Source organism: Erpetoichthys calabaricus, chromosome 7, assembly GCF_900747795.2.
Source record: "Erpetoichthys calabaricus chromosome 7, fErpCal1.3, whole genome shotgun sequence".
Lineage (NCBI taxonomy): Eukaryota > Metazoa > Chordata > Cladistia > Polypteriformes > Polypteridae > Erpetoichthys > Erpetoichthys calabaricus.
In genome coordinates this window covers 130,567,463-130,682,414 of record NC_041400.2, presented here as the reverse complement: position 1 = coordinate 130,682,414, position 114,952 = coordinate 130,567,463, and the positions used below count along the sequence as shown (strand labels likewise).

At 40.4% G+C, this 114,952-nt stretch overlaps 2 protein-coding genes across 2 annotated transcripts; one reads left to right on the top strand and one right to left on the bottom strand.

Moving 5' to 3' along the window:
* The first annotated feature begins 3,542 nt into the window (after window positions 1-3,542).
* Window positions 3,543-56,477, top strand: ppp2cb (protein phosphatase 2, catalytic subunit, beta isozyme). Its single transcript, XM_028805395.2, has 7 exons — window positions 3,543-4,013; window positions 49,006-49,215; window positions 49,406-49,579; window positions 51,056-51,145; window positions 52,232-52,393; window positions 52,889-53,007; window positions 55,677-56,477. The coding sequence occupies exons 1-7, from the start codon at window positions 3,912-3,914 to the stop codon at window positions 55,747-55,749; spliced, it is 930 nt and encodes a 309-aa protein (XP_028661228.1). The 5' UTR covers window positions 3,543-3,911; the 3' UTR covers window positions 55,750-56,477.
* A 4,709-nt stretch (window positions 56,478-61,186) lies between these two features.
* On the bottom strand, window positions 61,187-108,952 carry ubxn8 (UBX domain protein 8). Its single transcript, XM_028805394.2, has 8 exons — window positions 108,839-108,952; window positions 103,047-103,181; window positions 95,940-96,010; window positions 95,094-95,216; window positions 92,568-92,711; window positions 91,354-91,395; window positions 88,058-88,132; window positions 61,187-63,063 (listed from the first exon to the last, which is right to left on the bottom strand). Exons 1-8 carry the CDS (start codon window positions 108,921-108,923, stop codon window positions 62,902-62,904), a joined length of 837 nt encoding a protein of 278 aa, XP_028661227.1. The 5' UTR covers window positions 108,924-108,952; the 3' UTR covers window positions 61,187-62,901.
* Window positions 108,953-114,952: the final 6,000 nt, after the last annotated feature.

Sequence of the window (114,952 nt, the reverse complement as noted above, 5' to 3'; positions counted from 1 at the left end):
AGTGGACTTCAGTAGGGCACCCCCAATGTTATCTCCTCTCACCATACTTAGCAATGATGTTTCCGCTGAGGAAACCTTTACATTTCCAGGATCTGTAATCATCTGGGACTTGACATGGAAGAAAAACACATTCCACCATGAAAAAGGCACGGCACTGGATTTACTTCCTGTAACAGCTGAGTTCAATCTACCACAGAAGCTGCCATGTGTAATTTATTTCTACACAACAATCACCGAGTCTGTTCTAAGCTCATCCATTACATTGTGGTTTGGGTTAGCAGCTAAATATGACAAGAACAGGCTGCAACAAAAAAGTTAGGTCTGCTGAAACAATCACTGGCACCAGTCTTCCCACCTTACTGGACCTGTACTATTCCAGTAATGAAACAGGCAGAGAAAATCACCATCAACCTCACATATCCAGGACACCACCTCTTTGAGCTCTTCCTTCTGCCAGTCATTCTAGACTAATATTCAATGCACACAGTTTTAGTAATATTAGAAAGGCAAATTTAGAGGAGGATATTATAGTCATGGAGGACTTTACCTGAATATTAACTGGGCTAACCTTGCAAAAAGCAGAGCACAAGAGCAGAAGTTTTTAGAAGTAAGCAGTGACTGCTTTTTAACACAGTAGGTTAAAGCACCAATGTGGGGGGACGAGCGGAGCCTGTCTGGATTTAGTATTTTGTAATAATTTGGTAAGGCAAAATAAGGGTATACTTGATCAACACAGTCTAACACCGTGTTAATTAAGCTTCATGGATATCAATCTGTCCAGTTAGGATGCATAAATGATTATGAATCAACTTCACCTGCTTTGGTGCAAATGAAAGTGACGACAGGTGCACTGGAGAGGCAAAAGCAAGACAACCCCAAAAGGTGAAGGGTTTTACAGGTGGTGGCCACAGGCAATCTCTCTGTATCCATACGGACTGATTATTCTCTAGTTTTGCAGTTTGCTAGTGTCCTTGTCACTACTGGTAGCATGAGGCAGTACCTGCAGCCAATTCAGGTTCCACAGGTAGTCTGGCTTCTCTAGGATGGCAGATTCATATGTGACATTTGCTGTGTCCCCCAGAATAGTCTCAAGAGCATGGAGGTGATGCCAGGAAATGGGCCATTAGAGGAGGAGAGTTGGACAGGGCTGTAGAAGGACATCTGTTGTGTGAGGAGGAACAGGAGAAGCACTGCCAGAGCCATACGTCTAGCTGGCCACTCTGTGCATGTTTCTGACCAGATTGTCAGAAACAAACTTCATGATGGTGGTATGAGGGCCTGACATCATCTAGTGGGACGTGTGCTCACAGCCCATCACCGTGCAGCTCGATCTGCATATGCTGGAGAATACCACAATTTCCTGCTCCACCATTGGCACCCTTTACAGATGAGAGCAGGTTCACACTGAGCACATGTGACGGACATGAAAGAGTCTGGAGATGCCGTGGTGAACGTTATGCAGCCTGCAACATCATCTAGCATGATCAGTCTGGTGCTGGGTCAGTGATGGTCTGGGGTGGCATATACTTGGTGGGTCACACAGACCTTCATGTGCTAGACAACAGTACCCTGACTGCTGTTAGGTACTGGGAGGTTATGTATCAGTGCATCCGACGCTGCCAAATAGCACCACAGACTGTCCAGGAGCTCACTGATGCTCTGATAATATATATAAATGATTTGGATAGGAATATATATTAAGTAACAAGTTGGTTACATTTGCAGGTGATACCATGTTAGGTGGATTTTCAGATAATCTGGAATCTATTGAATCATTGCACAGGGACTTGGACAGCATACTGATACAAGTTTGGGCAGATTAGTGAGAGATGAAATTTAATGTAAGTAAATGTAAAGTATTACACATAGGAATTAAAAATGTTAGATATGAATACACAATGGGAGGTCTGAAAATCGAGAGTACACCTTATGAGAAGGATTTAGGAGTCGCAGTGGACTCAATGCTATCGATTTTCAGTGTTCAGAAGCCATTAAGAAGGCTAACAGAATGTTTGGTTATATATATAGCGCCCTGCTGTGTAGAGTACACGTCCAAGGAGGTTATGCTCAAGCTTTATAAAGCACTGGTGAGGCCTCATCTGGAGTACTGTGTGCAGTTTTGGTCTCCTGGCTACAAAAAGGACATATCACTAGAAAAGGTCTAGAGAAGAGTGACTAGGCTGATTCCAGGGCTACAGGGGATGAATTATGAAGAAAGTTTTAAAAGCTGAGCTTTTGCAGTTTAAGCAAAAGAAAATTAAGAGGAGACATGAATGTTTTAATATTATGAAGGGAATTAATGCAGTGGATTGAGACTTACTTTAAAATAATTTCATCAAGAGCAGGGGAAACAGTTGGAAACTTGATAAGGGTGCATTTTGCACAAACATTAGGAAGTTTTTCTTTACACGGAGAACCATAGACACTTGGAATAAGATACCAAGTAGTGTGATAGACAATAGGACTTTCAAAACTAGAGTTGAATGTTTATTGGAATAAGTAAGTGGATAGGACTGGCAAGCTTTCTTGAGCTGAATGGCCTGTTCTCATCTAGATTGCTTTAATGTCTAAACAAAACAATGCAACAACAAGCAGATATAGTAACAGATTCTTGCCTCTGGCCATCAAGCTCACAATTGGTTAATTCAGCTGCACTTGCTCAGTCTGGTTGGATGGGGGCACCCACCATACGATGAACCACCTGGATTGAGACCTGAGCCCCCCCCCCCATCTTGAAATATTCTTACATATAACTAATGCATAATTTACTATTTCTTGCACTGCCTTGCACGTTGTATACATATGCTTACAATCGTTTTATCGTATTTATCTCAGGTGTGCACTTGTCAATTTTGTGCAGGTCTGTCACGTACACAATGGAGTCATCACAAAAGAAGGACTCACACCTAAATTCCTTGCCTGTGAGCATACCTGGCCAATACATGTGATTCTGATTTATGTATACACAGTAAATGTATCCATATACTAATACATTTATTCATATACAAACACAAGTTTTTAAAAAATATTTCCACTCGTTAAGATATATGACGGCGTAGAAAACACATTTTCAAATTTATTGGAAAAAAAGTACAAATTCGAACTGAAAAAATGTAACCTGTCACATTTTAAAAGTAAAGAGCCTCTCTGTGTGGTATTCAACCTTAAAAATGAACGACTCCGACAGAAACTTTGTCAGCTTTTACACAGCTCCATTCAAATAACTTTTATAATTGCGAATGTTTCCTTACTGCTTACGCAATCAGGACCGCGAAAACATCAGCAGGTAACACCCTTGTTCTTACACGCGAGCTTTTTATTACTTCCTGAAAATGCTAAGTTCAGCAGCGCACGTAACTCCATAATTCGTTCTCTTGTTGTGGCTCGCCGTTACCATGACGTCGTCGCACATGCGCAAAGATCAAAGTGAAGCTGCGCGGCTTCTCGTAGAGGGGGTGGGGCGAGGTCGGAGCGCGCGCACGGCTCGTCGTCGTGCCCGGTCTTCTATGTTGTGGTGAAATGCCGTTGCGGTGACGTCATTGGCGGGGAGGTGTGTGCAGAACCGGGCAGCCATTACACAGCAGTAACGTTGTTACGGCAGGAAGGTCGGTTCGAAGAGAAAGGCAACTAATCTGGAAATCTAAAATTAAAAACCATAGTCTAAGATAACTAAGTGATAGCAACGCTTCGGCGTTTCGCAGTCAGTCACACGAGGTGTTTGCCAGACCTGTTCGAGCCGTAGCCAACCCGTAATTAGCTTCGGAACTGCTGCTTATTCTGCGAGTGGAGACGTTTTTTTAAGCAAATTCGTGCTTTTCAGAACAGGCATTCAGCGCGGGAGCGACTGGGAACCTTATTTACTGGAGCACTTTAATTTGGACATACACTAAGGGTTTATTTTCAACACAAAAATGGACGATAAAGCTTTTACGAAAGAACTGGATCAATGGATCGAACAGCTGAATGAATGTAAACAACTGACCGAAAACCAAGTCAGGACGTTATGCGAAAAGGTAATCCTTACTGCAGCGGTCGGTGATCTATTTCCGAGTAAGATTTACGCATGGCTTGTGTGGGGTCATGCCCATGAGGCATGGAATGGTATTGAAACATGATACGAGGCAGCTTAAGTAAAGGGGTGAGGGTATAATTAAGCTCCATATGTTAGCACGGGTTGTTCGTTGATGGCTGTAATGCTGTTTTAGCCTATAACGAAAGTACCGGGCCCCGCGACTGGTAGCGGTAAGAGAGACTAGGCGGCTGGAATGATGGGGGGGGGGGGGGGGGGCACTACCACATTATTGCGCATGCGCCTTATGAGACTTTGCCGGCCTGTACGTGGATATCGCATTCGCCAAAACTGCGGGGCGGGGGCGTGACCTTATGGAATATTATTTTAGCGAACATGTTGGGGACTTTCTCACAATAGATAGACTTCCCGCCGGAGATTGGTTCTCAGCTTGTGTGCGATGAAACTTGGTCATCCTAAATGTGGCTTAAGTGGGTTTTGAAAACTGACGGATCAATGGATTATGATTATGAATAAATACCGATATATGGTTCGTTTAATTTTAATCAGATTTACTTGTCAAACTGCATGCTTATTTTTGCAGTGTTGACTATAGTCTGGAAGAATTACGTTCAGGTTAACTTGCAGCAATTTGAAATTGCCAAATCATTGTGAGTTAACAGTGGACAAGTCGGTACACGTGATGTGATACGAGACGAATATTTTCGTTTTACTTGCAGCAGAGCTTCTTAAAATGACCCCCCCCCCATTTGTTTTGGTATTTGGTACACTATATGTTGCCATTTTCTTGTAACGTACAGTTCTACAAGTTATATTAGAAATGAAAAGCAAAACAATGATATACACTATTACTTGTGGTCAGGGATTAGGTCAATAATCAAACGTCTTTCACCGTGATCGGTATTACAGAGTAGCGCAAAAGCGATCAAACGTTTTACGTTACAGGGCTGTAAAAATGAATTGATTAAGGCACATGAGCCAAGGAAGGAGTACCAAAAAAGACATTTATTTCAGATAGCAAAATTATAGACACTGTTAATTGATCAAAGCACTCACATATATAGTATTGTTTATTGCTGGCACAAAACAATTTTCGAAGTTGGTAACTCTTCAAAAAGGACAATATTGAATAGATTCTTATTTTGTATTCAGGTTTGTGATTTGAAATAGACATAAACATGATTCTTATTTTCAATCTGCAAAACCGTTTGTATTTTATAAAATTTACAATATTGGAAATGAAGTGGAGAATGGTTGTGCTGTTGGTTCATTTAGATAAAATTTTATGTTTCTTTTAATTATGAAAATTTGATGCCAATTATGAAATTGTTTGGACCGAAGCTCAGCAGCCACTGTGGCCCCCAAAGAACTAACCATCACTGCTTCAGAGATTTACAGTGTTGAAAGGACCATAACATCACTCTAGTGTGGATAGCATGTTTTTCATAAGTATGACATTTTTCATCTGGGTGGTGAATTTACAGTGCTACCATGATAATTTTTTATGTTTTGCAACCTTAAAATACTATTTTGCAATTTAGAAAGTTGGTATACTTGTTATGCAAATTGTTTGAGTAATGTTGAAATCAAGTCCTTATAGGCTAACGTTACCATCCGTTTCACTTATATATAAACAAAACTGAACTCAATCCATTCCACTTACAACATTTAATCTTGGACATGAATTTCAATTTTCACATCTGTCTTCATAGTGATGCTGGAAATATTTAAGTAGCACACTTATGTAGTATAAATACTATATGTATTAGTACATCTTCTAAGCTTAGCTTTGGGTGATTCCTTGTGAATTGTCCTTATGTGGGCTGTATTAATGTATTATGAGTCATGTGTTACCTTAATTAATAGTAGGGTGTTGCACCGTATTAGTGATTACGGATGCAATGAGAAGTCAAGCAAAATAACATCTTGCCTGAAGAAGGGGCCTTAGCTGGCGCGAAAGCTTGCATATTGTAATCTGGTCAGTTAGCAAATAAAAGGTGTCATTTTGATTGACTTCATCACAGTAATTTTTAAACTTTATTGTGGTGCCGAGTGATATGCCAAGAATTTAATAATACTGACAATAAGAAGCTCTCTCCACTCTAATTTGGCCTATTTCGTTTTGTTCTGTAAAAGTGCTTTTCTACTGTGTGCTTTCATGAGCTGTTATATCCAGTCAAGTGCTTCCATCTCATCTTGCTCTCACTCATCATTCAAACAAAAGCAGCATGTCAGGCATGAAAAACCACTAGCCCCAGTGCCAAACCCCAGCCAGGCAGGGATGAGCTGAATACAAATAAAAACAAGCTGGCATAAAAAAAAAATACAATATTGTTTGGTTGCATTTTGGCTTGAGCAAACAAAGCAAATTGTAAACTTGGAAAAAACATTGCTTTGACTAAGCATAACTTGAGCATTTCTTTTATTGCTTGAAAGACAACCATGACCTATAAAATGAAATGTGAATGACCCAAACAAAAGCAAGAAACGGATTGTTTTAATGGCTGGAATAGTGATTCTGAGAGGCTCGTTCCAACCCTTGGTAACCGATACGTCATTGCTGCTGAGCTAAATTCAGGTTTGTCATTTTGTTCGGTGATTGGGTAATGTCAGCTTGCCCTTTACCATAAAATCGTTTAAAACTTTTTTTCTTCACTAACATGTATATTATTTTTAGCAAGATGTTTTTATTTAGTTTTCGAAATTTAAATTGTGTGCATTTTATAAATATTCAAATTCAATATGTGCATATTGCAGTATGTAAAAATGTTAAATAACAATACCGTAATTCTGTTTTGAATATTTATGAATTATGTTCTTTTGTAAGCAGTTTAGGTGAGGTGTGTACATGTTTAAAACAATCTTTCAGCATATCTTGTAATGCATGTGGATAAATACTTTGGAGTTAAGACACTGAACACTTTTTGAGTTGTGGTTGTAAAAAAGAATTGTCACAGATTTATGTGCTAAATTATCACATTGATTTGAAGTCAAAATGCTCAGACCTACTTTAATAAATAAGTAAAACATGTTGAACACTTCTATGTTGACAGAAACTGGTAAAAATTCTGTATTTATTAACCAAGGGGCATCTATTATACTCTGTTCATGGAGCTTTATTACAGGTTGGACCAGATTTAAATCTCAGAGACAAATTTTCGCTAATTGGGACAGGGAAGAACAAAGCACCTTCAGATCTGATAAGTAATCACAGCTGAAATTTCTTCTACACAAAATTCCCCCGATCCACTGTGCAAATGGAAGAGAGAGATCAAAATCTATGCTGCATTATCTTTGCACCATTTACAGGAAATGCAGTGCAATCTCATACTGATGAAAGATAACATTGCATTCTCAAACCCACTTGGATTAATTGCTTTTTTAGAAGCAGTGCTTCAATAAAATGCAATTTCTAAGGTGCCGTATCCTCAGTATGTAAATTATATAATTGCAACAAAAAGTAGTAAAACACTGTATAGAGTGGATACTTCTTAGCTATCTGGCTTTGTTTTCTGTATGTTTGGGATCCCTGAAAACCATCTGAATCAGTTTCAGCTAGTGTCTTAATGCTGTTTTTTGAAACAAGATCACCCAGTTAAGCCTTCTAGTTATCTAGTGATAAGGAGGATAAAAGCAGAGTTTAGTGTTTAAAGCATATCTCAAAAAGTTTGGAAAGGTGTTGCATAGAATGTGAAAGAATTAGACATGTTTTCAAGGACTACTGCTTCCATGCTGGTCACAGAGCAAAGTAAACATAGCTAACAGAGTTTAAAAAAACAAATAAATTTGTTTTGCTTCTTGTTTTTTCCTGTTTCTGCAGTATAAGTGTTAACAATGCATATAGCAGTACAATATTATATTAATACTAGTCATTTAGCCCGTTACAATAACGGGCGCTAGAACAGTAGTGCATAGACATTAGTAGGAACAGTCTATATTAAATGTCAAGGGACTTTGACCTCATTCTTTTTGTTGGTCGTATTTTTCTTTCTTTCAGCCTTTCTTTTGTTGATGTTTACTTGCTGAGCTGACCGTTCTTCGTGGGCTGCCGCCGTGTATTGTGTGTCTTTAATTTTCTGCGACAGTAATACTGTCTTGTATGGCTCTATTCAATAAGGGCGCGTAGATAATTTAGTTCAAATGGCTCTGGAATATGTGAAGAGCAACAGGTGCAGATCTTTATTTACGCGCGCCTTTATTCACTGCGCCCAATTGAGGTCGTCCTTTTGAGGCTCGCCTTTTTGTGCGCGCCCTTATTGAAGGATGCCTGTGCGCGCCCTTATTGAAGGATACCATCTTGTACATCCGCTGGCTTGTACGTCCGTAATATACCTTTAATTGTCTCTGGCGGTAATACAGGCGTGCGCGTCGGTAATATGCCTTTAATCTCCTCTGACAGTAATACTGGCTTGTATGTGGCTGTAATATGCATCACTGTATTGTGTACCTTTAATTTCCTCTCGCAGTAATACTGGTTTGTATTTCTGTAAAACGCCTCTAACTTTCTCTGACAGTAATATCGCGCATAGCACCAGCCCCGCGCATGCGCACTTCACCAGAAGACACCCACACACGGACACCTGGACGCACATAGGGATTTTATATATATATATAGATAGTTCACTTTTAAAATAAGTCTGTGTTGCATATCTTTTATAAATTTTATAATCTAGTGTTTTAACTTGGCTTTTCTTATTAATTAGCTCTAGGTAGACTTTATTCTAGAGGGAAATTTGTGTGCCACACAGACTTACAAAAGTACTGTTGTGAACTGAGCAGAGAGAAAGATAGGAACACACAAGCCTGCAAAATGAAACAATGTTAAAAACTGGAAATAGGGTCATAACCAAGAATTCAGAAACATTTTCAGCAGATGTCAAAATGTTGATCAGAAATCATAATTGAAAAGTGAAGCAAGGGATCATAACTAGAAATACTAGAAGAGATCCACACAAAAGGTTTTGTTTTAGAGGTTTGAATCCAAATCACAAGCAATCAGTAAAGCGGTGCACTAGTGTTTAAGTCTTCATTTATCTGACTTCACATATCATGCTCTATGAGACTACAGATCCCTTGCAATTGGGGCGGTCTCCTAGCAACACGCTTCACAAAATGGTGACACCCATAAAAATAAACGTAGTGGTATTGTGGAACATTACCAAAACATAATCGAGTGTACTTTTACCAGAACATATGAGAATGAAGTAACTAGGTTAGAAATGGTCTTTGAGGCACAAAACAAAAATATTAATTATTCAGACCTCACAACAAGGTGTAAAACACAGAAAAAATATTTTATAAAGCTAGTCATATTTAGCCAAGAAGCAATATATACATTGTTATAATTCAAACATACACATTATCTCATGGGGAAAAATACTGTGTATTAATATAAACTATAATAAAACTGTAATAAAATTGGTGAGATGTGTTGAGATTTTCTTTTTTCTGGCTGTGATTCTTGCTGAGGCTTTCTGGACTAACTGCAACCGACTGATGTCTGTCGCAGGTAGACCAGTTAGAGTGCATTACAAAAATCTAGCCGACTAACATCAAAGGCCTGAATTTCTCAATGAAATTTTGGTTATCCAAATCCAGAGCCTCATGGAGTTGTTTTTTTTTTTTTTTTTTTTTTTTTTTAATTTTATACTATATTTATATATGAGAATGTAGATACTCAACTACCACAGAATGGATACAAAGCATCAATCAACATTTCAGGTAATATGGTGAGTGCTCTTTGTGGTGTTCTTTTTAACTGATAATACTTATGCAAAATTTCTCCTGTAAATCATCTGTGTGTGGTTTTTAAACCACATGCATTGTTGACACTGACACAAATAATACAGATGTACGTGCAGCTTTCTAGACAAATGCTGTCCTCCACATTAACATCATAGTGTCTATAGATCTTTATATGTGAAAGGTAAGAATTGGCTATCATTTCAGCTGCTAAGATGATTTCACTGATCATCACTGATGTTCCATTATCCCATAATCGAGCAGATACTAGGTGTATTTTGAAACAAATATATAGAAGGATTAAATAGTCCAGTATGGACAAATCTGTTTTTTACTGTATTAATAATCATACATATAAACAAAATATCCATCTTATTGTTCTCTTAATTATTTTGTTTTAATTCCTAGAATGCAGGTGGTGTTTTTTAGTTTGGTATGTATTTTTGCCGCTTTGATTCTATTGACATTGATGCGACAGACATGCTCAAGATGCATGTTACATTGGTTATTTACTTAGTGTTAGAGCAAAACTTTTAACTGAGACGCTGTCTTATGAGGAGAGTGAATTAAAGAGGTCACCATGATTTGTGCATTATCATGCACACATCTAGACATTTTGCTGCTGGTCTGCATGTATTTTTACTGTTTTGATTTAATTGACATTGTTGTGCCAGACATGCTCGAGATGCATGTTACGTAGGAAATTTATGCCTGCTTGCAGTGTGTGAGCAAAACTTCTGAGAACTGATTCTACAGGGAGAATGAATTAGAGGTCACAATGATTTGTACATTACCATTCACATATCTAGATGTTTTGCAGCTGGTCTGCATGGCAGTAGTTTCTTTTTGGCTATTAGCTTAATAGTCTAACCAAAACATTTTGTGTTTATTGTACCACTGATTATTTTTAGTCAGACATTATGTATTTCATGGTACATTAATATATTTAATTTTCAGTTGTAACCGCTGTGCAAAACTCAGTTGTGTGCACAAGCTTATTGATTTTGGCTAGTTGGTGACCATGAATTGTTCTTGTGTGTTCATTGTAAGTGAGTGTGTAATCAAGTGGTAAACGCCATGTTAGAAAGAAAAGGACCAACATCTTCTGAGCATCAAGCAAATCTCAGAAGGTGATTAAGTGAGCAAGAGCGAGAAAGAATATAAAGACAAGACACTGATGCCCATAGACAAGTCATAAACCTGACTATAGCCTGATAATGTATGGAAATTCAAAAACATCAAATTGCAGATGGTAAAAGACAAGGAGCTGAACCACATTGACACACAAATAGTGATCCTGAATATAGAGCAGTTGAGAAGCTGGTAAATGTGGTAGCTGAAAGGCATGGAAGACAAAGTCCAGGATACAGAATGCAAAAAACCCACAGAGACGAGAAACTTCACAGCATCAATCAAGAAGATCATTAAATAGACAACTACTTAGCAAAGTTACATTAGCAATGTCAAGCTGTATTTTTTTTCATTTTGAAAACAAAAGGAATCCATCCATCCATTTTCCAACCCGCTGAATCCGAACACAGGGTCACGGGGGTCTGCTGGAGCCAATCCCAGCCAACACAGGGCACGAGGCAGGGAACCAATCCTGGGCAGGGTGCCAACCCACCGCAGGACACACACAAACACACCCACACACCAAGCACACACTAGGGCCAATTTAGAATCGCCAATCCACCTAAGTGTTGCCAAAATATAAAAAGTTTCCTTGCTTTAGATGAGCCACCAGCAGTAATATATATTATGACATCTAGATGAACTGAAAGAAGTAACTATTTAGAAAACAGGAGAAATATCAAAAAGAAATATCAGCTACTGTCTTTTACTTCCATTTTATTTTGAGACCATACCATAGGTCCACATGTTTCACTAGTGAATTAATATTTTATGGAAAAGATTGCATATACTGTACAGTATTTCCCACATACAAGGACCTTTGCAGTTAGTGTTACATGCAATTTCTCTTTGTGTGTGTGTGTGTGTGTGTAAGTTGGAGTGTCAGTTTTATATCTGCAGAAAATACAAATTATCTTCCACTTCTTTCTTCAAACAGTTTGGGGTATCGACTTAAGTTCAAAAAGGATGAACTTCCCCCTCTTAAGGAAAGTACCTGATTTTTACATTGACAATATTGATTAGTGTTGAGTTAAACTTTTCCACCTCTGATACAAATGAGGTTCAAAATCAAGAAATGTGCAAATAAGCATTCTTTTATGATGCATAGTTTAAAGAGCTAACATAGAATATTCTTTACGTGAAGGGTCCAGAGTAGGTTACCACTACACCACATATGTGTTTAGTAAGCAATTTTTCTAATTTGTTGCAAGAATAGTCATTATTTTTTTAAATCACTACTTTACAGTTGAGTCAAATTTGTTACTTAGAATTGATTTATTTTTTTTATTGTTAAGATCGTATGCGTATGATGTTGCCTACCTGTTGCCATTGCTTTTCACTAGAACTTACAACTAAACTTCTTAAATTGAAGGCTAAACACAGGCTGAAGTACATTTTTGCATACCTGTAATATAGAAGTTCATGAAACTGATTTGGACTGTTTAGTGAATTTGTATTCAGGTTCCTTCTTTTTTTATTTGATAAATCCACAGCTGCCAATACATGACTGTGCTGAGGAATTTAAAGAAACACACAGTTGTCGGTACTTAAAAATGTTTATAGTGGGCCGACTGCCCTTAAACATGAATCTATAAAGCAAAAAACAGTGACACAGCCCGGTTATTAGCAATCCTCAAAGATAACTCGAGCACTATAAAAATTGGCTTTAGAAGGCTTCCATTTCTCTAAAGGAAGGACATTTCAGCAGAAAAACTGGGACATTCCCGTCATAGCTACATTATGCTTTATATTGCAAATTAACTTGTATAGAAACCATTTTCTACCCAGTATCTCAAAAGGAGATAAAAGATCGCACTATGTTTTTATTACTATCATTATCATTAATATTTTTTAAAGTTTAAGATTTGCTTAGCCATTAGACACAAGCTTTTTCCCCCCATCAGAAAAAGTGTCCAATAACATAACATATTTGTGAGGCTGTGCCTTGAGAGAATGCCCCAGATATGGCATTTGTGAGAATGGAAGTAGGTCACATTCTGCTGATTGTATTTGTCAGCCAAAAATGCTTATGCCTCCTTTATGGAAACTGTTGTTCTGTGACATTCTGTAGTGTATTTTTATATAGTTAATCCCCTAAAATAAACGTGAACATATTTATATGGATTTAATATGAAAATGTATTTAATATTTGCTGCAATATAAATATCTTATTGGCTCAGATAAATACTGGCTAATGATGCATTGCTGAAATTATTGCACATTAGTCATTTGTAACAGAAGCCTAAACCTGAGGTATGGTGAATACTTTACCAGCTTATTTTTAGATGTAATAGCTGTTTTGTTTTGTGAGGTTGTCATCATTACTGTATTACTTTTTTCTTAAGAAAATATGTTTTAGGCCATTTAGTCCATCATTCTTAATTTCCAGCTGGCATACTGTATGTACTGTTGCAAACTGGAATGAACACTGTAGCATAGGCTAAACATTATGGAGCTCAAAGCCATTTTCCTGACTATCAAATGGATTCTCTGAAATTAGTAGCAACTGATGCTACATATATTTTTCTCAAGTTAGTTTTGGCATTATTTTAATGAATATATTGAAAGTTAATGTCTCCTTTCAAAGTGCTAAAATCTCTGTGAATACTCATTGTGTCTATACAGTGGATTCAGAAAGTATTCAGACTTTTTCACTTTTTGCACACTTTGTGTTGCCAATTTAATTTTAAATGGATAAATTTGACATTTTTGCCATCAGTATACTATTAATAACCCATAATGAGTGCTTTCAGAAACATTTGCAAAATTTTTAAAAATCCAAAACTGAAGTTTGTCATTTATGTAGTTAATCCGAACTTTTGCGGTGACATACCAAATTGTGGTCAGGTGCATCCTGTTCACTTTAATTATCCTTTAGCAATGTCTAGAACTTGATGCAGATCACCTGTGGCAAGTTTAATTAATTGGACATTGTTTAGACAGGAATACACCTTTATACATAAGGTCCCCCAATTCACTGTGCATGTTAGGACATAAACCAAGCCATATAAGTCCAAGGACCACTCCCTGGACCTCTGTGATACGATTGTGTGAATGCATAGATTAGGGTATAAAAAAAACATTTTTAAAGCTTGGAACGTTCCCTTGAGAACAGTGGTCACAATAATTGTGAAGTAGAAGAAGTATGGAACCACTAGCTCCCTTCCTAGCATTGGTCAGCTGCCCAAACTACATAACCAGGCAAGAAGAGCCTTGGTCAAGGAGGTGACCAAGAACCCAGCAGTCACTCAAAGAGAGCTTCGGAAGTCCCCTACTAATATGTGAGAACTTGAATGATGGCCATTTCAGCAGCATTCTTGAGTAAAAGGCATATGACAGCCTTTTAGAGTTTACCAAACCACATTTAAAGGACCCTGACAGCCTGAGGAAAAAGATTCTCTGGTCAGAAGAAACAATAGTTGAACTCTGGGCAGAACTTCATGCACTGTGTGTGAAGTACAGGCATTGCTCCTCAACTACCTAATACCATCCCTGTTGTGAAGCACTCTGCAGCAGGGTCAGGGAAACTGGTCAGAACTGAGGGAAGGAAAAATGCAGCCAAGTAAAAAGATCCTTGAAGAAAAGCTGCTCCAGAATGCACATGATTTCAGACTGGGGTAATGGTTCACCTGTCAGCATAACAATAAAAGCATACAGCCAAGATAATGCTGGAGTAGCTTCAGAACAAGTTTCTGATTGTCCATTAGTGGCCCAGCCGTAAACCCCACAAAGCATCAGTGGAGAGACCTGTAGATGGCAGTTTACAGATGCTTCCAATACAATATAATGGAGCTTGAGAGGATCCCTAAATCCAGGTACAGTGGAACCTCGGTTCACGAACGTCTCGGAACACGTACAAATTGGTTTACGACCACACACTCGGTATACGAACAAGCCAGTTTCCCTTTCGGTTTATACGTGTTCAGTCTCTACCTGTGCATTTCCTGTGCAGCGAGCAAGAGAGAGAGAGACACACACACACACACAGAGGCAGCGCGAGAGAGAGAGCTGGACGCATAAGGTAGAGAAGGCAGTTAAAGAATGCACTGGGTTTGATTTTGTTTTCACTTCTGTTTACAGCAATCGGTTCGTAGCGTGCATTGTTGCAATGCTACTTTTCTTGGTGGTTTATTAAATTACGGATTTTTTTCCAAATGTTCATTTACGCTGTGCATTCTATGGTTTAATTAACTATATTTGTGCTTAAAAACTTAAAATATATATATTTACATTGTAGAAAGGTACAGCCCGGACACAGACAGGCAGACACGTTGCAGTCCATCACCACACGTTTATTTACACAATTCACTATTTTATACAAGTCCTTACGTGCACCTCACCAAATCCCCACAGTCCCCCAAAGTCCAGGCTTTCACCAGCCACTTTCTTCTTCCTTTCCACAACACACACAGGGCTCCTCCTGCCGCCTCCTCAGACCTCGTCCACCTCCTCACCCGACTCCAGCCTTGATTGCAGGGCGGCGGCTCCTTAAATAGGCGGCTGATTGAGGGCCGCACCCGGCCACCTGCCACAACATACAGTTCGTATGGTCTGGAATGGATTAATTGCATTTACATACAATCCCATGGAGGAAAGTTTGGAATGAATTATGGTTGTGAACCGAGGTTCCACTGTATACAAAGCTTACAGAGCTGTACCCAAGGAGACTTAAAGCTCTAATTGATGCCATTGGGGCTTCCACAAAGTTCTGAATACTTAATGAATGAGAAATTTAAGTTTTTGACTTTTTAAAAAAAAAAAAAAAAAAATTGCAAACCTTTCCTTAGTACTGGGGTGTTGTACCCTGTTAGCCATTATGGATGCAGTGAAAAGTCAAGCAAAATGACACCTTGTATTGGCTAGCTAAAAAAATTATGCAAGCTTTCAAGACAACTCGGGCCACTTCTTCAGGCAAGATGTATTGAAAAATTAACATTGTCAAGCATTTCTTCTTAAGTATATATTAATTTTCCAAAATGGTAAAATTATCCATTTAAAATGAAATCTACCACACAATAAAGTGTTCTGCAAATTACGAGTACAATTCGCAAGCGTGAACAACTGTTAAAAGTACGTCATTTGATGCACAAGGCATTCTCTATCGAAGAACAAACAATCGATTTTTGTTACTATGCATATGCCGCAAAGGTGGAATGATGGAGTTATTTTTGACGGTGATCGTACTATACATAGAGACTAAAGCTTTGGTCTTTGGTTAAATTGCCACCTCGGTGTTCCATGTTTGTGATCTAACTGGAGTTCTTGGGGACCTGAGTTTTCCCTAGCAGAATTTAGTGAACATCTGTGGGCGATCAGCCCAGGCTGTGATGCTAATCAGACGGTTTTGGCGAGCGCCCTCTTCTATGCGGTGGTGTGCTTAAAATTTCAGTTGAGTTTTTCTTGTCCCAGAAAAATATGGGTCATACTGACTGGCAAAGTTGGCACACTGTAATCTGATGAATGAGATTTATGTGATATGTAATTGGTACAGACAGAAGAAAAGAAAGAAGCTTTATGCTTCCTGGGATAGGCTCCAGCTTCCATGTGACTCTGCCTTTGCTCAGGATAAAGTGGGTTTAGAAATTGGATGGATCTGTGGATAAATACACAAATAAATAAAATGAAAATGAATAGAAGTATTGTAAAATGTGACACTGAATAAATAATAACATGAAATGCAAGTATAAATAATTAAATGGGTCACGAAATATGCTTTTAGTTCCTTATTTCTTTGTCATTCAGTCATTTTCAAGCCTGCTTAGTCCTGAACAGGGTCGCGGGGGTCTGCCAGAGCCTATCACAGCCAGCATAGGGCTCCAGGCCATCGCAGGAAGAACACACACACACACACAATTTAGTACGGCCAAAGCACCTAACCTGCATGTTTTGGACTGTGGGAGGAGACACCCACAGACACTGGGAGAACTTGCAAACTCTCATATTTAATGATGTTATGTATGTATTGTCATATTTCACAGTTCTTTGATTTATTTTGCTGGTTTCATTTTGTCCAAAATATTCCTCCATTATAAGGGTGTAACATTCTCTGCACTCAGTTGTTATTCTAACTCAGTGTTTCCATAGCAAAATCATGAGCGTTTTAAAAAAAAAAAAAAAAAAAAACTCACTTAAAGGCAGTGCTGTCATGAGGGGGCTTCTTCAGAAGTTTATATTGTGCTCAGCCCCTGATCTTTACATCTGTTTTGTAGTTTTGTATATATTCGTATCCTCAGGTGGGAGGGATGTGGGGGGGATCTAGGGCTGGTCATAATTCCGTGCCTCCCACCCAACCCCATATCTGTGACTGTGTTGAAATCTGCAGATTGTGAGCCTACAGCAATATCTTGCTTTCCTATACACATATAACAAACATCTGGACACTTGGTTAAAATGTTATGTAAAGTTTAAAACACAGCACCGTTAATTTGTTAGAGTCATGCTCTCACTTTTTATTGTTAATTGCATGTTGTTATTGTTTAATTAATTTCACTGTGTCTGTTTTATTTTGTTTTTTGCGTTTTGCCCTTTGGAGCCACTGTAAGGGGGCTAAGTATGAAGTACAATCGCTGTCAAAAATAACTCCCAAAATTCTACCTTTGTGGCACATGCATAGTACCAAAAATCGATTTGTTTCTTCCTTGATGGTGAATGTCGTGTGTGTCCAATGACATATTTTTGACAGTTTGTTCACACCTGAGAATTATACTCATAATTTTCAGAAGCAACCATAACTTTCAGAAATGCAAGCATGTTTTTGTACAAAATTATATGCCAGCACATTATAACCAGATCGCTTAAAGAATTTCAAGTTCTAAAATTCATGGTTGATAGGTAGCTAAATTTTCAATTAGCTCTGGTATTTGCTTATTTATAAACTGGAAATCTTTGAATGAGCTAATAATATCCTATTAACAACCCTTCCTGGTTTTGTTTTAGAGATGTGTGTTGGCCCTGGCTCATTCATAGAAAAAAGTAATACTTGACTTTTTTTTTACTCCTTGTAGTGTAGTTTCAGTGCAGATGTCCTTTGATATGGAAATGGACTGTAAACTTTTTGAAAAGGGAACCACAGCCAGAAAACAGAAATCACAGAAATAATAAAAATTTCCATGTTGGATTTTGCCCAGCTCTGCTATTTATTTATAAATGCTGACATTCACTTTCTGTAGACAACTGAAAGAATTGCGAATGGTAATTTTTGCCTTCAGGCACCTGGTTTCTGCTTCACATGCAGTTGTGGCTAACATTATTGACACAGTTGCATTTTAGAGGTATCATGTACAATATTTTCTTTAATAATTGGAAATTTGCCAATGTTTGGTCCTGAGAGTAACTTAGCAGGATGTCCAAATTTAAACAAGGGGAAAAAAAGTCTCTTCAACTTGCATAGTTTTTTTCATAGAAGAAAATAACTGTCTTAAAGGTGCTTTTTCCCTAATACTTGATTGTACAACACATGCACCCTTCATCTGGTAGTTTTCAGTTGTATTTTGTTCTCGCTCCTCAATGTTTGTCATCATGTCTTTCCAAAGGATTTTCAACTGGATTAAGATCAGGAATTATTACCTTGTTTTCTGACATTGGATAGCACAATCTGCTCTAAACTCATAATTCTATGATTTCAAAATTTCCTTAGTATGTTCAAGGCAGTATTGGAGGCAGCAAAAAAGTCCCTGTCAGTTTAGCGAGCAGTGTAATGGTACAGGTTCAACCCATCACTTTAGAGCTTTAAGCTCTTTGGCTGTTTTACATAGTATTTTTTTCAACAGTTTACATCATGTCAAAAGTGTCAGTATATCTAAGTATTGATTTTAACATTTTATTACTTCATTACTCATTTTTCATGGCATCAATACTATGGCCTACATTAGGAATTCACTTCTGGTTAACTGTGGCTTTTGATGGTTGTACTTTGTAGGCTATCAAATGGCAAGGCTGTAGATGCAGCCACATTTCTTTTCAAACACGGGTGTTAAAAAGATGGCAACTTCTGCCCTGTCAGAGCCTTCACCAGCATGCTTAATTGACAAAGATGGCAGCCAGAGTGGCATCTGGAAATATTTCAACTTTAGAATAAGTGAGTGCGAAAAACCACAAGATACATGCCAACTAAAAGAGCTAATGTAACCAATTTAGCCAGACACATGAAGGACTAACACACAAGTCAATTCAAAGAATTACTGCTTATTTTTAAATAGATAGATACAGTGCATCCGGAAAGTATTCACAGCGCATCACTTTTTCCACATTTTGTTATGTTACAGCCTTATTCCAAAATGGATTATATTCATTTTTTTCCTCAGAATTCTACACACAACACCCCATAATGACAACGTGAAAAACGTTTACTTGAGATTTTTGCAAATTTATTAAAAATAAAAAAATTGAGAAAGCACATGTACATAAGAATTCACAGCCTTTGCCATGAAGCTTGAAATTGAGCTCAGGTGCATCCTGTTTCCCCTGATCATCCTTGAGATGTTTCTGCAGCTTAATTGGAGTCCACCTGTCGTAAATTCAGTTGGTTGGACATGATTTGGAAAGGCACACACCTGTCTATATAAGGTCCCACAGTTGACAGTTCATGTCAGAGCACAAACCAAGCATGAAGTCAAAGGAATTGTCTGTAGACCTCCGAGACAGGATTGTCTCGAGACACAAATCTGGGGAAGGTTACAGAAAAATTTCTGCTGCTTTGAAGGTCCCAATGAGCACAGTGGCCTCCATCATCCGTAAGTGGAAGAAGTTCGAAACCACCAGGGCTCTTCCTAGAGCTGGCCGGCCATCTAAACTGAGCGATCGGGGGAGAAGGACCTTAGTCAGGAAGGTGACCAAGAACCCGATGGTCACTCTGTCAGAGCTCCAGAGGTCCTCTGTGGAGAAAGGAGAACCTTCCAGAAGGACAACCATCTCTGCAGCAATCCACCAATCAGGCCTATTTGGTAGAATGGCCAGACAGAAGCCACTCCTTAGTAAAAGGCACATGGCAGCCAAAAGGCACCTGAAGGACTCTCAGACCATGAGAAAGAAAATTCTCTAGTCTGATGAGACAAAGATTGAACTGTTTGGTGTGAATGCCAGGCGTCACGCTTGGAGGAAACCTGGCACCATCCCTACAGTGATGCATGGTGGTGGCAGCGTCATACTGTGGGGATGTTTTTCAGCGGCAGGAACTGGGAGACTAGTCAGGATAAAAGGAAAGACGACTGCAGCAATGTACAGAGACATTCTGGATGACAACCTGCTCCAGAGCGCTCTTGACCTCAGACTGGGGTGACGGTTCATCTTTCAGCAGGACAACGACCCTAAGCACACAGCCAAGATATCAAAGGTGTGGCTTCAGGACAACTCTGTGAATGTCCTTGAGTGGCCCAGCCAGAGCCCAGACTTGAATCCGATTGAACATCTCTGGAGAGATCTTAAAATGGCTGTGCACCCACGCTTCCCATCCAACCTGATGGAGCTTGAGAGGTGCTGCAAAGAGCAATGGGCGAAACTGGCTAAGGATAGGTGTGCCAAGCTTGTGGCATCATATTCAACAAGACTTGAGGCTGTAATTACTGCCAAAGGTGCATCGACAAAGTATTGAGCAAAGGCTGTGAATACTTTATGTACATGTGATTGCTCAGTTTTTTTTTATTTTGAATAAATTTGCAAAACCCTCAAGTAAACTTTTTTCACATTGTCATTATGGGGTGTTGTGTGCAGAATTCTGAGGAAAAAATGAATTTAATCCATTTTGGAATAAGGCTGTAACATAACAAAATGTGGAAAAAGTGATGCGCTGTGAATACTTTCTGGATGCACTGTAGATACTTTATTAATCCCCAAGGGGAAATTCACATACTCCAGCAGCAGCATACTAATAAAAAAATAAAAAAAAACAATATTAAATTGAAGAGTGACAAAAATGCAGGTATAACAGACAGTAACTTTTGTATAATGTTAACATTTACATTCCCCCCTCCCCGGGTGGAATTGAAGAGTCGCATAGTGTGGGGGAGGAACAATCTCCTCAGTCTGTCAGTGGAGCAGGACAGTGACAGCAGTCTGTTGCTGAAGCTGCTCCTCTGTCTGGAGATGATACTGTTTAGTGGATGCAGTGGATTCTCCATGATTGACAGGAGCCTGCTCAGTGCCCGTATCTCTGCCACGGATGTCAAACTGTCCAACTCCGTGCCTACAATAGAGCCTGCCTTCCTCACTGGTTTGTCCAGGCGTGAGACGCCCACTCTTCTTTATGCTGCCTCCCCAGCACACCACCGCGTAGAAGAGGGTGCTCGTCACAACCGTCTGATAGAACATCTGCAGCATCTTATTGCAGATGTTGAAGGACGCCAGTCTTCTAAGGAAGTATAGTCGGCTCTGTCCTCTCTTGCACAGAGCATCAGTATTGGCAGTCCAGTCCAATTTATCGTCCAGCTACACTCCCAGGTATGTATAGGTCTGCACCCTCTGCACAGTCACCTCTGATGATCCCGGGGTCCATGAGGGGTCTGGGCCTCCTAAAATCCACCACCAGCTCTTTGGTTTTGCTGGTGTTCAGTTGTAGGTGGTTTGAGTCCTTGATTAGGTTCCTATACTTCTTATCCTGCCCACTTCTGATGCAGCCCACGATAGCAGTGTCGTCAGCGAACTTTTGCACGTGGCAGGACTCCGAGTTGTATTGGAAGTCCGATGTATATAGGCTGAACAGGACCGGAGAAAGTACAGTCCCCTGTGGCATTCCTGTGCTGCTGACCACAATGTCAGACCTGTAGTTCTCAAGACACACATACTGAGGTCTGTCTGTAAGATAGTCCATGATCCCACCAGGTATGAATCTACTCCCATCTCTGTCAGCTTGTCCCTGAGGAGCAGAGGTTGGATGTTGTTGAAGGCGCTAGAGAAGTCCAGAAGAATAATTCTTACTGCATCACTGCTTCTGTCCAAGTGAGAGAGAGAGATCAGTGTAGCATATAGATGATGGCATCCTCCACTCCCACCTTCTTACAGAAATAATAAGTATTAACTTGTAAACTGATGCTTTTGATTTAGGGAAGTGGTGTTTATTTTTTCTACAGGTTAACAAGTGTTTTTTTGGTTACACAGTATACCATCGAAAAACCCAAATTACACATAGATTACATAAAATGGAAGAACAGTTTATCTGCCCTACTATTCTTATTGTTTCACTCCTGGGAATAAAAAGTGCACTATTAATTTCAGATTAGTATCCATCCATCCATCCATCCATCCTCTTCCACTTATCTGAGATCGGGTCGCGGGGGCAGCAGCTTGAACAGAGATGCCCAGACTTCCCTCTCCCCAGCCACTTCTGCTAGTCCCTCCAGCATGTCCTAGGTCTTCCCCGGGGCCTCCTCCCGGTTAGACGTGCTCAGAACACCTCACCAGGGTGGCGTCCAGGAGGCATCATAATCAGATGCCTGAGCTGCCTCATCTGACTCCTCTTGATGCGGAGGAGCAGCGGCTCTACTCTGAGCCCCTCCCAGATGACTGAGCTTCTCACCCTATCTTTAAGGGAAAGCTCAGACACCGTGCGGAGGAAACTCATTTCAGCCACTTGTATTCACGATCTCGTTCTTTCGGTCACTACCCATAGCTCATGACCATAGGTGAGGGTAGGAGCGCAGATCGACTGGTAAATTGAGAGCTTTGTCTTTTGGCTCAGCTCCTTTTTCACCATGACAAACTGATGTAGAGCCCGCATCACTGCAGATGCCGCACCGATCCGCCTGTCGATCTCTCGCTGTATTCTTCCCTCACTTGTGAACAAGACCCCGAGATACTTGAACTCCTCCACTTGGGGCAGGATCTGTCTCACTCCTAATCCTGAGAGGGCACTCCACCCTTTTCTGGCTGACAACCATGGTCTCTGATTTGGAGGTGCTAATTCCCATCCCAGCCGCTTCACACTCGGCTGCGAACCGATCCAGAGAGAGCCGAAGATCACGGTCTGATTTAGCAAACAGGACAAAATTATCTGCAAAAAGCAGTGACCTAGTCCTGAGCCCACCAAACCGTACCCCCTCAATGCCCTGGCTGCGCCTAGAAATTCTGTCCATAAAAGTTATGAACAGAATCAGTGACAAAGTGCAGCCCTGGCGGAGTCCAACTCTCACCGGAAACGGGTTCGACTTACTGCCGGCAATGTACAGTAGACCAAGCTCTGACACAGATTGTACAGGGACCGAACAGCTCTTATCAGGGGGTCCGGTACCCCATACTCCTGGAACACCCCCCACAGGATTCCCCGAGGGACACAGTCGAACGCCTTTTCCAAGTCCACAAAACACATGTAGACTGGTTGGGCAAACTCCCATGCACCCTCCAGGACTCTGCCAAGGGTGTAGAGCTGGTCCACTGTTCTGCGACTAGGACAAAAACCACACTGCTCCTCCTGAATCCGAGGTTCTACTATCTGATGGACCCTCCTCTCCAGGACCCCCGAATAGACTTTTCCAGGAAGGCCTGAGGATTGTGATCCCTCTGTAGTTGGAATACACCCTCCGGTCCCCCTTCTTAAAGAGGGGAACCACCACCCTGGTCTGCCAATCCAGAGGCACTGTCCCTGATGTCCATGCGATGTTGGAGAGGTGTGTCAACCAAGATAGTCCTACAACATCCAGAGCCTTGAGGAACTCTGGGCATATCTCATCCATCCCCGGGGCCCTGCCACCAAGGATTTTTTTTTACCACCTCGGTGACCTCTGTCCCAGAGATGGGAGAGCCCACCTCCAAGTTCCCAGGCTCTGCATCCTCATTGGAAAACATGTTAGTGGGATTGAGGACGTCTTCGAAGTACTCCCCCACCGACCCACAACGTCCCACATCGAGGTCAGCAGCGCACCATCCCCACCATATACAGTGTTGATACTGCACTGCTTCTCCCTCCTGAGATGCCGGATGGTGGACCAGAATCTCTTCGAAGCTAGCGCACCATCCCCACCATATACAGTGTTGATACTGCACTGCTTCTCCCTCCTGAGATGCCGGATGGTGGACCAGAATCTCTTCGAAGCTGTCTGGAAGTCATTCTCCATGGCCTCCCTAAACTCCTCTCACACCCGAGTTTTTGCCTCCGCAACCACCGAAGCCGCATTCCGCTTGGCCTGCCGGTACCTGTTAGCCGACTGTGAAGTCCCACAGGACAAAAGGGTCCTGTAGGACTCCTCCTTCAACTTGACGGCATCCCTCACCGCTGGTGTCCACCAACGGGTTCGGGGATTGCCACCACAGCAGGCACCGACCACCTTACGGCCACAGCTCCAGTCATCTGCCTCAACAATAGAGTCATGGAATGTGGCCCATTCAGACACAATGTCCCCCACCTCCCTCGGGACACGGTAGAAGTTCTGCCGGAGGTGGGAGTTGAAGCTACTTCTGGCACAATATGTTTGGGCCTACCAGGCTTGACCGGTATCCTCCCCCACCATCGAAGCCAACTCACCACCAGGTGGTGATCAGTTGACAGCTCCGCCCCTCTCATTGCCCGAGTGTCCAGGACATGTGGCCGTAAGTCCGATGACACAACCACAAAGTCGATCGTCGAACTGAGGCTTAGGGTGTCTTGGTGCCAGGTGCACATATGTACACCCCTATGCCTGAACATGGTGTTCGTTATGGACAATCCGTGATGAGCACAGAAGTCCAATAACAAAACACCACTCAGGTTCAGATCAGAGGGGCCATTCATCCCAATCACGCCCTTCCAGGTCTCACTGTTATTGTCATAGGTTAGTATAGGCGAGAAAAAACATTCTCAAAGGACAGTCTGTACATACAGTAGTGTATTCCTGGTTGATACTGCACTATATATAAGAAATGGTGTACCTTATTGAATGAAGCTCCATTTGCCTTGTGGTTGTGCCATGGTTGACAGTCCTCATGTTTGGTAAACAGAAATGTGAACACACAGGTTTAATTGATATAGTGTAGTCCTGGATAAAACACTATACACCTGTAAACATCTTAAAATAAACTAGTGTACACCTCATGTTCAACAGGATACCAAGAAGAAGTGATTCACCCCTATTTGTGTGTCTGCTTTTATTCCTTCAGCGTTAACTTTTACAAGTACCATAAGTTTACACAGAGTGTTACAGACTCAAATAAATTTGTATGGTTTTATTATATAAAAATTAATAATAGCATCTCACTACTCAAAGCGCTTCATGCAGGGAGGATCTGGGATTCAAACCCATGACCCCGAAACTGCCAGGCAGCAATGTTACTGCAACACCTGCGTGGATAAATACCGCAGCAGCATTACCACTGTGACATCTGCATTGATATCAAATATAACTGATTTTAAAATGAAACACACATGCATGCAAATGTCCTTATTTTGTACCAAATGATTTTTGGACTTGCGTTTTTACACATTCAGAGCAACATGTCATTTGAACAATTTTCTATTTGTTCAGTTTTATTCTTGAATAAAAGCGCCACTTGTTTTCTTGTACCTTTTTAGAAAGTGTTTATTTGATATTTGAAGTTTTCTTTATACATTCTGCATTTTAACGTTATATCGTTATTACTGTAACATGAAAAAAATTTTGTTTTAGCTATGTGTACCTTTTATCTTCTTTTTCGTGTCTGATCCAGTAGATGGTGCTAATGTGCCTGTTAAAGCTTTCTATGGAAAAAGCACTTTACTACTTCATAGAATGAGAAGGGTCTGGCTGCAAGTAGAACAGCATAAAATGAAGTGTCCTCTGTAACTGAAATCGTCATCTTGGTCCCTGTCCTCACAGATGTCTGAACTTTGAATTTTCTGCTCACTGCAGCGAATCAGACTGTCCACATGGGCTTTTTTTTATTCACTTGTGTTCAGTCAGGTAAGCATTCAGAAGACATCAAAAAAAGGTCACATGGAGCTTTTCTTGGCGTCAGTTTTATGTTTTACATCTTTATTGCATTTACATGTTGTTCGTTTAATGTTCTGAAGTAGCAGATATCCAGGGCTCCAAGACAATTAGGGAACTGGGATCTCTTTCAGAATTCTTCAGCAGTGTCAGTCCATAACTGTTCAGGGCTAACTGGCTCGCTTATTGGTTGACCAGCATGTAATAATGGTGTTAATACATGCTGCAGCAGGCAATCAAGACTCAAAACTGACATTCAATGGTATTTGAAGAACTTATGCAGAAACGGTTGCATTTCTTCATAGATTGCCCAAAAACTTCCTTATTTCTCATGCTATGCAACCAAAGGGTGAACCCAATAGTGGCGGCAATGTTTTCTCTGCCTAAATGTGAGAAATCATTTATCCTGACGTCAGTCAAACATAATATCATTTGACGTCCAAGCTAGTAGAGCCTAAACAGTCTGCACTGGAGACAGTGGGTAGCTCCAAACTAATTTGCGTTGTGCCCAACTAATTACAGAGTCTATAGCAGTGTTTATCTGTAAAGATATGAGACCCCACATCGTTGTTTAAAATGAAGGCTTTCAACAAATGATACCTGTTTTCGAACTGCGATATGCTATACCAATCAGAAAGCAATTGAGTGAAGGTATTGTACCAAGGCTTTAGAAAGGTCTTAAGAAAAGAATCACCATGTCTCTCAGGCCAGTGGAGAGAGTAGCCCTAATGTACGACAGTTGAACATCCAGGGAAGCAGATTCCTATGTGGCAGTCACACATTGTAAACGACTGAGCACCTGTGGTGGACGAGACACATGCACTGCATGCCAGTCAGACCAGGAGCAACCTCGCTGCCTAAATGCTGAGCGGTGGAGATGACTTGCTGTTTTTCCAAAAAACCTTTCTAGCACTTCCAATATGCTGTTCCATTGCGTGACCACATCAATCACACGTTTGTGTTTTGCCAAGTCCTTTAAATGTTGCTTCTGTACTGGTACTGTGAATGTGACTACTACAAGTGAGCAACTGAAGTTATGTGCAACTTGTAGAATTATAGAAAAACAAACATATTCCCAGTGTTTAATTTTGAATAATTCAAGATTATTTTAAATGTCCAATACGGAAATAACTTTAGCTAACGGCTTAGTTGAAGGGGAGTTTACAGGACATTCATAACACATGAATGGGTTATTGGGCAACATTTATTATTTAAGAAACTATATTTGATTATTTTATAATATTGTTCATGATATGATGTAGATGTTTTATAAAGTAGATGGCATTGCATTGTATTTAAACAATATCTGCAATATTTTTAGGATATCTGAAGTTCATTTTGAAACCTCTCAAAATAACTTCCTGTAAAACTTTCTATTCTTTCAATTTAACTTCTTTCTTTTTTAAAATATGGGATATCCCAAACTGAACAGATATTTTTTTAAGATGTCTGGAAATGCATTTTACATGTCTCAAAATGGACAACAAGCCGATTTTAGAGATCATTAATTTTATTTTAGATACCTGAAAATAATATCTTGAAATCATTTTGAGGTCATGATATACATTTCAAGATATCTCAAATGGAACAGAAACACATTTTACGATCTCAGGAAACTGATTTACTTTTACAATTTTTGATATCTCAAATTAAAGTGAAGATGCCTGAATTGATTACGATTTCTGGATTACATTTCAAGGTATCTTGAAATACCTCTAGACCATATTGAGATATCTCAAATTCATTTTTAGACATCTTTAAAGAACTTCCTGTTTTTTTCTGTTTTGTATTTTACATTTCAGTGTATCCTAAAATACCACCAGTGGTCAATATAATAACTAGTGGTCATTTTGAGACATCTTGAAAAATATTAGATATTTTATAGTGCAGTTATTTGAAGATTTCTCAAAATGCAGTAATTTTTGATAACTTAAAGTGACCTGTATGATAATCTTTAAATGCATATAAGATATTTTGATATATGCATATTACTCGCTATTCATTTTTAAAAACTGTGTCTTAAAATTACACTTTGTTATCTTTGTAAATGTCATTTCCACTTATTGAAGATGTCTTCATGATGATTCCTGAAGGGGGCACTAGGTCCCTTGGAAATTTGGCCCCCTGTAAGAGAGCAGCAAAGAAAGTTGTAATTATCATACTTTTCCCTCAACAAAAAGAAACTGTTTCTGTGCAGGCAGAGAAAGACTTGCACTTAGCTTGTTTTTCTTTAATGTTGAAATGTTAACTCTGCAGAAACAACAGATAAAGAGAGCCTGTTTGGAAAACAGGTTGTTTATATGAAAGCCACACAGCCTCATTTTTCTTTAGCTGATTTTACAAAAGCACCATTGTAAGCTTGAAAGTGAGCAGATGTTTTCTTTAACCAGTTGTACCAATGATGTAAGCCAGGACATATTCTTCTTTTACGAGCTCATCTTCAGGATCTTACCCAGCTATTTTATGGCTTCCCCAGTCAATATTATCCTGAAGTGATATTCATACAGCCTTGCTGTTGGTCAGGTTGCCCAATTTCCCGTGCTATGGTTTCATGTTCTATTTTATGAGCTGTAGTGTCTTAAATATTCCAACCTTATTCTCTGCCGAGGGATCAGTATTCAGTTAGTGGTGGCTTTGTAAGTTATCATTACGCCTTTTCCAACTCTATGAGCTACTGTTGCGTCATTGTCTAAAACTGCTATGTTTAGGCATAAAGCCAGCATACTGTATGTACCCATGGTTTAGTTTAAATTGTTTCTGGAATGTTGCTTCATTGTCACTTTATTAATATGTCTGCAATGGTTTTTTTTCTGTGAAATAAGTAATAAAGCAATACACATTTTTTTTGCCAATATTCCCATTACATGAATATGCCCCCTTAAAATATTTTTAGTATATATATTACTTACCCATGTGTTTTGTAGTCATCACTGAGAATAATTTTTAATGTCATGTTTTCATGGGGAATAGAAATTAAGTTTATGACATAGTATGAGTCAATGGTGACCAATGCCATACAACAGCAAAGGACATGGAAAAACGTCCATGGAATGAAATGTAATCCCATGTCGGTTATCCAGTCGTTTGCTCAAAACATACTTTTTTTGGTAAAACATTGTTAAATATATACTTCTGGAAAAGTCAACACATGGGATTGAGTTTTTAAATTATTTGTTTAATAATTCTTTATGGTCTAACTTAATAAAAATGTGAAAATCCTGCTGCTCTTTCTAGAAGAACAACAAAAAAGAGGCTTTTGCTTTTACCACTATTGTTCCTTTATGGAATTCATTCATAAATAAAGTTGCATGGTCCATGCATATTCTGAAAGTGTGATGTGACCAGTCAGCTGTGAGCTGCAGTCATTTTAACTTGTAGTATCATGCATTTCATTGAGGGAGTTAGAAATGATAGTGAGATTAATTGCTTTTTGTACGGCACTTTACCTAGCCATTCAATATTGGACTTGGCTGTAATGATCCTTCTAAACATCTATTTTCTAGCCAGTTCCTCCAATTAAGGGTTGCAGGGCGCAGGTGCTCATCACAGCTGCACTGGGCATGAGACAGGAATTGACTTTGTACAGGATGCCATGCTCGCACACATTCATGCTGACATATGGGTCCAGTTTTGAGCAATGAGAGAGTTTAATGTGTCTTTGAGATGTGGAGGAAACTTCACGCAGGCAGCGGCAGCTGGTTTACGGAAATCTTGCCCTTCACATTTCGCCTTCCACAGTTTGTCCCCTGTAGAGGATGGTTAGGTTACAGAAATGTAAATAATGCACCTATTTTTTTTTTATATCATCTAATTTATTTTAGTTTAATAAATGCACATGTTAAAATTGCCAAAAAATTAGGCGAACAAAAAACAGTAACTCTAGTTCGATGGAATGCTAGTTTGATATTTAAAATAAAATCAAAATTAAAAAAATAAATAAATTACAGGTACCGTCTTTTTCCGAAAATAAGACACTGTCTTACTTTCTTTTTTGGTCCAAAATACACACTAGGGCTTATTTTCGGGGGAGGACAAAAATAAAAGTATATTTATATATTTTTATTTAATATTTATTTATTTTACACAGAATACAGAAATTAAAATTTATTCAATTACAGTCATGTCATCTTCTTCTGGAACATCGTCATAAATCAAGATTTACACCCCTGGAGTCTTCCACAATTTCCTTTTTGTACTCGACGGAATAGCTCTTTCGTTTTGTACTCATTTTAACTGCGGTTAAAAATTATTCACTTTATAAAAAATAAAATTACGTATGAGGAAATAATCAGACTTACAAGACTGAAATGAACAAACATTGTATCTGCACTGTCGCTCAATGTAGACTGCTGCCTTAACGAACAATTATTTATAGTGTGCGCCAACGACGCGTTCCGTCGCATTCCGCATATGCATGCCCCCCTCCCCACCTCATTCGACCATACTCTGCGATACGCGCGACGCAGTACAACACAGCAGAGCAGAGCGGACACAATATTTATGTATTCATGCTGCCTTATGTTGTATTTTTAAGATAAATTCCAAGAATTAATTTGAAACGAACTGTAGAGGTAAACAATGAATTTCTCGGAATATTTTATTTCAAACATTTCTCTGAAATACGAGTATTAGGGAAGCTAAACATACTTAATAAATCAACAGCATTTTTTAACGAATTCTTTTTTTCACATTATTTTAACTAGGGCTTATTTTCGGGGGAGGGCTTATATTACAAAAAGTTCCGAAAATCTCGATAGGGCTTATTTTCGGGGGATGTCTTATTTTCAGAAAAAGACGGTAATAATAATTAAAAAAAAAAAAAAAAAAGTTTAAATGATCCATGTAGGTCAGGGGTCGGCAACCCGCGGCTCTGGAGCCGCATGCGGCTCTTCAGCCTCCTTGTAATGGCTCCTTTTGGCCTTGACAAAAAAAAAAAAAAACATGAAAATGAATAACGGCAATTTCTTAATTTAATTTGTATATAATATATGTAATATATATAATGTTTATTTACTACTACTACTGTTATACACTTTAACATCTAATTTTTATTTTTATTTTTTATTTATAATTTGTCAACTAAAATATGCGTCACATCTACGTCTATAGCCCTCACCTTTACCTGCAGGTGGCTTCTGGAGTGTGCGACCCCTGCACTAACCATGAATAAATCCCAAAAATGAAAAATCCCAGAAGAGAACAGAGAGTTTAATTCTGCGTGGACAGAAGCATTTGCCTTCACCGCCAACGACGCTGGCTTACCGGTGTGCTTAATATGTGGCGATAAATTATCGAACAACAAAAAATGTAACGTTGAAAGACATTTTCGAAACAAGCACTCAGCATTCACTGAAAAATACCCAAGTGAAGATGAGCGAAAGAGAGCAATTTCGGAACTGCAACGGAAAGCTGAACAGAGCAAACATACTTTCAAAAAGTGGATCACTTCTCCACAATCAACTACAGCTGCTAGTTCTGTGGCAGCTCAAGAGATCGTAAGGAGGGGTAAGCCGTTCACAGACGGAGAATACATGAAAGAATCGTTCATAAAAAGATCAGAGCATCTATTCTCTGACTTTAAATGTTTTGGCGTAGGATGTTTTGGTGTTTGAGCGCATGATGACAGTGTTTGCCAGAGATGTACAGAAAGGTACACTCTCTCACTTCCCCTCCCTGAGAGAGTTCAAAGCAGTGAACATTCACATAAATTGTGATTATTTCCACCGTACAATTATTGCAATGCAAGCTGCATTTAGAGAAAGATTCAGTGAGTTCAGAAAGAAAAAAAACACTCTCTCCTTCCCTGGACATCAACCCATCCCTGCTGAACACATCCGCATTCACAGGAGTAAGTAAGCTCGATCTAGAAATTGAACTGGCCGCATAGCGGATAAAGATTTATGGGTGTCCAAGTTCAAATGCCTGACAGCGGATCTTGAAGAAGTCGCCCGTCAGAAGGCTACTCTCGCTAAAGAGCACAAATGGACTGATATTGAAAACCTCCCCAAATCCGACAAACTTGTTTTCAATACATGGAGTGCCATTCCCGAAACATATATGAACATGAAAAAATATGCATTTGGAGTCCTGTCCATCTTTGGCTCAACATACTTATGTGAGCAAGTTTTCTCAAGCATGAACTTCATAAAGTCCAACTATCTCTCCCACCTCACACATAAGCCTGCAGTCCTGTGTGAAGGTCAAAGTCACATCGTATAGCCCCGACATAGAACAACAACAACATTTATTTATATAGCACATTTTCATACAAAAAGTAGCTCAAAGTGCTAGAGATGAACTGCAGCGAACTTCAGAAACAGAAGTCACATTAAACAGGTGAGAACAATAGCATTTAATAGGCTAATATTTTAAAAAAAACAAAAAAAAAAACACATTTATTTCAGACCCGGAGCTGATGTAGGTTTTTTTGTATGTTCAGGTGCTTCAGTTGATTGCTGGCTGAGAGGGAAACCTGAAGAGGATGAGAGCACACTGAAATGGAATTTTATGTTTACTTTTTTAAAGCTGCTAAGCTACAGCTAAATGTTTTATTTATATTAAAGTGGGCTAGTTTTTATTTTAATTTTATACAGGTATAGGAAGGACTCAAATAGGCCTGCAGAGTTCAGTTAAATTTATTTCAAAGTAGGCCTACACATGCACACTGCACTTCTGTTTGTTGTATTCCGTGGTTGTAACATGTAAAATCTAAAAAAAGATTAAAACTTTTAAAAGTTTATAAGCTGTGTTATGTTTTGCGGCTCCAGACTATTTTTCTTTGGAGGAAGAGGGGGCAAAATGGCTCTTTTGATAGTGAAGGTTGCAGACCCCTGATGTAGGTGATAGGAAAAATATCTCGGGTGAAATGCGGGGGGCAACTTTTCCAGATCCCGCAGCAGCTACAGTTGTAGCAAATAAAATTTGAGACAGCAAGTTTCAGGTGAAGTGTATATCTCCATATATGTGGTTAACCTAGTCCGCAATGTTGATGAAGTGAGCCACTCCATATGTTAATTTCAAAATTAAGTATGATCATTTGTGTGAGGCATTTTGAAAACAACACAGCAACAGCTATTTTATAGGAGTTCTAAAAAAAAAATATGGGTTCATCTTTGATTTCACAAAAGTATTCTTGAATTTAGTCAAATGTTAAAGAGGAAGAGATTTGGAAAATTAAATTATTATTTTGACATTTGAAATTAGAATTTGTTTTATCCATTAAATATTATTCTTCAGTAAGTGTTACTAACCAGCTAATGTCTCTGCCTTATACTGATACATGCATAAATCTCACAACAGCAAATGTCACAAACCTGACAAAGTGATTTTCTGATCAACCTAATTTGAAAAGTGTGATATTACAAAAGCAACTTTAAAGAATTTGAGTAAACAAAAATATCTTGAATCATCTTAGTATATACTAACTGAAATGTGTCAACCTCAAGATTTTGGCCAGGAGACCTTCTTAATGCAGCCTGTGTCATCAGTGTTCAAAACATGTTACATACTGCTCACAATGACTGCTAGTTTTCTCAGAAATTGCCTTTAGTATGTGTTTCATATGTACATTCTGCTTATAATTGACATTTACACTAGGCATTCAAATGCCTGTTTAGTGGTCATTTAGTTTACGCACAGCACAGCAAACAGCAGCCACTGCCCTCTAGTTACAATGAAAGTGAAAAGATGAGACACTACACTGTCAAAAAAAAATCTTTTTAACAAGGTGCAAAAGATGTGACTGCCTCATGAGGGAACTGCTAGTTTGATTTCATACTCACCACTTCATTCACTTTTTAAATCTGCACAGGTTTTCAGTGCTGGCTGCCAGTTCCGCCACTGCTTACCTGACTGCTGCAGCTGTCACCACCTTACACGGTTCTTTTGTTGTTTGTGTTTACATTTCCACTCCTGTTAGGCGTGATCACAGTCTGTTTTTGACCAACTCCAAATGTGGTTTGTGTGCTCCATCACCAGCACATTTATATTAGCCTATAGCCTTTTTTTAAATGAGGTCAGGTGAAATCGATTGTGATGCTTGGAATATTGTTGCTGTAAATGGATGTACTTTGCATTAGAAACAAATTGTTGCCTGTCTTTATGTGCTAACCAGGGCACCCTTTACCCAGGAAGCAATTTACTAGTTCCTCTTTAGCTGATCCTTTTATTTTCTCCTGGTGCAGGCTAGTACCTTTATTTTTGTTTTACAACTATGTTCTTTATCATCTCTTCCACCCTTATTTCAACATTGGTTTGATGCAGTATTGGATATAGCCATAAGGTTTTTCTTTCCATTTCTTCATGTATTTTTTAAGCACAGTGGACTGCCATTTGGAGTGGTTTTAGAATTGTTTATGTGCCCCATTATAAATCTTCAAAACATGAGGAATCAAAATACTCCAAGGCTGGAATTCTGCTTAACTGGTCAGCATACTCTTTACAACCTCATTTCTTGAATTGCATATTTAATATATGTATACTAGACCTGTTTCATATTATTATTATTATTATTATTATTATTGTATTTTAGTATTAGGCCTGGGTTAGTTAATGCATTATGTTTGGCAATTAATGTGGTCAGTTTAACACATTAAAAATATTGTTGCATCCAAGGCCAGCAACGAGGCAAACGCCTCAGGCAGTGATTTAGTCAGGTTGGCATTTTCATGTTGTGTTTTTTTAATTACTAAACAATAATGCAAATAAATTGTGTACCTAAAATTACATACACATCCAGTACCATATTTATATACTACCTTTCAAAATTTTATGAAATAAAATTTTCATTTCAAAGTTTAAAGTTTCATATTAAATGGTTCACAACGATAGTCCACATGTCAATATGTAATACTGGTGTTCATTTTCTTAATTTCTACATACTGACATAGGTGCGTGGGGGTGGAAAGAAAGGAAATGGGGTGGAGGGGGAGGGTTTAATGATAGTCCTGGTGCAATGATAGAGAAAAGTTGCAATAGTAAAAATGTTTTTTTTTTTTTTTTTTCTTTTCATTTTGAAGTTTCTGTAAGAAGATCAAATCAAACTCGTATCTCATAAGTGCTAAATAAGCTAACTTTGAGTGGCGCTTAAACCCAAATGAGTCTAGCACCTCGGTATTTAACTCGCCAGTCTGCCAGCCAGCTGACTGCCCTAATATAAATGACAAAATTCTACAAAATAGAAGTGTAATTATCCCTACCCATGTTCAGTTTGCAGTATCTTTGCTAATTTATGCAAAAGAACACAACATAACCACCCAAGTAGTGCACGGTGTCAGTTTTTAAGTGAGGTAGCTGCAAGCAAGAACTGTTTCAGCGTGCCAGGGGCAAAAGTGTTGGTAGAACAGTGTTTTCCAACAGTTTTTCTATGGTGGCACACTTTTTGAAACCCAAAAAATCCCAAGGCACGATTCTGCCTGCCACAGAACCATTAAATCTATACACGTGCTAAACTGTCTGCAAAACGGAGATCACAGAGCTGATTTTATGTCTGCGTCTCCAGATAGTTCCGTCCTCCTCAGACAGGTCTCAATCACTTGAAGTGTGTGTCTGTCTGTTTGTCTCAGGCCTGGACCCAGGGGTATGGTGCACCAGTTAAAAAACACTAGTGTAGAGTATAATTATCAAGTCATTGATAGTGATGAACAATTGAGTATAGTATATACAGAGTTTTAACACAAGCTTTTAATGTATGCCCATTTAAGAGATGCTTATTTCATCGGTCTTTAGCAGTGCAGTGAAAGTCTACAGTCATTTTGAGCATTTAATTATGCTTTGACATGTTTGTGTCTCATATGCTGTATCAATTTGATAATTAATACAATGGCCTCGTTTTCTTTTATTATTCATATTCAGGTTGTACTTGCTCAAGTAGTAGTTTGTTAAAAGTTCAGGTTTAAGGTCATTGTTTAAATTTAAACTATGCCATTCATTTTCTTAAATTCCTTTTTGTTGATTCTACATTACATTTCTGATTCAGTGTGTGTTTGCTTCATGGTGTATGTATTTATTTTATAATTACATCTTTTAATTCTAGGTGCGATTTAATTGGTTAATTTTTAATTGATTCCCAGCCCTACTTAGTATTAACTAGCTGTCCCCCACGGCTCCGCCTGTGTAGAAGTGAAACGGAACAGTGAAGATGGCCCTGCCTGGCTCCTGGCTCCCTACTCCTGACATCCCACTTCCCCCTCCCCTCAGCCCTCAGCCTCTGTCTTCGGATTAGCACGAATGTATTGCTCCTACAAGTGAACGATGATTCTTAGCACGATGACGGAAGTAGTCGCAAAATCATCCGGTAGGTTCAAGCAAATTCTAGAAAAAAAACCTGATCTAAATCCGTTAAGTAGTTTTCTCGTGAAAAGCAGACAGACAGACGTTGGACTTTATCTATATATATTGTGGTGCCCGCCGGGACGCCCAGGAGGAGTGGAGGAGGGCTTGTGCCTGCTCCAGGACACGAGGGGGCGTCCTCCCTGGTGGCTTTGGGGCCCGTGGTCACCGCCAGGGGGCGCCCCAATGCCTTGGGAGTGTTGGCCCTCAGTACTTCCGCCACACCGGGAAGTACTGGGGGGAAGAGACTTGAAGACACCCGGTGGACTTCCGGCTTCACCATGGGAGCTTCCGCCACACAGGGGTGTGGCTATGAGCCCTCAGGATCCACCTGGAGTCCTTCCAGGGGGAATAAAAGGGGCCGCCTCCCTCCAGTCAACAGCGAGAGTCTGGTGGAAGAGGACGAAGCTTGGTGGAGAGGAGTGGAGGCGGACCAAAGAGTGAGAGAGGCATTGTGCGTGTGGCCAGGACTTAAGGGGTGATTGGTGCTGAGGCACTGGGTATCTGCACTATATCTATACTAATAAAAGGCAAAGCCCTCACTGACTGACTGACTGACTCACTCACTCATCCATCACTAATTCTCCAACTTCCCGTGTAGGTAGAAGGCTGAAATTTGGCAGGCACATTCCTTACAGCTTACTTACAAAAATTAGGCAGGTTTCATTTCAAAATTCTACGCGTAATGGTCATAACTGGAACCTGTTTTTTGTCCATATACTCTAATGGAGGAGGTGGAGTCACGTATCGCGTCATCACATATTACGCCTTCTATGTAATCACGTGAAGTGAAAACAAGGAAGAGATTTACAGCACGAGTCAAACGCGGGAACGAAGGTAAATGACATTAATTGTTGAGTGTCTTTTAATACTGTGTAATTATTGAGTGTCTTTTAATACTTTGTAAGCATACATATTAACAGATGTGCAATTAAACGTGTGCATTTACGGGGTGATTTCTCAGGCTTAAAGCTCGAAGTCATCACTCGAGTGAAGGCAGCTTCACAAAAAAAACAGATCCTTAACAAACTGTTATTGGTATATTTTCCCTCAATTTTAAAAGGTTTTCTTTTCTTCTTCAAAATTTAAAAGCAGAACTTCGCCGGTGCGAACCGTGGGGATTTGAGCGACTGATGCATACTGACATATTCATGAGTGCAGGTACTTCGGAAAGAAAGCACCGTGTAAACCTAAAGTTTAAATTAAGTTCATAGACCTACAAAAGGTTGCCATTGATTTCAGGCAAGATTGCTTTTCTCCTGTACAACTATACGTTGAATTCTCAAGAGTGTGCTTGCACAGCTTGGTCATATTACAACCGGAGTGCTGAACTGACAACGTGACATACAAACAGAACAATCGTAAAAACAGGATTAAATAAAAAGGCTGCTTCCGTTGGCAAAGCAACGAAAAAAGAAGACCTTATATGACGTTCGTTTATAAAACAGCGGAGAGGCTGTGTGAAGTCAGCTTCACAAAAAAACAGATCCTTAACAAATTGTTATTGGTAGATTTTCACTCAATTTAAAAACGTTTTCTTCTTAATACAAATTTAAAAGCAGTACTTCGCCGCTGCAAAGCACGGGGATGTATATAGATAGATGGATAGATAGATAGAGATATATATATATATATATATATATAGATATATGTGTATGTATGTAGATATGTATATATGTGTATATATATGTAGATATGTAAATATGTATATGTATATATATATGTGTCTGTATGTGTATACAGTGATCCCTCGCTATATCGCGCTTCGCCTTTCGCGGCTTCACTCTATCGTGGATTTTATATGTAAGCATATTTAAATCTATATCGCGGATTTTTTGCTGGTTCGCGGATTTCTGAGGACAATTGGTCTTTTAATTTCTGGTACATGCTTCCTCAGTTGGTTTGCCCAGTTGATTTCATACAAGGGACGCTATTGGCAGATGGCTGAGAAGCTACCCAACTTACTTTCTCTCTCTCTCTTGCGCTGACTTTCTGTGATCCTGACATAGGGGGTGTGAGCAGGGTGGCTGTTCGCACACCTAGACGATACGGACGCTCGTCTAAAAATGCTGAAAGATTATCTTCACGTTGCTACCTTCTGTGTGCAGCTGCTTAGTGAAGCGACATGCTGCACGGTGCTTCGCATACTTAAAAGCTCAAAGGGCACGTATTGATTTTTGACTTTGTTTCTCTCTCTCTCTCTCTCTCTCTCTCTCTCTCTCTCTCTCTCTCCCTGCTCCTGACGGAGGGGGTGTGAGTTGCCGCCTTCAACAGCTTTGTGCCGCGGTGCTTCGCATACTTAAAAAGCCAAACAGCCCTATTGATTTGTTTGCTTTCTCTGTCTTTATGACAGTCTCTGCTCCTGACGAGCACTCCTTTGAAGAGGAAGATATGTTTGCATTCTTTTAATTGTGAGACAGAACTGTCATCTCTGTCTTGTCATGGAGCACAGTTTAAACTTTTGAAAAAGAGACAAATGTTTGTTTGCAGTGTTTGAATAACGTTCCTGTCTCTCTACAACCTCCTGTGTTTCTGCGCAAATCTGTGAGCATGACAATATAAAAATAACCATATAAACATATGGTTTCTACTTCGCGGATTTTCTTATTTCGCAGGTGGCTCTGGAACGCAACCCCCGCGATGGAGGAGGGATTACTGTATATGTATATATATATATATATATATATATATATATATATATATATATATATATATATATATATATATATATATATATATAATATGTGTGTGTGTGTGTGTGTGTGTGTGTGTATATATATGTTGATATATGTATATATATGTGGATGTGTATTTGTATATATATATATGTATATATGTAGATATGTATATATAAGTATATATGTTTATGTATATATATGTTTACATAACCTCTTTAACACACTACTTCTCCGCTGCAAAGCGCGGGTATTTTGCTAGTATTGTATAAATAAACACGTGTGTGGTAAAACCATCATGTCTGCCTGTCTGTGTCAGGGCTGTTCCCCACAATATATACTATATACAGTGGAACCTCTAGATACGAGTTTAATTCGTTCCAGCACTGAGCTTGTATAGCGAATTTCTCGTATCTAGAACAAACTTCCCCATTGAAAATAATGGGAATCCAGTTAATCCGTTCCGCACCCCAAATATATTAACATAAAAATCAATTTTCCTAACAAATAACACTGATAAATTATATATACTGTAGTCTACCTTTAATAAATAACACTGGTAAATAATATAACTGCTTATTAAAAGAATCAAAACAGGTGTCTAAAGTGCAGTAGAGCATTCAATAAATCTTTAAATAAATAATCCTTAAAACAGTTGTGAATTGGAGGTTTAAAATACACAAGAATAACAATCCTTTAACACGAGGTTAAAACGTCAAAAGGATGCAGTCTTTAAAAAACAGATGACAATCCCCGGTGCTTCTTCTCTGTTAGCATCTCACCTGCGGGCTCTGCAACAGGCGAGACACTCTTAATGCAGCTGACCTTCTCTACACCGTCCTGCTTCAGCTGTTTGGCTCGCCTGTTCAGCTCACTGTTCAGCTACACGCGAGCCTGCACACGCGAGCCTGCACTCGCTCGCTCTCCCGCACCGACTTCCTGCCTGCCTGCCTGCTGCAACCTCCGTTCTCTCTCCTCTCTTTTCTTTTACTTCTTCTCCCCCTTAACCGGCTCGCGCTTCTCTATATATGCGGGGAGGACATGGCAGCTGCAGCCCATCAGCCACAGGAACGATCATGGATGTGGGCAGTTTCCCAGCTGTGCACTTAAGTGAGAAACGCAGACACCGCAGATTGCGGCTCGCAACTGCTACCACGCCCCCTCGCTAAGCTGAGAGCTATACCCACAGCCTGGCTCGTGGCTCGTTAAGCGAGCCAATGCTCGCATTTAGATCTGAATTTTTCGCTCATACTTTCCTCGTATTTTGAATTTCTCGTATACAGAGGTGATCGTATCTCGAGGTTCCACTGTATATTATATATATATATATATATATATATATATATATATATATATATATATATATATATATATATATATATATATATATATATACTATATACTGTGTGTATGTATATATATATATATATATATATATATATATATATACACACAGTAATACCTCCTCCATCGCGGGAGTTGCGTTCCAGAGCCACCCGCGAAATAAGAAAATCGGTGAAGTACAAATCATATGTTTATATGGTTATTTTTATATATTTTAAGCCCTTATAAACTCTCCCACACTATTATAAACATTTCACGCACAATTATACAGCATAAACCCTTTGTATTCTCTTAGATATTAGGTAAGATTCGTTGAAATTATGTATGTAAACACAGTTTACATACAGTAAAACCTAAATATTATTTTAAAGATATCGAGCGTCTCCGATATCACATATGCTACAGCCATTACGACAGACAGGCCACCAGCAATAAATACGTACAATGCAAGAAAAATTGTATACAGTAAAATGTGTGTACAGTGACACTAAACTATGTACATGTAATAAGTACTGTATGTAAATAATTAATTATGGTTACTCACCAACAATGACACGACGACTTGTCCGATAACGATGAGTTTAATTTTACTGCACAACAAAGGATAGCGTTACAGCTCTTCTAAAGGAGCCTCTTCAGGCGACTGTTTAGCACCGCCGTTGTTGTTCTTCCATCACTCTTCAATCCAAATCCCTAAAGCAGATTCCATCCAGACTACTGCCTTATCACGTCCACTTGCAACTCGTTCTGTGCCCTCGTTAAAGGACACTGCGGCTGTAGATCTTATATGCTTTTCCTCCTTTTTAAATAAAAAGAATCGTGGACTCATTGATGCTGTAATGGTGTCCTGCAGCGGTGTAGCTGCTTCCTTCCTTCAACATATCCAAAACTTTTACCTTTTCTGCAATCATTTGCATCTTCTGTTGGCGCTTGGACATGGCTCCTGAAGCAGTAGCAGGGGCACTCATTGAGAGAGATTAGACTTCCTGGTTAATGCAGCACTCCGTCGCTGAGCCAATCAGCAGCACACAGGAACTTAACCGCGTGCTCTGATTGGGTAGCTTCTCAGCCATCCGCCAATAGCGTCCCTTGTTTGAATTCAAATGCGTCCCTTGTTTGAATTCAAATGGGCAAATCAACTGAGGAAGCACATGTACTGTAGACCGCAGACATCCGCGAAGCAGTGAAAAATCCGCGATATATATTCACATATGCTTACATTTAAAATCTGCGATGGAGTGAAGCCGCGAAAGACGAAGCGCGATATAGCAAGGCATCACTGTATATATCTATATATCTATATATATATATATATATATATATATATATATATATATATATATATATATATATATATACTGTGTGTATATATATATCTATCTATATATATATATATATATATATATATATATATATGCAGTATTAATGTGAACAATTTGTGAAATTAGTTGAAATTTTACAAACTCGAGGCATACAAAGTATTCATCATATATGTCCTTTTTAAATTTAAAATATTACTTACTTTTTAAAGCTGATATTCTATTGTTAAAATGGAACTACCGGTTATCTATTAATATTTTAGAATTATATTTTTTTATGTATATATTTGCATATACACATTTTTGTAAACAAAATATATTCGTTTGCTAAACTGGTAAGAGAAATTTACATTCATTTATGAAATACAGAGTGAGCCAAAATGAAGTACCTCATTTCTCAAGGTCATTGCGAGAGGTAGAGACCTCTACCGTTACAGTCACTTCAGAATGTTACATTGAAATGGTAGAGAACTTTTTGCAGCCCCAACTTGAAGAAATGGATGTATTGTGGATACCTGGTTTCAACAGGATGGAGCAGCAGCTCTTACGGTGCGGAGATCCATGCAAGTTTCACGGGAGATGTTTCTGGGGAAGCTTATCTCCCTGTGCGGTGATATCGGGTGGCCTTCATGTTCACCTGATCTCGCTCCATGTGATTTCTTCTTGTGGGGCTGTCTCAAGTCGAAGGTATATATACACACACACACCGACCTCAAAACCTTGAAGCCCTCAAGGACGCTATTCACCACGAAATGGCCAAACGAGTCATGCTAGTGTCCAGAAATCGTCTCAAAGTGTATCGCTAATGATGGCCACCACCTTGAAGACAAAATTTTTAAACACCGTGGTAAAAAAAAATCAATTTTGTATTCTTGTGTCGTACTTAAATGTATTTTATCTTGTAGCGTTTTTGTAGAATAAACATTTGAAATGTGATACTTCTTTTTAGCTCACCCCATCTCTCTAGTGAAGTGCAGGTTTTCTTTTTGGCATCATTTCTTAAAAATTGTAGGAGGGAATGGGACAAGGGACATTGGACATTTACAGTTTCATCTAGGCCAGTTAGATGACAGACATGAGGCAGAGTTTAAAATTGTGATGAACAGAGAAGTACTTGTGTGTGCTACTTATAGAGGAAATGTGGTGGGAGTTGCGTGCATCGCGTATATAAAGTGATATTTATAGCCTTTAGTTGAATGAGTTTGACACGCCTGCACTAAGTCATATAGCACTGATGTCGTAATGCTTACATTTTTATTTTTAGGATTGGTTTTTAGCCGGCTTTAATTTTTAAGTTACTTTACAGTAAATCTAGTATGTGCACATGGTAAGGAAAATCAAATATTCTGTGTTGTTTGTGTCATTCTTTAAAAACTGTACACTGAAATGGATACCTTTGTTACATTGGAAGGAGATGCCCTCAGCCGCATATTACATTCAAGTCCTGTGTATTTCTCTTTATTGATCTTGAGCCCCACAGCATGCACTTCCTTCATTGTGTCATTGCCTGCTGCAGAAGAGGTGCCAGGCTCATTTGGGGTTCAAGAAACTTAACATTTTAAGTCTTTCTACTTTCTGAAGTGTATTTTCAACTCTGGTTTAAAGACGACTCTTGCTTTGCCAAATGTGGGGAACTTGAACTGTAGAGACCCTTTGCCGTAATGGGAGCACACGTCATTAACTGTTCAGAGCAGTGACTGTATATTATGTAACACTGCAGTTTTATGTCTTTCAAGATGCTGTCGGCTAAGAAGCTGACTGTTATTAATGGCATTGGCACAGCAGTAAGCTGAGTTTTTCTTGACCTTGTCTAACAAACTGTAACGCTCTACAGTTGTCATTTTTGAGATTACTTTAACTAGTTGACTGTGTTCAACTTTGTGGATGAAAGCTCGGTTTTTCTGCCACAATACAAATTGTTGCCTTTTTCCCTAAGGTTCTTACACTGTAACAACGGAGTTTTATAATGAAGACATGTCACATTTAAACTGCCATTGGGGGGGGCACACTCCACAGATTTACAATAACCTGATCTGAGGGCTCCAGTTTTTACACATTATAAGAGTGTGTGTAGTTGTGTGTTAATTGGGGGTCTTATTTGTAGGTAAATGAGTTACGTTTGAGCAGCAGTACTTGTACCGATTGTCTTTTTTATTTTTCAGTGATAATCTGTACGCAGAATCCCAAACCCCCCCCCCACCACCACTTTAGGTTTGGGGTTTAAATGCAACCTTTGTCTATCTGATACTTGCCAGACATCTGGAGCTGGCGAAGTTTGTTTTTAAAGCTGGTTCAATGTATTTTCTGAAAATGTATGAATGGGTATATCATCAGTCCTAGGGTTGACCTGAGTGTGGTTCAGCCAAATATGAAGTTTTAATACCGGACTTCTAAAACTTTCCAGGCCAGGGACCCATTAGAAATGGGGAAAAAATTACAGACCCCCCACTATAACAAAATGCCAAACAAATCATTTATCATCACAAAACGCATGGCACCCTTGAAAGTAAAAGACCTTTTTGGATTGTTTAGATTTAGAACTACACTATGCCACATTTTTGCATACACTTTAAATGATTGTGTAGCCGGTAAATTAGTGAGATGGGGGGCTTGTCATTCTTTCCTCTTTTTTTCTTTTTAGCTGAAGCTAACGTATTTTTACTTGACAATGTAGACGCTTGACCCAAGAATCTGTTACTTGAAAAATCTCAAAACTGCTCTCCCTCTCACCTCCATACAGTGGACGTTTTTTGTTTTTGACCACTTTTATGATCATGTTGGTACTGGTCTATCATTACATATTCCCAGATTTTCTTTCTTCTAGTCTGTGGAAGCCATATTTTTATAACCTTGTTCTTTTGAAATCTCTGGATTCTATAATAATCGGTCATCCCTTTGCTGCATGAAAGGTCTTTGTGCTACTTTGCTGGTTGGGAGCGGGATGGCAGTGGATCAGTGACATGGAGATGATTCAGTTCTGTCAGTGTTGCTTGTCACCCTGTTTAGACGTCTAGCCAGGTGGTATTACTGCTGCCTTTCCCTTGTGAACATCTTTTCTTCTTATTTTTGTAGTTTATATACTGTATGTATATTTTTATACATATCTTCTTATATAATGTGCTATCGTGGCTGTTCATTTGTCTGTCCAGGATTTTAAATCACCTGTAGCTCGCAAACTGTTTGACCTATTGACCTGAAATTTGGTACACATATACTACGTGATGTCTACTATCCGCTTTCAGGGTGATGACTGACTTCCAAGGTTATTCCTATATTTATTTATTGTAGAATCAACTTGTGGCAATAAGGGTGGCAGTGTGGCACATATGTATGGGCGCCGTTCTCATTCCTACCATCTTTGCCGTCACTTTCCCTACCTCTTCATATCTTAAGTCTACAATCTGCCTCAAGAATGATTTAAGTTTAAAGAAAACGTACTGAATAATTTCAACACAAACACTGACTTAATCAGTTTTAATGTAAAAAGATGCCGACGAAAGAAGAGAAGTAGCGGGCCGCTAGGGTGGAAAAAAGAAGAGCTGCTCAGGAAGCAGCAAGCACATCAACCTCTGAGCAAACGAATGCTAAAAGTACAGAGAAAGAGTATGACAACTATGAAGAGCATACTCAGCATTTACGACAGGCTGACTCAGAGCAAAAGACAATTGCTTGAGCAACTGAGAGCAAAGAACAGACCATACAGTGAAGACACAGACACAGTGAGCAAAAGAGAATTGCAGAGGCAAATGAGACAGAACAAAATGCCATCCATTGATGACAAAGAGATGCTGATTGTGTGAGAATAGCTAGAATGCTATTGTATGTATTCGTACAGTGCGCTGTTACTGGTACAACAACAATAACAACATTTATTTATATAGCACATTTTCATAAAAATAATGAAGGTCAAAGTGCTCAAAGTGGTAAATAAATAATATAGTTGGAAACCAGGGGCACTCCGCTGCCCCCGACACAGACAGGCTGAGACACGAGTTCAGCACAGCACGCATTTATTTACACACGGGAAGTGCATCTCCCTCACTCCCCACAACAACACAGTGCACCAAGCATACAGACCCTTCTTCCTTCTTTCTTCCCACTTTGTCGTTCCGCCTCCACTCCTCCTTTGGTAAGCTTCGTCCTCTTCCACCCGACTCTGGCTCCTTGAGTGGAGTAAGGCGGCTCCTTTTAGGTTGCCCTGGGACTGTTCCTGTTGGCTCGTTAATCAGACCTGGAATCACTCCCAGGTGTGTTGAAAGCCAGTGTAGTGCTCTGCAGCTCCCCCTTGCGGCCCCAACGGAACCCAACAGGGCTGTGCCAAACTCTCAACTCCCATTGTGCCCTGCGGGAATCCATGGTGCCACGGCTGCCCTCTAGCGTCCTGGGGGAGGTAGTGCCTTGCAGATGCTCTGTCTCCCGGTCCTTCCATCCAGCTGGCTGGGTATTGGCTGTGTCCGCCCGTCACAATATATATATATATATATATATATATATATATATATATATATATATATATAAAAAATCAAATCATGTTGAACTCTATGTTTTGTTTTTAAAGACTAAAACTTACATTGCTGTTAGTCCAATCCCGGGCTGTGACAGCCACCTCTGTGTGCAGCTCAAATTCATTGTGGTGCCTGCTTACACCTGCTCACACTGTGTGCCAGATTGCAAATTGCCTGTTCACATTACAATCACATCTCAGGAGAGGTGGGAGGAAAATTGGATTACTTTGAGAAGAGCCCAGAAAAAAATAGGGAAAATTTGCTTACGTTTATTCTTTATGTAAATATATAATAATTGTAAGCATGATGTAGCTGTTGCCAAATGTTTAGTAACACTAAACTGATATTTTTATTGTCTTATGAAGAGAAATATTAAGGCCCAGGATGAGCATTTATATGACACTTGTGTCATATCTAAAAGAATGTTATGTGAACAATAAAAAAACAAACCCAGCAATTTAAACTGCCAGAAAAGTCCTGATCTCTGCATTTAAATTTGCCAACATGAACACAATGTCCGTATTTGTTCACCTTTTTCCACTTGTACGTGATGTGTCAGTGTGATATTCATTTCAGGCGTTCTTGTTACCACACTGACGTCATTCACTTTGTATGCCATGCCATTGTTTGTCGTCTTTATTTATTTATTTTTTACTCTACTACATGAGCGATATTGGAAGTAACTGAAATTAGTAAAACTAAGCTTAATTTTACTTGTCCAGCGCCATTCTGAGCACTCGGCTTTAATTCTTGCTGCTGAGTGAGCATTTTGTAGACATTTCAACAAAAGTGGCAAAACTCTTAATGCAGGAGGAGGTCATCTCCAGTCATCACACTGAAGAAGTTTTATGAGTGCTCTGCCGTTTGAAATGTTTGTGAATGTGAAACCATACAGGATTTGTGAAATGTTTGGTTCACTGATTTGTGTTGGTGCAGTTTTTTTTAAAAAGGTTTTCTCTGAACCACACTGGAATGAATTCATGATCCAGACATGTCAGTCGCTTTGATTATTAAGTGATTAATTTTTACTGATGGAGGTGATCATGCTTTATGATTGAACTGAGTGGACATCAAACACATCATTTAAAATGGAGACTGCACCAAACCCAGAGGGACAGAGTGCTAAAATCCATCCAATAAAACAAGTCCAGTGTCCCCAGATGGGGTGGCAGTGGACATACACATACAGTGGTGTGAAAAACTATTTGCCCCCTTCCTGATTTCTTATTCTTTTGCATGTTTGTCACACAAAATGTTTCTGATCATCAAACACATTTAACCATTAGTCAAATATAACACAAGTAAACACAAAATGCAGTTTGTAAATGGTGGTTTTTATTATTTAGGGAGAAAAAAAAATCCAAACCTACATGGCCCTGTGTGAAAAAGTAATTGCCCCCTGAACCTAATAACTGGTTGGGCCACCCTTAGCAGCAATAACTGCAATCAAGCGTTTGCGATAACTTGCAATGAGTCTTTTACAGCGCTCTGGAGGAATTTTGGCCCACTCATCTTTGCAAAATTGTTGTAATTCAGCTTTATTTGAGGGTTTTCTAGCATGAACCGCCTTTTTAAGGTCATGCCATAGCATCTCAATTGGATTCAGGTCAGGACTTTGACTAGGCCACTCCAAAGTCTTCATTTTGTTTTTCTTCAGCCATTCAGAGGTGGATTTGCTGGTGTGTTTTGGGTCATTGTCCTGTTGCAGCACCCAAGATCGCTTCAGCTTGAGTTGATGAACAGATGGCCGGACATTCTCCTTCAGGATTTTTTGGTAGACAGTAGAATTCATGGTTCCATCTATCACAGCAAGCCTTCCAGGTCCTGAAGCAGCAAAACAACCCCAGACCATCACACTACCACCACCATATTTTACTGTTGGTATGATGTCCTTTTTCTGAAATGCTGTGTTCCTTTTACGCCAGATGTAACGGGACATTTGCCTTCCAAAAAGTTCAACTTTTGACTCATCAGTCCACAAGGTATTTTCCCAAAAGTCTTGGCAATCATTGAGATGTTTCTTAGGCAAAATTGAGACGAGCCCTAATGTTCTTTTTGCTTAACAGTGGTTTCCGTCTTGGACATCTGCCATGCAGGCCGTTTTTGCCCAGTCTCTTTCTTATGGTGGAGTCGTGATCACTGACCTTAATTGAGGCAAGTGAGGCCTGCAGTTCTTTAGACGTTGTCCTGGGGTCTTTTGTGACCTCTCGGATGAGTCGTCTCTGCGCTCTTGGGGTAATTTTGGTCGGCCGGCCACTCCTGGGAAGGTTCACCACTGTTCCATGTTTTTGCCATTTGTGGATAATGGCTCTCATTGTGGTTCGCTGGAGTCCCAAAGCTTTAGAAATGGCTTTATAACCTTTACCAGACTGATAGAGCTCAATTACTTCTGTTCTCATTTGTTCCTGAATTTCTTTGGATCTTGGCATGATGTCTAGCTTTTGAGGTGCTTTTGGTCTACTTCTCTGTGTCAGGCAGCTCCTATTTAAGTGATTTCTTGATTGAAACAGGTGTGGCAGTAATCAGGCCTGGGGGTGGCTATGGAAATTGAACTCAGGTGTGATACACCACAGTTAGGTTATTTTTTAACAAGGGGGCAATTACTTTTTCACACAGGGCCATGTAGGTTTGGATTTTTTTTCTCCCTAAATAATAAAAACCATCATTTAAAAACTGCATTTTGTGTTTACTTGTGTTATATTTGACTAATGGTTAAATGTGTTTGATGATCAGAAACATTTTGTGTGACAAACATGCAAAAGAATAAGAAATCAGGAAGGGGGCAAATAGTTTTTCACACCACTGTACGTACGCCATGAGCATTTTGAAGGATCGACTGGTTTGTGAGTATTGCTTTGCAGTGTCTGTGCAGTCTTGTCATTGGAGGTTTTGCTTTGTGGACTGTAAGGCTGTTAGTTTAATTCCCCAACCGTGACCCATCTTAATGTATTCACTGCTTTGATCGTGTTAGCCATTTTAAGTTGTTGGTCTCCATGGATTGACAAAGCATTATTTTCTCTATCTGCCATAGTCATAACATTTAATATTATGTGTTTTTTATAGGCTAAAGAAATTCTTACAAAGGAGTCAAATGTCCAAGAGGTTCGCTGTCCGGTGACGGTCTGTGGAGATGTACACGGACAGTTCCATGACCTTATGGAGCTCTTCAGAATTGGAGGCAAATCACCAGACACCAACTATCTGTTTATGGGTGATTATGTTGACAGAGGCTACTATTCAGTTGAAACAGTAACACTTCTTGTAGCATTAAAGGTAAGAAAAGACGGTCGTGAATTAAATACTTCAAAGCAATAAAGACAACAAAAATGTTTTAAATCATAATCTCACATTCAGATAGAATGTTGTTTTTCTTCCTCTCTGAAGGCCTTTAATGCAAAGATGGAGAACAAGCTTTTTAAAGCTTGGTTTAAAATAATGTTTGTCTTTTTCTTTTAAACTTTAGGTTCGTTATCCAGAACGTATCACGATATTGAGAGGAAATCATGAAAGCAGGCAGATCACACAAGTATATGGGTTTTATGATGAGTGTCTGAGAAAATATGGCAATGCCAACGTCTGGAAATATTTCACAGATCTCTTTGACTACCTTCCTTTGACTGCATTAGTAGATGGCCAGGTGAGAATTTTCAGTTTGTCATCGGACGTTTAGGCCTCCCTCAAATGTATCACCAAGATGTGCCTTTATTTCATGTATTAGTTGTTTCTGGGTCTCAGAGATGCAGAGGGAGAAAACGTAAAACTTGTCCTCGGAGTTCTGTGTATTGTAGATGTTTTGTTTCCATGTCCTTGTCTCTGAACTACATGACAAACTTTCTTGAATTTAAGATACTTATAACTTAACAGCGGGATTTGGGGAAAAACAAACTACAAAAATCCATTTCAGTCATTCTGTAAAAAGATGAATTTATTCAGGGTTGGACAAGTCCGAGTCTATTATCAGGAATACTGGCATACACACACGTTCAGTCATACCAGGCCAACTTAAGAGTCGCTGGTTCGCCTTGTGCCCGCCTTTGTCATGTAGGAGAAGTGCCACACCTGGAGAAACCCACACAGGCACAAGGACAGCCTGAGCCTTGGGATGGGATTCAGGCCTAGAGGTCCACGTGTGTGAGGCTGCCACTCTGATCCCTTTACCTCGGTGATGACCCCACTGTCAGAAATCTGGATCGGTGCACAGTCCTGCACGTTTGCCTCTTGCCCTACACCCAGTGCTAGTCCAGCTCATGCACGATTAAACACAGCTTATGTTATAATTTATGAGAACTGTAAAAAGAGAATGCAGTTTAAATCTTCAGCGTCAAGAACATTTGTGTTTCTATGTAAAGGTTACTAGTTTTACACAGTGCAGGTCTGAAGGGTATGCATTAAGTATAAAAATAATACATTTAAAATATTGTTTTCTTTTGAAGAATTCTGACGTGTCTGAAATAACTCCAAATCACCAGACACCAACTGACCCTGTGTGTGAGGTGGGACCTCCTAACAGGAGTTATGGAGTATAAGATCTGCCAGAATTACAGATTCACTTGTGCCAACTTTTAGACATCCACTGGCTGTCATCTGTGCTCGTTTTACTTGCATACTCTTGATTATCTAAAAAATGTGGATGTTAGGTGGTGAATTTAAAAAGGGCCTAATGACGCGGATGTACGAGCAAGTGCTCAATCCAGTGGACAAGCAAACCCATCCGGGGTTAGGCCCGTCACTGAGTCTGACGCTGTTAGATTATGCTATGTGGCATATTTCTTCTGTGGCAGTAGAAGAGCAAGATGAGCCAATTAACAATGGGGAGCAAAAGCTTCTGGGTAATAATGTTTGCCTTGTGGGTTTGGGGAAAAAAGAACCTCCATTCACCAATGAAATGCACCATGATATTATGTCATTTTCATATTAACTGACATTCACATGTCACACTTGAACCAGACTCATCTTTAGCAAGTAGAAATATTACGTGTAAATCGTTGACATACTAGACGAATAAAAATGAGTTTTAAGTCTGCACCGCTTTAAAAGATGTACTGTGATTTTGAATATGATTATATTATGGAGCATTGCTGGTAGAGATTAACGGTTTTATTTTTTGTCTTAGATATTCTGCCTGCACGGAGGCCTTTCTCCTTCAATAGACACACTGGACCACATTCGAGCTCTCGACCGTCTGCAAGAAGTTCCTCACGAGGTACCCATTTTCTAGCTTACCTCCCTTTTTAGCTTTTACCTACTGTGGCTGTGGCTTAGAGGCCTTCATACTCGTAATGGGAACTTCCAATGGGGCCTGTCAGTGCCTGTAAAGTGTTCTGTTGATTTTATTTGACGTTTAGCCAGACCAATAACTGCCTCGCTGCAATCAGACCTCTACTTGAGGCCGTAGATGACAGTCCACAGCCTCCATAGTGTAAACCCTTCTTTTTCCCAAGAGTTCTATTTGCAAGCCTCCCAATTGTGAGTGAATCTACAGCTGAATCAGAATTTGACTTCTTCATAGAACGTTCATAGAAATATTTGAGAACAGGCTTGGAGCTCTTCATTATTGCCATTACTGTGAAGTGATTGTTCACAAAGTTTAACAAGTGCTGTTTCTAATAAACCTTTTCTTGTTTGCTGATAAAAGTGGAGCTGATCATTGCCATGTTAGAATTGAAACACTGAGATTTGAAGCATGTTAGCAAGCGTCGATTTGATTCGGCGCATTTGGCAGATTTGATTTGTTCTGCTGTTGTATCCTTTGTCTTTATTTTTACAGGAGCAATTCTCACAGACAGTGTCATGTAAACTCCACCACAGAAGGTGGCCAATTCCAGACTCGTGTGCAGTCATCTGAAGTTGCAAGGCAGCAGCAATGAGCACTACATTTAAAACATGGCCATAGACGACTGTAGGCCGCTAATAGCCGAGTTGGCAACAGAAATGCTGATTAATAAAAGTGGCACGGATTCATATGATGAGATACAATTGCAGAGCCAAAATGAGTCAAATATAAAAATGTAGTCTTTACTGCTAGAGATGTTACTTATGTAAGTCCATCCATTTTCTAACCCGCTGAATCCGAACACAGGGTCACGGGGTACTTATGTAAGTTATTAAGAAAACTCGGTACCTGTATGACAGTTTAATGTACTGACCCCGTGAAGGTGTTTCTGGTCCTGGTGCAGTTTTCTGCAGTACTTTTCTGTCTTTTAACTCGATAAGAAGTTTAGAACATGGATGGATGGAGAGTTTCATCTGTTTATAACCACTGTGATTATGTCTGTGTGTGTTACTTTAGGGCCCAATGTGTGACCTGTTGTGGTCCGATCCAGACGACCGTGGTGGCTGGGGCATCTCACCCCGTGGTGCTGGGTACACTTTTGGACAAGACATTTCAGAAACCTTCAACCATGCCAACGGGCTGACCCTTGTGTCCCGCGCTCACCAGCTTGTTATGGAGGTAATGAATAAAGAAACCCAAAACAGTGGGTTGCTGAAGATGAGGAAACATCATCATGTGGGAGAATACATCTGTTATGTCAAAATATGTAGGAGTTATGCAAGTGAGAGAGTCCTACTTGGAGCGGTTATGTGAACCAATTAGTGAAATGTTTAATGTTTTGTATCAGAATCATTTGAAATAATTTCGAAAAAGGGTTGAAAAATCAGCACATCTCTGATTTTAAGCAAAACATTAAAGTACTGCTGAAGGTTCAGTGTTAGTAATTTTAAAATCCTCTGATGCTGCACGTTTATTTTTTAAATTCCATATTTGTCTGCTTTGTTTTACATGTTTAGCTTCACTGTGGCTTTGTTGCTTATCATCTGGGGGAGCCCTGCCTCTAGCCCTGAATTAACGTGCCATTAGCTCTACAGCTCTAGTAGTAAAGGGGTGTGAATGGGAACAGGGGATTGTGGGCCAGTCCTAACATGTCTGTGATTTTTTGTTATTTAGGGCTACAACTGGTGTCACGATCGGAATGTGGTAACCATTTTCAGTGCTCCAAACTATTGTTATCGCTGTGGCAACCAGGCAGCTATTATGGAACTTGACGACACTCTCAAATACTCTTTGTAAGTTACTCTTTAATTTACTTCCTAGTGTGGAATGCAGAGCTGCTTAATTTGATTAAAACTTAAATTTAGGTTTACTAACTTGGCTTTTGGCTTTCAGAGAACGTTTTTGAACTGCATTTGTGTGTCTGACCAGCACTCGGCCTAAATCACTAAAGCTTCCCTGACGTTGTACCTTTTGATGTTCTCAATTCTGTGCTCAAGATGTCTGCGCTTCTCTTGTGCCATTTTAATAAACCACAGCAAAGTAGCACAAGTAATGACTTTCTAAAGAAAACTCTCTGCCCTCTACAACCTTTAACTATCAGATACAAATGAAAAGTCCAAAGTGCAGTGCACTGCTGCAGTCGTAAAATGTGCCAGGATACCTCTAACGTTAAAATACTTCAGCATTTCTAGCACAATTTCCCACAGCAGAGGCCAATCGTGGATGGTGAGGAAGCCTCTTATTTGAGGCAGCTGCCATATGAGCCGCTAGTCACTGCTTTGTCAGAGTCCCTGGGGGTCCCTCTCCTATCCATACTTGTGGGCAACGGTTCCTGTCCAGCTGGATTGCAAATGAATTCCTTTATCCAGGAAGCCCCCTTCTGTTTTCTATGTACAGTCATGTCTGCTAGTCACAAACAAATTGGTTCATGCCCAAAAATTGCTGTGGTTGACAAATAAAATCCCCGCTAACCGAGCATCCTGTCCACTCTCTCCCAGTCTTTGGTTGCGGTCAGACGTGCGCACATACTGTACATGCTAGTTCTTACTGTACATTAATGAAAGCATAGTGATAGCATTAGTGAGGCAATGATCTGTGAGAAAGCAAGACAATCAGTTGCACAGTAATTTGAAGGATAAAACCCCCCATATACATTTGAGCATTTCAAACGTAGAAGTGGCATTCATAGTGTGGTGAGGCTAGGAGTTCAGACAAGGCAGCTGCGGAAGCGTTTGTGAAAATATTCTGCAAGTTTGAGGATGAGGAAGGGCATCTTCCAAATCCAGTGTTTAATTGTGACAAGACCGGCTTGTTTTAGAAGAAGATGCCAAAGGGGACATACATCATCACGCAGGAGGAGAAGGTGTTGCTGGGCCACGAGCCAATGAAGGACAGGCTCACCCTTTTGTTGTGTGTGAATGCGAGTGAGGACTTCAGAGTGAAGCTGATGCTCGTCTATCACTCTGAAAACCCACACGTTTTATATTCGGATTATTAAAGGTTTTTTATAGTGTAACATTTTTGTTTCCAGATTTTTTACTATTTAAAAAAAAATTATGAAAAAAAATAATAGGGTTTGGTGGACTTGGGAACCAATTAGATAGATAGATAGATAGATAGATAGATAGATAGATAGATAGATAGATAGATACTTTATTAATCCCAAGGGGAAATTCACATACTCCAGCAGCAGCATATATTAAATTAAATTAAAACACAATATTAAATTAAAGAGTAATAATAATGCCGGCAAAAACAGACAATAACTTTATATAATGTTAACGTTTACCCCCCCCCAGGTGGAGTTGAAGAGTCGCATAGTTTGGGGGAGGAATGATCTCCTCAGTCTGTCAGTGGAGCAGGACAGTGACAGCAGTCTGTCTCTGAAGCTGCTCCTCTGTCTGGAGATGATACTGTTCAGTGGATGCAGTGGATTCTCCATTATTGACAGGAGCCTGCTCAGTGCCCGTCGCTCTGCCACGGATGTCAAACTGTCCAGCTCTGTGCCTACAATAGAGCCTGCATTCCTCACCAGTTTGTCCAGGCTTGAGGCATTCCTCTTCTTTATGCTGCCTCCCCAGCACACCACTGCGTAGAAGAGGGCGCTCGCCACAACTGTCTGGTAGAACATCTGCAGCATCTTATCTTATTATTACATTTCAATACACTCTTATGGGAAAATTTGCTTTGGACTACGAACAAATTGATTCACGAACAGACTTCAGGAATGGATTGTGTTTGTGAACCGCAGGCGGCACTCTATTTGGTGTTCGTTATTCACCCCAGTGCTTCAACTTCTTGGCCAATACCTGGTGAAAACAAATGAATGCAGAAGTAAAGTCGGCGGTGTAAAACGGGCACCGAATACACATGGACATTCACAAGATACATTCACGTTATTCCCTCTGCTTGTTGAAACAATGTGTCAATATTTTAGAAATTGCTCAATTTATGTTGGTGAACTGAACGTACAGTGCTAAACCCGGCTGCAAAATCTCATGAGCAGTGTTGGGGGCAACGTTCGCTGTTATCCCAACAGCCCTGGGTGTAAGGCAAGAAGCACACGTGCTGACATGTCGGTCTCCATCGCACAGCCAAGCACAAAGAGAACTGCACGCCGTCCGGCAACAGGACCTTATAAATAGCTCTTTGCTTCAGATTTGGTGATGTAGCGTAATGAGGTGACGCAGCACCAGTGTCTCTACTGTGAGTCGAGGCTCAGGTCAGGGATGTCAAAAGGGCCTAAAGGCCTACACATATTTAAAATAACTCCATTATCACGTTTGCCCGTGATTCTGGTCCTTTTTCATGAAGGTTCATACATGGACTTAGCATGCTGACCTGCAGTTTTCCATTAAAAAGAAGAAATAACGCATTCCATTGTATAACAAGCAACAGACTTTTTGTGTAAGTAATGATGTGATGACTTAGTAGTGATGTGACCATTTCTAATGTTTTTCAGCCTTCAGTTTGATCCAGCACCTCGCCGTGGAGAGCCTCACGTTACTAGACGCACCCCAGACTACTTCCTTTAAGAACATCACACCGCCAATTGAGTTTCATCTGAAAGTAACCCAGTTTGTTTAAAAAAAAAAAAGAGGGAGAGGAAAATAAAGAAAGATAAAGCAGCAGTGAGACAGAAATTAATTCAGAAGAACAAAGTTTGGGATCTGCTACCACATGAAAGCACCAACACGGACCAAAATGTGCCATATAAATGACAAGCATTTAGCACACCTAGTTTGCCCAGAGTGCTTCAGTATATCCACACGTTCTATTTAGCATTCAGTTCAACAGTCGGATTGCCTGCTGTATACATTTGTAGTAATGTACTTTTATTATTGGGGTGGGTGGGTGGGCTGATCTCCTGTGACATCTTAGATGCTTTATCACACCCACCGGACCTTCGTTCCTTTTGAGTTGTAGCTACGTCAGGCGGCATGATTTCTAGGGTATCGTTTTACAAGGACAATTTCATGAGCTTACAAGCAGCCTTTTTTGAGACCCCTTTCCTCCCAAGTGAATGATCAAGACAAGCGAGACAGACAGACAGACATACACACACATTTCCCCTTAAGGAGTCTCTGCTTCCTTGTGTAAAGACGCCTCAGCCCATTTTTATTATGTATAAGTTTTACTGTTCTGTGTTTACTGTACCTTTTTTTCTGTATATTTGTCATGAAGTGCTTGCATCTTATTTGGTGTATTTGAACAAATAAAAGTGCTTTCAACCATAAATAAAAATGCAGATATGTTACGAGAACATCCCTTTTGTTCTAAAATGCTTATATGCCAGAATAGTCTTTCAGGGTTTTTCAAAATCATTAAAAGCAAGATTGGCTGGAAAGGAGAAAAAAAAAAAAGACTATGCCAGTCAGTAAGAGTGGGCATGGCACCGGACTCCATGAACCCACCAAATGTAACAAGTGTGATTGGTAAGCTGCTTTAGATACAATTCTTGGTTGCACAAATAAAATGAGCTGGGATTGGCAACAGCGGCCCTGCGACTCAGCCTGGATGAGCGGGTATAGAAAATGGAGGGAGCTACAAGTACACAGATTTAAAATAACAGGTGAGTGAAGAAATGGGGGGTTTCAAAATGCAATCATATTTGTTTGAAAAAGTAGTTTTTCAATATAGAACAAAACTAATAGTTATAAAATGGGTCTTAAGGTGCTTCCCATTTCCATTGATGGCTGCTGCCACTGCTGTGATTGTTTACAGTAATCTGGAAAACAAAAGGTGACGGCCGAGTGTGCGTGAAAAGGAGGGTGAAAGACTCCAAAGCAGCAAATCCAGCTGTTGCAGGAAAAAAACCTACCAATCAGAACAAAGCAAAACTGCAGGACAAATGGAGGCCACACCCACCTTTTTGGACGTTGTGTTTTGTTCCATTTTCGTTGCATATTCTGGGCTGCAGACTTGTAGATTGTGATTGTATTTGATATTTTGTGAGATATCTCGAAATGAGTGATATAAACAAACCTATGTTGAATGAAAACTTTGGACGGCGTTTTCCCTCGCCCGGACGCGGGTCACTGGGGCCCCCCCTCTGGAGCCAGGCCTGGAGGTGGGGCTCAATGGCGAACGCCTGGTGGCCGGGCCTGCACCCATGAGGCTCGGCCGGGCACAGCCTGAAGAGGCAACGTGGGTCCCCCTTTCCATGGGCTCATGACCTATGGGAGGGGCCAAGGAGGTCGGGTGCAGTGTGAGTTGGGTGGTGGCCGAAGGCGGGGACCTTGGCGGTCCGATCCTTAGCTACAGAAGCTGGCTCTTGGGACGTGGAATGTCACCTCTCTGAAGGGGAAGGAGCCTGAGCTAGTGTGCGAGGTTGAGAGGTTCCGGCTAGATATAGTCGGGCTCACCTCGACGCACAGCTTGGACTCTGGAACCAATCTCCTTGAGAGGGGTTGGACTCTGTACCACTCTGGAGTTGCCCCCGGTGAGAGGCGCCGAGCGGGTGTGGGCATACTTATTGCTCCCCAACTTGCAGCCTGTACATTGGGGTTTACCCCGGTGGACGAGAGGGTAGCCTCCCTCCGCCTTCGGGTGGGGGGACGGGTCCTAACTGTTGTTTGTGCGTATGCACCGAACAGCAGTTCGGAGTACGCACCCTTTTTGGAGTCCCTGGAGGGGGTGCTAGAGGGCATACCATCTGGGGACTCCCTCGTTCTGCTGGGAGACTTCAATGCTCACGTGGGCAATGACAGTGAGACCTGGAAGGGCGTGATTGGGAGGAATGGCCCCCCCGATCTGAACCCGAGTGGTGTTTTGTTATTGGACTTCTGTGCTCGTCACGGATTGTCCATAACGAACACCATGTTCAAGCATAGGGGTGTTCATATGTGCACTTGGCACCAGGACACCTTAGGCCTCAGTTCGATGATCGACTTTGTGCTCGTGTCGTCGGACTTGCGGCCACATGTCTTGGACACTCGGGTGAAGAGAGGGGCGGAGCTGTCAACTGATCACCACCTGGTGGTGAGTTGGCTTCGATGGTGGGGGAGGATGCCGGTCAGGCCTGGTAGGCCCAAACGTGTTGTGAGGGTCTGCTGGGAATGTCTGGCAGAGCCCCCTGTCAGAAGTAGCTTCAACTCCCACCTCCGGCAGAATTTCAACCATGTCCCGAGGGAAGGGGGGGGACATTGAGTCCGAATGGGCCATGTTCCGTACCTCTATTGTTGAGGCGGCTGACCGGAGCTGTGGCTGTAAGGTGGTCGGTGCCTGTCGTGGCGGCAATCCCCGAACCCGTTGGTGGACACCGGTGGTGAAGGATGCCGTCAAGCTGAAGAAGGAGTCCTACCAGTCCCTTTTGTCCTGTGGGACTCTGGATGCAGCTGATAGGTACCGGCAGGCCAAGCGGAATGTGGTTTCAGTGGTTGCTGAGGCAAAAACTCGGGCGTGGGAGGAGTTTGGGGAGGCCATGGAGAACGACTTTCGGACGGCTTTGAGGAGATTCTGGTCCACCATCCGGCGTCTCAGGAAGGGGAAGCAGTGCAGTGTCAACACTGTATATGGTGGGGATGGTGCGCTGCTGACCTCAACTCGGGACGTTGTGGGTCGGTGGGGGGGAGTACTTCGAAGACCTCCTCAATCCCACTAACATGCCTTCCAATGAGGAAGCAGAGCCTGGGGACTCGGAGGAGGGCTCCCCCATCTCTGGGACTGAGGTCACCGAGGTGGTCAAAAAACTCCTTGGTGTCAGGGCCCCGGGGGTGGATGAGATACACCCGGAGTTCCTCAAGGCTCTGGATGTTGTAGGGCTGTCTTGGATGACACGTCTCTGCAACAATGCATGACATCAGGGACAGTGCCTCTGGATTGGCAGACTGGGGTGGTGGTCCCCCTCTTTAAGAAGGGGGACCGGAGTGTGTGTTCCAGCTACAGAGGGATCACACTCCTCAGCCTCCCTGGAAAAGTCTATTCGGGGGTTCTGGAGAGGAGGGTCCGTCGGATAGTCGAACCTCGGATTCAGAAGGAACTGTGTTTTTCGTCCTGGTCGCGGAACAGTGGATCAGCTCTACATCCTTAGCAGGGTCCTGGAGGGTGCATGGGAGTTTGCCCAACCAGTCTACATGTGTTTTGGTGACTTGGAAAAGGCATTCGACCGTGTCCCTCGGGGAATCCTGTGGGGGGTGCTCCGAGAGTATGGGGTACCGGACCCCCTGATAAGGGCTGTTCGGTCCCTGTACGATCGGTGCCAGAGCTTGGTCCGCATTGCCGGCAGTAAGTCGAACCCGTTTCCAGTGAGAGTTGGACTCCGCCAGGGCTGCCCTTTGTCACCGATTCTGTTCATAACTTTTATGGACAGAATTTCTAGGCACAGCCAGGGCGTTGAGAGGGTCCGGTTTGGAGGACTCAGGATTGGGTCACTGGTTTTTGCAGATGATGTTGTCCTGTTTCCTTCATCAGGCCGTGATCTTCAGCTCTCTCTAGATCGGTTCGCAGCCGAGTGTGAAGTGGCTGGGATGGGAATCAGCACCTCCAAATCCAAGACCATGGTCCTCAGCCGGAAAAGGGTGGAGTGCCTCAGGGTTGGTAGCGAGATCCTGCCCCAAGTGGAGTAGTTCAAGTATCTCGGGGTCTTGTTCACGAGTGAGGGAAGAATGGAGCGTGAGATGGACAGGCGGATCGGTGCGGCGTCCACAGTAATGCGGGCTCTGCATCGGTCTGTCGTGGTGAAAAAGGTGCTGAGCCCTCACATATGGTCATGAGCTATGGGTAGTGACCGAAAGAACGAGATCGCGAATACAAGCGGCTGAAATGAGTTTCCTCCGCAGGGTGTCTGGGCTCTCCCTTAAAGATAGGGTGAGAAGCTCAGTCGTCCAGGAGGGGCTCAGAGTAGAGCCGTTGCTCCTCCGCATCGAGAGGAGTCAGATGAGGTGGCTTGGGCACCTGATCAGGATGCCTCCTGGACGCCTCCCTGGTGAGGTGTTCCAGGCATGTCCAACCGGGAGGAGCCCCTGGGGAAGACCCAGGACACGCTGGAGGGACTATGTCTCCTGGCTGGCCTGGGAACACCTTGGGATTCTCCCGGAAGAGCTAGAAGAAGTGGCCGGAGAGAGGGAAGTCTGGGCATCTCTGGTCAAGCTGCTGCCCCCGCGACCCGACCTCGGATAAGCGGAAGAGGATGGATGGATGGATTTTGTGAGATTGTTGCATGTTTTTCAGTTTCTTCAGATGTTTGTGGCTTTACTTTTGGGGTTGGACATGTTATATGAACGACACCAAAGGCCCTGCCCCATACACAACCTCTCCAGCATTCTTAAGTCACAGACTGCATGTAGATGATCTTGAGGTACCAGTCGAGTGGTCTGCCACACCCAGTGACTCACCCCAAGAAAATTAAACCGGTCCGACTTGTCTTGGTCGTAAGGGTGGGCTTGTGAGTGTGGAGCACTGGTGACCAGTGAGCACTCGCCTGGAAGCACAATACAAATACTACAGCAGCGAGGAATAAGGAACCTGCCAAACAGAAGAGACGCTCATCTGTCAAGTTTTATGTACCATGATGGAATGTTGGGAGTTCAGGATTGCAGCTGAACCTGCCGTACCTTTAAAGTCCTAAGAGATAAAGGCTGAACATGCAACACTTTGGGAGTGTGACACTGCTGGAAGGCTGTTGCCAAGCTTTGGGGAAAGAAATCAGCAAAGCAGTCGTCTAATTTGACAGCCCCTCTGGCTAGCAGTCCTGTAATGTGACATCGGCTTTAGCAGCAGATAGTTAGTGGACTTCTCTTCTGATCACCCGTTGTATGAAAGTGAAACTAAAAGTCTAATGAAAATAACATTGTGGGGTCACATTCCTGAAGGGGATCTGCAACACCACCCATAAATCGAAGCTTCTTTTAGAACAGGATCAGAGGCCCAAGTGAACATGAGAGGCAAGTATTTGGGCAAAAGCTAATCTTTATTAATACATAACAATACTGTTTATAATAGATGAGTACCACTGATCTCAAACATGACATGATTTGTTTACTAAAACCATATGCAATATATAAACTTTACTAATCCTAAATCGTGAAAATGAGCTCTGGGTTTGTAGGAACTCCTGGAGTCTCGTATATAAAACCTTTCTCAGATTTCATACTAAAATTTTGCTTAGGCTAGAAAGGCAAAAAAGGAATTTGTAAGGAAAAAAAAAATTGACATTCTCCATGTCCCGTGCCAAATTCCTTTATTAATCTTAAATCAACTTTACAATGTACTGCCGTGTGCCCCGTCACCTCCCACCAGTACCCCCGTATGGTTTAGTCTGGCAGAACTAGATGTATATGGAGACCCCCATAAGAGAACTGTGCTTAAAAGTAGGTGGGAAAATCAGACGGCTCAGAGCGTCACATTTCTAAACCAATTTTTGCAAAAAGACAGATGGCAGTGACGTGAGGTACTTTCCCACCACGAGAAATTTTCAGGAATCAGGGACTTTTTAGAAACTTGGGAACATTTGTGGCATTCCCACCACAGGAACTCGGGTCATTTGTAGTTCCTGGTACCTTCTTGAGCTCCTACTCCAGGTTTGTCCTTCTCCTTCAATCAGGAACCATTGTAGGTGGGCCTCGAGCAATGAATTGTGCTGAATGGTTGACCACAAGTACTGGCGCCACCTTACAAATCTGTTAGTATTTTGGACTTTGGAGTTATTGGTGAAGATGGAGCACCGCATCACACTTCATAGCTGCCTTTATGATGTGCCGCGTCATCCACTCCCCCGTGAAACTGCAGTCACATCGAAGCAATAAGGTGGGGAGAGGGTCCCCTGTGAACTCCCAATCGCACCACACTTTGCAGTGCATCCCTCTTCTTTGCATTTCTTTATTTTGCTTAATGGTTACAGTTGCTGTTATCATAGGCCTACATGAGACCTCACTGGACCTCAATGATTCCTGAAATCAAAGCTCCTGCGCTGGGAAAACTGCTATGAAAGCCGCAGATCTTCAGCTTCTTCATGTCCTGGGCGTCTGTAGCCATGATGTGCCGCACACTCTGAATTGGTAAAGTTTACATTTTGTTTTGCATCTTTTTCTGTGGGTGGCAGGGTGGAGCAGTGGTCCTGCGCTGGTCCGAGTCACTGGTGCTCTCACCATGTCCTCACAGGTTTCCTGCCACAGTCCAAACACCTGCAGGTTATTTGGACTGACAATGTGGATAACGTGTTACCTTATTGGCAGATAATGTGGAACCTCATCTGTCAAATAATTCTGCAGCTACAAGATGAGAACCAAAACAGTGTGATGGAGGTCTTCAAGAACAGAGCGATGTCAGCTACCACGGTTTTGGCTGCATATTCTGGAAGTTTCAGCTCAGGAGTGAAGTTCACTGTACCACTGTATGTATATTTTTAGCAGATGGTTTGATCAACCTTCTGAGGTTTTAGCTCATGTGGAGAAGACCGAGGAGCAGACATGGGATGCGGCAGAGAACTCTTATTGCTTAACTGTCCTTGGAGCATCTGGGTATTACCCAGGAAGGGCTGGAGGAGGCGGTGTTGGCCTACTTTAACAGGAAAAGCAGACGAACACTAATGTAGTGGAGATACCTTCAAATGAGTGCTGTGACGACCCTCTGGTCATTTGGTTTTCTTTCAAGTGTCTACTAGTGATGTCCGTTTGGAAAAGAAGCTGCGCATTCTCTCCATTTCTGTGCTGTCCAAACAGTTAATCATTAGCTATGGCATCTGAAGCTTAAGTGTCTTTTTCATCAATGATCAAAACCATGTCTTTTACCAGACCAATGTCTCCCAGTGTTGTTTCTTGTGTGGCCTCAAGGGGTCTTCTGGGATAGGTGGTGTAGATGGTGTAAATCGCAGGGTGGTAGCCTAATTTCAAGATCCAGTCCATCAGCACCTGTAAGTGAATGGACATTTACAGAGGATTAACATCAGAAAACTAGTAGCCTCTGGATAGTGGGCAGTATGTCGGAGTTCAGTTCTAGAACAGAAATGTGTCAATTTAATATCCATGCGATAAACAACGAAATAGAAAACCAAATCGTCTTTGTCGCAAGTACTGGTCTGTGTGTTCAAACTGCGCTGTCAGGTGTCGCCATCCTGCTTCTGAACTAAACGACCTACTGAGAGGCTTCAGCCCACTTTAGAACTGAACATGTACGGCCGTGAGACCTGAGTCATAATGCCAATCGATGTTACTCGGACTCACACTGCCCTTGGGTCCTGGTGGATGGATGGGTGAGCCATTTAAACTCGTGGGAAACTGACCCTCAGTTGGGGCTGGGCAATTTTTGCGAGTCAAAAATAAAGGTCACAATTTTTTTTTTTTTTTTAATGAAATGGTACAGTTAAACAGTCGAGCAAACACTTTAATCAGCTAGTGTGGAAACAGAGGATCTCCATCAGCCCCCGAGCCCACTCTTGAGATGCCAAAGGGTGAGGACTGGGGATGAAAACAGGGCACCAAGGGAAACTGCGATGCTTTTCAGTTTGGATGGTGACAGTGCCACAAGCTCGGCGGTGTGAGGTATGGGTAATTTGCTGAAAGGACAGTGACACATCCAGCTCCGGCGGACCACTGTACTTTAAATAGGAGGCTGAAGGTTTTGAAACAAATCAGAAATTGTCCATAAATCATAAGAAAATCAAGGTTTTATTTTGTTGCCATATCGCCCAGCCCTACCATCAGTATCAAATCGATGTCAGAGGCCACCCGCTAGTCGCAATTGAGATATAACAATGGCAAATGTCAGGCTCTGCAGGCCTAGTTCGTGAAGCAGGCTTAACTTTAATGGACTTTAATTAACTCTGAACTAAACAATAATCCACAAATGAATAAGAATAAAACACGTTATTAAATTTGTAAGATGTACAGTGGTGTGAAAAACTATTTGCCCCTTCCTGATTTCTTATTCTTTTGCATGTTTGTCACACAAAATGTTTCTGATCATCAAACACATTTAACCATTAGTCAATTATAACACAAGTAAACACAAAATGCAGTTTTTAAATGATGGTTTTTATTATTTAGGGAGAAAAAAAAATCCAAACCTACATGGCCCTGTGTGAAAAAGTAATTGCCCCCTGAACCTAATAACTGGTTGGGCCACCCTTAGCAGCAATAACTGCAATCAAGCGTTTGCGATAACTTGCAATGAGTCTTTTACAGCGCTCTGGAGGAATTTTGGCCCACTCATCTTTGCAAAATTGTTGTAATTCAGCTTTATTTGAGGGTTTTCTAGCATGAACCGCCTTTTTAAGGTCATGCCATAGCATCTCAATTGGATTCAGGTCAGGACTTTGACTAGGCCACTCCAAAGTCTTCATTTTGTTTTTCTTCAGCCATTCAGAGGTGGATTTGCTGGTGTGTTTTGGGTCATTGTCCTGTTGCAGCACCCAAGATCGCTTCAGCTTGAGTTGATGAACAGATGGCCGGACATTCTCCTTCAGGATTTTTTGGTAGACAGTAGAATTCATGGTTCCATCTATCACAGCAAGCCTTCCAGGTCCTGAAGCAGCAAAACAACCCCAGACCATCACACTACCACCACCATATTTTACTGTTGGTATGATGTTCTTTTTCTGAAATGCTGTGTTCCTTTTACGCCAGATGTAACGGGACATTTGCCTTCTAAAAAGTTCAACTTTTGTCTCATCAGTCCACAAGGTATTTTCCCAAAAGTCTTGGCAATCATTGAGATGTTTCTTAGCAAAATTGAGACGAGCCCTAATGTTCTATTTGCTTAACAGTGGTTTGCGTCTTGGAAATCTGCCATGCAGGCCGTTTTTGCCCAGTCTCTTTCTTATGGTGGAGTCGTGAACACTGACCTTAATTGAGGCAAGTGAGGCCTGCAGTTCTTTAGACGTTGTCCTGGGGTCTTTTGTGACCTCTCGGATGAGTCGTCTCTGCGCTCTTGGGGTAATTTTGGTCGGCCGGCCACTCCTGGGAAGGTTCACCACTGTTCCATGTTTTTGCCATTTGTGGATAATGGCTCTCACTGTGGTTCGCTGGAGTCCCAAAGCTTTAGAAATGGCTTTATAACCTTTACCAGACTGATAGATCTCAATTACTTCTGTTCTCATTTGTTCCTGAATTTCTTTGGATCTTGGCATGATGTCTAGCTTTTGAGGTGCTTTTGGTCTACTTCTCTGTGTCAGGCAGCTCCTATTTAAGTGATTTCTTGATTGAAACAGGTGTGGCAGTAATCAGGCCTGGGGGTGGCTACGGAAATTGAACTCAGGTGTGATACACCACAGTTAGGTTATTTTTTAACAAGGGGGCAATTACTTTTTCACACAGGGCCATGTAGGTTTGGATTTTTTTTCTCCCTAAATAATAAACACCATCATTTAAAAACTGCATTTTGTGTTTACTTGTGTTATTTTTGACTAATGGTTAAATGTGTTTGATGATCAGAAACATTTTGTGTGACAAACATGCAAAAGAATAAGAAATCAGGAAGGGGGCAAATAGTTTTTCACACCACTGTATTTTCATGCCTATTAAAAATGAAGAAAGTGTCATCTTGTATCCAAAGTAGTTCAAGAGGATAAATGCTCTTTGGGGGTGGGCACTGGGGGCGGTGGGTTAGCGCTCTTCTGACAGTGAGTGCCAATGAGCAGTAGAGTCTCTGCCAGTGTGTGACAAGAAGGCTGAACTTGACGTGTGTAAGTAAGTAAGTAAGTGAACTTTATTGTCATTCATACCATTCAACAGTACAACAACGGATGTATAGCTGAACAAAATTGTGTTTCTCCAGGCTCAATGTGCAGACATAAAAGACAACATACAGACATTACAAACATTTCACTTCTTACACAGAAAGTAGGTAAGACAGCACAAGGCAGCACAGTACAAACAATAAAAACAAAAGATATACATATATATATAAATGTAAGCAGTCAGTGGGTGAAATATAATATGAAAGAAAATACAGTATTGCACATCGTTTCACAGTGATTGTGATATTGCACTACAGGTGCTGGTCATAAAATTAAAATATCATGACAAAGTTGACTTATTTCAGTAATTCCATTCAAAAAGTGAAACTTGTATATTAGATTCATTCATTACACACAGACTGATGTATTTCAAATGTTTATTTCTTTTAATGTTGATGATTATAAATGACAATTAATGAAAGTCCCAAATTCAGTATCTCGGAAAATTAGAATATCAATTAAGACCAATGCAAAAAAAAAGGATTTTTAGAAATGTTGGCCAACTGAAAGGTATGAACATGAAAAGTATGAGCATGTACAGCACTCAATATTTAGTTGGGGCTCCTTTGGCCTGGATTACTGCAGCAATGCATTGTGGCATGGAGTCGATCAGTCTGTGGCACTGCTCAGGTGTTATGAGAGCCCATGTTGCTCTGATAGTGGCCTTCAGCTCTTCTGAATTGTTGGGTCTGGCGTAGTGCATCTTCCTCTTCACAATACCCCATAGATTTTCTATGGGGTTAAGGTCAGGCGAGTTTGCTGGCCAATCAAGAACAGGGATACCATGGTCCTTAAACCAGGTACTGGTAGCTTTGGCACTGTGTGCAGGTGCCAGGTCCTGTTGGAAAATGAAATCTGCATCTCCATAAAGTTCGTCAGCAGCAGGAAGCACGAAGTGCTCTAAAACTTCTTGGTAGAAGGCCGCATTGACCTTGGACCTCAGAAAACACAATGGACCAACACCAGCAGATGACATGGCGCCCCAAACCATCACTGACTGTGGAAACTTTACACTGGACCTCACGCAACGTGGATTCTGTGCCTCTCCTCTCTTCCTCCAGACTCTGGGACCTTGATTTCCAAAGGAAATGTAAAATTTACTTTCATCAGAGAACATAACTTTAGACCACTCAGCAGCAGTCCAAAGGTGAGACGCTTCTGACGCTGTCTCTTGTTCAAGAGTGGCTTGACACAAGGAATGCGACAGCTGAAACCCATGTCTTGCATACGTCTGTGCGTGGTGGTTCTTGAAGCACTGACTCCAGCTGCAGTCCACTCTTTGTGAATCTCCCCCACATTTTTGAATGGGTTTTGTTTCACAATCCTCTCCAGGGTGTGGTTGTTCCTATTGCTTGTACACTTTTTTCTACCACATCTTGTCCTTCCCTTCGCCTCTCTATTAATGTGCTTGGACACAGAGCTCTGTGAACAGCCAGCCTCTTTAGCAATGACCTTTTGTGTCTTGCCCTCCTTGTGCAAGGTGTCAATGGTCGTCTTTTGGACAACTGTCAAGTCAGCAGTCTTCCCCATGATTGTGTAGCCTACAGAACTAGACTGAGAGACCATTTAAAGGCTTTTGCAGGTGTTTTGAGTTAATTAGCTGATTAGAGTGTGGCACCAGGTGTCTTCAATATTGAACCTTTTCACAATATTCTAATTTTCTGAGATACTGAATTTGGGACTTTCATTAGTTGTCAGTTATAATCATCAACATTAAAAGAAATAAACATTTGAAATACATCAGTCTGTGTGTAATGAATGAATCTAATATACAAGTTTCACTTTTTGAATGGAATTACTGAAATAAATCAACTTTGTCATGATATTCTAATTTTATGACCAGCACCTGTATATGGATACAATATTTATACATAATATATACAATATAGACAATGTAATATTGTATGATATTATAATACAATATAATGTAAACTTAAGACCTATTTGTGGTAATAAAGTGCACAATAAGTAAGAGAGCAAAAGGACAAAGGTGTGTCCACGCATGCAGGAGAATCAGTGCTAATGCATTAGTAGACAAACAGTCATTAAGTTAAACGTTTGCAGATAACTACAAATAACGAAGATCCCAGGGACCAGGAGAAAACTGCCTACTAGAAACGTACTGAAGTGTGCTGGGCCAGTAACATCGCCTTAAGAAAGGCCCACCAAATACACAAGCTACATAAAAAAGGCAGGCAAGAGAATGGAAACCAAACTGAGGGCCTTTATGAACAATACTGCACATCCTCCCTCTGCGACACACTACCATTGAGTACTTTCACCAAACAAATTACAGTACTCAGCAGAAGAGGGTCAGGAAGTACTGGGGCTCCTTTATACCAACGGCAATGTGCCTTTATAATGCCTCACCCTGACTGCTCTCATCTTTAGCCAAATCAGACGTTTTTTCATTTTTTGTAAACCTTTGAGTGTATGTTGTATGTTGTAACATTTCTCGAGTTTCTGAAAAAAACAAAAGGCCCCCTTGGGGCTAATAATTACATACTTGCTTACTCTCTATCTAGCATGATGTTAAGTATCTGTTTGCCTAGCCATCTATTTTCTGAACCCTCTCAGTCCAAGGCACAAGGTGGGACTCAGCCTTTGATGGAATGAATACAGGGCTGCAGGGGGCACACGAACGCATAATACAGAGACGGGATGGTAATCTGGGGAGGAGAATGAAATGGTGTAAGGGTCACAATGTTTCTGTTTTTGCCATATGTTCATCTCTAGGTCCTAAATTAGAAAGTAGAAATGGTAAAGTATTGTAAATCCAGACACCTTGGAACCCACATCCTCTTTAATAAAATCCCTATGTGCGTCCAGGTGTCCGTGTGTGTGTGTCTTCTGGTGAAGTGCGCATGCACAGGGCACGGTGCGATGCGCGATATTACTGTCAGAGAAAGTTAGAGGCGTTTTACGGAAATACAAACCAGTATTACTGCGAGAGGAAATTAAAGGTACACAATACAGTGACGCATATTACAGCCACATACAAGCCAGTATTACTGTCAGAGGAGATTAAAGGCATATTACCGACGCGCACGCCTGTATTACCGCCAAAGAAAATTAAAGGTATATTGCGGACGTACAAGCCAGCGGACGTACAAGACAGTATTACTGTCACAGAAAATTAAAGACACACAATACACGGCGGCAGCCCACGAAGAACGGTCAGCTCAGCAAGTAAACATCAACAAAAGAAAGGCTGAAAGAAAGAAAAATACGACCAACAAAAAGAATGAGGTCAAAGTCCCTTGCCATTTAATATAGACTGTTCCTACTAATGTTTATGCACTACTGTTCTAGCGCCCATTATTGTAACGGGCTAAATGGCTAGTTAACAGTAAAATTTATACTGCAATGTTACCTCAGAACCAATATACTCCAAATGCAATCCTCTGTAAACCTACGCTATTACTGGTGCACACGCTGCACCTCCTTTCCTTATCAAAATTCATAACAGGTATCCTGACCTCTCAAACTTGCAGGAGTTGATGTGGATAGCCACAATATTTCCAAATATTCTTTTTACCCCTGTTGATAGTAAGTGTTGAAAAGACGCTTTGTGTGAATTTAAGCATTTCCTAAAATGTTCAGATTTTGACCGATTGCTTTTTTGATTTTCTGTGTGTGAAATTGAGATGACAGACTGAATATTTTCTTGTGTCGTTCTCTTTCTCTTTAAAATGTAATTCCTACAGGGCCAGTTTAGAGACATTAATTAACCAAATGATATAGTACAAGTGTACAATGTATTCAAATAATAGAAAACAATAAAGTGGTTTTACTATCCCACTTTTTGTTTGAGAAAGCAATTTATATTCACATCTACAATAAATTCAGTTCAGCTCAATTATTTTTGTATGGGGCTCTTCAATGACTGCAGGCCCAGAGCACTGTGCCAATGGCTGCCCAATGTCTGTCTAATGGTGACATCCTTACATGTACTGACATGAAGTCAGCGCTGTCTGCCTTGGCACACGTATAGCTGGAGAAATGTAATTTGGAAAATATCATTGCTTATATCAGTGCTCCATTTCAAAAAGTCAGCAATTTCTCTTCATTCATTAATATTCATGTATTTCCTAACCTACTTTTTCCATTACAGCATCATGGGCAGCCACAGCTAGTTCAGGCAAAAAGCAGGCGCCAACCCTGAATGGAATCCCAGTATGGTCCTACGGTTGGCTGTATCATTCATTCTTTGCATTTATATAGCGCTTTTCTCACTACTCAAAGCGCTCAGCAATTGCAGGTTAAGGGCTTTGCTCAAGGGCCCAACAGAGCAGAGTCCCTATTGGCATTTACGGGATTTGAACCAGCAACCTTCCGACTGCCAGTGCAGATCCCTAGCCTCAGAGCCACCACTCCGCTGTAATCATACACACACCGACACCAATTTAGAGATAACAAACAACCTATAATGCGTGTAATTGGCATGAGGTAGGAGACAGCAGCTCCTCAATAAAAGTCACTTGAACAACGAATGTACAGACTCCATAGAGAGCGTCCAGGTCGCAAGCTGAACCCTGATCTCTGCACTTTTTCTGTTAAATGTGCTTTTCAATAACATGTTGTCTGCGCCAAAATTTTTATAATGATTATAGATTACATATGAAGGTATAATCTTTTATTGTGCATTGCACTGTTTTGTAAATGGCACCTTTATATACAATATGTTGGATTGCTAAAAGAAAACGTTGATACAAAGTCTTTTCCATTTTTATGCTAGTGTTTATAAGGCAGACAATGAATCAGCAGAACAGCCACAATCTGCTGCCTACTAAGTACCACGTAATATTCTTCAAATGCTATTACATAAACACTTGACGGCACAGCCTCTTGAATTTATAGTCAGCGTGAAGGCTGCGACAACAGGATGACCTCCCATTGTGCTGAATGCTCAGCTGCCCCCCACAAGCACACTCTGTCACATACAGCTGGACAGACTTTTGGCCACGCTGGCCACCCACAGGGTGCTGCTCTACTTTTAGAGGATGCTTTCAAATGTTGAGGGCTGTGCTTTTTAGAAGACAAGCTTGAAAACTAAAGGTGCAGCTCTCTTTACAAGCATTGCAATTCAACTTGGAACAGCACAGCCTTTCAAAGTGACAACGGCACTGAACACCTACATTTCTGATTTGACTGTGCTGCCTCTCATTTTGGAAACACTGCATTTAACTGCTCCGACCTTTTTCATTTAAGACAGCATGTTTTGCTTGTTTTCTTTTAGACTGAATGTGCATCTCTATTATAATAAAAAAAATCCTGGGACGAGACGAGACTTTGTGCCAAGAAATTTAACCTCGCCTGGGACCGGAAATAAAAGACAAAGAGTAGATGACAAAGTAGAACGTTGTAAAGAATTCAAAAACGTTGGCGCGATACACATGTAGAGCAGGTTAGAGATAATGAAAGTACTAAAATTCGAAAGTCTCAAAAAAATGATAGTAAAGATTGCATTAGCGCAAACAAATGGAAATTATTACTCGGTGAAATAACGGAACAGCGAAAAGAGATCAAATATATTGTACGGATTTAAACTTTAACTCGGAGACTTGCAGATCGTCTAATTCATGTTGCCATCTGGGAAAAGTAGTGTTTCTTCCTAATGAAGAGGCGCATCCGCGAGAATTAAAAGATTTGTAGTTTGGTGAAAGTGAAATCCACATATGCGAGAGGCAGAGACGCAAAGTGGCTGGCGTGTAGCGCAGACCGGGGGGGTTGGTGAGCGAAGCGAGCGGGGGCTAAGCCCCCTAGTTTTACTTAAAAAAAAATCATATTTCCATACTTGAAGGAAACTTTTCAGGCTAAGCTGCTTTACTCCCAGATTGCTAATGAAATTCATAAATTTCAATCTGCATATATTTTTCAAAACTGGTAAGTAAATCACCACCAATAAGAACAAGAGAAACACATTAACATTCATTAAACATTTAACTTTCGAAACTTGTTGGAATGTTCAAAAAATGTGGATGGAGGAACTGACTGCAGAGCCTTCTTCACCCTGCTTTTACTGGCTTTGTTGAGAAATTCATTCTAGTCAATAGCTACACAATGTTTCAACAGCATATCATTTTATAATGTAACAGAAGGCTGGAGAAGATGTTACAATTACAAGTACTTATTGCACATACAGTTTGAGTTGTAACTAACAATGGCAAGTGCTGCTGCCTCACTGTTGGTGTAGGTAAGGTTTAAAAACATCCAATGTTCTGTGTGGAGATTGCTCATTCTACCAATGGTTACATGAGTGAAGGGCGGCCACAGCCACTGCCTGGCCAGGACTCCAATGGAGTGGAAGGACCAGGGAGGAGGGCATCGGTGAGGCAATACCTCCCCATGGACACTAGAGGGCTGCCCTCTTGGGCAGCTGTGGCACCACGGATTCCTGCAGGGCATGTCAGGAGCTGGAGTTTGATGAAGCCTTGTTGGGTTCCGTGAGGGCCGCCAGAGGGAGGTGCAGAGCCTTAGAGAGGACCTCCAGTGCACCTGGGAGTGATTCCAGGTAATAATGATGAGCCACCTGGAGCACTCCCAGGACCTGTATAAGAGGAGCCGCCTCACTCCATTGACTGGCCAAAGTCGAGAGGAAGACGACAAAGCCTGAGGAGGAGTGGAGGCAGATGGACTGGCGGCAAGAAGGGACTGTATAAAGGTGTGTTGCGGTGTTGGTGTTTTGTGCACTTTAAACTGTAAATAAGCCGGGTGTTGAGTTTGAACCTGTGTTCTGCCTGTGTGTGTCCGGGTTAGGGCAGCTGTACACCCCCTGGTGGCTTCACACATGTTATTTCTCCAGTTTTCCTTTGCACATCCAAAAGATGTCAATTACGTCGACCCAGAATTCATGAGTGATCCCTCCCATGCAGGGTTTGGTTTGTATCAAACGCTGCAGGGATTAGCACTGGCTCTTTGCAACCCTACAAGGGTATTATACAATTAGGTAAATGAATGTATAGACCATAATTATGTAATTCTATTGTGATGGTGCAGGTCGGCTTCACACTCTCAGATCCTTGTGGGTGTCACCTGAACCCACCACCACCGTTAATGTAACCATGGATGAGCCGGGCAAATGAGGACACTAATGCAACAGCAAGGGGTAGATGAAAAAGTGAAGGAAGTATTTTTATTTAAAACAATCAAACAAAACAGTGTCCAAATAAATAGTGCAGTGCTCCTTCCATTATAAATACATAATCCAATAAAATGACAGTGAATATGAAGGTTAAAATCCAATGAATAAATATTTTTTAAATGAGGTTAAAACGTGTAGAATCTTCTCTTTAAAAATCACAATCCCAGGTGCTTCCCTTTAAAACGGATATCCTCACAGGTGGTGCAGTAGTAGTGCTGCTGCTTTGCAGTAAGGAGATTGTGGGTTCGCTTCCCGGGTCCTCCATGTGTGGAGAGCGCTTTGAATAGCGAGAAAAGCGCTATATAAATGTAAGGAATTATTATTATTATCAGGTCTCTCTGGCTTTTCCTATATGGATCTTGCAGCACAGAGAGATGTCAAGCAACAGGCGCAGAGAACCTTCTTATTTGCTCATGTCCCTGCCGCCTCAGTCTCACTCCCTTTGGACTCACGCTGCTTGCGTGGGAGTCCCCCCTGGAGTAATGCTGCTCCTGCTCCTATGCTCAGCAGAAGCAACCGTCAGCCCCCTCAAGCGCCGGCCACATGCTCCTCACCTGAGGCTCCATTCCCATCCACCTGCTTCCTCCCATCGCACCGGCTATCACTCACTCCTGCCCTTCCACCCTTTAACCTCCGCTCTCTCAAACCTCTCCTTTCCTTTTGTTCCACTTCTATCCCGCACAGGCTCTTTTTAACTCTGCTGCCTGATTGGGTGCAGGTGCGTGGTGCCATTCTCACCGCAGCCCCACTGTGGTGCCTGACTAATCCGCCCTCCTATGCAGGTGTATGCGGAGTGATCAGCCTGCACCTCAATTAACCGCAGATCGAAATGCACTCATGCACACCTGCACCCGAATGGAGTCCTGCACCTTTACGGGGATGCGATTATTTATTTAAAAAGTCGCCCTGCACAACGCACCACTCATCACATCTATAAAACTGAGATTCAGTGCATTTACCCAAATGTCCAGCTACAAAACTGTTAAGAGTTCTGCAACATCATAAGAAGGCTGTCATAACAGTTAAACCATGCAAACATGTACAAAAGTACTCTGGAGAGTTGAATAAAGCAGCTTTATAAGTAGATTTATCTGCTTTATAAGTAGATTTATAAGTATGTAACATAATTTTAAATATTATTTTGTAGCAGACGAGACAACAGTGTACACAAGGCCTCTGAAGAAAAACACAGTCACACCACCTTATTTGGACATACAGTAAATGACATTACAGGTATCTTGTTGAGGTACTCTTTTGTGTAGCTCTTCTGTAGCCCTCAGTTAGTGGTGAGTCATATAAGCGTTTTTTCCTTTTATGTGATATTACTGAGTAGATTTGAAGTACAGTGAAACCTCGGGTCACGACCGTAATTCGTTCCAAAACTCTGGTCGCAACCCGATTTTGTCGTGACCCAAAGTAATTTCCCCCATAGGATTGTATGTAAATACAATTAATCCGTTCTGGACCGTACAAGCTGTATGTAAATATATTTTTTTAAAGCTTTTAAAGCACAAAAATAGTTAATTATACCATAGAATGCACAGTATAATAGTAAACTAAATGTAAAAACATTGAATAACACTGAGAAAACCTTGAACAGAGAAAACTAACATTGCAAGAGTTCACGCTATAGCCTTACGAACCGCTCTCTGTAAACACTTTTTTTTAATGAGTTTTAAGTACAGGGAAAAAAATGAACATTTGAAAAATCCGTAATTTATACAAAAACTAACCATAAACAACCAAGAAAACTAACCTTGCATTAGTCGAGCTCTGGCATGAAGGAAGTGAGGAGGAACTGGGTGGAGAGGAGATTATAGTTTTGAGGTAAAGTCTGTGACGATGCGGGTTCGCTGCATGCTCCCATCTCACTTCCGGGAGCCCTTAAACCTGTCACCGTCGGTAATGTTACCGATGAGCACGACAGTGAGGCACTACAATGGAGCAATCGGATAGTGCAAAAAGTGGCAAGTGCTTTTATTAAAATCAACAAAACAACAATCAAAAACAAAGTCCAAATTAAATAAAGTGCAGTGCTTTCAGAATCCTTCAATAAATAAATGATCCCACAAAAACAGAAGTGAAGTGGAGGTTAAAATCCAATAGAAAAAAGTCTTCATTAAATACAACGAGGTTAAAACACTGCTCGAAGCAGTCTCTTTAAAAATAAGCCTGGTGCATTCTTTAACTGCCTTCTCGGCCCTACGCGGCCAGCCGTCCTTCTTCTGGTCACTCCAGCTCCTTGATTGCTCAGCTGGAGTGACCACTTCCTTCTGCCCCACCAAGTGTCAGCCAAAACACCCCTGCTTGGGCTCACTGTCCAGCTGCCTGCCTGCCAGCACGCGTTCGCTCGCTCGCTCCAATAGAAAAAAGTCTTCATTAAATACAACGAAAGTTAAAACAATGCTCAAAGCAGTCTCTTTAAAAACAAGCCTGGTGCATTCTTTGCTGTACCAATCAACCACTACGCCCCCTCGCTAAGCTGCAACCGTGGTGATTATTTATTTAAAACTGGCCTCTTGACGTGAGCTGTGGACCTGCTATACCACAAAGTCCCTCTGCGCAATGCACGTCTGACCGAGAACAATGTACTGTACAGGGAGAGACTGAACATGTGTGTAAATCACCAGCGCATACAAACCGGAAGGGAAACGAAATAGAGCACAAAGAGTTCACAGCGAATGCACAGGGAGAGACTGAACACGTGCGGAAATCATCGTTGCGTACGAACGGGAAGGGAAACTGGCTTGTTCATCACCCGAGTGTGTGGTCGTGAACAGATGCAAAAGTTTGGCAAACTTTTTGGTCTTAACCCGATTTGTACGTGGTCCGAGACGTTCGTGACCCGAGGTTCCACTGTATATTGGGTACCTGGTCAGTTACTACATACATCAACTATGGTCTCTAGAGGGTGCTACTGAGCCAGTTTCAAATGTTAAGTAAAGTTAATAAAAAGGAAATCCTATTCCTCTACATAAGAGTTCGACTTTGTCAGTAAGTATGTAAGCCTTTCAAAAACCAACCAGATAGTGCATACATTCTACATGCTAGCTTATTAATTCTTGGTGTGTGTTGTTCACATTGCATATGGCATCATGCCTCAAAATGAGTTCTGTTCAAGCAAATGCATTATACGTGTATGTTCACCAATGTGAATGTCAGCACAGAAAAACCAATATAAGCACAGCGATGGCGATAAGCACAGCTCGTAACAGTCATCCAGTAGTAAGTAATCAAACTAAAACAAATTATGAGAGAAGTGAAAGTTTTTTCAAAATAAAATCTCCAGTAACTTGGGTCCACATCCCCTGCCCTGAGTAATACTTTGGAATTAGCTGATGCCACTGCAACACAGGACTCTAGAATCAGCACACTTTAAGCATGCTCGGGACTTGACTACTGCATATGTAAACAGTGTACTCTTGAATTACCATCTTGAGAAGAAACTAGTGGAGTGTTATGTTCTAACCCACTTAACGACGTATTATTGTAGTAATTAACAGTTCCGTTGATTATCATAGCAGTATCCAGTGCTTAAAGAAAAGAGACAAACAATCTGTCTGATACAACACTGCAAAAGCACATGCATCACTTTGGTACCTTCTATTTAGAGTTTCTTTGGATTTTTAATTTAACATTTAAAGCTGATAGTATAGAATGATTATTTGATCATTCTAATTTGCTCCTGGTAATCATAAGCAACTCTAACGAAGTTAAGTAAATGATTAAATTATGTTTTGACTGCAACTGAGGTGCAAGTTTGATAACTCAGGTCAAAAACTAATCCATGACTGAGTGGTTCCAGATTAAAATGGGACAGTGTGGCCAGAGCAGAGGTTCAGAGAGGAGATAGGTTTGTGGAGCCTGCCTAATATATACTGTATATAATAAGGATATCCAAGAACTTTTGCAGGCACCTAGAATTGAGTATTACGCAGAGGTGGGTGTATTTTAGAATGCAAGGTGAAAAATGCAAACATATTATACATACGCTGCCTTAAAAAAATCAGAGCTGTCAAAAGCTTTCAAATATGATAAGATTGCAAATAATATACATCTGGTTCAAGGATATTTGCGAGGGCAATCAGAGAGAGATCAACAGACAACTTGGAAGATTCTAGAATTCAGTCAGTCAGTCACTTTCCAACCCGCTATATCCTAACACAGTGTCACGTGAGTCGGCTAGAGCCACAGGGCGCAAGGCAGGAACAAATCCCGGGCAGGGTGGCAGCCCACCGCAAAGATTCTAGAATTCTTACAATGAAAGTGGAGTAAAGGTGCATCAGTGATCATCAACAGCTCTACTTAACACTAGTATACTTATGAGGGTGGCAAGAAAAAAAACTGGTGCACAAAACTAATCTTCTTAGTGCGTGAAGTCAACTTTGATATAAAATTAGCCTTTTAAGCATTATGTGTCATTGAAACCTAATACTGCCCATGCCTCATGAAATACTATCGGTGCCATGTAGTTTAAGTGCCAATTTTAAAATACTTCTTAAGTTACACAAAGTTTTAAATGGCTTACATCCTATCTATTGCAGTAACATTGTTTAGTGCATACTGGATTTTACTGTAAATTAGGATTCCAAAGACTAATAAATTAACAATGGGAGGTCAAGCTTTTAACTATAGGGCCTCAAGCTATGAAATGATCTGCCTGCTTGTGAAAGGATGTTCCATTGGTATCTATTTAAATCAGCCTGAAGACTCACCGCTTTATTGTAGCGTATCCTAATTAAAGCTGCTGATCACCTGTTTACATTGCTTCTCTGTTTGTTTGTCATTTGTATACAGATACAAGAATAATATTACGGTAATAATATTATGAACTTTTACCACAATTTCATTACTCTTCTCCCTATCCTGGCTGGGGGTACTTAATGCTCCTTGTACATTGCCAGTCTACTATTTATGCCTGTAGGAAAGTACATCAGAGTTACGGCGATCCATGGGATGACCAACAAAAGGATTTCATCTTTTTTTTTTTTTTTTTTTGCAGCATGTACTGATGATATTGTACAATTCCCAGGAGAATATACACAGCTAGTCTATGTCACTAGGACCATGACCATGTCAGTTATAACTGACTGTGGCCATCCCTGTATTTTATATTCTCTAGGAATGCTTCTGACACAAGTTTTCGGTTTTCTCTCTTCTGTAGTTCTCTGGCCATACCTTAATCATAATGTTAATACATTTATATTGTTATGACATACAGTCATATGAAAAAGTTTGGGAACCCCTCTCAGCCTACATAGGTATTTACTCTACTTTCAACAAAAAAGATAACAGTGGTATGTCTTTCACTTCCTAGGAACATCTGAGTACTGGGTTGTTTTCCAAACAAAGATTTTTAGTGAAGCAGTATTTAGTTGTATGAAATTAAATCAAATGTGAAAAACTGGCTGTGCAAAAATGTGGGTACCCTTGTAATTCTGCTGATTTGAATGCATGTAACTGCTTAATGCTGATTACTTGCACACCAAATTGGTTGGATTAACTTGTTAAGCCTTGAACGTCATAGACAGGTGTGTCCAATCATGAGAAAAGGTATTTAAGGTGGTCAATTGCAAGTTGTGCTTCCCTTTGACTCTCCTCTGAAGAGTGACAGCATGGGATCCTCAAAGCAACTCTCAAACGATCTGAATCATGGTTTAGGGGAAGGCTACAAAAAGCTATCTCAGAGGTTTAAACTGTCAGTTTCAACTGTAAGGAATATAATCAGGAAATGGAAGGCCACAGGCACAGTTGCTGTTAAACCCAGCAGGTCTGGCAGGCCAAGAAAAATACCGGAGCGCCATATGCGCAGGATTGTGAGAATGGTTACAGACAACCCACAGATCACCTCCAAAGACCTGCAAGAACATCATGCTGCAGATGGTGTATCTGTACATCGTTGTACAATTCAGCGCAATGTGCACAAAGAACATCTGTATGGAAGGGTGATGATAAAGAAGCCCTTTCTGCACTCACGCCACAAACAGAGTCACTTGTTGTATGCAAATGCTCATTTAGAGAAGCCAGATTCATTTTGGAATAAAGTGCTTTGGACTGATGAGACAAAAATTGAGTTATTTGGTCATAACAAAAAGCACTTTGCATGGCGGAAGAAGAACACCGCATTCTAAGAAAAACACCTGCTATCTACTGTCAAATTTGGTGGAGGTTCCATCATGCTGTGGAGCTGTGTAGCTAGTTCAGGGACTGGGGCCCTTGTTAAGGTCGAGGGTCGGATGAATTCAACCCAATATCAACAAATTCTTCAGGATAATGTTCAAGCATCAGTCACAAAGTTGAAGTTACGCAGGGGTTGGATATTCCAACAAGACAATGACCCAAAACACAGTTCGAAATCTACAAAGGCATTCATGCAGAGGGAGAAGTACAATGTTCTGGAATGGCCGTCATAGTCTACCGACTTGAAAATCATAGAAAATCTATGGGATGATTTGAAGCAGGCTGTCTATGCTCGGCAGCCATCAAATTTAACTGAACTGGAGAGATTTTGTATGGAAGAATGGGCTAAAATACCTCCATCCAGAATCTAGACACTCATCAAAGGCTATAGGAGGCGTCTAGAGGCTGTTATATTTACAAAAGGAGGCTCAACTAAGTACTGGTGTAATATCTCTGTTGGGGTACCCAAATTTATGCACCTGTTTAATTTTGTTATGATGCATATTGCATATTTTCTGTTAATCCAATAAACTTAATGTCACTGCTGAAATACTACTGTTTCCATAAGGCGTGTCATATATTAAAAGAAAGTTGCTACTTTGAAAGCTCAGCCAATGATAAACAAAAATCCAAAGAATTAAGAGGGGTTCCCAAACTTTATCAAATGACTGTAAGTAATTGCTTTCAGGCAGCCTTTAAAGGTATGCTAGAAAAGATTGAGGAAAAAATACAGGAAAATGTATTGTGAAATTTGCCCGGACACCACCAGTCGGAGACCACATCTTTATACAAGATACTTGTTTATTTTACTTTTCCACAATACAAACTCAGTCCCGCACAACTCACAGTGCCCCTAGCCCCAGTCACCCTTCTCCTGGGCCTTCTCTCTCCTCGTCCCTGGGCCACCTGTCCTCTCTCTCCAGGAGCTTCGTCCTGCTCCTGCTCCCAACTCCAGTTCTCTGATAGGAGGGAGGCGGCCACATTTATCCTCACCCAGATGAGCTCCAGATGCTCTATCTGATGTCACATCCTGGTGTGGCGGAAGCGTCAGGAGAGCACCCAGAAGCACTCCGGGTGACCCTGGAAGGATCAAAGTCCATTGGCGTGGCGGAAGTAAATAAGCCCCGGGCTCCATGAGGCTCGGGTGCCCCCTGGCGGTGGATACGGGCCTCCACAGACTTGAGCCTCCCTGCTCCCCTTCCGTGGCCCTCTTCTGCTCTAGGGCGGTTGCCCCCTCGTGGCCCAGAGGACAAATATGCCACCTCTTGGTCCTTCCAGGCGTCCTGGCCAGGTCTGACCCTCAGCCATGTACGACAGTGTCTAAATTTGAGAATAAGTTTAGAGTTCTTGGAGCTCAGTTTGAAGACGTTAAGCAAACATCCATGACTCGTATTGAAATAATGGAACAATTGGCATCTACCACTGATGAAAAAGCAATGGCTGTAAATTCCAAATGCAAAGTGTTTGGAGACAGACTAGCTGCACTGGAAGATGGATGCAGAGGGAATAATATCAGAATCGAAGGTCTCCCTGAAAAGCTGCGAAAGTCCAAACCCAGTAAAATTCATAGCTGAACTATTCTCTAAAATAATTGGAGAGGATTTCAAATCAGATACAGAGAGAGCAGCAGCTTACCGCATACGTGGATCGAATACCTCAAAGCCTAGGACTTTCAGTTTAAACTACATACATTGTTACTTCTCAGACAGAAACAAGAGATTATATATGAAAATAATCACATTCGTATTTTCTCTGATTTCTCACCCTCAACAGCTGCTAAACGTGCCACATTTTACAGAATTAAACATCACTTATGGAAAGTCGAGATCAGATACAGCCTCTTGTATCATGCCAAACTGAAAGTGGACATTCATGGCAAGTTCTACATTTTTACCTCAACGAAGGAAGCAGAAAAAGACATAAGAAAAGTGATCACGACTGTAGGATCCATTCGCAATGAAACTCATTCCGTAATTATACATTCTATTTCCTTATCTACCATTTTTTATGTTTTAATTACAATTATATGTGTATGTGTGGTTTTTTTTTTCTTCATAGTGGACTGTTTAACATCATACCCTTGGTTCATTGTAGTGGGGCTTACTATCAAACGTTATCTACTTATCCAGGTCTACTGTTTAACATCATTCCCTGGGTTTACTTTCTCAAACTGTTTAAGATTACATTTTATGTTTATACTAAGGGGCTCCGCGCCCTGCTCGCTTCGCTCGCCAACCCCTGGTGTTGGGATATGACAAACAGTGAGACGTATGAATGAGATATAGCATAGTGTGAAGGGGTGGATGATGCATATAGAAAGCAAACAATAAAGGGTTTGGCACAGTGTAAAGGTTTATTGGAAAATGTCCTTGTATACAACATTAGTAGTAAAGATGGTGTCTTGACCTTGAATGAGTTTTCCTTGGCATGGAGCACTTATAACCTTAACTTTAACGTCAGATGAACGTCGAACTCGTGAGAAGGCTACATAAAGTTGTCCATGTCCAAAAATGGGTTCAGAGAGGTAGATGCCAACCTTGTCCATAGTTTGTCCTTGTGATTTGTTGATGGTCATGGCAAATGCAGGTTTAATGGGGAACTGTCGCCGTTTAAGTGTAAAAGGTAATTCCAGGTCAGAACTTGTAAGGTCAATTCTAAGAATCAGAACAGTATTGTTAGCATGTGATCCTGTAAGAAGTGTCAATTGAATAACATTGTGTGTCATGGTGTTGACGACTAAACGTGTGCCATTGTATAAACCCTGTTTAGTGTTAAGGTTTCTCAATAGCATGATTATTGTTCCGTATTTAAGGCTAAGATTGTGTTGTGGTAATCCGGCTGGGTTAATAGTGTTTAAATATTCTAACGGGAAATTAAGATGGTCATTGTCGTCATCAGAGTCAACTTTGTCAGAGCTTAGAAAGAGTTGTGCCTCTCCAGGAAGTAATGCAATGACCAGGTTATTGATGTGATCAACATTAATATTTTTTGGACATAATATAGTGCGTTGTGTTAAAAGGGGTATTTGGTCTAATGAGATTGCTGTTCCAAATATTTCTGTAACTAAGTCGTTGCAGATAAAGGCTTGAGGAATTGTAATAATATCTGGGTGAAGTCCATCTGTATTGGTGAGTGTACCATTTCCCAGTTGTAATAACCAATTGTTATATTCTGGATCTGGACATCGCATGTTTTGAACCAAGTGTATCTTTTGAAAGCAATGCCAATTGTCCGCGTAACATTTTTTGTTCTGCGGTTTTAGAAGCGCGTTGTAGGCGCCAACGTGAATTTTTTTTTTTGATGCGGGTTCGTGTTTGTGGTCCCGTTACTTGAGTCGTCTAGTTTGGTACCTATGGATAAGTAATAAGGAGGATCGCACTCACTGTTAATATGCGGACTGTTCGTTTCTTCGTATTATCACCAATCAGGTCTCGCGCCTGTGTATGTATTGTAGTTCGGTCTCTTGTTGTTTATGTATGACGTCGTCGCGTATTTTAAGGTGGACTGAACAATAGCTGAGCGCATGGCATGTGGAGCAATAGCTAAGCACTGTCTAAAATCTCCTCCTAATAAAAGTACCTTTCCTCCAAAGGGAATATTATTATTCATCAACGTTTGTAGAGGTTTATCAATGGTGTTGAGTAAGTGACTGGATGCCATTGTACATTCATCTATAATTAATAGTGTGGCAAGACGGATGTCACATGAATTGTTACTGTTCATTTTCATAGTGGATACCGATGTTTCTGTGATTGGGACCGGTATTTTGAATAAGGAGTGACATGTGTTTTTGGAGCCGAGACATTTTTTCTTCCGCGGTTTCAGAAGCGCGTTGTAGGGGCCGACGTGATTTGTGCATATTTGCGTTCTTGATTTGTTTCAGGGTGCACTGTTCCAATGCCATGTAATATTTGTCCACATACGCGAAAGCAGTATGGGCCATTGCCTTTTGGTGGCCTGATATTTACTCCGGTAGATGCAAAAGCAAATGAACTATTGTAGGATCTAATGCAGTTCATAAAGTTTTTACTTTCAGGTACTTCGTTAGTTAGAAGCTTCTCTAGATATGCAGGATATAAATGTAAAGGAGGCAGTCTAATTTGACCCTTTTGACAACAACGTGTAAATTCATTGCGTCTACGTTCATTGTGTCTGTCCATTTGGGCTCGTCTCTGTAACTGTGTTAGTTGAGCTTTGCGTTTTTGGAGTCGAGACATTTGAGATCGACCTATGCTGCATAGTGTGAACGTGTTGAGATGACGTATGTTTAATACGGACGGTTCGTTCAGAAATGGGGCTTTGTGTGTCATTTCTTATTTATGTTAGTGTGGTCGTGGGTCTGAATCGTCCATTTTGTGTACATTTCGCGTGCTATGTCCGTAGTCTGTCCCGTTTCATGTCCAATGGGCTTTGTGTGGCGCTCGCGGCTTCTTTTTTTTTGTGTGCTGGGGGCTTGTTGCCTGAGTTTTTATTTCTGTTAGTGGAGGGCGTGTTTGTGTGTCGTGGGTCTGAATCGTCTTTTTTGTGTGTGAACCGTTTCGTGTGCTATGTGGTGCCTGCGTGTGACTCCTTTGTTTTTGGTGTTCTAGGGGCTTGTGGCCTCATTTCTTATTTCAGTTACTGGAGGGGGGCTTTGGGTGTCGTGGGTCTCAATCCTCTTCTTTGTGTGTGTCCCGTTTCGTGTGCAATGGCTTCGTGCGTTTACATTGCATTCCATCCGGCCAGTTTCCGTTGCTTGGGGGGGGGGGGGGGTTAGGGTTTGTGGGGCGCCTGCGCAGTACGTCTTTTGCATCCACGGCCCATGGCCGGATGTCCCTGCGTCCATCCGGTTTACCATTCTCAGTTAGTATTATGGATTATTTGGACTGTATGATTATTAGATATCTTTATTTTATTCCTCATGCACCGTTGTTGGGGGACTTGTTTTGTTTTGGACGTGCTCTGTCTCTAGGTATGTCAGAGGACTGGGACTTTATGAAGTGCGGATTAGCCTCACTTGGGGAGGCAAAATGGGAGGGCAGGGTGACAGTGGGGGAGGTGTGGGAGAAAGATAGCAAGCTATTTTTTATCTATCCTATTAATCCTTATAATTGTATTAGCCAACGTAACAATAGGCTTCATGGCAATAACACCTGGAAAAATTGGAAATTAAGGTCAAAGCTGTCTTATTTAATAATGTACTACTATCTTAAATTAAGACTACAGACTGTCAACAAAAGATCATCAAACAGTTAACTTTGTGAGCGGGAATGTTAAAGGTCTCAATCACGAATTAAAGAGAAAGTATTCTCCCACCTAATAGGTCTAAACGCTAAAGTAGTAGTTTTACAGGAGACCCACTTAGTAAGCAAGCATCAGGTCCTGCTACACAGAGACTGGACTGGCCAAATATTCCACTCCAGCTTTACAAAGAAAACTAGAGGTGTGGGGATTCTTATACATAGAATAATCTCATTTGTAGTATCAGATGCAGTATGTGATCCTGAAGGGCGATATGTGATCGTCTTGGGTAATTTATTTAACTGAAATTTAGATTACTATCTATGCACCCAATGTGGATGACGTCATCCAAAACGTATTTGTATCCATTCTCAATGTGAACACTCATAAAATTATAATGGCTGGTGACTTTAATTATGTTTTAAATCTAGACCTCGATAGGCCTTCTGCCACAGGTGTGATGACATCTAACACTGCAAAAACAATCACACAGTTTGTAACTGATCATAACTTATCAGACCCCTGGAGATTCCTAAACCCAAATTCAACAGCATATTCCTTCTACTCATTTGTGCATCACTGTTACTCAAGAATTGATTATTTTTTCATAGATAACAATTTATTGCCCACAATTACATTTTGTAGTATGATGCTGTTGTTATCTCCGACCACGCCCCCTTGATCATAGAGCTTAAATCAGTTTGCCCCATATATTCATCTTGCAGATGGCGCCTTAACCCACTGTTATTAGCAGACGAGAACTGTATGGAGTTTATATCCAAGCTAATTGATTTTTATTACAGACAAATACATCCTCAGAAATCTCTGCAGAAATCCTGTGGGAAACTCTGAAAGCTTTCTTAAGAGGATAGATTATTTCTTATCCATCCCACAAAAATAATTTGGAAACCAAGAGGTATCAGAGCTAATCAGTGAAATTACCAGAATAGATCAAGAACATGCCAGTTGTCTGAATGAGGCACTTCATAGGAAAAGACAGGCTTTGCATTCAGAACTCAATCTCTTCACAACAAAAGAAACAGAACTCATTTTTAAATCACATCATTACTATGAACACGGACAGAAAGCTTACAAGAAGGAAGTTCGCAATGCAATTCCCGCAATTACCAACACAGACATAGACAAAATCATTGACCATAAAAATATAATGTATACATTTAAAGACACTATAAGGCCTTATATTCTACTCAGACTAAAGAAGACACGATGCAACCTAATGCGTTTTTGGATGCATTACAGATACCACAACTCGATACTCTCAGTGCAGAAGAATTGGACAAATCTCTGGCACTATCAGAATTACTAGATGCTATGAACTCACTCCAGAGCAGGAAAGCAGGTCCTGATGGTTACCGTGCCAAATTTTATAAACAATTCTCAATTCAGTTAGCTCCCTTTTTATTAGCAACATTTACAGAAGCTAGAGACAATTAAATTCTACCTCAAACCTTTTGTCAAGCATTAATTACTGTGTTTCCTAAGCAAAATAAGGACTTATTACAAGGTGCATCATACAGACCAATCTCACTTCTGAATAACGATGTTAAGATACACTCCAAAGTCCTTGCTTCAATAATATCACAAGAGCAAACTGGATTTATTAAAGGCACACACTTAGCTTCCAATCGTCATTGCCCATTTAATATAATATATTGACCCACAAAGTCTAACACCCCAGAGATATTATTATCAGAAAAAGCATTTGATATGGTTGAATGGAACTATAAGGGCTGTTCGGTCCCTGTACAACCGATGTCAGAGCTTGGTCCGCATTGCCGGCAGTAAGTCGAACCCGTTTTCAGTGAGAGATGGACTCCGCCAGGGCTGCCCTTTGTCACCGATTCTGTTCATAACTTTTATGGACAGAATTTCTAGGCGCAGTCAGGGTGTTGAGGGGGTCTGGTTTGGTGGACTCAGGATTAGGTCACTGCTTTTTGCAGATGATGTTGTCATGTTTGCTTCATCAGGCCGTGATCTTCAGCTCTCTCTGGATCGGTTCGCAGCTGAGTGTGAAGCGGCTGGGATGGGAATCAGCACCTCCAAATCCGAGACCATGGTCCTCAGCCGGAAAAGGGTGGAATGCCCTCTCAGGGTTGGGAGTGAGATCCTGCCTCAAGTGGAGGAGTTCAAGTATCTCAGGGTTCTCCCTGGTGAGGTGTTCTGGGCACGTCTAACCGGGAGGAGGCCCAGGGGAAGACCCAGGACATGCTGGCGGGACTGTCTCCTGGCTGGCCTGGGAACGCCTTGGGATTCTCCCGGAAGAGCTAGAAGAAGTGGCCGGAGAGAGGGAAGTCTGGGCATCTCTGCTCAAGCTGTTGCCCCCGCGACCCGACCTCGGATAAGCGGAAGAGGATGGATGGATGGATGGATGAATGGAACTACCTTTTCACCACACTGGAAAAATTTGGGTTTGGTCCAAACATGTGCATGGATTAAACTGCTGTATACCAGTCCAGAAGATTCTGTTTGTATTAACAGTATTATTTAAGACTACTTCAAACTAGAATGTGGCACTAGACAAGGATGCCCCTTGTCACCACTGCTTTTTGCAAATAAAATCCTGCAGCATTTCTTTATATTCCTTGCATTGTATCCCAGTAAATGCAAGTTATTGCTAATATACTAATAACCCAACTGTGCTTCATTCACTCATTATCTAAAATGTTTCCAGGGCACGATATAACCTGCAAATGTTGCAATCAAGTTCCAGCCTCATTGGGTCATATGTTTTGGGCGTGTACCAAATTAAAATCATTTTGGACCAAAATATTTAAATGCCTTTCAGAAAGCCTGGGTATCACAATCTGTCCTAATCCACTTATGTTTTGGCTGTGTTTGGTGTACTTCCAGATGGGCTTAAAGTGGAGAAGGACAAGAAACTCACCTCTTTTCAGTCATTGGGTAGCCGATGTTATATATTATTTGAAATTGAAAAAATTAAATTCTCACTTAGATGATCTATGCAAAACATTTTTAAAAACCCAGCAGGATCTAATTAATAATATTTTAGAATAAGCATTTAAATTGAGGAAGCAGATTCTCTTCCCCTTTTTATTCTACTTATTTAGTTATAAATCTTTTCTACTATTAAAGTTTCACTATGTTGGCCTAGCTCTCTTTCTCAAGGGTGGGGGTTGACTTGATTTGAACCTAGTTTTGTAAAATTTGACTTGCTTGTATGGAATGTTGTTTGATGTAAATAAATCCAATAAAATGTTATTAAAAAAAGAAAAAAAAGTGTGTGAATGCTTCTGCAAAACACATTATATGAGTGAATACATACACACACACAACTCATGGAGCAATAAGTCTACAGCTAGTGAAAAAAACTACCTAATTTAAATGCACAATAGTGGGTGCTTAAACTTAATCAATTACAATTGTTTGTACCAGTAATCTAACAATATCATTTGCCAATTCTGTGCTAAACGGAGAATGAGTTGGTATATTAACTTTAGTCCACAGCTTTCCTTTGATTGTGGTAAAAATTCTGAAAGTGCAACAGTTTGCATCTACAGTATGTGCAGACTTTGTAAATTTGTGGCAAATGGACCTTGGGAGTCAGGGCCACCTCATCCTCAAAAAAGTTAATAAACCTGCCTACCTGAGTACTTTGTGAATCAATGAACCTTCTTTTGAAAATCCTTCCACTTGGACTTCTAAGGGCTATTGTGAAGACCTAAATAAAATTAAATTAAAAAAATTATTACGACTAACTGAAACCTTCAAATATAGTTCTGTTAACAGTGATGAAGGAGCTAAACTCAGCATATTATAAATTATCAATTTCAATCACAACTGCCTGTTATAAAAAGAGACAACACAGTGGCACACAGGTTAGCCTCATAGCTCCTGAGCTGGAATGCCAAGCCAAGCAGATTACATGTTCTCCCTCAGTAATGCACTTTTACTTCCACGGACCAAATATGATTATTTGGTTACTCTTATTTTTTCTGTTTTAAACAAATGTGAGTACAGTATGCTATACCCAGATGTGAATTTGTGATTCATTCATGGCTTGTTTTTGTCGCTGCACTGTCGTGCACAATGCTACTGGGATAGCCTATTATGATAAAGAACTGGATTATCTCTTACCTCCTAAGGTTGGGAGTTCCATGGTCAGCCAGTCTTTATGGAATTTGTATTACATTATTTGAACATGCAGATTTTTCTAGCATACTTGGGTTTCTTTCTACATTCTAAACACATCTTCAGTAGGTTAGGTGAACTAGCATCCCATTTAGGTATCTACATTGTGCCTGATGTTGCTGAACAGACCCCAGCTCCCCGGAATTCTGCATTTGGCAAAGCACAAGAAGAAATTGATTGGATGGACTGAGTATTGTATTAAGAAAATTATCTTTAGACAACCTTTTTATTTATGTTTGGTATCATATAGAAGATTGAACAGAAGAAGATGAAATTAGATACAAATATTATTTGTACATTTCTCTCTCAATATATACTGTATATATATATATAATATATATATATATATATATATATATACACACACACACATATACACAAATATATAAAAATGGCCATTTTATTAGGTACACCTTGCTAGTACCAAGTTGAACCCCCTGTTGCCTTCAGAACTGCTGTAACTTTTTGTGACATAGATTAAACAAGGTGCTGGAAACATTCTACAGGGATTTTGGTCCCCATTGACATGACAGCATCATGCAGTTGTTGCAGATTTTTCGGTTGCACATGATGCTAATCTCCCATTAAACCACATCCCAAATGTTATCTATTGGATTGAGATCTGGTGACTATGGAGGCCAATTGAGTACAGTGAAGTCATTATCATTTCAAGAAACAAGTTTGAAATGATTCAAGCTTTGTGACATGATGCGTTATCCTGCTGGAAGTAACCATCTGAAGATGGGTACACTATGGTCATAAAGGGATGGACATGGTCACCAACAATACTCAGGTAAGCTGTGGCATTTAAATGATGCTCACCTGGTATTAAGGGGCCCAATATATGGCAAGAAAATATCCCCCACACCATTACACCACCAGCAGCCTGAACTGTTGATACAAGGCAGGATGGATCCATGCTTTCATGTAGTTGACACCAAATTCTGACCCTAGCATCTGAACATTGCAGCATAAATCAAGACTCATCAGATCAGGCAACGTTTTTCCAATCTATTGTCCAATTTTGGTGAGCCTGTGCGAATTGTAGCCTCAGTTGCCTGTTCTTAGCTGACAGAAGTGGCACACAGTGTGGTCCCCTGCTGCCATAGCCCATATGCTTCAAGTTTTGACGTATTGTGCATTCAGAGATGTTCTTCTGCATACTTCGGTTGTAATGAGTGGTTATTTGAATTACTGTTACCTTTCTAACAGCTCAAACCAGTCTGGCCATTCTCCTGTGACATCTTGCATCAACAAGGTATTTTTGCCTAGTGAACTACCACTCACTGGATATTTTCCCTTTTTCTGACCATAGTCTGTAAACCTATGAGATGGTTGTGCAAGAAATTCCCTGCAGATCAGCAGTTTTTGAAATACTCAGACCAGCCCATCTGGCACTAACAACCATGCCATGTTCAAAGTCACTTAAATCACTTTTCTTCTCCCATTCTGATGCTTGGTTTGAACTTCAGCAGGTTGTCTTGACAAAGTCTACATAATTAAATGCACTGGGTTGCTGCTATGTGATTGGCTGATTAGACATTTGTGTTAAGAAGTAGTTGAACAGGTGTACCTAATAAAGTGGCCAGTGAGAGAGAAAGAGAAAGAGAGAGAGAGAGAGAGAGAGAGAGAGAGAGAGAGAGAGAGAGAGTGTATATATATTTTTCAGATATAAAATAGTGATGAAAAATCTGTAAGCAAAAATAAATACAAAGGTATTGGAGTTGGAAGTTCCAACTCCAGAGCAGCATTAGGTTTAATAAACTGTTCATAGAAAAATTAAATGGTTCAATTGTGGCAAATATTAATGCTCTTCATATCCAAGTAGACAGGGATTTTCAACAGGGGCTGAATTGTGCTCTGTCAAAGAATCAAGCTATATAATTAATCTACTTTTATATTGCTTTTCTCTAGGAAGTGCTTTCATTTGGTATTGTAGTTATTAATTAATGCTAATCTGGTATTACATTCATTTCCTGCTTAGGTTTATAAATGACCTCTTTAACGTTGTTAAAACTCTGCTCAATTAAACATTAAATTAAAAAGATGTGCACATTAAAATCATTTCCTCCCCTTTACCTACTGGTTAATAGAGGTTTAGTACTCTAAGAAGCTCTTTTTAGAATTGTAATGTCTATCTGAGCCACCACCGTAGTTACGGTGCAAGAAGAGATCATTTGCTGAGAATACAATCTGGTAGCTATTGTAACTCCTAGAAAATAAAAGGCTGTGGCTTTAAAACTGGAAAAGTGAATTCAAAAAATGGACAGACAGAAAAGCATACTCATAGAAAAATAATATTAAACTTCAGCCGTTACACAGTTTCTGGAACAATGTTAAAGAATGTAATCAAATTCAATCCTAGTTCTACATAAATGCCTTCAGTTCTATATAAATGTAAAATACTTCTTATAATTTATGCTACTTAGGTTAAAGTGTTGTTCCCATGGGTTTATTTTAGTATATTAGGAAGAATTTCTGTTATTTCATAATATTTAATGAACATGTTTTGTTTGTAAATCCATCAATTTATTAATGTTCTAAACCCACTTTTTCCATTAAGCAGTTGTAGAAAGCTAGACTCTATCTGGCTACTTTTGAAGAATGTTATCTTGGATTCATAAGGTAAGGTAACTGCAAAAGATTTTTAAAACTAACAAATAATTGCAAAGTCATTCATTTCCTCAGTTTTGGATGTGTTTAAAGTTAACATGGAGCAGTGCCAAAAATTACAAGAAACATTAACCATACCCCTTCCATATCAAACGGAGGTTCTTCTGGCAAAATGACAATCTGTTGGAGGAAAAACATAATAATAAGAATTATAATAAATAAACAGTGTATGAAATCTTACATTTCTCAATGTACAGGTATCACATCTAGGGTTTGTTTGGGTCTTATAGCCATCACTGCAAGACATGTCCAGAATTCTCTGGGCTCTAGAACTAGGAAAGCGGGTAGGAAACCAACTGGGAAGTCCAACAATCTTACATTAAACAATTAAATTTGATTCAAAGCAAACATATCCACGGAATTATATTAAAAAAATGTTCATTTCAAAACATTATCCTCCTGTTAGTCTTATATCAAAAAGACAAATGTCATACAACAGTTCACGGTGCGTAATTACTGTAGATAAGACACTCTACCAGCTTTTTAGTGCCAATATTTATTGTACTTTTTCCTTTTCTAAACATTCTAAAGTCCTATAAAGAAAGTCCTCATCTTATAAAAGCTACACAAGATGATTGCTACAAAATGTTATTTATTCCACTTAGATGTCGTTAATTAGCGTTTAGCTTCACAAATACAAATTGAGGCGACCATTGAGTTCACTCGCCAAAAAATGAAGGACTACAATTTCAATGAAACAAGAAAAAAATAAAATAAAAAATGTAAATATTATCGATTTCAGAAATTAGTTGTGAAAAACATCCGTGGGAAGTTCATTCATAGGTCAATAGTCTCTGATGGGGAGTTGGATCTCCACCTCAAAAGCTCAATCCCTTGTGAACTCCAATTGCTGTTTACGATATTCACTGATTTTTCTATCAATATTTCAGAAAAAGGCATGTGTTTTGCATGTTGTAAGCATACAATTGGGTTTATTTTTTGTTTATTTTAAGACCCCCTCACTGCCATCATCCCTCCATCACAGCCAAAATATTACACATCCTGTTATCTGTGCTTGAATACAGGTTTGTTTCACAGCTAGGGTTCCTGCTGAGAATTTGCATGTTATCTGACGTCCTAATTTAGGCATTTGTTGGCCTAGCATATTAGTGACTCATTACCATGATGAGTGAATGCTTTTGGAATTTTAGATGTGTAACCTGCAACATTACAGCATCATATTAAGGGCTGACTTAGGCCTGTATATGTTGCCACTAGGAGATTAAGAATCCTCATAACCTTGAACAGAAGACAGCTAATTAGGGAAAAATGATTAGATTGAACAAAGTTACCTTCTTAGAAGTAATAGGCTTGGGTGAAGGTGGCAATTGGGTAATGCTTTCTGGGAGCTTCCTCCTACATCGTGCTTCTACATTTGGAGACTCAAAAGCAACTTCTGGCTCTTGAGAGGATATGTGCTCTGAATTTTCATCAACCTTCAAAAAATCAAATGTAAATCATTTTATTTTGGTTAGCTTTGCTACTAACATTAATTTAAATATTGGTAAGCCAGTGGTTATTGAACATCTCTACACAATTTTTGAATGTGTTATTTAAAGTTTGTAATACTTTTAGACACAGGGACATCATTCCTGTTACAAATTAGCTTAACATTACTTGTGCTATCATGTAGCTCTCTACACATGGCTATCAGAAGTTTAAGATAATTAACTACTTTGTTACTTTAAGTACATTTTTCAGTTATTTGTTATGGGAGGTATTTTCTGCAGAAAAAGAAATGAAAATTAAAAATCATAAAATGAAAATGCAATCTATGACTTTTAATTTTCATTTCCTTTTTTGCAGAAAATACCTCCCATAATTTGTACCTTAGTTGAGTATATTTCATTTAGGACTACTTTTACTTTTACCCCACTACATTTTTAGGTCAATTGCATACTTTTTACTTCAATACATTTTCCAGCAAGTCCTCGTTACTTGTTACACAGACCAAAATGAAAGGAATGCCATTATATTCATAACACAATACAACACAACACAATAAAATCGCAACATTGCACATTTGGTAAGTTGTTTTTATGCTTCCCACTCACTGTTGAGATATGGAAACTGAATGTGCACATTCCCCACAATTGTATTTGAAAATAGCACATAAAGAAATAGCTGCTTTCAAGAATTTTGCTTCAAATTTAAAGAAGAATGTTGAAGTAAGCATTTATTTCCTCTTCTCAAGCAATATATCTTATATAAAGTCCCTCAAGTCACAAAAAGCAATGCCTTTTTAAAATTTTGTAAAATAACAGCAGACTAGAGGACTTTTGGAAAAACTGAAGAAACGTTTCAGAGGTAACCTTGAAATTCACTTCTGGTTATAAAAAAATAGAAACTTAATTCAGTAAAACAAATGTTGTCTTTTCTAAAAACTTTTCTAGAATCAATAGACTTCTGACATATTAGCAATTAAATTTTGTACTCTTACTAAAATCTTATCACTGTTATTTGTTCAAATGTTTTGGGTAGCACAGACTCACAGATAGTCACAATGAAGGAAAAACTCCAACCTTATCAATGATGCTTAAAACATTTGGATCTCTTGAAAAGTTTGAATCAAAATTTTAATCCTATTACAATTGTTTCTCGCATAAATATAAAACATAAATACAGGGGGTCCTCAGGTTACAACGTCTCGACTTACGACGTTTCGAGTTTACAACACTCGCTCACATAAAAACTTAAAAAATTGAGATGTGAGTGTTTCAGCTTATGGCATTAGTGTCGTACTTACAGACTACATGGGCGAACTAGTTTGGTTGCGTGTAGCGGAAGAATACAACAGTAACATGGCGTATGACTGAGGGAGGTGGCAAACTAGTTTGGTTTGCATGCGGAGGAAGTGTTCTGTTTGTGTTGCTTTGTTTGGAAAATTTTTTGGCCCTTATTATGGCTCCTAAACAAAAGTCAGAGTCTTCAGATGGCAGTGCTTCGAAGAAGAGGAAAGTCATCATGATGGAAGTGAAATTAGACATTGTAAAGAGATCAGAAGGAATAAAGGTAAGGAATTTTTTTACACTCATCTTTTGTCATTTTTTCCTGTTACTACAGTACAGTGTACAGGACAGCATATTTATGTCCTTTTCCTTTTTCTGTGGCTTAGTTGTGTTTTTATGTTCTAGATTATGATTTTGCAAATGTGTTAGGATAGGTAAGTGACTTAGGCTAGGGTGTGTTTCGACTTACACCAAAATTCGGGTTACATCACTATTGTAGGAACAGAACTGTGTTGTAACCCAAGGACCCCCTGTACTTAAGAATTCCTGTCTCTGTCATCTCAAAATGGGAATACTTGTTCACATTACTAAATCAAACTAATCTTGCATTTCAAAATTTTGCAATTCTAATAAAATTTGGTTGAATTTGAATATAAACATAAATCATATATTTTTAATGTATTAATGCAGCATGTAAATATGAAGGATGTTCCACATTAAATTTTAATAATTCTCTGAGAACAAAAGTAAGCAAGAGACCTATTTTATTAGAGGAGTTTGCTCATGTTCAGAAAAAACAAACAAAAATCTTCAACTATGTTCCACGAAAAATGACACAAACTACTTCTGAGTTTTACAGAAAACAATGACTGTTCATTTGTTATTGTTATTATCATGTTAAATTTTATTTAATTATTGATGTATGTTTAGTATTACCTTTACATACATTTAACACACAGGCACAAAAAACTTTATCTAATGTATGTTATATTAAGGGCTGTATTGATTTAATGTTTTAAAAAACAACAAACTGCATTCACATTGAAAGCTAATTAATTTAAACATAAACATAAATATGTTTCATCTCACCCCAAGTACATAACCATGACTTAATTTCCATTTTTCCCCAGTCATTTGATAGAACTTCTCTTCTTTTTTTCTAAGTTTGATTTCTTCTCGTGGATGAAGGACATTTTCCTGGTATGCTGCTACCTAAGGGAAATATGCACAACTGCTTACTCACACTTATATCCAAACCTGGTAAAAGCAAGAAGTGAAGGCAGAAAAGTGTTTTTTGTATAAAAAGGTATTAATGTAGTTTTGACCGTTTTTGCTCTTGTGAAATATTTACAACAGAAAACAAAAAGAACAAGTCTTTAAAATACATACTAGGTTTTCAATAATTATAAAGCATTGTAAGAAAAAGTTAGCCACATAAACACAACAAAATCAACAGTTCACCATTAATTAAATGTTATAATTGGATGTCTTATTAATCTGTTTCTGCAGGATTGTTGGCATTGTGTTTACTTTAATGATTCTTCATACAGCACTCTGACGCAACTTCTGTTGCTTTAAATGTGCTTTTATAAATATATAATCTAATTAATCTAACCAAAGAAGCTTCACTTCCTGTAATGGCTTTAAAACAGGACATTATTACAAGCCACTTTACACTTCTTATTCTTATTACACTGTCTTATTAATATAAGCATACAATGTGTGTCTGAAAATATGTATCATTCCAACATTGTACAGTATTTGTCTTAAAGAGACATCACATAATTATGAAAAATCATAGATAATGTGATATATTACCTATAGTATGTTTTCTGCAGTAACTCTTATAAAATGACCTAATAATGTTGAAGCAAATAACCTTCCTTTAATGAATATAAAAACAAACACAATTTATTAATCTATTGCTTTCCTTACTCTTGTTCTGTATTCCTCCTGCTTCTCCTTCCTTGCTAGCTGCAGTTTCCTTTCCACCTCTGCATCTGGAACTTAATTAGGAAAACAGCTTCACAGCAGGGAAACATTTCAACTTCTATTAAATCAATTGTAAAATGTTATATTTATGCTTTAATTTATTTTACAAGAACACAAATATGTACCAGAAGTTCAAAAATACATGCACCTAAAAACTCAGTAACCAACTCAGGTGCTTTCTGCTAGATAGCACTGCAAAGTGTAGAATAATACACAGCACACTGCACAATAAAAGTAATGTGTGTACAGGCCAGCACACAGGTCTTACTTGTGGGATTCAACAGACTTAATGTTGTTCCCCCAAGTTTACCATTCATTATGAAATTAATTATATCTATTTTTAAGCATTGCAGATGCAGTCCTTCTTGGGTTCCTTCATTAGTTAAATAAACCGCACACTCTGTATCAAATTTAACACAGACTTGGATACAGTAGACAAACCTAAATCAAATTCTTAGGACTGTTGGGTGGTCTCTTAAAGAGGTACATGATCTTTAATTGATTAAGAGGGCTGTTAGACTGTTTTCTTCACTATGCAACTTTACTATATGTTTCAGAAACCTCTTGGCTACTCTTATTTCCCCACCATCACCTTCTCAAATCTTTAAGTTCAGTCATTTAACCCCTACCCATGATTCCCTTTCAGCCATTCAGTGGAGAACCTATTAAAGCAGTAAATGTTTCTTTTGTCAGTTTCTGGTGTCCCTGTGCATATTTGCAGGCTATTTGCTTTATTCTTGTACAGAATGATCTTATTTTTCAGAGATTTGCATCTTTACTGATCTCTACTTTTCTCTGCTTTCTTTTCAGATTCTTCAATGGTGGTGTTTTGCGACACCATCACCTGATCAAGGCACTGTGCATCCACCTGTGATGCGTGAATGAAATCGGGTGCACCAGCATTTGTTACTTATTTATTACTTATATAATTTAATTTGTTTTTATTTTCTTATTACAATGTCTTTTACATTTTGTAAAGACATACTGTATGATTTATATCATCTAGTATGAAAAAATGCTATAAAAATAAAAATTGTTATTGTTCCTAATAATCAAGCGGTGCATCTTACTTCTGGGACTCCCTACATAGCACCAAGTGGGCAGGATAACAATGAGATACAGGGGCCTGTAACACTTCTTGTGTAAACTCTAATGTGCAGAACAACCTAACAGACAACTTTCCTAAATAAAGAATTTTTAAACTCCAATGCACCCTTAAATCAAGAGCTTGTTATACCCCGTGTGCCCACCCCATTTATTGTTTCTGTGGTGCTTGAATGATAGGCAATACCAGTGCCATCAATTAGGAGTGCCTTACTGAAATCAAATACAGGGTTCTTACAAATTATAAACAGCAACTTTACAAAAACATGGGTATATGAAGAAAGTTATGTAATTCCATTTTAATTTTAAGTCCTCACAAGTGGTGCAGTGGTAGTGCTGCTGCTTTGCAGTAAGGAGACTGTGGAGGATTGTGGGTTCGCTTCCCGGTTCCTCCCTGTGTGGATAGCGCTTTGAGTACTGAGAAAAGTGCTATATAAATGTAATGAATTATTATTATTTTTATTAACCATAATGATGTTGAATTTGTGCAGTAATGAAAACAGATACTGGAAAGCTTTTCAACATGTGCTGCTAGATCTATTACTAGCACAGTCATTCCACAAACACCTCACTGCAGCCTATGGAATGGAGTGAGGCTGGATATTGGTGACATGAAATCACAGCCTCATTAGTCATTCTCACAGCTTATACTGGTTTATATGTTATGGTTCAGTCAATCTGTCACATGTGTTGCTCACATGTCTTCAAACATTACCTTGATCACTACAGACAAAAAAAATTAAAATAGTTCTAGAAGCCCAATAGGTCATTCCTTCAAGTATGAAACATGAAGTGATAAAGTGTATGTAAACAGTACTACTAAATAGTACCTAATGAAGAGATTAAGTCTTATCGGGGATTTTTTAATGATCAATATTATTATTAGACTAATCTGTCAATTGTCAAATATTTCAGGTAAAGCTTAATTTTTGTCATGTTTCCCTGTAAGTAGGTCTTCATCTTCTTCTTCAGTATAAAAAGACATAGCAGTTCAATTTATACCCCTTTACTGAATTTACTTTTAGGCAACCTCCAAAATGAATGATTTTAAGAATACAAAGTATCAGTGAAGGAACTCAAAACACACTATGCACCCTTTTAAATAGAAATCAGGGAGGTTCCTGTTGTCTGTTACAGCTAACCTGCGTGCTTTCTTTACTAAAGACCAGAATACAACAGATGACAGCTTTCAGGAATAAATGATATTCTGCATTCATGGAAAATACATTAGTCCTCTAGAAGATAACACTATTGTTGATTGATAAAAGGCAATAACCAGTCAGGAGTGAATTGTCCTCGATTTATGAAAAGAAGGCAATTAAGTTATTCCTACTTTGTAATTACAAGCATGGCAACAGGACATTGTGCAAACAGTGTTAATGTTGCTCTTTTCTATTGTGTCCTAAAAGAAAAAAAAATATATAGGTTATTCTTAAAAGGCCAAGAAGAGTCGGGGCCAAAAATCAGGACTGAAAATAAAGAGCAAGCAAGTATGGAGTTTTTTAAATATCCCAAAAATATCCATGTTTTTTACTTGCAGTAGGGTCACTGGAAACCAACATGGCAACAATAAAGAAAACAACAGCATCTTTGTTTAAAACAACACAAAATGAAAGGTCAGATAAAAATTCAAAATTTCATTGCACTAAAATCAAAAATAAATAAAATTAATGAATCACAATAAAAATAATTCCAAATAACAAGCATCACAACTATTAAGGACACTCTGAATCAAACATACAGTAAGTGACCTGAGGGCTTGGAAAAGGAAGGACATGGAGATGAATGTACCATGAATGCCAGGAAAAAGGGCCAGAAAGCAGTGAGTCTGAAAAGAACAAAAGACTAAGCCAAAATAAACATTGAGAATCAAAGTCCAGAAAGTAACACAGATTATTTCTCTCTATTATAATGAAAAAATCTTGGGAAGAGAGACGAGACGTGACTTTCACAGAGAGACACTTTCACGTCCCGCGAGACGAGACTTTGTGCCAAGAGATTTAACCACGCCCAGGGCCAGAAATAAAAGACAAAGAGTTGATTACAAAGTAGAACGTCGTAAAGAGGGTTAAAAACGATAGCGCAATACACATACAGAGCAGGTTAGAGATAATGGAAGTATTAAAATTCTAAAGTCTCAAAAAAATGATAGTAACGATCGCATTAGCACAAACAAACAGAAATTATTACTCGGTCAAACAACGGAACAGCGAAAAGAGATCAAATATATTGATCGGATTTAAGCTTTAAGTAGGAGACTTGTAGATCGTCTAATTCATGTTGTCATCAGGGAAAAGTAGTGTTTCTTCCCAATGAAGAGACGTATCCATGAGAATTTAAAAAATTTGTTGTTTGGTGAAAGTGAAATCCCGCGAGAGAAAAGTTCAAGCCCCGCGAGACAAGATTTTATGCAAAGAGATTTAGAAAAGTCCTGCCCAACATCTAAAACATTTACAACCACGCACACGGTTTAATCATTTCTCGTTTATGTGAATGTTATTGTCAGACACAGTTCGTGTAGAGAGAAAGAAACGATATTCACTCACGGGCAGTTATATGTTGCTTTGTCACGATGTAATTCCAAACACGGAATCAAAATTCAATGCGATATTGACGAAAAGGTAAAAGCGAAAAGAGATTGAATATATGGACACTAGGGGGCTCCACCCCCTGCTCGCTTCGCTCGCCAACCCCTGGTGTTGGGAAATTACAAAGAGCGTGATGTATGAATGAGATATAGCATAGTGTGAAGGTATAGATGACGCAGATAGGAAGCAAACAATAAAGTGTTTGGCACAGTGTAAAGGTGTATTGGAAAATTTCTTTGTAAACAACATTAGTAGTAAAGATGGTGTCTTGTCCTTGAATGAGTTTTCCTTGGCATGGAGCATTTATGACCTTAACTTTAACGTCAGATGAACGTCGAAGTTGTGAGAAGGCCACATAAAGTTGTCCATGTACAAAAACGGGCTCAGATAGGTAGATGGCAACCTTGTGCATGGTTTGTCCTTGTGATTTGTTGATGGTCATGGCAAAGGCAGGTTTAATGGGGAATTGTTTCCGTTTAAGTGTAAAAGGTAATTCCAGGTCAGAAATTGTAAGGTCAATTTTAGGAATTAGAACAGTATTGTTAGCATGTGATCCTGTAAGAACTGTTGCTTGAATAACATTGTGTGTTATGGTGTAGACGACTAAACGTGTACCATTGCATAAACCCTGTTTAGTGTTAAGGTTTCTTAATAGCATGAGTATTGTTCCGTTTTTAAGGCTAAGACTGTGTTGTGGTAATCCGGCTGGGTTAATAGTGTTCAAATATGCTAAGGGGAAATTAAGATGGTCATTGTCGTCATCAGAGTCAACTTTGTCAGAGCTTAGAAAGAGGTGTGACTCTCCAGGAAGTAATGAAATGACCTGGTTATTAATGTGATCAACAGTAATATTTTTTGGACATAATATACTTCGTTGTGTTAAAAGGGGCATTTGGTCTAATGAGACCGCTGTTCCAAATATCTCCGTAAGTAAGTCGTCGCAGATGAAGGGTTGAGGAATTGAAATAATATCTGGGTGAAGTCCATCTGTATTGGTGAGTGTACAATGTTCTAGTTGTAATAACCAATTGTTATATTCGGGATCTGGAAATCGCATGTTTTGTACCAAGTGTATCTTTAGAAAGCAATGCCAATTGTTTGCGTAACATTTTTTGTTCCGCGGTTTTAGAAGCGCGCCGAGGTGAATTTTTTTTGTTTGATGCGGGTTCGTGTTTGTGGTCCCGTTACTCGAGCCATCTAGTTTTGTATCCGTGATCGTGAATTGATGACTTGTTTGATCTTTATCGTTAGGAATATGGATAAGTAATAAGTAGGATCGAACTCACTGTTAATATGCGGACTGTTCGTTTCTTCGTATTATCACCAATCAGGTCTCGCGCCTGTATATGTATTGTAGTTCGGTCTCGTGTTGTTTATATGACGTCGTCGCGTATTTTAAGGTGGGCTGAATAATAGCTGAGCGCATGGCATGTGGAGCAATAGGTAAGCACTGTCTAAAATCTACTCCTAATAAAAGTACCTTTCCTCCAAAGGGAATATTATTATTCATCAACGCAATGCCAATTGTCCGCGTATTTTAAGGTGGACTGAACAATAGCTGAGCGCATTGTAAGTGGAGTAATAGCTAAGCACTGTCTAAAATCTCCTCCTAATAAAAGTACCTTTCCCGCAAAGGGAATATTATTATTCATCAACATTTGTAGAAGTTTATCAATGGTGTTGAGTAAGTGACTGGATGCCATTGTACATTCATCTATAATTAATAGTGTGGCAAGACGGATGTCACGTGCATTGTTACTGTGAATTGTCATAGTGGATACCGATGTTTCTGTGATTGGGACCGGTATTTGGAATAAGGAGTGACATGTGTTTTTGGAGCCGAGACATTTTTTCTTCTGCGGTTTCAGAAGCGCTTTGTAGGTGCCGACGTGATTTGTGCATATTTGCGTTCTTGATTTGTTTCAGGGTGCACTGTTCCAATGCGATGTAATATTTGTCCACATACGTGAAAGCAGTATGGGTCATTGCCTTTTGGTGACCTGATATTTACTCCGGTAGATGCAAAATCAAATGAACTATTGTAGGATGTAATGCAGTTCATTAAGTTTTTACTTTCAGGTACTTCGTTAGTTAGAAGCTTCTGTAGATATGCAGGATATGAATGTAAAGGAGGCAGTGTAATTTGACTTTTTTGACAACAAAGTGTAAATTCATTACTTGTATTGTCATTTGTTTCTTCAGGGAAGTTAAGTGAATGACAATGATTGCAAATGACATTCATTAATCCCAATGAATTTTCATGAAAAGTGGACTTATTATTGAACGCGCTGTCAGCTAAGTGGCGCAATCGTTAGTGTGGTCATGGGTCTGAATTGTCCTTTTTGTGTACGTTTCGCGTGCTATGTCCGTAGTCTGTCCCGTTTCGTGTCCAATGGGCTTTGTGTGGCGCTCACGGCTTGTTTTTTTTTTGTGTGCTGGGGGCTTGTTGCCTGAGTTTTTATTTCTGTTAGTGGAGGGGGTGTTTGTGTGTCGTGGGGCTGAATCGTCCTTTTTGTGTGCGAACCGTTTCGTGTGCTATGTGTGCCTGCATGTGACTCCTTTGTTTTTGGTGTCCTAGGGGCGCGTGGCCTCATTTCTTATTTCAGTTACTGCAGGGGGGCTTTGGGTGTTGTGGGTCTCAATCCTCTTCTTTGTGTGTGTCCCATTTCGTGTGCAAAGGTTTCGTGCGTTTACGTTGCATTCCATCCGGCCGGTTTCCGTTGCTTGGGGGGGGGGTTTGTGGGGCGCCTGCACAGTACGTCTTTTGTGGCCACGGCCCATGGCCGGATGTCCCTGCGTCCATCCGGTTTAGCATTCTCAGTTAGTAATATGGATAGGTGATATGACAGAAGTATGTAGATGTTGTTTGGCTTTAAACTTTAAGTCGGAGATTTGTAGTTCGTCTAATTTGTGTTGCCATCAGGGAACAGCAGTGTTTCTTCCCAATGAAGAGGCCTATCCGCGAGAATTAAAAGTTTTGTTGTTTGGTAAAAGTTAAATCCACATACGCAAGCGGCAGAGATGCAAAGTTACTGGCACGTCACACAGGAAGGGGGGTTGGCGAGCGAAGCGAGCAGGGGGCAAAGCCCCATATTTTACTATAATTTAAATGGAGGTACACATGGGTGAAGTGGATAGTACTGCTGCCTCATAGTTCAAATCCCAACCTTGGATAGGACTTATTTACGTGTTCTTCTATATTGAAAGATGTGCTGCTTAAGTACAAGCAAAAAAATTCTTAGCTTAACACATTTTCAGTAGAATACATTTAAACTTCATATCATGTTAATACATAAAAGAAAACTGCTTTTTAGAATCAACATCATGAAAGAATGTGTACTCTGTCAGAAATGCATACCAATGTCTTCAGGGAAGTGTTTCGGAGGAGTCCATACTACAGACTTGATCCGGGGGATAACAGTGGAAACAAGCCAGGTGACAAAGCCAAGAAAAAGAAGGGCCCTTCCAAAGAGTAATAACAGCCCTCGGATACCTGCAGAAGACAACAAATATTTGATGAATTCTCTGCCCAGATGATTACAGTATTTAAGTTTATAAATAATGTCTTCCATGTGTTCATATAATTATACCTTCATGTAAAAGTACTGTGACCATAATGCATATAATTACAATACAATTACCACATATTTTATATCTCATATATTATCTATATATCTATATACAGGTAAAATTCCGTTACAATGAACTTCCAGGGACCTAAAAAATATTTTGTTGATTCCAGGGACCTAAAAAATATTTTGTTGATCGATTACTGCCTTTTACATTATTTTAAGTAAATAACCAATAGTTTCCAGAAAAAAAGCACTTAGAAAATGGTATATTAGATTGTCAGAATCAATAAATAAGATAAACATAACATATAATTGTAGCACATTAGAAAAATGTTGAGAGCAGGCCATTCAATCCAACAAAGCTTGCAAGTCCAACTGTATCTACTTAATTCCTCCAAAATAACATCAAGTCTACCAAAAGTTCTACTGTCTACCACACTACCTGGTAACTTATTCCATGTGTCTATGGTTATTTGTGGGAAGAAATACTTTCTCATGAAGAAAAATGTACGAATACCTGTATGAAATTTACCCATAGCAAGTTTCCAACTCTGCCCCATGTTCATTATTAAGACTTCATAAAGTATAAGTCTCAATCCACTGTACTAATTCCTTTTTATAATTTTAACACTTCTTAATCTCCATTTGCCTAAACTGTATATGTTCAGCTTCTTTAATCTTTCCTCATATCTCATCTCCTGCAGTCCTGGAATCTGCCTAGTCACTCCACTCTGGACGTTTGCTAGCGCTGCTCTATCTTTTTGTAGCCCAGAGATGAAAACTGCATACAGTACTCTAGGTGTGGGCTCGCTACTGAATTACAAAGCTATAAAGTATATGTTACATGTACATTTATACTGTCTTACTACATAATCAGCGTTCAAAGTTCAAATGTATTGTCACATGTACAAACATAACTACAAGAATAAAAAAGTGAAAGAGTGAGAATTACTCATCCTCTTCAGGCTTCATCTCATTTTAATGACATCCTTGGAAAGTAAAAAATCTATGATATAAGAATGGCAAACTTAAAACACTAACAACCCATAAAACTATTTTTAAATAAAGTTTGTTATTGGAGGATTGGCATCTAATTAAGCAATCATGTTGCAACAAAAACCTGCGGCTACTATGGCCCTCCAGAATTGACTTTGCCCACATCTGGCAAAAAGCAGGTGAATGTATGATGCTACTATCAGCAACCAGGCAATATTTTTTGCGAAATTCAGTATATATAGTAATTTGAACATTTTATTTCTTGAGCGGTGAGAATATGTTTCAGTAGAGGTTTTTACATTAAGGACAATACTTTACAAATAGATGCAGAAAGGTTGTGTTTTAACTGTACAAAGATGAGCAGTTGAAAAAGGTTTGTAAGCAGTTAAAAACAAATTGGTCTTGCGGTGGTTTGGCACCCTGCCCAGGATTGGTTCCTGCCTTGTGCCCTGTGTTGGCTGGGATTGGCTCCAGCAGACCCCCGTGACCCTGTGTTTGGATTCAGTGGGTTGGAAAATGGATGGATGGATAAAAACAAATTATTTTGTGTAAAATGCATACATCCATCCATCCATCCATCCTCCTCCGCTTATCCGAGGTCGGGTCGCGGGGGCAGCAGCTTGACCAGAGATGCCCAGACTTCCCTCTCCCCGGCCACTTCTTCTAGCTCTTCCGGGGGAATCCCAAGGCGTTCCCAGGCCAGCCGGGAGACATGGTCCCTCCAGCGTGTCCTGGGTCTTCCCCGGGGCCTCCTCCCGGTTGGACGTGCCCGGAACACCTCACCAGGGAGGCGTCCAGGAGGCATCCTAATCAGATGCCCGAGCCACCTCATCTGACTCCTCTCGATGCGGAGGAGTAGCGGCTCTACTCTGAGGCCCTCCTGGATGATTGAGCTTCTCACCCTATCTTTAAGGGAGAGCCCAGACATCCTGCGGAGAAAACTCATTTCAGCAGCTTGTATTCGCGATCTCGTTCTTTCGGTCACTACCCATAGCTCATGACCATAGGTGAGGGTAGGAACATAGATCGACTGGTAAATTGAGAGCTTTGCCTTATGGCTCAGCTCCTTTTTCACCACGACAGACCGATGCAGAGCCTGCATCACTGCGGACGCGGCACCGATCCGCCTGTCAATCTCACGCTCCATTCTTCCCTCACTCGTGAACAAGACCCCGAGACACTTGAAATCCTCCACTTGGGGCAGGATCTCGCTCCCAACCCTGAGAGGGCACTCCACCCTTTTCCGGCTGAGGACCATGGTCTCGGATTTGGAGGTGCTGATTCCCATCCCAGCCGCTTCACACTCAGCTGCGAACCGATCCAGAGAGAGCTGAAGATCACGGCCTGATGAAGCAAACAGAACAACATCATCTGCAAAAAGCAGTGACCCAATCCTGAGTCCACCAAACCGGACCCCCTCAACACCCTGGCTGCGCCTAGAAATTCTGTCCATAAAAGTTATGAACAGAATCGGTGACAAAGGGCAGCCCTGGCGGAGTCCAACTCTCACTGGAAACGGGTTCGACTTACTGCCGGCAATGCGGACCAAGCTCTGACACCGATCGTACAGGGACCGAACAGCTCCTATCAGGGGGTCCGGTACCCCATACTCTCGGAGCACCCCCCACAGGATTCCCCGAGGGACACGGTTGAACGCCTTTTCCAAGTCCACAAAACACATGTAGACTGGTTGGGCGAACGGCCATGCACCCTCCAGGACCCTGCTAAGGGTGTAGAGCTGGTCCACTGTTCCGCGACCAGGACGAAAACCACACTGTTCCTCCTGAATCCAAGGTTCGACTATCCGACGGACCCTCCTCTCCAGAACCCCGAATAGACTTTTCCAGGGAGGCTGAGGAGTGTGATCCCTCTGTAGTTGGAACACACACTCCGGTCCCCCTTCTTAAGGAGGGGGACCACCACCCCAGTCTGCCAATCCAGAGGCACTGTCCCTGATGTCCATGCGATGTTGCAGAGACGTGTCAACCAAGACAGCCCTACAACATCCAGAGCCTTGAGGAACTCCGGGCGTATCTTATCCACCCCCCGGGGCCCTGCCACCAAGGAGTTTTTTGACCACCTCGGTGACCTCAGTCCCAGAGATGGGGGAGCCCACCTCCGAGTCCCCAGGCTCTGCTTCCTCATTGGAAGGCATGTTAGTGGGATTGAGGAGGTCTTCGAAGTACTCCCCCCACCAACCCATAACGTCCCGAGTCAAGGTCAGCAGCGCACCATCCCCACCATACACAGTGTTGACACTGCACTGCTTCCCCCTCCTGAGTTTCTGCCTCAGCAACCACCGAAGTCGCATTCCGCTTGGCCTGCCGGTACCTCTCAGCTGCCTCCAGAGTCCCACAGGACAAAAGGGACCGGTAGGACTCCTTCTTCAGTTTGACGGCATCCTTCACCGCTGGTGTCCACCAACGGGTTCGGGGATTGCCGCCACGACAGGCACCGACTACCTTACGGCCACAGCTCCGGTCAGCCGCCTCAACAATAGAGGCACGGAACATGGCCCATTCGGACTCAATGTCCCCCACCTCCCTCGGGACATGGTCAAAGTTCTGCCGGAGGTGGGAGTTGAAGCTACTTCTGACAGGGGGCTCTGCCAGACATTCCCAGCAGACCCTCACAACATGTTTGGGCCTACCAGGCCTGACCGGCATCCTCCCCCACCATCGAAGCCAACTCACCACCAGGTGGTGATCAGTTGACAGCTCCGCCCCTCTCTTCACCCGAGTGTCCAAGACATGTGGCCGCAAGTCCGATGACACGACCACAAAGTCGATCATCGAACTGAGGCCTAGGGTGTCCTGGTGCCAAGTGCACATATGAACACCCCTATGCTTGAACATGGTGTTTGTTATGGACAATCCGCGACGAGCACATAAGTCCAATAACAAAACACCACTCGGGTTCAAATCAGGGGGGGCCATTCCTCCCAATCACGCCCTTCCAGGTCTCACTGTCATTGCCCACGTGAGCATTGAAGTCTCCCAGCAGTACGAGGGAGTCCCTGCATATAATGCATACAATGGTACTTAAATTGTGTTATGTTTTTATCTAATTACTGTTTTGGTCTATTTTTTTAAGTAGTTCAGTTCAGATTTGTGTCGTTACATTCAATTCCTAAAAAGTCATTTTATTTTTAACGGCCTTATGGGATCATTCATGTCATGTCTATTTCTTGAAAATCCGATGAATGATGGAGTTCAGATTGTCTGTAAAAAAATAGTTCAAAGGACAGCACAGACCCCCGGTATTTCCTGACGACTACAAAACTAAAAGAAAAAAAAAAAAACTTTATTTGCAGTTAGCTAAAATACATACATTGCGAAGTCAACTCGCTGCAGCAAGTTAGTGGTATCAATTAAACTTTTTTGTGAGTATAAATGTAAGATGCATTTATTTAAAGTTCTGTTAGATGTTATTTAAGCTTCGCAAATTTCACAGGCGCAACAGGCAGCAGTTATGTGCGAATAACGGCAAATTGGAGACTGAATGTATAAAATACAAATCATTCACAATACCAATGCACGGGTCATTCCTTTAAAATAACAATGACGTGTCCAAGTCGTGTTGTGCAATCTGACATTCTGACGAGCGTAAACTAATCAGCAGGAGTGACACTGGGACATAGCACCCCTGGAAGAAGCTGCAGCTTTCTATGGTTGCTTAATGCGCAATATAATGTTTTCATAAATATTCTAGGATTTCTGAAGTATGTTCAACTGCTGCCAAATACGCTTCATATTGCAAATGAAATATTGTTTTAAGTGTTTCAGGTATTCACAAACTAATATGTTTACATGTTATGTGAATAACGTCATTAATGTTTAACTATGCAATGCACACACTCAGAACTGTAATGCACTCTAGGTAATAGTCGGCTATAGATTGCCTCACAGACTGTTCTTTTTTGCGTTATTATTGATCCACTAAATTCTTCTCGATCAACTGCTGAAAACAATGACACTGCTTCTGTTACATGTTCTTCTATTGTACGACAATTAAATAAAACTGTTAACTTTTCAAATCTGTCCCATATTATGACATAGCCGATTAAAGTCGCAAGTACTCATTCTGCCGATGTTGCACGATTCTCTGTACTTTTTGAGCCCCGATCGATGTTATCGACGATCGATTGTCACGGCTGTTTAAATTTCTCGCCTTGAGTCAATAACGAGAAACCCTTGTGCCTCGACTGGCAAAGGGAGCTTATTTAAGTGAGGTTTATTGAGCTAAGTCTCGACTTCATAAGAACGCTTCGTGGAATACCCTCCTGGTCTTTTTTAACAAAACAGTAACAATGTTTTGTAATAATACTGAAAGAAGTGTTCCTACTCTTTTCATTACATTGAGTCAAAAAGTTAAATACAAACCAAATACCAAAAATATATGTGGTAAACAAGTTATGGACTAATTTTTGCACACTCCCTGGTGGTCTGTTTGTTTTATTTACTATAAACCCGAATTAGTGCGAGCGTCTGAAGTCATCGACATTTCGGCAAGCAACCGTTCCTCTTCGCATAACTCTCCAGGACCGTCACAATAAATAGCCCACAGTTAGAGGCCTTCTTACCAATATTCGAGCTCTTCCAAGTGGTCAAACCGATAAAAAATATCGACACAAACGCAAAAGCCAAAACAATCCTAGAGGAAACCATCCTTTGAAAATAGGAGACGCCGTGCTTCCGCAAAGGTTTCTGGGAAATGTAGTTTACATATGCAAGACCCGGATATAATCCACAAAAATGCGTTTGACAAGGACAGCTAGAATATTATTAAGGGCAACCGTAATTAAAAGCGCAATACTTTAATACGTGGTGTCTTATAAAATTAGGCGCGTACAGATGAGCCCAATTACTGTACTGTGAAGAGTCGTTTGATAGCTACACTTTATTTTCTACTGCAGAATTAAATGGCAAGTCCGCGGTGCTGTGCCAAGGCTTGCCGCTTTCCACTGTTACTTCCGGCACTTAAGATCGGGCAAGACTGGGACTTGCGTGTAAGGATACAAGTCTCCAAGTTTCCAAGTTGTACCTGATCACAGCACCGACTGGAAAGAGTCTCTCGAAATTAGGACATATTCCAGTTTATTGTGGTTGAACTACAGAAACCAGGGGTTCAGCGTACATCGCTGAAAATCTGAGACAAACTGAAAAAAAAAAACTGAAAGCACAGTACACAGCTGTACAGTACAGTACAAAATGCACAATGTAAATGGTAATTTCCATGGTTCGAATTAATTGATCGTGTGTTTGGGCGTCGACCGGCAAAAGAGGAAGCCGCAAAGAGCAGTCTGAACACTCCAGCGGCCAAGGGTGAGAACACTTGAGTGTTCATGTGCGACATTTACTTTTTCTTTGATGTGGATTATTATTTGGTGATTTACAACATATGAGATGCAATTGGTTGCATTTCTGTTGTTTATTTAATTGAAGCACAGGCAGGTGAAGTGACTTGCTTATGGTCATACAGTGTCAGTGGTGTGATTTCAACTCACATCCGCAGAGTCTGAAGTGCAAAGTCTGAAAACTACGTCACGCTGCCTGCCTTAATTTATTCTTTAAGTAACTAAATCCATTCTGAAAACAGCAGTTGTTGGACTGGATGGACCAGCAAATTAATTAGCAGTTTTCATTAACCAAACTTCATATTTTGATGTCTTGTTGACACTTGAGTCACACATCACTTCAGCACTGTTAATAAAGCCCATATTATTCTATTTAGCATCATGGGGGGTATGGGTGAGGAATTGGGGGCTAGAACCCTGTTTCCCAATGTTTTGAAATTTTAACCTAGGTAATTACATTGTCCTGCTATTAGAAATTTAAAAAAAGATACAAATTACCACTTTTTTGTTAAATTAATGACATATAAATGGATAGAAAATGTAGTTTTATTGTTAGACAAGTAAGATTTTTATTTTGAAATTTAATGGATTGCAGTGTTTCAGTACTCTTGCATATGCACAGACATTGCAGGCAGGTTGTTTCAATGAGGAGGATGTAATGCTATTACACCTGTATCATGGGTGGCAGGCAGTAAACAGCCCAATATTTTATCAGGGCACAGAGACCCTCACAGGGCCCACTAATATACACACACAGTCCACACTCAAACATTTGTCAGTCTAGAGTTCCCAATTAACCTAACCTGCATATCCTTATGGAAGATCATTAATTCCAAAATTAAATACAAGAACTTTATTTGTCCCCAGGAGGAAATTTGTCTTTTTACAGAAGCCCTTTAAATAAATAAACATATAAATAGTTAAGTAAAAAAATAAATAGATACACACACTTTGGTCTGAACACACACTTTGGACTGAAAACACACCAGAATGACTATAAAGGAAGAAAATTAAAAAGAAAGAAAACTGCTGACTGTGAGGCATCATACAGACGTATTGCTGTTGGTGTAACGGTAAGGTCACCAGGATTTTTTAGGCCAATCCGGGGACATTTGGGGGGCTAGTGGAGCGTAGACTACTAAACACTACAGAGTACAAAGCGAAAGCTTATCACGTGATTTCTCGTCAACGTTGCAGAATGCGGTAAAGCATAACCTCCGTCAAAACACCGCGCACACGCGCCGAGTTCAAATTATCGTGGTGATGAGATACATTCAAAAAAGTGAACCAGCTGAAACCGGGTACGAACTCTTAAACCGGGGACAAAACGGGGACTTGTTTCTGAGTGGGGACAGTTGTCCGAAAAAGGGGACTGTCCCCTGAAAACGGGGACGGATGGTCACCTTATAAAGGACCCCCAGTAGTGTTTTTTGACGCACTTCTGATGAACAATTCATTGCCTGGAAGTACTCAGTGATAGTGTGTCCGAGAGAGGTTGTTTTAATTATATCTTTTGCTACAACCTCCAAGGGGTCCTGAGTGAATCCTATAACTGAGCTTTCCCTTTTAATCGGTTTATTGATTCACATTGTGGAAAATCACACTGTCCGTCATAGAGTTATAGAAGACGTGAAGGACGTCACTTCCCACTTCCCACATTAGGGGAATGCAGTCTCTTTCTTATATAGTTACTCTGTGCTCCGACTTGTCATTGTAGACCCCCCCAAATATTTGTAAGAGTGGATCTTCTACATCCACTACTTGAACAGTAACCAGACATAGAGGATCTTTGGTGCTTGTCTTATTTCCTATTCCTCCATTGTTTTTCTCATACTACTGACCAATATTTGAAGAAGTTCAGCAATAGCCAGTACTGTCATAGCTAGCTGCAGGTATTTACAAATCATATTTTGGGGATTATTGGTGTACATATGCTCTGGCTGATGATCTGTGTCATCTTATGCTGCCGCTCTTCAGAATATTAGCTCTTAAATACATTTGACACAGAGGTTGGGAGCTTGCGCTGATAGCACACTACCACACCCACTACATGATGAACCACCTGGATTGGGATCCGAGTGCAGTGGGGAACACCTCAGCACCACATTAGAACAGTGTGAGGTTTTTTTTTACAGTGGCTGGAGTGCGAGTCCTGCCACCAACCCCCAGGTTTTTCCAGTAAGGACTGGAAGCAGATTAACGTCATACCCAGGATGAAGCAATTGCAGGTTAAGGGCTTTGCTCAAGGGCCCAACAGAGTAAAGTCACTTCTGGTGTTTACAGAATTCGAACTGGAAACCTTCAGATTACCAGCACAGGTCCCAAACCTTAGAGCCATCATTCGACACAGAAGAAAATGACACCATTATTTTCATTGCCAGCTCACCTGTTCAGTGAGATGGGGGATCACCTTCCATATCAACTCCCTGTTCGGCATCTTTAGCACTGGGTGAGCGCACTTGTGATTTGAATGCCTCTGGACCCAACAGTGGATGCCTTTTGCCCCACCTTTTGACACTTGTAAGAATGCTAGGGGTCGCTGTTGCCCCATTAAACCCAACAGACAGACACTGACACAGGGTAAAAGCACCAAGAAGTATTCTTTTTATTCTTTTACCTCTTGAAATAGTGCCCAAAAGCACCTCTGCCATCATACACAGGCAAAACAGCAATAATCAGCACAACTCTCTCCTCCACTCCCCTCCCTTCCCCTCAGCAAGCTCTGTCCTACTCCCTACCAACTCCAGCTTGCCTGCTGGGTCTCCACCAGTCCCATTACTTGGGAGTACTGCCGAACTCCAAATCCCATGGTGCCCTGCGGGAATCTGGGGTACCACTATGCTGCAGGGACATCTCCCTCTGGCGTTCTGGGGAGGCAGTGTCCTTCAGTAGCTGCTTTCCCCCATCTTTCTCCTCTTTGAGCATCCTGGCCAGGTTGAGCAGCCGGCTGGCCGCCACACACTCAACTGTCAATTGATTATATTCAGTTTCCGCATGATTGTGTGGTATTGAATCAAAATGCAATACACTCGGACCAGCAAAGTGCAATGTATTTGCTTTTAGTTATGACATGCGATTTAAGGACGTGAATGAAGGTGCGATACGCTTTTGTGTTGCAATTTAAACTGACATGAAATTTGCTTGCCATAGTGAAAGCAATCAGTCATTTGCTTTATTATGTTTTTAATTATGATTTGTTAAAACTGTCCCAAAATTAAATGCACCATGTGCTTGTGGATTACACTGCAATGTGTTTAGCACACTGGAGTGCATTCAATTAACCGAATAAAATGTTCAAACTATGAAGGAGCATATCTTTTTATTTTTTGTACATGCAGTGGGCTGACAATAATCATTGCATTTTTGTAAATATCTTTTTGTAGTGTCATTAGTTGCCTCTTCTGCTTTTTGTTGTCCAATTTCTTCTTTTATTGTCACAACACAGTTTGACGTATATCTGACTGTTAACGTTCTCACTTTTTTCTTTTTAAAGAAGTCCCACTTGATGGTAGCTGTCACACACAATGTCCTCATCTGACTGTGGCCACTCCAGGCAAGATATTGACTGGGACCTTGAGGTAGGACATGCAGAGGTCCCTGTAATGTGTACACCAGGTAATCAAAGCTTTGCAAGGAGCAGTATATTTTTTATTTTAGCACGATATTTCAAACACAAATTAAATTTATTGAGTGTTTCATTATTTTTCTGCAAAACATAGGTTTCAAAATTATTTGTACACTTAAAATTAACATTTGATGAAGCCTCCCATAGAGTGGATGATAGTATTAAGCCACTTCCTGCCACTAAGTGCAGTCATGTCAATGAACAAAAAGGTGTCTGGAACATTGGAAATTTGCCAGGAAGAGACTGCATGTGCATATTGCCCCTATGCCTAATGAAAAAAATAGTGAGAATAGCAAAGAAGAATCTAAGAAGGACTATTTCATAACTGTTTAGAATCATCTGTTGTGGTCAGAGAAAACCCAGATTGCATTTTCTGGTCATCCACACCATGACTACTATCACAGACCTAAGACTTGTGATGATCTTGAAATGTTCTGCATGGAGGAGTGGTCTAAGAGCCCTCCAAAAGGGTGCTGCAGCCACGTCATACTTTGCAGAATGAGGTGCAGTGCTGTTAACCTGTCCAGCCTTCACCAAATGTTAACTGTAGATTTCTCAAATGAGAATTTGTGTTTGGGGACACAAAAATGTGTAGTGAATAGAGGCGAAATCCTCAGCTAACAAGGCTATGCCTACAGGGTTTCTTCCTAAATACCCGCCACCCAGTTTTCTCCAGTCTTTAAACCTTAGGGGTTACAGTGTCCCATTTCTATTTAAATAGACAAATTTATATGAAGTAATTACAAAATGGTGCTGGTGGCCAAGTGATCAAGCAAATCTCTCTATTATATAAAAAAATCCTGGGACGAGACAAGACTTTTTCAGAGACATACTTTCAAGTTCCGCGAGACAAGACTTTGTGCCAAGAGATTTAACCATGCCTGGGGCCGGAAATAAAAGACAAAGAGTAGATGACAAAGTAGAACGTCGTAATGAGGTTTAAAAATGTTGGCGCGATACACATGCAGAGCAGGTTAGAGATAATGAAAGTATTAAAATTCGAAAGTCTCAAAAAAATTATAGTAAAGATTGCATTAGCGCAAACAAATGGAAATTATTACTCGATGAAATAACAGAACAGCGAAAAGACATCGAATATATTGTTCAGATTTAAACTTTAAGTCGGAGACTTGTAGATCGTCTAATTCGTGTTGCCATCAGGGAAAAGTAGTGTTTCTTCCCAATGAAGAGGCGTATCCATGAGAATTGAAAGATTTGCTGTTTGGTGAAAGTGAAATCCACATACGCGAGTGGCAGAGACGTGAAGTGGCTGGTGTGTAGCGCAGGCCTTGGGGGGTGTTGTCGAGTAAAGCGAGCAGGGGGCAAAGCCCCCTAGTCTTAATACTTATCAGTATTATTACAGTACTAATGAACTGGTTGTTGCAATAGACCAAAAAGAATTGAAAAATTTGCATTTTCTAACAATGAAGTCCACAAAATGAGGATGGAACAAAAGAGAGCAACAACTTCATTTTTTTATTCATTTTAATAGATTTAAAAAATCAAAGCACAAATAGATAAAGACGAATGTTGGTCATACAGCATATGTTGCAGTTGCCTCTTGTCAGTCACCTTGTTGCAAATTCCAATACACTATTTAAATCAATAATTATAGTGTTGTAGTGTAGTTTTGATAAACCGTAATATGGAGGTTGATCTGAGATGTTCTTTAAGGAATTCATATTCTTGTAATATCTTCCCCGACGACATAGCTG

Bases quoted from the DNA above. Each gene is read 5' to 3' on its own strand.
- ubxn8 (XM_028805394.2), bottom strand. From the start codon at position 108,923: ATGGTTTCCTCTAGGATTGTTTTGGCTTTTGCGTTTGTGTCGATATTT. The intron at 96,011-103,046 runs GTATGCATTTCT...TTCCTAATTAAG, and splicing joins ACACTTCCCTGAAGACATTG to TTCCAGATGCAGAGGTGGAA. The intron at 63,064-88,057 runs GTAGGCAGGTTT...ATTCACTTACAG, and splicing joins TTGATTCACAAAGTACTCAG to GTGCTGATGGACTGGATCTT.
- ppp2cb (XM_028805395.2), top strand. From the start codon at position 3,912: ATGGACGATAAAGCTTTTACGAAAGAACTGGATCAATGGATCGAACAG. The intron at 49,216-49,405 runs GTAAGAAAAGAC...TTTAAACTTTAG, and splicing joins CACTTCTTGTAGCATTAAAG to GTTCGTTATCCAGAACGTAT. The intron at 52,394-52,888 runs GTAATGAATAAA...TTTGTTATTTAG, and splicing joins CTCACCAGCTTGTTATGGAG to GGCTACAACTGGTGTCACGA.